Below are 144179 nucleotides of genomic sequence, written 5' to 3' on the forward strand. Positions count from 1 at the left end.
ATGAACTGGAGAAGGAAATAGCAAACCACTCCAGTATCTTTGCCAAGAAAACCCCAACTGGGGTCATGAAGAGTTAGACGTGACTAGAAAATGACTCAACACAATAAATATTCAGAGTATGAAGGTATACTTTAGAGGGTTTAAAATTAGGTTTTAAGTCTCAGTTTTGCTTGAGGGCCCTTCTTGCTCATCCCCACACATTCCTCCCCTCTGGTAGTTGTTCTAGGATGTAGAGCCTCCTATGTACAAGTATAAAGAAAAATAAGAAGCAGTTTGTAGGGCACCCAATGGGAGTACAAATCAAAGATCTAACACTAAATAGTTGTGTGAGTAAGAGATCTTCATCTCCCAGGACCTCAGTTTCCTTATCTGTAAAAGGGAATAATGATACATATACCACCTACCTCATAGGGTTATCATAAGTAAGAAACTTTGTAAAATATGACATTCTACAGAAGTGTGTGCCATGAGGATGAGCAGCTGATGAGGGTGAGGAATATGAGGATGATGATGATGATTCAGGCAACTAAAGTTTGAATTTAAACTCTGCTATACACTACCTGTTTTATTCTGGATGCTCCCCTCTTGACCTTAGCTTACTTATCTGTAAAATAAGGGGGAGGGGGTGTTAGACTATATGACTGTTCAGGTCCCTTCTAGCTATGAAACCTATAATTTCATGAGAGGTAAATAAGGGATCTTGTTTAACATTAAGGCATCTGTATTGTAGATTTAACTTCTTTGCTACGAACTTGCTTTTTGTAGAAGTTATTCAGCTTTATACTCTTTTCTACATTTATCCTCCCCGCCCTTGCTCCCCTCCACTTCTTCCCCTTCCCTTCCCCTTAGGAAGACATACTCTAACTTCCAGAAGGGGAAGTATGTGAAACATTATCATCTTGCTCCTCATTCAAAAATTACTATTTTATGGTAATTTCTTATTGAAACTACATTAGAAAACATAAGCATGGAACTATTTAACATTATTAAGAATTTATGCATCATGACCTCTCTTTGTCTCAGTTGACTCAAATGAAAAGGGAAGTTTTGGACTAGATTATCTCTAAGTCCTCTTCCAGCTCTAAAACACATAGTCCTGTTTCCCAACAGGCCTAATGGAGGTCAAATCAAGACTAAATCAGGAGGAACATTTCACTATAGAGACAACATTAAAGACCCACCCCCAACCCCTCTCCCTGCATCATTATTCCTCTAATTCCAGTAGGTTCCACCAGGTGGCGATAGTTCCTTAGACTAGTGGAGGCAAATACCACCTAACATACCTTGAAAGAACTGGCTATGTAAGAATCTGATAATCATCTCAGGTGCATATGCTTATTGCTAAAATGTGCTCTCCTTTCCCCTTATATTCTGGTCAGACCCATTTTAACATTTTTGTACAGAAACAATATAGACAGTCATACTTTTCTTATGAATAGACTGACTTTTTTTTTGCCAAATGCAATGAGAAACTATATTTCGTGGGACATTTGGTCAACAAGTAATATAGTGCTCTTGGTAAATAGTACATATGCAAACAAAGTACTATGAAAATAATTATAACTGATGTCATACTATCTGAGGCAGAAGGAGAAAAATCATATGAAGAACTCAACGCATTCAAATTAAATCAGTAACTATTCTGATACTCAAAGAATTCCATGCAAAAACATTAAAAGATATGGTTTAAGAGTAAAAAAAGAAAGATATAAAATGCCTAGATTATAAAGGAATCATATGACTATAGATCATAACTACTTTCAGAAGATGAGTGGTATAGGAAAAAAACCACACTTTAAATAAGTTAACAAAAATAAAATTGATTATATTTTAATAAGGAGGGAATGATTTAATATTGATGTGTGAGTTATTCCTGTATAAGCTCTCACAGTTAGATCATAGAGTTCTTAGAGCAGAGCTATCCACTAATACGTAACTAGGGAAAGTAATAAAAATGAGAAAAAATATGACTTTTAAATGATCTAATTTTTGCTTGACCTATTTAAGTGACTATTAATGCCAAATAAATGGAAGGCAGGTAAAAGAACATAGTTACTCTTTGCAACAATATCCTAAAAGATGTGAATAAGTTACTATAAAGGGAACAAAAATGCCTATATATCACCACAGTGTGGCCAGAGTGGCCTTTGTTTTCTTTGAGTGATTCAGTTTATCTCATTGAGCCTTGCTGGGTGCTGGGTCTGCGGCTTCTCTTCCAGGGCAGGAAGCCCAGAGACCATGCCTGGGAGCAGAGAACTTCCTGTCTGACCTCTTCCAGGGCAGGAAGCCCAGAGGTCCACGCCTGGGAGCAGAGAACTTCCTGTGTGACGATTCATGGGGCTGGCTGAGGGGAGGTGTTGACTCCAGAGCCACGCCCTATTGGGTGTTAACCTAGGGGAAGGGGCCAACTAAAGAACCAATCAGCCCTGGTCATTCAGGCGGCCCTTGATGATGTCAAAAATTCTATAAGAGGGGAGAAGACGGCTTGAAGATTCCTCTTTCCTTTTCCGGTGGGTGCGGGAGCAGTGGCGAGCATGACTCTGGGCCAGCCCTTGCTCTCGGGCTGAGCCCAGATGTTGGTTACTATGAATTGTATTGGGTTTGTCTGTTGATATTTGTAATTTGTATTTTGTTCTGAAGTTCGGGGTGCTGGTTTTGTTTTCCCCCAAACTAAATGAATGTCCTAAAGTTCAGGGTTGTTTGTTCCCCTGAACTAGCTGAATGAATCTGATTTTGGTCTGTCTGTTGATGCTTGTCTGTATGCTCCCCTGAACTAACTGAATGCTGGATTAAAGAAAGCTGGGCAACCCTTCACTGTGCTTTCCTTGTTTAAGCAGATAAAAAGAACCTGTGCTTTCCCGGCATGCCAGCAGCTGTGGGTGGATCTTACGCCCCCACAGAAGCTGCTAGCCGGATTGTTAAAACACATAGCCAGCAAGATGAGAGGCATAGCGGCCAAGGTAACACGGGTTTCAAATATACAAATCTTAAGGATTAAGATGGAGAAACAGTACACATGAACAGTACACATACCACCTTGTGAAACAATGAGAAGTCTATTTGATACAAACTTTTAGGAAAGCTAAAAGGCAGAACTTAATCTCAGGCCAGCATATTACACCATGCACCACAATAGATTCAAAATGGATACATGACCCCAATATTATATATATATATATCATACTATAAAAAAATTTGGAAGGAAGCTGGAGTTGATAATATTTTTGATAGCTCTGGGTAAGGTTATGAATTGTTAACTCAATATGAGATAGACACAATTTAACAAGATAAAATAATTTTTTAAAGTTGAAATTGAAAAGCTTTTGCGCAAACAAAATTAACACAGCTAGGATAAGAAGAGGAGCTGTCAATTGGGAAAAAGTCTTTGTATCAAATCATCTCTAATAAGAATTTGATATCCTAGGTATATAAATAACTAATATAAATATACAAGGTCAAATGTAATCCCTTAAAAAGAGAAGTAATCAAAGGGTATGAATAAATAGTTCTCAAAAGAAATGTAATCTGCTAATAATCATAAGAAATAATACTCCAAAAAATAATAATAAGATAAATGCAAATCAAAACAACCCTAGGGTTTCATCTCACATACAGCAAACAGGCAAAAACAATGAATTTCATGTAATCAGATTATCCATTTTACTTCTCATGATCGTCTCTATCTCTAGTTTGGTCATAAACACTTCCCTTATCCATCAATCTGATGAGTACATTTGTCCATTTTCCTCTAATTTACTTATGATATAACTCTATGTCTGAATCATTTATCCATTTTCACCTTATCTTGGTATACAATGTGAGATGTTGGTCTATGCCTAGTTTCTTCCAAACTCCTTTCCAGTTTTCCCATCAATTTTTTTCAAATGGTGAGTTCTTACCCCCGAAGCTTAGAACTTTGGATTTATCAAACTCTAGATTACTGTGGTTATTTACTACTGTGTGTAATATACCTAGCCTCTTCCCCTGATCTACTACTGTATTCTTTAGCCAGTACAAGATTGAGAGCCCCCAAAAGTGCTGCTGTTTCTGTTACTACCACCTAGTCCTACCACTGGTGTTGCATCCACATGGCCAGCTTCCACTTCTGTGTCATAGATTTCTTTTTCCAACTTCCTAAGTTGTTTAAACAATGTCTCACCTGACCTTTTTTGGCTCTCCCACTCCAGAATTTGACTTGGGAGTTTATTTTAAACTGGACTGTTTGCTCTCTTCCCGTATCCCGGTACTCTAACTCCATGAAAGAATTAATGCCATTCTCTATGCCCACCTTGGGCATCTTGCCATCTACACTACCACTGCCCTATTTCTTCTCCCTTTCACATTTGTATATTCATCACTTATCACAGTCCATGGCACATAGTAGGCACTTAATAAGTACTGTTCATTCATTCATTCATATAAAGGGGAGTCAGGTGAAATATATAAGTAGTAGCTAGCATTTATATATCATTTCAAGGTATGAAAAGTGCTTTATATACATTATCTAATTTGATCTTCACAAAAGGCCTCTGAGGTTTATTATCCCCAATCTGGAGATGAGAAAACTGACTGAACAAAAATGTGACTTATTTAGGGTCACACGGAAAGTAAGCAGCTGAGGCAGGATTTGAACTCAGATTCTCTTGACTCCAAGTCCAGCGCTCTAGGCACCTTATCACCAACTCACCTAATCTTTGTGATTTCTCAGAGACCATAGATCTTCTCCCTGGCTACCATGCTTCTAGATGTTTTGTCTCTCCAATGAACATATTAGCTAGAATTACAGACTGAAATCAAGTTTTGCATGGTCTTGAATATCAGACAGGAGCTTTTTTTCCCCTTTAGGTCCAGCATGACAGAAAATAAGAGGGTTTTGTATATTGGAGTGACATGGTTAGAACTGTGCATTATCAGGATTAATTTATTAGTTGTGTAAAGGATAAATTGGAGTGGGAGGGTAGTTGAGGCAGAAAGACCAGTTGGGAGACTATTGGACTATTCTAGGTGAGAAGCTCTGAAGGCCTGAATTGGGTAAGAGGTAGTATGAATAGAAATGAAGAGATGGGTGCGAGAGATTTGGATTCAGAATTTGCGATTTCAAGCATGATTTTTCAGCTGACAGGTTTTATGAAATAAGGATTTTGTTAGTAAAAGGTTTACCAACTGACAAAAAAAAATCCCCTGATATTAGTTCACAGATGAGTATTTGGGAAACACTGGTATCTCTCTCTCTCTCTTTCTTTCTTCCTTCCTTCCTTTTTTTGAGATTCAGTACTACACTATTTATCTCCTATAACTTGCCTTAAATAAAAAAAATTAAAACCCACTCTTCACATGGGCTAAAGCCACATTCTCAACTAGATTAGAAGCTCTCCAAGTACTTTTACTTTTTTGTTTCCCCAATGGTGCCTAGTATGGAACTTTGTACACAGGAGGTATGCTATAAATACTTGTTGATTGGTTGATTAACAGAAGATTCTTCTTGAGAGGCCAAGGTACCCTAAAGTTCTACCCATTTGCTTCTTTCAATGCTAAGTCTTTGTAAAGAATATGGATAGATATGGGGGATTTTAATTCATGGAGTCATTTCCACTAGGACTAATTACACCTAAATGACCATGAGATTTCATCCATTTCACAGCCAATACTAGAGTGTTTCATCAGCTACAAGAATGGTCAATCTTGAAAGTAACTGGGCCAAGCTTCTCTATCAGCCTCTAGTCACTGCAGCTTCAGAATCAATCTGGTCATAGCTTTGACTTAATTCAGTTTCAGCAGAACTTTGAAATGTCTTGGAATTAGAAAAAATGTGATTTCTTTTCATATTTATTCTTACTTTTGTCCATCTCTCAAAAATAGCCAAAAAGGAAGTTCCAAGAAATCTATAAAACTATTACTTAGATTATTTTCCATGTTGCTACTAATGGGAAAAGTCCAATATAAACTTAAGATGACTTTCATACGGATTCATCAGTAGATGGTGCTATATACCCATGCAAAATTTGAAGGAAAAAAATTCTGTACCTATACCAAGACTGTATTTATGTACCTGTATTAAAATAACTTTATTGTCCTATATTAGAGAAACAATGACAATTCATTAATTGAATCCCATAGAAGTTGATTCTTGTATCCTAATGTAGAGTATTTACGGTAATTACATTTTAAGCTAGAAAGTAATTAAGAGAACTTTTAGTCCAGTCAATTAGTCAACAAGCATTTATTAACCATCTACTACATGCCAACCCTCTCAGACTAATGCTGGAGGTATAAAAAAGGCAAAAATAGTCCCTGACCTGGAGGAACTCACTTTCTAATGGGGGAGATGACATGTAAATAAAGAGGTACTTATTATAAATATATATATGTATATATACACATGATATATATATTAGATAGAAGGTAATCTCCAAGGGAAGGTACTAGCAGAGAGATAGATAAGGTAGAGTCAGTGGGAAGAAACCAGGAAAGGTTTCCTGTAGAATGTGGGTTTTGAACAGAAACCAGGAAATCTGTGAGGTGGATGTGAGAGGATGGAGAATTGCAGACCTGGAGAAAAGCAAGGGTAGTGGCAGCTGAATCAAAGAGTATACACAAGAAATAGAGTAGAAGAAGGCTGCAAACGTAGGAAGAAACCAGATTGTGAAGGGGTTTAAAAGACAAAAAGAGGACTTTGTATTTGATATAGAGGCACTAGAGTTTTTGAGTTGGGGGTAACATGTTGGTGACTTATACTTTAGTGAAATCACTTTGGTAGTTGAGTGGAAGATGAGGGGTTGAAGTGGAAAGAGGTTAAATATAGAAAGATCAGTTAGAAGATTGTTTTTTTTTAAATTTATTTAATTTATTTAATATATTTAGTTTTCAGCATTGATTTTCACAAGAGTTTGAATTATGAATTTTCTCCCCATTTCTACTCCCCTCCCCCACTCCAGGATGGCATATATTCTGGTTGTCCCGTTCCCCAGTCAGCCCTCCCGTCTGTCACCCTACTCCCCTCCCATCCCCTTTTCCCTTCCTTTCTTGTAGGGCAAGATAAATTTCTACGCCCCATTGCCTATGTATCTTATTTTCTACTTGCATGCAAAAACTTTTTTTTTGTTTTTGAATATCTTTTTTTAAAACTTTGAATTCCAGATTCTCTCCCCTCTTCCCTTCCCACACACTCTCCCTAAGAAGTCAAGCAATTCAACCTAGGCTACATGCGTATCATTATGTAAAACCCTTCCACAATACTCATGTTGTGAAAGACTAACTATATTTTGCTCCTTCCTAACCTATCCTCCTTTCTCCAGTTTTCTCCCTTGACCCTGTCCCTTTTCGAAAGTGTTTGTTTTTGATTACCTCCTCCCCCCATCTGCTCTCCCTTCTATCATCCCCCCTTTTTTATCTTCTTCCTCCTTCTTTCCTGTGGGTTAAGATACCCAATTGAGTGTGTATGGTATTCCCTCCTCAGGTCAAATCCGATGAGAGCAGGATTTACTCATTCCCCCTCACCTGCCCCCTCTTCCCTCCCAAACAGAACTGCTTTTTCTTGCCACTTTTATTCAAGATAATTTACCCCATTCTATCTCTTCCTTTCTCCCTCTCTCAATATATTCCTCTCTCAGGCCTTAATTTGATTTTTTTTTTTAGATATTATCCTTCATATTCAACTCACCCTGTGCCCTCTGTCTGTATATATATATATATATATATATATATATATATATATATATATACACATATACACACACATATACACATACACATACATATATACATACACACACAAACACATACATACATATATATACATACATATATACATATATATATGTGTGTGTATATGTATATATGTGTGTATATATATGTATATGTATGTGTGTGTGTATATATATATATATATATATATATATATATATATATATATATATATATATATATATATATATATGTATATACGCATACTCCCCTCAGCTACCCTAATACTGAGGTCTCATGAATCATACACATCATCTTTCCATGTAGTAATGTAAACAAAACAGTTCAACTTTAGTAAGTCCCTTGCAATTTCTTTTTCTTGTTCTTTTTCTTGATTACCTTTTCATGCTTCTCTTGATTCTTGTGTTTGAAAGTCAAATTTTCTATTCAGCTCTGGTCTTTTCACTGAGAAAGCTTGAAAGTCCTCTATTTTATTGAAAATCCATATTTCGCCTTGGAGCATGATACCCAGTTTTGCTGGGTAGGTGATTCTTGGTTTTAATCCTAGCTCCATTGACCTCTGGAACATCATATTCCAAGCCCTTCGATCTCTTAATGTAGAAGCTGCTAGATCTTGGGTTATTCTGATTGGGTTTCCACAATACTCAAATTGTTTCTTTCTGGCTGCTTGCGGTATTTTCTCCTTGATCTGGGAGCTCTGGAATTTGGCAACAATATTCCTAGGAGTTTTCTTTTTGGGATCCATTTGAGGAGGTGATCTGTGGATTCTTTCAATTTCTGTTTTACTCTCTGCTTCTAGAATATCAGGGCAGTTCTCCTTGATAATTTCTTGAAAGATGATATCTAGGCTCTTTTTTTGATCATGGCTTTCAGGTAGTCCAATAATTTTAAAACTATCTCTCCTGGATCTATTTTCTAGGTCAGTGGTTTTTCCAATGAGATATTTCACATCATCTTCCACTTTTTCATTCCTTTGGTTCTGTTGTATAATATGTTGGTTTCTCATAATGTCACTAGCTTCCACTTGCTCCAATCTAATTTTTAAGGTAGTATTTTCTTCAGTGGTCTTTTGGACCTCCTTTTCCATTTGGCTAATTCTGCCTTTCAAGGCATTCCTCTCCTCATTGGCTTTTTGGAGATCTTTTGGCATTTTACTTAGTCTATTTTTAAGGTGTTATTTTCTTCAGTATATTTTTCAGTATCTTTCTGGGTCTCCTTTAGCCAGTCATTGACTTGTTTTTCATGGTTTTCTCGCATCATTCTCATTTCTCTTTCCAATTTTTCCTCTACTTCTCTTACTTGCTTTTCCAAGTCTTTTCCGAACTCTTCCATGGCCTGAGACCAGTTCATGTTTTTCTTGGAGGCTTTTGATGTAGGCTCTTTGACTTTGTTGACTTCTTCTTGCTGTATGTTTTGGTGTTCTTTGTCACCAAAGAAAGATTCCAAAGTCTGAGACTGAATCTGAGTGCATTTTTGCTGCCTGGCCATGTTCCCAGCCAACGTACTTGACCCTTGAATTTTTTGGTGGGGTATGACTGCTTGTAGAGTAAAGAGTACTTTTTTCCAAGCTTGAGGGGATGCGCTGCTGTTTTCAGAGCTATTACAGCCAGCTCTGCCACACCAGCACTCCTCCTTCCCCAAGAACCCCCAACCTGGACTGGACTTAGATCTTCAGCAGGCTCAGCACTCCTACTCTGATCAGTCACTTTATTCCTCCCACCAGGTGGGCCTGGGGCCAGAAACAACTGCAGCTGTAGTTCTGTAGCTAGCCACCTCCATTGCCCCTGGGGCGATGGCCAAACCACGAACTCCTTGCACTCCTGCAGCTTTTCCCACTAACCTTCTCTGTTGTCTTTGGTGTTTGTGGGTTGAGAAGTCTGGTAACTGCCACAGCTCACTGATTAAGGGCTCTAGGGCCTCCTCCACCGGGCTCCCGGTCTGGTTGGTCCTGCCGCAGTCCACACTGGGCTCTGCTCCACTCCCCTCTGCTCCCAGCTCCGTGCATGGTAGACCTTACCCAGAGACCATCCAGGCTGTCCTGTGCTGGAGCCCTGCTTCCCTCTGCTATTTTGTGGTTTCAGCAGTTCTAGAACTTGTTCAGAGCCATTTTTTATAGGTTTTTGGAGGGACTTGGCAGGGAGCTCATGCAAGGCCCTGCTTTCCAGCTGCCATCTAGAAGATTGTTGAAATAGTCCAGGAGAGAAGTGAGGAGGGCTGGTATTGGGTGATTGCTGTGTGTGATTAATATGAAAGACAGAGTGGGAGAGAGGGAGAGAGAGAGAGAGAGAGATCAGGAGAGAAAAGTGCCAGGGATACAAAAAAAACAAAACAAGATAGTACCTACTCGCAAGTAGTTTTTGTTCTTTTAAAAAAATTATTTTATTTTTAATTATGTACAACTTGCTATTTCTTTTAAATATATAATAAAGGTATATGTGTGTATGTATATGTGTGTATAAATATGTATGTATATAATTTTTTCCTTCCCCCACTCAAAGCCTACAGATAGCAACCATTAGACACAGATATGTATGTTTGCATGTGTCTGTGTGTGTGTGTGTATATATATATATATATATATATATATATATATATACATATGTGTGTGTGTGTGTGTATTTAAAATCATTCTACACATACTTCTAGTTATCAATTCTTTCTTTGGATGAAGATAGTATGTTTCTTCATATGTCCTTTGTAGTTAATTTGGGTATTTATAATAGTCAAAGTGATTTAGTCATTCAAAGTTATTCTTAAAACAATATTGCTGTTACTATATACAATGTTCTCCTGGTTCTGCTCATTTCACTTTTCATTATTTTGTGCAAGTCTATCCATGTTTTTCTAAGCTCATTGAGCTCATCATTTCTTATAGCACAGTAGTATTCCATCACAATTATATACTACAACTTGTTCAGCCATTCTCTAGTGGATGAGCATTCCACAATTTCCAACTCTTTGCCACCACAAAGAGAGCTGCTAGAAATATTTTAGAACATATAGGTTCTTTTCCTTTTTCCCTAATCATCTTTGGAAACAGACCTAGTGGTGTTATTGCTGGGCCAGAGAGTATAGGCAGTTTAACAACTCTGGGCATAATTCCAGATTTTTCTCCACAATGGTTATATCAGTTCACAATTCCACCAACAATGAATTGGTGTCTCAATTTTTCCCTATCCTCTCCAACATTTGTCACTTTCTCCTTCAATCATTTTAGCTATTCTCATAGGGGAAGAGAAAACATAGAGGGAAACTGTAAGGAGAAAAGGTGATAAAAGTACCCTCAGAGAAGAAAGTATTCCAGGTGAAGAAGGTGTTCAGCAGTGTCAAGTGTAGCAAATAGGTCAAGAAGAATGACACTGAGAAAAGATCATCAGATTTGGCATACAAGAGATTCTTGCTACCTTTAGAAGGGGAAGTTTCAGTTCAGTGGTCAGGTCAGAAGCCAGATTACAGAGAGGTTTAGAAGTGACTGAGAGGAGAGGAAATGGGAGAAATGACTGTAGAAGACTTTATCAGGGAATTTGGTTGAGAAAGGAATGAGAAATACGGAAAGGTGGCAAGCATGGATGGTCATAGTGACAATGAGGAAACTGAGGCCTGCACTGGAAAGAGTCTTGCTCAAGGTCACAAGAGTAGTAAATATCAGAGCCTGAACTTTGACCCAGGTTTTCTGAGTCCATAGAAAGTCCTTGTTCTATTACACCATATTGCCCTCAGAATGTGTATGAAATTAAGTTTAATGGGATACTCATCGATGGTAGCCAGACAATGAAGCAGACACAGATATAATCTGCCTTGTTTCAGCCCAAAGATCACAGATATTCTTGGCCTGATTACAATTTAAATGCAAGTGGATACTTTCTAGGCTGCATCTGGCTATGAATGATGAAGAGGCTTAGACAGTGTGGAGATGAAGAGTCTTGTGTTTAGCTAAGGAGCTGAAAGGACTTTGTATGATAGTGTCTACTAAAGGAACGATCTGCCCTGTGCCACTCCTTTAATCTTTTTCTTCCTGGCTATTAGGGAGGAAGAACTCCCCGTGAGTTCTAAGTGAAGGAGATTCATCAAGCAAAATTTTCCCACCTAAGTGTCTGTGAGCACATAGCATGTTTGTTTTTTCTGTGTTTCTTCTTCTATGATCTTTGATAATCAAGTATCTAAAATCAAATTCATCAAGTTACAGTCTTGTGAAGGCCTAAGGTCAGAAGAGCCATTGGAGATCATCTTGGCAGTTAAAGTTGGTAGCAGAGTCTACCAGGTGTTGTAGCAGTGAACAACAACAGAGGAAACTCCTGTCACATGTGAAAAGCCAGCAACACGAGGACTATGGTGGTTTCAGGGATTATGACCCTTCATGATGGCGAGTAGTATCATCCATGGACTTTAGAAAGGCATTAACATTGAGCGCACAACCGAATTTCACAATAATGGCAACTTCATGAGGAATTCACAAAGGAATAAAAGGACTCTCAGGGCTAGGATTCTTGAGGTACTCCCCAGCCACATGCATTCTCCATAGTTTTGTTTGATCACCTTTACATTTTAAGTTTAAGGCAATTCTCCTCAGGGACCATGATTGTGCAAGGGAAGCCCCACTATGGAGGGGGGAAGATATTTTTGTAATGACTGTTCTTTATATACTTCTCAGCAAAATACTTTTGTAAAAGCTAAATTGATGTAAGTTGGTTGTTGCTCAGAAACTGGAGTCACATTCCATCAGGGTTATCCCCTAGAACTCAGGAATAGAACAATATTTGTCCTTCTGAAGACCCAACCTGCCAGTGAGAATTGAGAGTGAGCCCAGAGTGGGTTCACTTTAGTAAGTTTATTGAGCTTGCCTTATTATTTTTCTCAAGAACATCAGTATTCACATTAGTAAATTTGCTGGGGATGGCTTATAATTTTCTAAAGAAAAAAATTGAATTGGCAAAGACATTACACAATTAGGCATCACACTAAGAAACATGGGGCAAGTTTGGCAAGTGAAAATCTGAAGGTATTGGCACTAAGCCAGGAGTCAAGTCAGAAGTGAAGCTTTTGGAGATAAACTTGATGAGACAGCTTATACCTTGACACTGGGAGCTTCAGCAAGGAAAGTGAGGAAAGAGAGAAGAAGTTAATGGAAAACTACATTACAGTAGGCATTCAATATGTGTTTCTTGATTTGATGGGACAGCTACCTTAGCATGGAATCTCGCTGTTCTAGGGAAGAAATGATATGGTCATTTGAGAATATCATTTCTGAAATTGTTTCTGAATTCCCCTCAATTTAACTGCATCTTCATATAAATGACAGGAGTTTTGAAAGGTAAACACTACCCCAGATCTCTAAATTTTGAGGAATTATTATTTGAAAAGTGACAGATCTTCCAAGACAACTCACTTATATAGTTCTTTAGAGCTTGCAAAATTCACAATAATCTTTTAAGGTAATCAGTGAAGGTTTTAATTATTCTGATTTTATAGATGATAAAGCAAAATTTCAGAGACTTGAAGCAGTTTTCACATGGCCACAAAGCTACTAACTACTGGCTTGGGGACTTGAACTTATATTAATATATTGGAGATGAATGAATGAATCAACAAACAGTTAATAAGTGCTAGCCATAGTCTAAACACAGTACTACCTTCCAGAATACAAACACACAAGCAAAGATAGTCTCTGCTTTCAGGGATTTTGCATGCTAATAGGAGGAGGCAGAAAGACAGAGAGATAGAAAGACAGACAGACAAATAGATAGATGACGAATGCCAAGATAGTAAAAAAGACAGAGACAGAGAGATACACATATAGAGATAGTGGCAGAGACACAGTGAGAGGCAGAGAGCATTTATTGAATGTTTACTATGTGCTACGTGCTGTCCTTAGTTCTAGGTATTTGAATGTAAGCAAGGTAGACAGTCTGTATTCCCAAGAGCTTAACAGGGAAAGACAACACAGAAAAGTAAGCAGAAAAGGAAGTATTCATGTTAAAAGTGGGGATCAGAGGGAAGTGAGAGTCCCAACAGAGGAGGCATGGCAGGAGAGACCCGGAAGAGTAGTGGCCAATGAGGGTTAGTGCGTGTGTGTGCGTGTGTGTGTGCACGTGGTGTACGTGTTGTGTCTACGAATGGGTACAAATGGTGGTATAACACTTAATGAGGTGATGGACAAAGAACAAAGTGAGGCTGGAGCTTCGGTATAGGTATAGTGGATGACTGAGGCAACTACCAATCGGGTATGAGGTGGGAATGGGTAGGGAAGGTCCTAATGTGGAACTTCCAAGGCATGAAAGGATTAATTTCTTCAGAGCTTGCTTTGTGGCCAGGTTGAAGATGTGTCTGGAAAGGTGATAATATTAATTTTTTAAAAAACAATCCTTAGTTGTCTTAGTAATTTGAGCTCTTAAATAATAACATTTATAGATCTACATATCTCTGGATATGTTTCATCTCTTATAACCTATGGCTGAGTTTAAACCTAATTATAGAAGTGGCTAGAGAAGTTAAACTATTAACAAAATGTTGATGTCCCAATGTAAACTAAAAAAATTCTCCTTAAGAACAAGAAAAAGAGTGGTATGCAGATGTAATGCAATACTGTTGTTCCACAAGAAATGGCATACAAGCAGACTTCAGAAAAACCTGGAAAGACTTTCATGAACTCATGCTGAGTGATGTATGCAGAACCAGAAGAACACCATACAGAGCAACATCAACACTGTGTGATAACCGACTTTGTTAGACCTAGCTCTTCTGAGCAATGCAATGATCTAAGACAATTCCGAAAGACTCATGACAGAAAATGCTATCTACATCCAGACAAAGAACTATGGAGGCTGAATGCAGATTAAAGCATACTATTTTCTCTTTCTTTTGTTGTTTTTTGTTTTTTTATTTCTCTTGGTTTTTCCCTTTTGTTCTGATTCTTCTTTCACAATATGACTAATGTGGAAAAAAACAGTAAGAAAAATAAACGTGTTTTAAGAAACTCTCTAAACTATATTAAATTATGCTTCAAACTTATCTGTTAAAGGATCAATGGTTTGGAGCTGGAAGGAGCCTTTTATATCATCTAGTCCAATACCTATATTTTATAGATTAGGAAATTAAGGGCCTTAGAGACAAAGTGATTTTGCCTAAACACAAACAGTACTAAGCAGTAGATCTGGGATTTGAACCTAAATCTATCACTCCTTCTATTACATTCATGCTGTTGTTTCCATATGGCATTATAAATATCTGTGGTTGTGAGGTGAGGGGAACAAAGGTAACCTTGTGATGAATACTGTGGATTCTGTTTTCCCCATACTTGTTTGCAATGCAACGACTTTGTATTTTTAGATTTCTTTCTATAAAAAGAAAATGAGACAGACAGGGCCAGAAATAGAAAGCTTATGAGGTTTTGAAAAAAAAATATACTTAAGTGTTAAAGTTATTTATTACAGAAATAAAATAGACACTGGAGATTAAAGTTCTAGCTTCTTTCTTTCTCTCTTTCTCTCTCTCTTTCTCTCTTTCTTTCCTTCTTTCCTTCCTTCTTTCCTTCTTTCTTTCTTTCTTTCTTTCTTTCTTTCTTTCTTTCTTTCTTTCTTTCTTTCTTTCTTTCTTTCTTTCTTTCTTTTTTGCAGTGAACTAGACTTCAGAGGTTTTGGTTCTTTCTTTTCAGGGTCCAGGAATCCTCTTGATTTTCAAGGTCAAATTGAGATATCAGTAGAATCACAGGTTGAGTATGGATGAAAGCAAATCTTGTGGTGTCACAATTTTGATCAATGACTTAGGATTTCTAATGATATGAAGTCAGTGATTATGAGAATGCTACTAATGTAATTTTTGAGACTTTGGTCTAGCTAAGAACAATAATCTATATGAATAAAATATTCTTGTTATTACGGATCTATAAAAATACTTAAAATATTTGTGTTCCTGTACACATTTTAAAAGAATTGGGAAAATCACTTCAAATGAATTTACAGGAAAAATGAATTTGAGTTTTCATTCATTTGGGGTAAGAAAGTAAAAGTCAAAGCGATTTTTGTTTCTGTCCATTGGGCTTCGTTGGGGTTGATGTGAAAATAGTATTGAATTTAGCTGGAACTTTATAATTTAAGGTCTAGGTGTCTCAGTTGAATCCTTATCAGGAATTTTTGAGGGCATAAGATTTCTAACATAGGTTGGGCTTAAGTGCACATTTTCAGGAAATGTTTCTACAAAATCCTAAACCTAAGCTCAAAACTTTTGCAATCAATAACTTTGGGGAAACATATCAATCACACTTAATAATCTCAATGAGTTGGTGATTGCATTGGCATGAGTATTCCTACCAGAGCAGATCACACACAATTCATCATGTCTTTCATCATGTTTAATTCTTGTCCATCTCTGTAATTCCTCCATTCTGAAAATCTACAAAAGTTATCCATACTACGAGATGGACGCCACTCCATGGATCTTCTAATATTCTACAGATACTCTCACAACATTTAGGCTGCCCATGAGAAAACCATTACTCTCAGCATATGACTGATCTACTTCCATTTATGAACATTCATGTCCTTGGTGATATTCTTACTCCACTTTTCAGGCCCAAGATATCATTTGTAATATGCTGTAGCCTACTTAAACCCATACACTGGTGTATGGGGTATTCAGGAATAATTAGCAGCCACACCCTGATAAAATTGTTGCAGCAGATGGGCTAAATCACATTGAGCATAACCAACAGGCCTCCAATCCATTGGTGAGTTAGGGGGATATCTTTCCCTGGCAGAATAGACAGATAAGAACAATTTGTTCAAATAGCCATGAAGGCAGCTGAAGCAGGAGCTATGGAGTGCTTAGAGCCTGGTCAGACAGCAAAGAAGCCAAGGTTATCTACTGCATCCCAGGCCATCACCAGCTGTCTTGACTTTTGTCTTGCCACTGGAATTCCATGACTCTGGAAGACAGAGTCTGATGACTTTGTAGAACTCTGCCTCACTTAAATCCAATTCACATTCAAGTCAGAACATCTCCTTGTGATGTCATTGGTCCTCTTTGAAAATGAAGGGCGAACAACTTAAACCTACAACGGATATTTACATTACCTATTGGGTCAAGTTTAATTGTGATTCTTCCAAAATCATGATGTTGCATAGTTCACAGCCATATAGTATGATTAGAACATTGGTGTTATGAAGATGGACTTTCGAATCAGCAAGCAGCTTGGGACTATTGGAAGGAGTGTGCCATTTATTAAATGCATACTAACCTCTTTTACTCCTCTTAGTAAATTAAATTCAAATATGCAAAGCACATTATAATATTTAAACTGCTATATAAATTCTAGCTATTACTGTTTACTATACTAATAATGATTACTAAGTATTTACTAAGTGCAAGCTACTGTACTAGATGCTGGGATATAGACAAATGCAAAATAGTCCCTGACCCCAAGGATCTTACATTCTATTTTAGGGATTCCATATACAAGTAAATATGGTAAACAAGCATGAAGTAATTCTCAGGGATAGGGGAAAGCATTAAAAACGAGGAAGATCCAGAAAGTCTGCATGTAGGTAGGAGATGGCTTCTGATTGGAGCCTTGAAATCCAGGAATTTGAAGAGAAGAGGACATAGACAAAGGACCAGAGGTAGGAGAGGGAATGTTGCATGTAGGGAACAGAAAATAGACCACTTTGGCTAGAATGTACAATGTGTAAAAGAGAGTAAGATGAGAGGTCTGGAAAAAGTAGGTAAAGGCCAAATGGTGAAGAGCTTTAAACATCAATCAGTAGAGCATCTTATGTTTTGTCCTGAAGGCCACAGGGAGTCAGTAAAGCTCCTTGAACAAAGGAACAACATAGTTAGATGTGTGCATGAAGAACAATAATTTGGCAGCTCTGTAGCAGATGGATTAGAGTGGGGAAAGACAAAACTTGGAGATCGTTTGGGAGGTTATTATCAGAGTGTAGTTGTGAGGTGAGAAGGAGCTGAACTAGGATTGAGAGAAGAATGTAGATGTAGAAGAATCACAGAGGTGATAGGATCAATAATTTTTAACAGCTTATTGGAGATGGGTATGGTCAGGGAGAGTGAGGAGCTAGTTGAGGATAATTCCAATATTGTAAAGGATAATAATGCTCTTGATAATAATATGGGAGTTAGGAGAAGGGATGAGTTTAGGGGGAAACATCATGAATTTTTTCTGTTAATTTGAGGTGCCTGTAGAACATCCAAGTAGAGGTGTCCAGCAAGAAGTTGTTAATGTGATACCAGAGATCAGAAGTGAAGACAATATATGTAAATTTGGAAGTCATCCATATAGAGATTTTTTTAAAGTTTTCTTAAAGTATATTAAGTTTTATTTTATTTTAAATCTGAATTCTCTTTCTCCCACTTCCACTGCCCTCCTCCAATTGAGAAAGCAAGAAAAATAAAACCTGTTACATGGATAGTCCAGCAAAACAAAATTCCTTCATTGGTTATGTAAAAAAAAGTCTTGATCTGTACTCTCAGTCCACAATGTCTTTAGCAGGAGGTGAGTACCATGTTTGATCTTGAGTCTTCTGGAATATGATTGGTCATTATTTTGATCAGTGTTCTCAAGTTTTTAAAAATTATCTTTACAATACTGCTGTTATTGTATAAACTGTTAACCTGGTTCTTCTCACCTCATTCCGCATTAGTTCATACAAATCTTCCCAAGTTTCTCTAAAACTATCTCCTTATAAATTCTTAGGGATCAATAGTATTCCATCACCTTCAAATACCATATCTTGCTCAGCCATTCCCTAACTGACAGATTGATAGATATTCCCTAATTTTCTAATTATTTGCCACCAGGAAAAGAGCTGCTATAAAAAATTTTCCCATATGGGTCTGTTTCCTCTTTCTTTGTGAAGTAGGTGCTACTGCTATCCTCATTTTACAGATGAGCCACCTAAAGCATATAGAGGTTAGGTGACTTGCTCAGTGTCACATAACTAGTAAGTGTTGGAGGCAGATTAGAACTTCAGTCTTGCTAACTATAAAGCCAATGCTCTATGGCTGGAGATGCTATAGCTGTATAGAGAATGATTGAGAGAAATGGGATTTAGTTTGGGGAAGACTTATGAGAGATATGATAGCTTTCTTCAAATATTTAAAGAGCTATAGTTTGGAAGAGAATATAGAATTGTTTTGCTTGACCCTGGAGAGCATCAGTATAAACAATGGGCAGAAGTTGCAGGCAGAGAGAGATTGAGTCTGAAAATAAGAAGAAAATCAATCATTAGAGTTATGAGGGAGGGGAGAATAGAATTGTCTTCCTTGGGAGGTAGTGAATTTGCTTCACAGGAGACTTTCTAGAAGATGTAGGCCTCCTTAGCATCAGTAGTTGGAGTAGAGACTTGTACTACTATGATGTTGAACAATGTGCCTTGGCTTTGAACAGATATCATTCTGTCATTTTTGGGATTATATCCCGGTGCTGCTTTTCTTGGGCAGGTAGGTGGTACAGTGGACAGAGAGCTGGGCCTGAAGTCAGGAAGACCCTGGTGTTGGGAAAGAATGAAGGCAAAAGGAGAAGGGGGTGGCATAAGTCATGAGATGGATGGATAGTGCCATGGAAATAATGAACGTGACCTTGAACAGACTTCAGGAGATAATAGAGGATAGAGGGGTCTAGCATGCTATGGTCCATGGAGTCAGGTGTGACCGAACTGAACAAAAAAGTGAAGGTTGGGAAACAAACAAACAAAAAAGAACATGAGTTCTGCAGAGAATGTACATAGAATATTGTAATTGGTTGGCTTTTAAATCTTGCTTTATCTGCGTGGAGCTGATCTGCTGACCAGTTTCAGCTAGTAGAGACAATTCTGGGACAACCAAATGGCTGTTGACATGTGGTCTGTCTGTATAGACCAACTGCATGTCTGGGATGCCAGAGCACCTGATCTCCCATCTTCCTTTCTACATGGTGCTGAAACAACCTGGTACAAATAAATTTCTTCTTACATTCATTGTTTATATTGTTGTTAAAGACCACATGAAGAAATCAGCCCATTTTCAAAGGAGGTAGCCTATCTGCAATTGATAGTCTAGGCCCAGGGGTGGGGAACCTGCAGCTTCGAGGCCACACGTGGCCTTCTAGGTCCTTGGGTGTGGCCTTTTGACTGAGTCCAAGTTTTACATCACAAATCCTTTTGTTAATGGGATTCGTTCTGGGAAGTTTGGAGTCAGTCAAAGGGCCCCACTTGAGGACCTAGAGGGTCACATGTGTCAAGGCTACAGGTTCTCTACCCCAGGACCTATCCAAAATATAGACAAAAGTTTGATTAAGGGTTCAAATACATGTGTGTATGCATATATGTATGTACATATATATATGTGTGTATATATCTATATACATACAAATATATATATATACAAACATATATATATATATGTAAATATAAATATTTACATATCCTAGATTTACATGTCCTGGATCCTGAATTAAGCTTTTCTCTGTACTTAGGTTCATTATGTCTATTAATTGTAAAAGATCTACTTACAGTAGTAGATTTTAACATATACCTATTAGCTCTAGATGAAATTAGTTTTTCATGGGAATAGTCTCTGCAACTTATTTCCAAAGCCCATTGGTATGGTATTCTTTCCTCATTGTTGGAGGTAAATACCCTGCTCTGGGATGAGAGGTAGGACAGACCTGGTGAGAGTGAGAGAGAGGAGAGGCATATTTTCTTCAAATCTCTCTGTATTTGGCAGTCACTTTGAGTTTATTTAGTCTTTTTGGGTTGTGCAGTTACTTTGGACTCTCCTGGCATCTAGCTTTCAGAGAGAAGATGGAAGATATCAATCTCACTTCAGGTTGCTGAAGGAAAAGACTTTGGGGAAAAATTGACATGGGAGGAGATATTAGCTAGATGGTACAGTGGATAGAATGCTGGGCCTGACATCAGGAAGACTCATTTTCCTGAGCTCAAATCTGGCCTCAGACACTTACTAGCCATGTGACCCTGGACAAGTCCCTCAGCCCTGTTTGCCTTAGTTTCCTCACCAGTAAAATGAGATAAAAAGGAAACGGCAAACCCATCCAGTATCTTTGCCAAGAAAACCCCAAATGGGGTCACAAAGAGCTGTACATGACTGAACAACAAACAACAAAGAATTCTCCATGATGTCCTTATTCCCAGCTTGCTATATTAGTGACTTCCAGCATCTTCAAGATTTAGGATTCTCTTTCACTTCCAATGGGAAAACTCTTTCACTCTATATTATATTGTATATATTCTCCAATGTATATTTTCTCTGATTTTTGTTTGCTATGGACTTAGATGAATAAGTTTCTTTGATATGTGCTATGTCTGTTCATTGTGGAACTGATATTTGGTAGAAAGGGAGTTAAGACTTGGATATAAAACTTGGGTTCCTACTCTCCCCTAATAACGAACAATGACCAGAAGTTAGCTTGAATCTAAAAACCATATTCCTTAGACTAATTTTTAAGGGAGCAGATAAAAATTCATCTTAGCCAGTAATCTCTCCCCTCCTGAGCAGAGCAGAGTGGCCAAACTTTTGGCCCCAATTGCCTGTTTCCCCTACTGGCATGAACTAAAGTCTCCCTCAAAGAAGGATGGGGAAAGAAGCTAGAGATGTCTAATCTAATTCTCTTTAAGCCATTCAATAACCCTCCACCATGCTACATGTAGAGGGCAGCTGTCATTACACATACTAGAGTTTTGCCAGGACTGAAACTAAATATATTGATCTGTAGTTTGAATACTCTATTTTCTTCCCTTTTGGGAAAAAGGAGAGAAAATATTTACCCTTCTTCATTTATTGTGAGTTTCAGTACCTCTAATACTACTGCCAGACTTTGTGGCATCTTTGCAATTCATCCACCATTAGCTTTCCGTGCTTCCATCTTCTGTATGCCTTTTAAAAATCCAAGCTGGCTGATGAATTCCCTGTGGCAGTTATATCAGTCCTTTCAGACAGTTCACCCTTTTCTTCTTTGCTGAAATTGGTTCTGTTTGTGACATCAGACTTGAATTCTTGAAAGCTTTCCAACCCTCCTGGGCTTACTTCCCCTGTAGAAATAATGGTCATAAGATCCTACTTATCCTTTTCTTTATATCCCTTTGAAACGTTCTTTCTTGAATTTTGGGGTACACCATAGGCTATAGCCAGCTCTCTGTTTCTTCTTTCTTGGTACGGTCGTACAACTGGATCTGTGTTTGAAGGTATGTTAGGTGAAGCTGGGGATGCTACAGTAACCTTTGCAATCTACACTAGTGTTGATCCTATGTTACGCAAACCAACCAAAAGCAGGCTGTCACTTCAGTAAGTAATTAACCAGCAAGAATAATACATACTTTGTCCACTAGGTGGCTTCAGATATTGGCCAAGGGGAAGGGTACTATCTCTCCATCTACTACTCATTATTCATATAAGGGATTGCCTTTTTGCATTAGCAGGGCATGCTTGGGCATATTCAATTCCCTTTGCTAACTTTTAATCAAATTAAAAGTGAATCTGGGAAAGGAAATAATGCCTTATCCTGAGATAGTACTATTATGTAAATCTTAATTGGCTCTTCTTCCTTTAAGCACCTGAGAAATTTCCTTCTCTCTGTTGATCTACCTCATTCAGAAGACTGAGACACAATGGCCACAAGGTTTGTTAGGACACAAATTAAAATTATTATGAAATATCTAAGTGATCCTCTCTTGTAGAGCATAATGCTTAATCGTCCAACCCAAATGTCTTCTCATTCCTGAAGGTCATTCTGGAGAACCATTGTTTCCAAGAGAACCAATGGTCAATGGTTATAAGTGGTTGGGTTAGGCTATTCCTATACTGAAGGGACAGAATGGAAATGCTCACAGCTTCTTTGGTCTTTTGGCCTCATGGATAAGTTTTGGTCTTAGTGTCCAGTCTAGCCATACTCTAATCCTACGTCTGCTTACTCATGCCTTATCGCCAACACCTTAGTTTCATCATTGTTCCACACTATCCATCTTTACCATCGTAGCTCTCTGAAAGGAGAAGAGGGAGAGATGGCTTGATAACTGAAATGCATCATTAGCATACCACGCCTTTCTGTTTGCCTTTCTATCGAACTTCTCATTTTTTCCTTCTTGTACTGGGAAAAGGCTATTTTGACTGGATTGGAGAGTACAGGAGGCAGAATAATGTCCAAAAAGCTAGAAAACAGTTTGGGGTCAGGTTGTGTAGGGCTTTTAGAGATAAAGAAATGAGTTTATATCTGATCCTAGAGGCAATAGAAAGCCACCAGAACTGATTGAGTAGGGGTGTCACATGATCAGATTTCTGTTTAAAGAAAATTACTTTGGTAAGATGTACTGAAATGAAGAGGACTTTGAGGCAGAGAGAACAGTTAGAAGGCCATTGCAATAATCTAGGTGAGATGATAAAGGCCCAAATTAAGGTAGTAGCCATATGAGTGGAGAGAAAAGGTCAAATATGAGAGAAGTTGTGAAGGAAGAAAATGTAACATTTGGCAATTGATTGTATAATGGGATGAGAGAGTAGGGGCAGTCAAGGATAATGCTAAAGTTATAAGCTTGGGAGACTAGAAGGATGGTGGGGTCTTTGATAGATTTACTGAAGTTTGGAATAGGGAAGAGTTTAGATAGAAAGGTAATGATAATGAATTCAGTATTAGACACATTGAGTTTGAGATGTTTCTGAGATATCCTGTTTGAAATATCCAACATGCAATTGATGATGTGTAACTGACATTCAGGGTAGAGGCTGAGGCTGCATATATATATGTCAGTGAGTCATCTGCATAGAGATGATAGCTAAACATTTGGGAGTTGCTGAGATTGCCAAGCAAGGAAGGGAAGAGAAATGACCCTTAAGGCCAGAGCCTTAAGTTATATCCAAACTTAGGGAGCATGGTATGGATGATGTTTTAGAAAAGAAGACTAAGAAAAAAGTCAGACCAGGAGAACTAGGACAGAGTAGGGTCATAAAAAATGGAGAGTAGAGAGTGCAGATAACAAGAAGGTAGTCAATGGTCAAATGCACAGCCAGGTGGAGAAGGATGAGGATTGATTTAAAAAACCACCAGGTTTGGTAAATAAGAGATCTAAAGTAACTTTTCAGAGATAATTTTCAGTTGAGTAATGAGGATACAAGTTAGATTACTAAGTGTTCAGGAATGGGAGGAGAGAAAATGGAAGCAGACATTGTAGACATATTTTTCAAATATTTGACTAAGAAAGTCACATCAACAAGCATTTATTAAATGACTGCTATGTGCCAATCAATTCAATTCAATAAACATTTATCAAGTGACTACTATGTGCCAGGCACTGGGCTAAGCAGTAGGGATATAATGGGAATACAAAGAAAGTTTTTAAAAAGTCCTTAAAAGTACTCACAGTATAATGGGTTGATGGGGGTGGGGATATAGCATGATAGCTTGAGGGGATGATAGGGTCAAATGAGTGGTTCTTTAAATTTTTATCTTAAATGGTGGTCCAGAAATCCAAATCCCATTCTCAAATCTTATCTTTTTAAATTATTCATTTATTTTTAGTTTTCAACATCCACTTTATAAGATTTTGAGTTCTGAATTTTCCCTTCTCTCTCACCTCCCACTACTCCAAGATGGCCTGAAATCTGATACAGGCTATACTTTTACAATTATATTACACATATTTTCACATGAATCATGTTGTGAAAGAATCAGAACAAAAGGGACAAACCATGAGAAAGAAAAAAAAACAAAAAAAGAGAGAGAAAATGGTATGCTTTGATCTGCATCCAGACTCCATAGTTCTTTCTCTGGATGTGAATAGCGTTTTCCATCATGAGTCTTTTGGAATTGTCTTAGGTCATTGCATTTCTGAGAATAGCTAATTCATTTTTTTATTTTAAATTAGGTTTTTTTTTATTTTTAGTTTACAACACTTAGTTTTACATGTTCTTGAGTTTCAAATTTTCTTCCCTTCCCTCCCCTCCCCTCTCCCCCCAAGATAGCATGCAGTCCTATATAGATTCTACATAAACCTTCACATTAAACTTATTTCCACAATAGTCAAGTTGCAAAGATTTATGACCAATGGAATGAATCATGACAGAGAAGAAACAAAACCAAAAAACAGAGAGGAAAAAAAAGAGAGCAAATAGTTTGCCTCAATCTGCATTCAGACTCCACAGTTCTTTCTCTGGATGTATCTAGCTTTCTCCATCATGAGTCCTTTGGAGACATCTTTGAGCCTTGTAGTGCTGAGGAGAGGCAAGTCTTCATAGTTAGTCATTACAGAATCAGTATGTCTGTGGTTGTGTACAATGTTCACCTGGTTCTGCTCCTCTCACTCAGCATCAGATCATGTAGGTCTTTCCAGGTTATTATGAAGTCTGTATCTTCCCCGTTTCTTATAGCGCAATATTATTCCATTACATTCAAATACCACAACTTGTTCAGCCATTCCCCAATTGATGGGCATCCCCTTGATTTCCAATTCTTTGCCACCACAAAAAGAGCTGCTACAAATATTTTTGTACATATGGGTCCCTTTCCCACTTTCGCGATCTGAGAAGAGCTAACTCTATCAAAGTTGGTCATCACATAATGTTGCTGTTACTATGTACAGTGTTCTCCTGTTTCTGTTCACTTTACTCAGCGTGAGTTCCTGTAAGTCTTTCCAGGTTTTTCTGAAATCTGCCTGCTCATCATTTCTTATAGCACAGTAGCATTCTATCACAATCATATACCATAACTTGTTCATCCATTCCCCAACTTATAGGCATTCCCTCAATTTCCAATTCTTTGCCACCACAGAAAGAGCTGCTATAAATATTTTTGTGCATGTGGATCCTTTTCCCTTTTTTAGGATCTCTTTGGGTTACAGACCTAGAAGTATTGCTGGATCAAAGGGTATGCACAAATTTATAACCCTTTGGGCATAGATCCAAATTGCTTTCCAGAATAGTTGAATCTGTTCACAACCCTGCCAATGATTCATTGGTGTTAAAATTTTTCCACATCTTCTCTAACCTCAAATCCTGTCTTTTTAACCAATTGGTCACTTCTCAAATCTGCCTTTCATTTTTGAAGCCCTTGCCTTCATTACCAGTAATGACAAAAATATCACCTGTTCTCTTATGATTTTCTTATTGTCCAGGCCATCATTCTAATTGATTATCTTTGTGACCAGCTGCTGAGGCTTATAAGCCTCAGTGGGTTTAGTTAAGGCTAGATAGAATGAATTTGGAGCCGACAGAAGATAGTTTTGTTATTTTCCTTAGTAAAACTAGGCCACTCAGGTCTTGAGGTAGACAAAGAGGGTGCTGACTGAAGCTCTCCAAATCACACCCATGTGTAAGGTAAGACATTGAAATAACTAATACTACATATTTACAGACTACTTTTACTACACTTTAACTACAGACATTTTATGCAGCCATTGTGCTGCTTTCTAAGCTCTCAATCTCATTTAGTTGATATGTCTGTTATGCAGGGAGAAACTTAGCTGAGAACAGAATGGTCAGTTTCCCACAGTACCTATGATTACATGGGGATTGAGTGAGTATGAATAAGGGGAACAATTGCATTTAGAGTTTGAATATCTCAAGATATTTCACACTATGGACTCATGAATCTTCTGATTATCATCCTGTTCTATCAGGGAAAAAATCTCTTATGGGGAATTTGCAATGCTAATGTTATCTATGATATGTCACAGATTAGTTGTGAAAGAATCACACCAGTTCAGTTGACTGTTCCAGCAGTTGACTGTTCTAGACCAGTCTAAGCATTAGACCACAGACAATTATTTTGAAAGATAATAATTTGCTATTTCAAATTCATATATCCATGCAACTTGGCAACACTACACAATGGATAGAGAGCCAGATTCCAAGCCTGGATTTAAGTCCTGCCTCAGACACATACTATCTTGTATGATGTTAGGCAGATCAATTATCTACTCAGTATTCTATGTGATTCTCTAGTTTTTTTTTAAAGAGTTGTATTGATGTGTTTTGTTTTTGTATTACAAACACTTATAAATTATCCCCCCTCTGTGAGGGTGCTTCCATAATATAACAAAATAATTAAGCAAAACTAACAAAACAGTGATCTCATCTGAAAGTGCCTACTACATTCCACATTCATTGCATCCCCCCATCTTTCTATTTAGAATTTCTTTTAATTAACAGAAATCTATTTTCTCCCTTTCCTATCCCTGCCTCTTTGGGTAAACAAAAGGCAAAACAAACTTCTTATAGGAAATGTGCATAGTCAAACAAAATAAATTCCCTCATTGGCTAAATACAAAAATACATATGTCCCATTTTGCACACTAAAATCTATCACCTCTCTGTCAGGAAGCATATAATGTGTTTTATCATCAGTCCTCTGGAATCATTGATAGTCATTGTGTTGCTCATAGCTCTTAAAGCTTTCAAAGTTGTTTGTCTTCACAGTATTATCATTGTGTAAACTGTCTTCTTGCTTCTGCTCATTCATTCTTCAGCCATTTATAAAAGTCTTTAAAATGGTAATGGTTTGATGTTATAATATAATTATTCTTCTGGTGCTACTCACTTCATTCTGAATCAGTTCACATAAGTCTTCCCATGCCCCTGGGTAATTCTCTAAGACTTTATATTGCAGAGAAATTCTACTCTACGTTGATTGAAGGAGTTTGCTTATTCAGGAGTTTACTTGACTAATTAAATCATAGGTCTACATCTTATGCCCCTGCTTGAACCATACAGTTTTAAAAGGTATGCTGATATGCATAATTCTTACAATACCATTCTTTGTTCTCCACATATGATTAATTTTTTTTGTGAAAGTTAAACTCTGAGTTTTCATTTCATCTCTTGCTGCTGCAAATTGATGATAAATCTATGATTTCATTGCTTTTTATTATTACAGTTTTATGCTTCAGTGAAGTCCAAATATCTGACTCATTCTGCTTTCCCTTTGGCATTAGAATGGATACACCAGACTACTACAAATGGCAACAGATGAAATCAGTAGTTTTTACATAATTGAGATAAAATGTTTTTCTTTCAGTACAACAGTCCAAAGCTACTGTTTTAAGAGTTGAATTAAGGAGGGAGAGCAGCATATTGGTGATTTGGAAGATGGATGGTCCTAAGGGAGTGCAAATTCTGAAGCCATTAATAACTGAAGATAGTTTACAACTGATATGGATAAAATTAGCAATTTTCTGTGAGAGTAAAAGATTTAAAACAGGACTCATATTTCACTCATGGAAACTTCTTTCTGCATATGTTATCAAAATTAATATATTGTTCCTCCAGAGACACATTAGCTCTGTGAGAAAGAAGGTATTTCTTGAAAGGTGTCCATGAATTTACTCTAGAAACTTTCTTTCAGACAAAGACTGAAGTCATATAAAATGACATCTAGGCGGGGATCCCTAATCTTTTTGCTGTCACGGACCTCTTTGGCAGTCTGGTCAAGCCTTTGAATAGCTTCTCAGAATAACGTTTTTAAATAATAGAAGGAAAGATGTGATTGTTTCCTATACCAGTGCATTGACTATGGGGGTCTAAGGATCTCAGGTTGAAAAGCACTCCTCTATTGGCTAAGACAGTCATTAGTTTTAAACAATAGGGCACAGACAGCCCTTGAATAGGAATATGAGTCCCTTACTTTCTGTAAATATATTAGTTGTCTAAGCCTCCACAAAACCTCAGAGCAGTAAATAGCTAAATAATATTCACATCCCGTATGACCTTTAAATTGAGCAACTTAGACTGCACTCCCTGGCCAAATCACAACTGAAAAACCATTTTCAGGTGTCAACTAACCCCCATTTTTTATTTTGTCCTGAATTTTTTGAGTATGCAAATGTACAAAAAGAACTTAGAGCACATGGACTCCCTCCTCCAAGGCATCTTAGGCCTATCTATGACTTAATAGACAAGTTGTAGAGAGTTGATTGAGGTACGTAGCAATTTAGTACATTGCACATTGTGGTTAACACAGTGCTTGGCACGTAGTAGGTGCTTAATAAATGCTTATTGGCTATTGACTAAATGGTACTACTTTCACATAGCTAGTGTCATTTATCTACTATATCTTACTACCTTTGAATTATTTAATGAGTGCTTCAATTCCTGGTTTCCCTTGGGAGCCAGGAGACATGGTCCCTGTATCAAAACATTGCTATGACCCATGTTTCTACTATAGATAACAATCAGTGAATAAAACAAATATTAAGTGCTTACTATATGTCAGGCACTACATACAGATATACAGGCAGGGTATTCTATCAACCTTGGGAAGAAGGAAGTAAAATATGCCACTTGTTACTTCTCATTTGGCTCTTGCAGTGGTGTCCTGGTCATTGCAGTTAATTCCTCTGTGCTCCTTAAAGATTCTTCTAAAAGTCTTTCCTGGGTGTCTACATTTTTGTCTAATTGCTTTGTTACCTAGATCCTGGAATGAACAACCCCTATATACCTAGCATTTCATTTTAATTCTGGCAGGGAAAATAGAGATTTTTAAATGCTTATTGGGGTGAAGATCTATTTCAGGTAGATTTTTCACCCCTGAATCCTGGTTTTGTTGCTGTTTTTTTAACCTCAAAAGTTTGCATCTCTGACCTCTTCCTTGAATAAAGGCAATGGAAGGTCAGAGACACATAGGGAAAGCAAAGATATGGTTTCTTTTCGAAGGAGGAATAGATATGACATGGTATTGTCTGATTAGTGAAAAGTAAAGTGATTGTGTGTGTGTGTGTGTGTGTGTGTGTGTGTGTGTGTGTATAAGGAAATGGATCAAAGTTTTACTTCCAGTTTAACTTCTTATTACTTATTGTTATATGAGCCCTGAAATCCAACAAGCATGCTTAGCAGTAAATACCTCTGTCAATCCTACTTAGCTGTAATTAAATGTTTTCCTAAATTATGAATGTTATTAATCATCTGTGTCAATATTGCTTATTTTCCAGTTAATGAGCTTTGGTTTTTTTAAATATTTTTTATCATTAGGTTTAAAGATTGGATTAAGGAGTTCACGATTTATAAATTGTCTTGCTCTAAACCCTATACGTGTTTCAATGAGTTGTTAGACCTTCAAGAAAACAAATCTAGTTCAGTTCAGTTCAACAAGAGCATTTAATAGAGGCAGTTTCCTATAAAGACAGAAAGCAAATGTGACCGCTCTTCTGAGTGGACAGTTTTCTTATGAGCTCTTATTGTTTTCATCAGTGACTGATAGGATGGCAAGGGCCGGGGTTGTACTGGAGCTCTCTCTGATCCCTCTACAATAGTCTTCTTTTCAATATAAGTTGCTAGAGGACAGGATCCATTGTTCCCAATGAAGTACTTAGTATTACTTCACAAACGAGTACTTCACAAGCAACGTGATGGAACAATCTATGGTATTTTACTAGGGTTGGAAACCTTTCAAAAGTCAGATGTGTAGTTGTGGATGTATATCCTTCTGAGGGTATGAATGGCTCAGTTTATGCAAGGACTACTAAGAAGATATTTTAATTGATTTCTTTATGTGGATATGTACTTCTCTGGTACATCTTCTTATAGTCTATGATCCTTGATATGGCTTTCCGTAAATCCTTTAGATGATTCATCCAAAGTATTGAAGCCTTCCTCTTCTTGCTTCTTACAGTCTTACATCTTCTTTTGTAATGAGGATATATGTCACTATAGAGGTATTTTAGTTTCTCTAGTGGTTATAACAATTATTGATCATAAGATAAAGGTTGCATATTGGAAGAACATAGATAAGATTCAGTGGATGGGCAAACATGGATGGACCAGCATGGATGAGTTACTACTCCAGTGCTGCGTAGTATATTTACTGGGATGATACCACAGAATCTTTAAGAATTTAGATGCTTCTGCAGGCCCCATCAAGCTGCAAACATGTGATCTTATGATATGAGATGGGAGATTTATGACAAGTAAAGAGGGAATGAAAGACAAACCACTTACTTTTCAATTGTTCCATGAATGCTGGAAGTGGCAATCTCTTTGCACACTGAAAACTGTCACACATGCCACCTTTGGCACTAAGTATAGTGAGGATTCTTAATCCTTTTTTGTATGTGACATCAACCCTCTCAGGGAGTCTGGGGAGATCTTTCAATCCTTTCTCAGAATAATGCTTTTAAATTTAAAAAGTCAAATGTATAGGATTACAAATGAAATCAATTACATTGAAATAAATTTAACAAAATATTAAAAAAGTCAATGGACCCTACGTTAAGAACCTTTAGTATAAAGGATATAGTGTGGGCAGACAGAAACCACGATAAGGTATAAGAAGTACTTTATCCTGCAAAGTAACTTATCAGGTCTATTCTAAGAAACTCTCTTCACACATAAAGAAAAAAATCCCACAGATTTAATAGAAAACTATATCTGATTAAGCAAGAACTTCATACGAACATTTTTCCCTTTCCCCAATGCTAAAAGTAATGCCATTTTTTCTGTCTTCATTGCTGCTATGAAACAATCACAGTTAATACAATATCCACTTCTATAATAGAGGTTTAACTTTTTATCATCTATTAATATTAAACCTAATTCTGAAAAAAGATGTAAGTGGGTATATCAAGGGGAGGGTATTATTCCAAACAATAGGGGTTCTAAATGTTAACTTTTGAGGGATGATTACTGATGACTTTGGAAATTAATTAGATTCATAGGATGAAGAAGTTAATCATTAACCCTAATTCTTACTTATTCAAGCAGTCAACAGCTTTCTGGTCAAGTCAAGATGCAGCTGCTCAGGCCAGGAAATAACTTATTTAATTAGAAGGTAAAGCCATGCTTGACTGAATCTGATACTTTTATTTTATTATCCCAAGTAATGGGATGAAATCAGAGGCCCAGACTCTGTGTGTGTGTGTGTGTGTGTGTGTGTGTGTGTGTGTGTGTGTGTGTGTGACAGACAGAGACAGAGAGAGATACAGAGAGACAGAGAGAGAAGGGGAGCGGAGAGGAGAGGCAGAGACAGAGAGAAAGAGACAGAGACAAAGACAGACCAAAATCCTGTATAGTAAGTAAATATGTCAATTTTGTTTTGAAGGATTTAAGGCAAAAAGACAGGTTTGATGTTAGTTGAGCTTTAGGAACTTGGTCCCGAGCATGGTAGGTATGTTACTGTGGGAAAATGTATGGGAAGGCATGGAAAAGATTGGCACAGGATAAGGAGGTGAGATTGAGTTGTGATCTATGCCCACAATGATAAAACAGCTGATAGATACATTGAACTGAGAAAGACAGAGGGAGAATTAGAGGAGTAAGATATATTTTGTACAGAATTTGGTGTGCATCTATCCAAAGACTCTGTACTCACTCAGACTTTAGGAGGTAAAATGTGATGATCCAACAAGGAGATAAGGTATAAATATTCAGAAGGGAGAGTCATTGTTTAAATAGCAAAACTTACGGGGCAGCTAGTGGCACAGTGAGTAGAGCACTGATCCTGGAGTCAGGAGGACCTGAGTTCAAATTCAGCCTCAGACACTTGACATAGTTACTAGCTATGTGACCTTGGGCAAATCACTTAATCCCAACTGCCCTGCCTTCCCCCTCCAAAAAGAAAGAAAGAAAGAAAGAAAGAAAGAAAGAAAGAAAGAAAGAAAGAAAGAAAGAAAGAAAGAAAGAAAGAAAGAAAGAAAGAAAGAAAGAAAGAAAGAAAGAAAGAAAGAAAGAAAGAAAGAAAGAAATAGCAAAACTTAGGGAGGATTTAAGAAATCCCAAATGATGAAATACTTTCATGGAGGAAGAATCCCCATTTTTATAAAAATCCTTATTCAATCAACGCTATAGGGCAAAGTGACTTCCATAATTTGGCCAAAAGACCACACAATATTTCACTAATGTGAATACAATAAATTCTGTTGAAAAAGAAATCTTGTTTAGTAATCCCTAGTGTAAAAAAAACCATTTATATTTAGGTTTAAAATCCTATTTTTTATTAAATTTTTCCTTAAATCAGTCTTTAAAAGAGGAGCTTGTTGGCCCATAGAGATGAGGCTTTGTCAATGCCATTCTATAGTTAGAATAAAGTGATTAACGAGGACCTCAATTAGTTAATGAAAATTATTATTTTACTGTAATCCATATTTAAAAGAATAGGTAATCAGGAAGGGGAAGGGGATAGTTGGAGAAACTACTTTGATTGGCAAAAGATACTCACATGTAATTTACATAAGGAGAACATGTATGATTGATGTCTTTTGATTCATGCATAAATGACCTACTCATAAATTGGATTTAAGTGAGGCAGAGTTGCGTGAGGTCGTTGGCCTCAGTCTTTCTTCCAGAGCTATTGAAGTCCAGTGGCAAGACAAATGTCACGTTGACTGGCAATGGCTTGGGATGAGGTGGATGACCTTGGAGTCTTCGATGTCTAATCAAGCTCTAAGCACTCCATAGTGCCCACTTCAGCCTTCATGACCATTGGACAAAGTGTTTTCATCTGCCCATTCCAATGGAGGAAGTCACCACATGCTTGAGGTAGACACCGCACTACCTCACTACTGGATTTGAGGCCCCTCAGTCACCCTCAACCTGGTTAGCACCTCTGCCCAAATGGTTTACTGGGATGTGGCCACTGCACATGTTGCAGTTTCTTGGAGCCACAGGAAAGAGTCGGTTGAATTAGGTGGACAGTAAAGGTGGAAAGAAGTCTTGAAAAGGACTCAGCAGCCCTCACACCAGAGGTACTAGTCTTCCCTGAATTCCCCTACATCCAGGAGAACATTTGTGTGTGTGTGTGTGTGTGTGCGCGCGCGCACGTGCATGCGTGTGTGTGTGCATGTGATTTCATGATTTCTTTTTTCGCTTTTCTATTTCTTTTCATAGAAAAGACATAGGGATACTGAGGACAAGGAAAGGTGAACTAAAGACATATTTGAATTAGAAGAAAACAATCACTGCTAAGTTTATTTTCCCTGACTAATTAGAGAAGTAAGAAAAGAATGGTTGATTTAATATATATATAATATAAATATACAAATAATTTAATTTAATAATTATTTAATGCTACCCAGCAGAGCTGCCTAGGAGTCTCATAGACTTACTCAAGTAGCAGATGAAAGAAGAAAGGTCCAGGTTGAGTTAAATCCGTTCAGATCCCATAAGAAGACAGGGTTAGATTCATAGCTATGTGTAGAAGGGGTTACACAACCTTCGGGGTATATTAGCATTTGTCTTCTCCTACCCTCTTCCCTTCCCTACACATCTTTTTAGGCATTCTTATAGTTAGATTACATAATTATTAAAAGTCAAGACTTTAGGAGAATAGCATCTGATTCTGTGTAGATGTTTGTTTTCTTTAAATCTTGCTTTAAACTATTTCATTCTTTTAGATGTGATGTTAATGTTTGTGTAATCTGCATTGTCTCACCAACAGGCATTACCACGCGACTGACTGTGTGCTGGTTAGGCAGACCTCCCAGAAGTCCTGGATCACAGAAAGGAGAGTGAGAGGCTGCATTAGACATGGAGCAGACTACACAGTTTTTCCAGGAATCATTAAAGTTGAAATAAATTGATGACTCTGACATGGCCATGAAGCAGACATTGTGGATGAATGAAGAAAAGTCATCCTAAAGGTGGCCACAAAAGAAGCTGCTGGAATTCTGAGTATGACAGAGTATTGGCTAAGAGCAGGAGATGATGGAGACATTCCAAGAATGAGCCATGTACCTGACTGGATTTGCATTGCTGATCATATATGAATGGGGAATACGAGATGTTAAGCAATGGCATCGAGGAAGCTCACCCTAGTTGATTATGCTGTACCTCCCTTCTTTTTTCTGTCAGTTCAAGAGGATGTAGTTTCTCTTCCTGCCAGCAAAGAATCCAACAAAGTATCATTCTTTTCCATTACCTTCCATAACCTTCTATGAAGGTTAAACAAGCCACGGACAGGCTAAACAACCCCACCGCATCCCCGCCAGAGTGCTTTGCAGATTTGGATTTCTCTGTTTTTACTTTCATTGTCCCAATTACCTAAGTTCTTTACACAAATCTTAACAACCATCACTATTGACTTCTTTGGCTTGGTTAGTATATGTAAGTGTAAGGTAAGGGGAGGGGCAAACTTCATTTGGAAGAAGTTGGGGAACTTACTTTCAGAATGGCATGCTGATATTTAACAGAAGTGCCATGAATTCCTTATGCACATTCTAGAACTGGTTCTGGCCGGATAACCATGTGATGAAGAAGCAGACAGTTGAATGACTACAGCCAGAACTATCATCAAAAGGCACTAGCCAGTAAAAGTGATGGTTCGGCTATTTTCTTTTACTCTCTGGGGGCACCTGAGCAGAAAGAAGTTGTCATCTGTGAATGGGGAGAGGCCTGGGACCTTTAGAAGCAGCTAGATAGCACGGTAGACTGAACCCTGGACCTGACGCCAGGAAAATTTGAGTTAAAGCTACTTCCTGACACCTATTAGCAGTTTGACCCTGACCAACTTACTTAACGTCTGTCTGCCTCAGTTTCCTCATCTGTAAAATTAAAACGATAATAACATCTGTAGCTCAAGATTGTTATGAGGATAAAATGAGTTATATTTGCACAATAGTCTATACTTTGCAAACCCGAAGGTGTTTTTATAAATGCTAGCTGTTACTGTTATCATCATCTGAGGCCTACATGTGGCCCATGTATGGGTCTCTGAGATTTGCATTTTTTGTTTGTTCCTTCTGTTTGGTGAAGGAGTGTGAGAGTTTGATGTAACCTCAGGAGCTTCAGAGTGTTAGAATGGTTACTTACAAGAGGTCCAGGAATTAGCCACCATATTGAGTTTTACAGCTATCCATCCTAGCTGTCAGCCCCTGATAAATGATTTTTTAGGGGCGGGCAGCCCAGTAGCATGTGAGATGAAGATTCATCCAGGAGCTACTCTGTGTTTGGTTGTGAAATTGGGGTGGAGGGGGCAAGAGATTATGAAGAAGTTGCATTAAATTTGAGACTATTCTTCATAGGGACCAAGGCAGTATAGGGTTGGGGATATTTGTAATTCTGTTCTTCCTATATCTTTAAAATAAATATCTCTTTGTAAAAGCTATATGATATTAATTAGGTAAATGGAAGTGGAATGCTAATCACTGGTGGTTGTTATGTTTGTCCTTTGTTCTTGAAGAGGACCATGAGATCAGGGAAATGACGGCATGACTTGCAGTTGACTTTGACTTGAGTGAGGGAGGAGTGTGCAAGGTCACCAGCCTCACTTTCTCCTCCAGGGCCATCTGGGTCCTGTGGTCTGATGTTCACCAGGATGACTAGAGATGGCCCAGGGTGCATTGAGAGACCCTTTTTGGCTAAGGTCTTTTCAGGTTCTCACTTTGACTGAGGTAACACCCATTCAATGAATAGACCTCTTTAAGAAGTTAATCAAGGGATGGCCTCACTCACTGGCAGTTAGCAGTAGGGAGAACACACAGAAACAGGAGCTTGAGCCTATACTATTAGAGAAAGACTTTACCAACCTCGTAGGGTTGATCTTAGAACCCTAAAAGGGGATGTAGCAGGCCTGGCTTGGGGATCCAGAGTCTCATTATACATAATCTGAAGAGAAAAGTAATTTTCCCTTTCAATGATAGGAGATATTTTCGTTAGTGGAGCTACGATGAGGCAGAACCCCCAAAAAAGTGTTTGGCTGCCCAAAAGGTACAGAAAATATTAAGTCTGGCTCCATTTACATGTTGATCACAAACACATATACAAATACCTACATATATATATATATAAAATTATATAATCATGTATTAGATGTATGCATAATATATGCATATATGTGAATATATATTTGTTGTATATATAAATATACACATACATATGTATGTATACATATAAATACACACAGATATATGTATGTGCACGTATATATACATATATACATGTAGTTATTGAATCATTCACTTGTGTCCAATTCTTCATGACTCTGTAGACCATGCTGTCCATGGGATTTACTTGGTAAAGATATTGGAGGGGGTTCACATTTCTTTCCCCAGTACACTAAGGCAAATAGAGATTAAGTGGCTTGCCCAGGGTCCAACAGCTGGCCCTAACCAAGTATATAGAAAGGGAATTTATGTTGGAGATGACACTATTTCAAAGCACTCAGAGACAGGTTTCTAAGAAATTTCAGAGCTGAAGGTCCCAAAACAATGAAAACGCTCATAGATAGTGTTTTACACAAAGTAAAAGAAAACAGGGAAAGAGAAAAGATTTCAGCCATAAGTGACCAATTTGTTTACTTTTTACTCTCCACAAAATTCAAAGAGACTCCTTTATGTTATACATACATACATACATACAGAGAGAGAGGGAGAGAGGGAGAAGGAGAGAGAAGGGGAGAGACAGAGAGGGAGAGAGAGGGAGAAGGAGATGGAGAGGGAGAGAGAGAGAAAGAGAGGGAGAGAGAGGGAGAGGGAGAGAGAGAGAGGGAGAGGGAGAGGGAGGAAGGGAGTTGAGGAGAGAGAGAATAGTGTTTGAGAGAACAGGACAGGGATTCACAATTTTCAAAAGCAAGTCATATCTTTACCCTCTATTATTGCTCTATTATTTATTATTTTTATTTTTACTTTAAAAAGAATTTGACTCACATAACAAAATGTAGCCTAGGAGACATTCTTCAGACAAGGCATCTCTCAGTCATACATTAACATCACATAACATGATGAGAGATATAACCACTTAAATAATTTTGTTCAATGAACCTCTCAGAATTGACATCAAGTGAGGCATAAAACGAGAAGACATCTGCTCACCCAAGGTACTTGCCAGTATCTTGGAAAATATCCCTCATACAGTCCAAATGAAAGGTTTTTCTATTTATGGTAAGGGCCTCCAAATTATCTTTTTAAAAAAAACAGATGATGCTGTATAATTATATGGAACACTAGAATGCTACAAGGCCTCCTCAGAGAACTCCAAAGCAATTTAAAAAAGATTGGTCTAACAATCCACATTGGAAAAATAAAATTAATTAAAACACATTTTCAGAAAATGATGGCAACCAGTTGAGTTTGTGTATTATGTTTATATGTAATCAATCAAAAAGCAATTATTAAGTGCCTACTATGCGCCAGATATTTGCTAAGCCCTGGGAGTACAAAAAGAGGCAGAAGAGTCTCCAACCTCAAAATCTCACAACTTAATGAAGGTGGAATAACAGAGCTGTACCCGCAGAGATATATGTGTCTATAGCTATATCTATCTAAACCTCTATCTATCTGAATACTGTAGATAGATAATAGCTTGGGTTCATGATTCAGTAGGAAGAGATTGGGGTGGATTGTATTTGGGAAGTTGTATGCTACTTTCATTGATCCCAAAATGTTCATGGCTGCAAAAGCTACTCCTAGAAAACAAATATTCTCCTAATGATGATAAATTACTATAAAGCATACACCATCACTATTACAAGAAAATCAAAATTATAGATAATCCAAAGGGCAATAGGAAGGCATACAGTGTGCATGAGCAACAGAGTGTCGATGAAGAACTGCTTATGAGAAGTGGTACATTATAAAGAAGTCTAAGTAGAAACAACTGTAGTGAGAATGAGATATACAATATGATACAATGCTCAGGACAGCCTAAGTAGTGTCCTGATCTCCCTCAGGAATTAAGAGAACCAGAGAGAAGCCTCTAGCAATTTGGTTGGATTTTTTACTGAAAAGTTTTGTAAAGACACAGACAAAAAATTTTATACGGTAAGACGTGGAGGAATTGAAATCTACCCGAGCCTGGGTAATATCCACAGGGATGAAGTAATGAAACCATCAAGGTATCTTCCCCAGTGCCTGGAGCAGTACTTTTAACATAATGATAAGTAGTTTATATTTGTAAAGTAGTTCAAAGTTTACAAAGTACTTTGTATACATTATCATATTGATCTTCTCAACAACCTAGAGAGGTAAATCAGAGGTGTCAGCACCTATCAACACTCCAAGTGGTCCTGAACCAGATGAAAATTTAACTGAGTAATATTTAACAAAATAAATAAAATAGAATAAAACACAGATCATATTATATTTTTAAACTAAGTCAAAATGTGGCTCACAGGCAACCTCATATAATTGGTGACATGTTTCTATTTGAGTTGCTTGAGGCTCCTAAAGTTTAAGTATTAAAAACCTTCACAGCCTTTGTATTACAATCACACACAGAGAGAGACATCAGTAATTGTCTATAGAAAACTATTTTGTCATGTATTCTAAATTTTCTTGGGGTGTCATGACACTCCTTTCTGAAAATGTTCATTAATTAGAGGATCCACTTTACTGTTTTATTGAAAACAAAACCTAGAGGAGAAAAGTATTCTGGCAGGGCTTAGACTGGATGGTTTCTGCAGACCCCTCCAATGTAGACGCTTTGTGATTTTAAGAGTATTTTGATTTAAGTTACCGTCATAGAAAAAAATGCCTAAGTGGCATTTTGATCTCCTCTCTTTACTAAAAATTTACTTGTTCAGCTTGTCAAATGACCTCTTCAGTCTTTATTATTGTAAAGCCTTCACTTCCTGCAGATACACTCTCACAACTCCTGAGGTTGTTCCACAGAAGATTTGGAGCATCCGAACTAGCTCAGAGCTATTCTTTCTATAGGTATAAGAAATTCATTAGAAATTTCATAAGAAATTCAGGATCCATGTTCTCAACAAGACATTCTTGTGGTGCTGTGGAAATAGCCCTAGGTTGGGGTCAGAAGATGGAAGTTTCAGTTTTGCTCTGACACATTAACTTTGTGACTTTGGGTTAGTCACTTCAGTCCCTCATCATTTTTTCCTCATATAACCATATAAACTGAAACTCTGAGAGGGTAGAACTAGATCATCTCTCAGATCTTTTTTGATTCTAACATTCTGTGATTTCTATCAACATAAAACAGCATGAGGAATAAGAAAGTATTTTGATAACTATTTTTCCCCCTGAGAACAAAGAAAATCCTCCCTCTAACAATTCCTTAGAATTTTTAATTCCTGGGTCAATATACTTGTGGCTATTTGCTGTAATTCAAAAAGGAATCAATGTTGAGTTGCCAGTGTGCTATACTCTCTGGCATCATCAAATGAAGCAGTGAATGGGTCTTTTCACTTTAAGAAAAAAAAACCATCACAAAACCTGTGAATTCTAATACAACATAGTTTAAGATGGCTTTTTATCCCAGGAAGTATTTTTTTCTTTCTTTCTCTGTCGTCTTAGTAAGTACAGATTATGTTACTGGATAACAGCATCTGATCAAGGAAACAGATTTCGCAAAGACTGAACCCTAGTTCAGAATTACCTACCACCCATAATCGTTTCTATGATTTGTGATAGAATTTCCATTTTCTCTAATCTATGCCAAGGTGCCCTTTTTAATCTCTTTACTTGTTCCTTGACCCAATACTCAGACAAGTCTGATGTTTTTGCAGTTCAGTAAAATAAAAAGGATTTTCTATGTTAAAGTCATGGTAACCACAGAGAAGCTGCTACTGAAAGAATGGCGCGTGATGGTAGTGAAATATAACATCACAGAGTAACAAAAATCCTAGAAGTAATGGGAAGGAAAATATTAACTCTTTATTAAATAGGAAGTGTTAATATTTTAGAAGGAACGTTTCTTTGCAATCATCACTTGTGGGTGTCCCTTTGGTTCCCAAGATCTCATTGAGGGTCATATTAGCTGACAACACTTAAACAAATAGCATACTCCTCCCTCTTATCTCCTTAAGGTTGTAGGTTCTTCCAGGCTTGGCTCTATGTTTTCAATTCTGGGTCATCAAATATTGACTTTGCTCCGTATTGTGTAGGGAGTAATGAGCTTGCAACTATGTCCTATTTTTCAGGAACTAATGCTCTGTAGTTTATATTGTTCATATTATCATTCTATAATTTGTATGGTTTTCATATAAAATCTTTCTTTGTTCAAAACCCATTTTGGATTTGATGCAATAGCTAAATCTTCCTATGAAGTTTATTTCTCATTACAAATAAGAAAGCATGTGTTCTTTATTTTTACAACATAAAAGAATCTTTTAAGGGCAGCTAATATAAGATGCATCATTAACTTTCCTGTCTGCCTATAATGGATTCCATTATGTTTAGAGGGTAACAAGGCAGAGTAGAATCATCATTTAATCTAGCATTTATTAAGTGCCTACTGTGTGTAAGGCACTGTACTTAGTACTGGAGAGGCAAAGATAAAACAAAAGTCCATGCTGTCAAGAGGCTTATATTCTAATGGGGAAGACTGAACAAACAAGATATATAGAGTAGAAAGATAGATAGATAGATAGATAGATAGATAGATAGATAGATGGATATACACAGGATAAATTGGGGGTACTCTTAGAGGGAAAATACTAATATTTGAGAGGACTTGAAAAAGCTCCTTAGAAAATGTGAGATTTTAACTGGGACCTAGAGGCCAGAGAAGGTAGGAGGTATAGATGAGGGGAGAAAGAGTTCTAGGAATGGAGGATAGCCAATGAAAATTGTTGGAGTTGGGAGATGGAGTGTCACATGTGACAATATAAAAGAGTCTTTATAGGTCTTCTTAGCTATGAGGGGCCTGAGTTCAAGTCTAGTCTTTGACATATGCTGGCTATGAGACCTTGGGAGAGTCTCTTATACTTTCAGTACTCTAACCATTCTCTAAAACTATGTTATTGTTATTTGTCTTTATTTCAAATTAAAAAAACAATTTATTTTTTCTCCCTCCCACCACCACCCCTTATTTAAAAGAAAAAGAAAAGAGAAAAAGAAGACCCTTGTATCAAATATCCATATTCTAGCAAAATAAATCCCCACAGGATCCATGCCCTCAAATTTATGTCTCATTTTGCATCTTGAATTCATTACTTCTATCAGAAAGTGAATAGCATTCTTCATCGTCAATCTTCTAAAATTGCAGGCACATCATCTCATTGGTTCAAATTCATAAGTCTTTCAAAAATTATTTTCTTTTCAATATTTGTATTTTATCACTGTTCTCTGGGTTCTTATTTCTTGTTGCATCCATTCATATAATTGAAACAGTGGAAAGAATGGTCAGAGACGTTAAAATGGGGTAGCTGTCCAGATAGAAGTTGAACTAAATGACCTCTGAGGAGGTCCAAAATGCCTTGGTAAGAATCAGGCTAGTACCACCTGTCTGAATGGTACCAGCTAAGCTTCCCTCCTACTGTCTGTCTCTAGAGAAGGGAGCTTAGGAGCACTGACTTTCTGTGCCAGCATAGATGACCAGTTGTCAGGATAATAGCAGCAGGAATAAATTAGACCAAATTTTTAGCCTTTGAGGGCCTAACTCTGACTTTTCATGAGTCAATGTATAGTGACTATCTGTGTTAAAACATGTACAACAAAAGATTGATGGTTGCTAAGTAATCACCAACCACACAGCTATTGTATACAGATCACTTTATAATTTTTTCCTCATAATTTTCTATCATAAAGGACCTCTACTAGGATCCTTTATGATATGAATTTCAGGAAGTTTGATTTAAAGAATGCCTACATTAAGATACTGATGCTACTTATGTATAGGGAAATTTGACGTGCAATACTGATGCTAAACATAGGAGTTATGAGTATGGATAAAGTATAGCTACATTCAGAACTTTTCCTTTCCAAAGTTTTACTAAATCAAATGGCCTTTTCTCAGTCCTCTTCCTGACATACCTGTAGAATTTGACACTGGTGACCAATCCACTCCTGGGTTTCCATGACCCTGCTACATCTTGGTTCTCCTCTTAGCTGACTGACCTCAGTATCCTTTGCAGGTGCATATCAGCATCTCTCTTTGTCTGAATGGCTACACTCAGTGCCTTTGCCTGCATGTAGCAACAAATCGGCTAGCAGCTGCTGTGGGGTGAAAGACCAACACAAGCCCAACAACAAGGATGCTGCCAGCACAGGTTCTTTTGATCTGCTTTACTAAGGAAAGCAAGGTGAAGGGGCTGTCTTATTTTAATCCAACATACAAATATCATTCGCTTAGTTCAGGGGAAAAAGCCAGCACCCTGAACTTCAGAGCAAATACAAACAAATTACAAACATACATTATAAACAGACCAAATATAATTCATAGTTACCAAGAAACCATCAACATCTGGGTTGACCAGCCAAGAAGCCATTAGAGTGGCTGCCCAGAGTCCCACACCAACACTCCTCCAGGAGTGAGAGCCTCAAGGGAGAATGCCAACCTCTGGGTTTATGTATCTTGTTCAGGGTCAAAGGTGAGTCACACATGTGACTCACCCACGTGACCTAAAATCGTCACAAAAATGCAACTTAAACCCACATGGTCTAAAAGCCTCTGATGTCACAAACATGTCACTCAAACCCATGTAAACTAGGCTTTCCCTTGAGGCAAGGAGGTCATCAAGGACTCCTAATTTAATCAAGGAAACAAAGGTCAAACTCTTCAAGGACATTTGGTTGAATAAGTGCTAAAAGCCCTCCTTAATTACCAATTCTCTGGGGTACTCTTTTCTCTCTGTATCTTCTTTTTCTTAGCAACCCGATCAATACCTGTGGATTCAATAAATATTTTGTGAAGCCAATTTATGCAATCTAAATACCCATCTTTCATCTTTCTCCTGAGCTCCAATCTCATCTAAATTTTTTGAATTCATTTATTTTAAATTATATTGTGAACTACAGAAGATGACAAATTATGTTGCTACTGATAGAAGTTAACTACCTAATCTTGAGTAAAATGTAAATTTGAACTTCACATACAAAACAGAACACAGCATCACATCACTCAACTCAAGCTGATGCCAGGTCTGTTCCTGCTTGCTGTTCAAAGGATTGTAGGATCTAGAGGTAAAGCTGGAAGGACCTTAAAAGTCATTTAGTCCAATCACCATATTTCACAGTTAAGGAAACAGACCTGGAGAAAGTAAACTGACTTCCCAAAGTTCACACAGCTAGTAAGGGTTAGAGCTGCGATTTAAAGCGAGGTCCTCTCATTTCAGATCCACTGATTTTATAATAAGGTCTGAGAAAATAGAAAGCACTTTTTAAAATTGTTGAGACATGCATTCCTTCTAATCTAATTTTGGCTTTTAACTACTACAAAAATAATAAAACCTTAAAAATTCCAGAGTAAAAAAAGTTGAGGCTCTGTTCTTTATTCTTCTTCTTCTTTCTGTCAGAGGGAAAAGGGATGGTTGGGGCACAGAATGAGATAGCAGGGGACTTCAGAGTGTAGGACCATCCTCAGACAGGGATAAGAATACTCTGGGAAGAGCAAGGGCTTCCACACACCAAGAGCCATCTACAAAGAGAGGACAGTTCCAGGATGCAATGAATGTTCCATTACTAGAAGTTAGGCTGCTCCAGAAAAGAGGTATATCTTTGTGGATATTATTCCTAGAGGACAAAGTAGGTCACAATTGGGCCAGCAGCCATATCCAGTCTTCTTGCTCTTCTCAGAGGTATTGCTCATGGAGAAGGGTACTTCAGGGCTACTCCCTCTCATCCAGAATGTCTGAAGGGAGACACTTGCTGGCTTAAGGAATGAGAGGAACTTTGATTGACCAAGAGTGGAATGGAATTCTCTGGGGCACCATATCCCCTCCCACTATTTGGAATCTGCGTGAAACTGGGCCAGGAGATGGAGTGGCCCAACCCTTAGCCTGTCTTCTGTTGGCCCATGACCTAGTTCTCTCATGATTTCCCAAATACTACTTCCTCTTCACCCCCTTGTCCCAAGCCCTATGAGGCATCGTCATCATCCTTATCCCTGTGTTCATTGTGGTCATAGCTAACATTTACATATAGGCCTTCTGCCAAGTGCTTCACAATTATTATTTTATCTTTTCCTTATAACAAGCCTGGGATATACGCACTATTATTATCATCTGCACTTTACAGATAAGGAAGCTGAGGCAAACAGGGCTTAAAGAATTTGCCCAGGGTCACACAGATTTGATCCAGGTATTCCTGACTCAGGGTCTGGCATTCTATCCACTGCAAGGCCTAGCTACCCCTAGGTGCACAAAGCATGGGACCACAATTTCCAGATCACTGAGGACAAAAAGTGCCCCTCCCAAAATATCAGGAACCTGAAGAAAGACCTGATTGCCTTTCTCCTAGTTAAGCTAACTCTTAACTCTAACCTTAACCCTAACTTAATCCCCTAGTATCTTAACATATTTTTGATAAGATCATTATATATATGGATAAATATATATGTATGTATATGTACATATTTCCTTATTACTTGGCCAAAATCCCCCCAAAAGTTTTTGATTCTATTTCAGATGTATGCATATGTATGCACATACATATGTGCGAACTAGAAGATGAAATATAATTTAAAACTTTACTGGGGGAGATTGGACATGTGATAAGGAAAATGCTGTTATGGTGTAGTGTGAGAAGTACAGTCATGGATTTTATCACTTTCTCACATAGTAATAGCATTCCTAGGATGGCTTTGTGGCACAGGATAGCTTTGGGGAAGGTAGGAGCTAAAGCATGGGAGAGTGGAAAAGGAAGATAATTTCTCATAACCAGAATATTAAGCAGGAAAATCAAATTTTAGACTTACAAGAGGTAGTTACCAGACAGTAGTTATAGGGTTAGGCTCCTCAGTTATCAATTTCTGTTTTCACAGTAAACTTGATATTGTATGATAATTGACTTTATCACAATCCATGTGTAACTTAGTAGATGTCTTAGGGATCTTCGTAGAGATTAAGTGACTTGTTCAAGGTCATCCATCTGATAATTTATTAGGGGCAAAGTTTGAACCCATGTCTTTCTGATTCCAGCCCTAGCACTCAATTTATTATACCACATTGACTTTTTAGATATAATAGGGTGAAGATCAAAACTTCTAAGTGCAGAAAATTCCTGCCTAGCCTGCACAGGCTGATGGGTTCTTTGATATTATGTGTCACCTTAGTGAAAATACAGTGGGATTTGTCAATAGAAGAATTATAATTATGGCAAAGAGACCATAGATTTTGACCTGGAAGAGACCTTAGAGATTAACTACTCCTACACTTTCATTTTATAAATAGAGAAATTGACCTTCAAGAGAAGTTAAGAGAGTTGGCCAATCTCGCACATGGAAGAAAAGGCAGAGTCACAGTTCCAAACACGATTCCAAATCTGGTATTTTTCCATTGCACAGTGAAATGTTTCTGTTTTCTCTGGAAATCCAACCTTAGATAATAAGAAACTTCCATCTAAGTTAAGTGATACAATGCCAAGAAATATTGAGTTTCCGTTAAATTGTGGTTAAAGGCAGCACTCAGAGCCTCATCCCTAGCAGCATAGATGAATACATTTTAGCATATATCTTACCAAACTGGTTTCTTTGATTTGTTTCATTCAGTGCTATCAGAACTTGACAATGTCCACAGACAAAGGAGCCTTTTGACAATGCTCACATATATCTGAATTCTAGACACTGCAATTTAGACTCTGACACTTGTAATGGGTGGTGAAAGATGGGTGCTCACAAGTGGATAATTCAGTGTGGAATGCTCTGCCAAGGCTGCCCCCAGTGCTCACAGAGAAGAGTTCATTGGAACTGCTACAAGAAAATGTTAAAATAAGAGAAGCAGTTCAGAATATATATCAACTGTCAGCCATGTTCTCAGATTTACTTCACAGATGTCTTTTCAGAAACTTTATGAGCCAGAAACTTGACCCTCAAGCTGATTGATCTTTGCTTATCTTTCACATAGACCCATTCATCAGTGATTGAGCAAAGTCAACTGGACTTCCTCATTTGTTCTGAGTCAGAACAGGAAAGAAAGGGTACTGAATTTTCTCCAGTCTTCTAACAATTGGCTCCTTTCCTTCAAACTGCTGGTGCCAAGACGAATGGAAGATGTGCCAACAGAGTGATGCTTCTCTGCTAAATGCTTAAGAGAAGAAATTGTCTCAGGGACTCCTGCCACAGTCACAACAGGAATATTAAATGCAACAGAATCAAAAGAAAAATAACATTGTCATCAAACCCTTTAGGCTAACATCAACCCAAGATAACCCAACATGCCCACTAGGTATGGGGAGCAATAAAATCTCCCTGAAAGTATAATTGTATAATAAAGAGATCTGAGCCTCCCACTCCCCTTCACTGTTTTACCATCCTAGCTTGCTTTTCCATAGTCCTTATACCAGAGAGCAATGGTGAACTAACAAAGCACAGCGTGAATCTGCTAAGTTGTGACTCCTTTTTTATTCTTTGAGATTTGGCTTTATTTCACCTATGTTCCTGTCCAAAAGGCAGGATAGCAATTTTACTTATTATTTGGGGACACCAAAATGACATAAATGACTGAACTTATTGAGATAAGAAATAAAGAATATTCCTCTCTTCCTTCCCATTTTTTATATTAGAATTTGATCTATGACCTTATGGGTAGTTATGATGGAACCTATTTATCTACTTCTGTAGGAAGGTCAAAGTGAAATGTACCACTTCAGATTATTAGCAAGTGAATCGTCCACATTTCCTGTAACCCAGGATCACGAGGAACCATTTTGGCTGCTCTATTGCCCAGTTTGTCTGGTGACAGAGCATTGATACTACCTGGGACTTGGAAATTTGTCATGAGGAAAAGGGCCATAGCTTCAGCTCTTTTGAGTATACTCATCAGAGAGTTTGAACATTTATCCCCAAGATCCTCTCTGTTATGGAAAATTAAGGTTAGCTATATATCTCCCTGTGTGTGTATGTATGTGTGTGTGTGTATATATATATATATGTATGTATATATATATACACATATATATGTATGTGTATATACATACACACAGATATACACACCTACATACATATATATACACACATACATATATATACATACATATATATATATAAAATTCACATGTATCAGAATTTTCAGATTGAGTCATTTTATGTAGGAAATCATCAAAGCAACAAACAATTATGAATGAGTTTCTATTTGCTGCTATTAAGTGACATTTTAGTTTCAGCAAAGCAAATGTTGACTTGGGAAACAACTTCTTTGTCATTGTGATTAAATTCCAAATTCTCTAATAATGACATTTGCAGTATAGTCTGATAAATTCCAACTTTAATGTTCCTAACTTGGTGGAAGTTGTTTGCTTTTTTCCCCCAGCTTGAAAAAGCAAATTTATCTAAATATAAGATTTGTTATCATTCTATCTCTGAACATTTGATAAAATCCTACAATGATTGTGCTTAATTTAAAACATTTTGTGAACTTAGAGACCAAAGTTAGGAAAAGATTTGATGAAAGCTGGTTAAAATTGGATGAAAAGAAGCAAGAGATCACAAACATATGTAATGTAGGTTCTTTAAGGACAGGAACTGTTTCAGTTCTGTCTTATTATTCCTAGTACAAAAGATAGTTACAGGTAAATTGTAGGAGCTTAACAAAGGCTTCTTAAATGACAACTCATAATAGCAGTGGTAAGCATGTTTTATACTGTGCTTCTAATTAAATAAATTTGATTAAACAAAGTTCTATTAAGTAATTACTACATTCTAAGTATTGTGCTAGGACTTGGTTGTTACAAAGATGAAGTAAAACACCCACTTTGTCTTCAAAGATCTTACAAACAAATCTAAGGCAAATGTGAAAAAACAACCCAACAATAACAATAAAATAATATATGTGAAGCATTTTGTGAACCATAAAGTGCTCCACAAATGTCACCCAGACTAATGCTCAGAGAAGTTGTGAGCTGCCAAGGGTCACATGGTTAATGAACATTTCAGGTAGATTAAAACCCAAGTTTTCTTGATTCTAGTAGTTCTATATTATACCCTCACTATATTTAGGTGACAAGTAAGTATAATATAAAAGGATATTTCCAAGGAAAAGACTTTGTATGCTACAAGAATTTTGAGGAAAGAGAGATCATTTGTCATTGGGCCATTGCACAGTGTTTCATGGAGGAAAGAGCATTTGAGTTGGCCTTTGAAGGAAGGGGAAAGGTTTTTCCATAAGACACAGAGGAAGTTCATTCCACACATAGGAAATGGCAACACAAAAGATATGGAGAAGGAAGAGGGTAAGATGTATTACAAAAATTTGAGTCGTCTATGTTGACTGGAATGTAAAATACATTCAATGGAAGGGTGAACTAGAAAGCTAGGTTAATGACAGAGCTGATTTATATGTTTATGAATATAGGAAGTAGGTTTCCTTGGACTTCTCTGACAAAGCGTGACAAGATTATTTTCTATTGTAGTACCTTTATCTTGGGAAGGAGTGTTCTAAGAAGAAGGGGATTTATATGGCAGGCTTTTCTCTTTCTTTTTTGTTATCCTTAATCTGGAGGTTTCAGAACATTATGTTTTCTTTATAATTAAATGTTTGGTAATTCATCTTGGGGGTCTAGCATCTGCACTACAACTGGATACTCCTACCACTGAGCAAAAGTGGCTTTAAAATATAATTGATTAATGTGGAAAAATTTAACAAATAGAAAATTCAATGTATGAGACATTTGCTAATGGCACCATCCATTTTGTCACAAATTCTTAGACATTGTTTTGGAATTCTAGGAGGAAGATTTTGTTAGAGGAAGTTAATTCATAATGGTAGTAGTCAACAGCCTTGTTAATAAGACACTCTATCACTTTGGACTCAGTATGTATCATGGTCTTGAACCTATCCAAGGAAATGAATTCTGTAGTATTGGAAACATTCAAGATCTTATTATAATGAGATATCATCTATTATATAATGCCACAAGGAGGACCTTAAGAATGATTTGTAGCAAGAACCTAAGGAATTACTGACCCAGAGATACTTGGATTTTAAAATGTAGATTATCTACATTTCTCTAAACTTATTTTTTCCCAGAGATTCTGTAATATTAGGCTCTTTCAAGAAATGATTAGTATTTTTTTAATCCTTTAGAAATGTCAAGAAAACAAAGACTTCTCTCATCACTTGCCATGCCTGGCCTGAGCCAGAGAGTTTAGCTCAGTTTGAATACTAAGTAAAGTTCAAGTCGGGTCTTGTTTCTTCTCAATTGGCTCACCCATTTGTATTTTCTCAGGTTTTCTTTCCTTTTCCTCTCCTGAGCTGGCCTTGTTCACATCATCGTGTTCTTAGAATAAATTCTAGAAAGTAGTTGTCAGTGCACTGCACTTGAATCTGACAAATAATATACTCAGCAGTAGTCACAGGGGGTAAAAAGGTCATTTATTTTACTGAATGATTCATGGCAATTTATTCCAAAATTTGATTTTGTTTCCAGTTTCTAAAATTTTGTTTACAGTTGTGTAGCAATGCTGGTAACTTGGTTCTTACAAGCAACAACTACTTTGATTTGTTTGGGGAATGTGTGAATTTTCAGATTTTATTTTTACAAATTCCTTTTATACATCGACTATTGCCTTCTAGGAAAAAAACTTGGCTAAAAGCAAGGGTTCTGGTCAACAAATGTTATTACTGCTGCAGAACAGAGCCATAACTATTTTTTCTACCTGGGAGGAAAAATAGTTGTTTTTTGGGGGGTGCATCATTCATTCAATAGCCTTACCATTCATACTGTTGCAATGAGAAAAGGTACCCCATATTCCTCTCCTATCATCTACTGGCCAAAAACTCTATTCTATTCTGCTCTCTTCTTCCTACCCACTCAATCTCATTTAGGCATGGAACAGCAGTCTTTAGAGTTTTGTGGAGAAGACGTGTGATGCCTCTTTCTTCCCCCAGATACGAGGACCTTGAAATGTTAATGGCCAGAGTTATGCCTCTCTTGCAGTGTACAAAATGCTTTACTAAAGGCCTGCAATAATTCAGGCACCTGAGTACATACCTAACTTACTACATACATTGGACAGAACCTCGCTTTAAATTACTACCAGGAATTATCAGGAACAGCTGGCAGGGCACTGGTGATAAGAAATAGAATTTGAGCACCCATTTCTAAAAGACTTGTAATTGAATAATTCAGATAGATTATGTAGTAACATGTGGATATTTACACTGCAATTCATCTGTGAACTCAAGCCTATACCATATTCTTCTACTTGCTAGCTCCCCTTTTCCCCAAACCTACAGACCCATTATATAATTGGTCATAGAAAGCTGCTGATGCAGATGATTGCCTTAGGGAAGCTCACCTTTCACTAATAAGAGTAATAGAATCATTAATTCAATGTTAAAGAAAGAGAATTAAATAACTAACATCAATTAAGTCATGCTGTCTTTGTAAGGTTGGAAATTACAATGTTTAAACAAATTAGAACAAGAACAACTAATGCTTTCTATAGGAATATAAGTAAATTATTTCTTAGTCCATATATATCATTGGGGAAAATGGAAAAAAAAATCTCCCTACCTACTTAATAGCCTTCCCCTAACTTCATGACACTAATTTTGAACCAATAAGCATTTTGCCTTTATCTTTCTTCTTCCATAGACACACTTATGAATTGTGTTTAGGAAAGTAAGCTCAGCATGCTCCGTTGGGTAGCCATAGACCTTAGGTTAACTTAGGGGCTTATAGTTATTTCCCCTTGTCTCCACTTCCTGGGTTATGAAATTGAATGGAAAGCACTGCCAAAGAGTATATACTGCCATTATAGTAAAATAGACAAAGTCAGATTTAGACTCAGGACATGCTGGATTCAAATCCTGCTTCAGGCACTTAAAGTATTTGGCAAGTCACTTACCCTCTCTTGGCCTCAGTTCCTCATTTGGAAAATGAGAGGGCCGGTAGATGGGCTCTAGGGTCTTTTCAAACTCTAAATCTATGGTCCTGTGCCTGGACTGAGTATTGTTTTGCAATGTTGCAAGCAATACAAAAAATCCTGTCAGTTAATAAGTATTCATTTATGAAATGTTTACTAAGTTCCAGGCAATATGCTAAGTGGCTGGATATGAAGAAAGAAAAAAAATCCCTGCCTGTATGCTGATCACATTCTAATGGAGGGGACAAGACACAAATAACTATGTACATACAAGCTATATACAGAGGAGATAGAAGATTATGCAGGAGGGGAAGAGAGAATGTTGCATAAGAGGAACAGCAAGATAGCCTTTGTTACTACTATATTGTAGGGTTCCTGGAGGAGAATAAAGAGTAAAAAGAAAAAAAAAAAAGGTAGCAATGGGTCCAATTTTGAAAGCCTTTAAAAGCCAAATAGAAGATTTTATATTTGACCCTAGAGGTAAAAGGGAGCCGTTGGAGTTTATTGAAAAGGGCAGGGGTGTGATTCAGACCTGTAATTTAGGAAATTCACTTTGGAAATTGAATGGAGAGTGGAGTGAGGAGACACTATATTCTGTAAGAGATTTATAGTTTTATATTCTCAAATCATTTATTTTCCTTTTAGTTCTCTCTGCGTATGGCAGACAGAAAGGCTCTTAAGATTCAAGAATAACAAAACATTTCAGCTCTCATCTCTGAGCATTTTCAATAGCTGTCCCCCAGTTGTAGCGTTCTCCATCTTAATCTTTACTGCATGTCTTTCCTGGTTTCCTTTAAGTCCCAACCAAAATCCTACCTTCTACAGGAAGCCTTTCCTGATCTCTCTTAATTCTAGTGCCTTCCCTCTGTTAATTCCTCTGTTGATTATCTCCAATTGTCCTGTTTCTAGCTTGTTTGTACATTATTCTTTATATGTTGCTTTCTCTAGTAGAATGTGAGACCCTTGGGAGCGGGACTCTTTATTTTTTGTTTGGTTTGTTTGCTTTTTGTTTGTTTTTGTATCCCTTGCATCCCTTGCACTTAGCACACGGTAGATGCTTTAAAATGTTTATAGAAATGACTTTGTAAAACTTCGGAATTTTGATCAATGTTAGGAGGTCAGGAGAGTGATTTGAGACACAACCTACCTGAATTCAACAAATATTTATTAAATACGTGTTACATGATTAATCATTGTACGAGTTGCTTTTCTCACTCTCTTCTTAACTCTATACAGTTGGATCTCTTATTCAACTGAAAATGCTGAGCCATCTGTTAATTGCCAAATCTATAGACTTTTCTCCATCCTTATCCTTCTTGACCTCCTTTTCAGCCCTTGACCCTTTGATCACTCTCTTCTCTGTATTTTCATGACGTACCTCTTTCTTGTTCTCCTATTTAATTTACTGCTTCCTCTCAGTCTCCCTTCCTGGATTTTCATCCAGAGCACTGTTTCAACAATCCGGCTAGCAGCTTCTGTGGGGGTGTAAGATCCACCCACAGCCAGCACGAAGAAAGCTACCAGCATGCTGGGAAAGCACAGGTTCTTTTGATCTGCTTTAATAAGGAAAGCAAGGTTAAAGGGGTTGACAAGTTTGCTTTAATCTAGCATACAGACAGCATTCACTTGGTTCAGGGGAAAAAGCCAGCACCCTGCAAAATACAAACAAATTACAAATATCAACAGACAGACCCAATACAATTCATAGTTATACCACTCATAGTTACCAACATCTAGGTTCAGCCCAGGAGCTCAGAACGAGGACTGGCCCAGAGTCACGAGCCACCACTGCTGCGGCAAAGAGCTCCAAAGAACAGACAGCCAACCCCTGGTTTTTATATCTTTTTCAGAGTCAGGGGTGAGTCACACATGGTACTCACCCATGTGACCTAGAATCGTCGCAAAGAGGCAGACTTAAACCCACATGGTCTAAAAGCCTCTGCTCTCCCAGACATGTAAACTAGGCCCTCCCTGGAGTTAGCCCCACCTTGGGCCCCACCTTAGTTGCCAATCCACACCCACTAAGGTTTTACACCTAATAGGGGTTTGGGCCTGGGGCTTAGCACCTAGTAAGGCTCAATGAATTACTCAAAGAGAACAAAAACCAAACTATTCAAGGGCACTTGTTGAACTAAGTGCTAAGGAGCCCGTTTTTGATTACCAACACAAGCACTATCTGCTAACCATGGGTGTCAGATAGGGCTTTGTCCTGGGCCCTCCTCTCTGCTTCCTCTATACTGTTTTACTTGGTGATCTCATCAGCTGCCATTTATCAATCATCTTCTCCACACTAATGATTATTAAATATTTTCATCTAATCATAACCTTTCTGCTGACCTCCATTCTTGCATCTCCAACTGCCTATTAGATATGTTGAATTGGATATCTCATATATATATATATATATCTTAAACTTTACATGTCCAAAACTCAACTCATCCCCCTGGGGAAAAAAAAAACAAACCTTTTCCAAAAGTTCGTTATTACTTGTCCCTCCCCCACCTTTCCAGTCTTCTTACATAATATACTCTGCTCCTCTCAACATATTCTGCAATCCAATGACACTGTCTTCTTTGGTGATTCCCCAACAAAACATTTCATCTCCCATCTCTTGGCATTTACAATAGCTGTTCCCAACCTATGGTACTCTCCCTCCTCATCTCTACCTCCTGGCTCTCCTAGCTTCCTTCAAGTCCCAACCAAAACCCCAACTTTTATAGGAAGCCTTTCCTGATCCCTCTTAGTTCTACAGCCTTCCCTCTGGTGAATTACTCTTTTGATTAGATACAATTATCCTGTTCATAGCTTGCGTTGTTTACAGGATGTCTTACCTTGAATGTGAGATCCCTAGGAGCAGGCACCATATTTTTTGGTTTCTTTGTTTTTGCCTTTATATTCTTAGCACTTAGTACAGTGCCAGGAACATAGTAGTTATAGGTGCTTTAAAAATGCCTATAGAAACAACTCTGTGAAACTTGGGAACTTTGATCAACAAATGACCAGCCACGATTCCTGAAGACTGACTAGATAACATCCTAGCCACCTCCAGATAAATAGGAGATTGACTAAGTACAGATTGGGGCTTATGGTTTGTGGTGTATTTTTTTTTTGGAAATAGCTAAATATTTTTTTCTTCGCTATAAATATCTGCAATGGTATGTGTGTGTGTGTGTGTGTGTGTGTGTGTGTGTATGTGTGTGTGTATATGTGCCTTCTCAATAGGGTCTAAGAGGGAAAGAATTCATCATTGAAAAGAAAATTAAATTGAGTTAAAATTAATTACAAAAAGATATAGTGCTTAAACAAATAAAAGTTTATTGATTAACTAGGGGGAATGACACAAATGGAATAATGGCTGGACTGTTTATAATGTAAAGAGCTTTTCCCTCTCTGAGGGGAAGGGGTAAAATACTTTTCTGAATGGAAGAAAACATATGATACATACAAATAATAGAAAGAAATTTTAAGATGGCAAATGTTCCAGCAACTTGGAGAGGGAGGCTGTCCATAAAAGGTCTTTAAAGAAGATGACCCTTGAGTTCTGCTTTAAAGAAAGTTACTACCATGCAGAAGTGAGGGGAAAGTACTTTTCAGTCTAGAAGGAATTACCAATGTAAAGGCACAGGGTGAGAGATGAAATGCCACATTTGGTAAACCGCTGGCAGGCCACTTTGACTGGAAGAAAAGAGTGAGGGAAGGAATATAATATGAATTAAGTCTGGAAAGACATATGAGAAGCTGACTGTGGAGGGGTTTAAGGGACTACTTGGAGTTAACAATTAGCTGATGCTACACATTCTATAGTAGCAAAAGTTGAGGTAAGTTTATATTTTCTCTATTCATAAATCTCATTTAACAACTACTTCTGACTGTGTACTGAATCATGAGCTGGCAATGTCTATTCCTGTAAGCCTGGTGATTTGTTAACTGATTCTGATTAGGTATTAATGCCCTGCTCAAAAGCTGAGCTTTTTGGAAAGCTTTTTGGATTGAAGGCAGATGTTGCTGGGGTGGACTGGTCAATAGCATCACCATGTTTCATGATGGCACTGGTATCTGTGGTGTCACCAGCATGATTCATACCACTTCATACCAAGAAGTGTTGATTTGGATGATTTTAGGGAATGGAAGATTAAAATGACAGCCATGGGATATTTCCAGGCAAGAAATATTTCTTCAGTCTTTGACATATGCTAAAGAGATCCAAGAATGAACCAACTATGGAGAAATTTTTCAAAATATCCAATTTTCAAATATTATGAACAATTACTGCCAGACTGGGCACTGACTTTAATGCCATAGAAATTGTCATCAGGCCACATTCCCTGAGTGATCATGGTGAGCTGCATAAACAGTTGGATTAAGACACCCTGAACTATCTGAAATGATGGTGTTTTCTCTTTAAAATATATTAATGCGTAATTTGCAGGCTTTGGACTTCTAAATGTGCGAGCATGTGATAAAGTCCAGATGATTAGTCATTGCAAAGGGAGAAAAAAAGAAAAGAAAAATGAATAGATTCCCTTCTATCAAGTCCTGGTTAAGTTAAGAGAATCTGCTTAAGGAAAAGAGTGGTGGAGAAGATGCTCTCTGTAACAGCTCCTTTTTTCTTTATTTTTTGATACTTAAATTTGTATCACATCTTCTTATAATTTTTGTGAAATTATGAAGACTTTAATCACTTAAAATGCATAAAAGTTTTCATTGATTTAAAAACTGGAAGGGGATTAGATAGAGCATATCTATTATAAGAAAGCCATTCCCACTAAATCATTATATTTTCCTGAAACAAGAAAGGGAACTTGTTTAGAGGAAATGCAAGTTACAGATTAGAAGGATGAATCATCTAGGAATTAAGTCTGGAGAAGACAAAAGCAGAAGATTTACAACTGAGTAGTTTAAACCAAGAAGGAACATTTAACTCTGGTCTTAATATGACAGAAGATGCTTATCCCTACAACTAACTAGATAACCTTGATGCTCATTAAAATATTTAAGAAAGTATTGGAAAATTGGCTCTATGTACTGATAGTGGGTTATTTTCACGACTTTAATTTTAATGTAGGGCAACTTATACTAAGATGAGGCTTTAAGTACCTAGCTCACCCAAAGGACATGTAAAATTGATTTTTTTTTCCATTTTAATAACTATAACTGCAGTGTACTGAGGGTTAAGATGCTAACCTCACTAAATATGAAATGACCTCTTAAACTGAAGTTGTTTAGTTTGTTGTAATTTAAATATTGGTCATACTTTTATTCAGGAAGGATGGTATAGATGTCAGATGCCATCTGCCTCTACCAGTACTATGTAACTCACTTGGGGATTACAGTGGGAAATGTTTCTTCTTCTCTAATTTATGCTTTAATTTTGTATTTCACTGAACTTCATTATGGATTTGTTTAGTTCTTTGAAACTAAAACAAGAAATAAGAGGATAATATCTTTAAAATAATTCACTCTGGGGAGCTAAATGTCTAGCTGAGTCAAACGCTTAGATTATTTAATGGGTAATATGAACCAAAAACATTAGAAATAAACCATTGCAAAAAGTTGCTAAAGTAGGGTTACAGTGTTGGGCTAAGTGAGGCTATGAAAAAAGGCAAAAGAATAATAACTGAGAAAAGAGCATTGGCTTTTCAGTCAGAGAATTCTGGGTTAAAGTCTATCCCCTGATGTTTACTACACCTGTGTGACCTGGGCAAACCATATGACTCTCCCACTTAGCAGTCAATTGAAAAGCTCTACAGAACCATACAGTAAGGCTACAGGAAATAGATTAGGAGTCACTAGTTCACGTTCTGAAGTGGGGAAGTAATGTGGGGCCCTTCTATCACACACTTTGGAACAGGAGTTCACCAAGCTTCACCAGGCAGAAAATATTGTGTAGATTAGGCTTCTGTTGGACATTCCCTAGTTTCACAGGCATGGGGGGTGGTGTCCAGTGCAAAGTCATAGTGACAGGAGAGTGACTAAAAGGGAAAGTTGAAATAAATACGCATTCTTAAAGTCTGGATCTGTCCTACATGTCAACTTCTTGAATGTGAAAGAGCCATACATTAATGTCAACTTAGGATCACCAGGGATCAAGTCCTAGTATGTAACCTTCATCCACCCTGGAAGTAATGCTCTTCTTAGTGTGCCTGTACTGGGGCAGATATGTTCAAAGAATAGCATCTGTCCATACATACTGAAAGACAAAATTAGTTGCTATATGCAAGTGGAAAAGCCCATCTATCTGAAAGCAGGGTAAGCCAAAGTACTACTTGTAAGTCATAAGAAACCACCTAAACTATATCGTCAAGATTTCCTCTAATGTTGGGAAGGTAGAGCATTTCCTATCCTGTCTTTCAGGACTTTTCTTGCCTTATCTTCTCCCCTATATTCCAACATTATTCATGGTTATTATGTAAATGCTTTAACAACACACACACACACATGCCAATGCACATGTGCATATTATTCTGACCCTCATTTCCACTGGGACTTGCTCCCAGAGTTTTGTCAAACTAATAGCCATTAATGTGTTAGTTGAACTCCTCACATTTAGCTATCATGTTAAAAATTGTTTCCTCAGAAATAGGATATTTTAGGCAGAACCTTAAGGGTATGTTTTTGCCCTTGAGGCAAAGAAAGCTCAATTGTGCTCCAATACCCTATAGACATGAAATGCTTGGGATAGTAGCTACATGCATTAGAAAAATTATTGCTGGTTCTTTTGTTTTTATATCATCTTCATTTCCCAATGAATGCCTCTCTAGCAAGGAAAGTTATCTCTTATCAGTGTTAGATATTAACCCTTTCATATGTGAACATTTTAGTTACTAAAAGGGGAAGACAAGGAACATTTGTGTAAATAACATTGATTAAAATTTGACTTGGGAAGAACCACAACCTCACAGATAAAATATTATGGAAAGACACATTATTCTGAGGATTTGAGGATAGTTGCAGTGTATTATGGTCCATTAGCTCATGTCCATGTGATTGTTTTTAGGGTTTTAAATGATATAGCTAATAAAAAAATCAGATGACTATTGGGGTTCCATGGGAAGAATATATAAAGACTGTTGGTGACACACTTGACAAAAAGGTGGAATTTTTTAATTTCACATTTCTTAGAGATGAATCATTGTTTACTAGGAGGTTCTAACTTGAAGCATTAGATGCTAGAAGCAGAAGAGAGAGCAAAGGTAGGAGACTAGATGAAGACAGAAGCAGGAGAATAAACTGGGGACAGGAAAAATAAGGATAAAAAGCCAATGAAAGTCATGACACTTTATACAACACGGAATACAGGAGCTGATAAAAGATATCAGGCAAGACCTATGGTCATCTTGTTGGAAGCTGTGCTGATTGGAAGTATTGCTTGGCTTCCTGCTAATTGACTGGAGAAAGACAGCATTGCCCCCTGGTGGCATATAAAGGTAGAGAACAGTGATACCTTTCAGGGGTTTTCCTGCATTGCCCTTCACTGATCTTTGTGGTTTGAAAAGGAGAAAAAGCAGAATAAATTCAGGTTTTTCATCTTTTTTTTTCTTTAGTGAGAAGAGGCATAGTTTTGTTGAAAGGTGATGGGAGAAAACAGAATTCTCTGCTATTTGAAGAACTGGCTGAGAAAAGGTTCCATGACCCTACCACTAGACCTGAGGAGCCTGGCATTTTTCTTAGTGTGAGGAAATTGCTTGCTACAGGAAGAGTGTAACGCTTTTTTTGCACTGTTCTTGAGGCTAGCTGTATGATAAACAAAACAAAACAAAGATTTGTCCCTCCTTCAGTACAGGGAAGTGTTGATGCTCAGTAGAAGAGTTTTGAAGACCAGAGAGGGGCACATAGTAGAGACACTGTTTTGTGCTCAGCAGGTGATGCATAGCGCAGACTCTAAAATCAAAGCCTCCCATTCAGGGTTGTGAGTAATCCCAGGCTCATGGGTTTCCTAACTTATCTAACTTACATACTTTCCTGATATTTCTGTAGGCCTGTGTTCCCCTCCCCCCCCCCCCCAATACTCTTTACATAGGAGAGTGTGACTCAGGTTTAAGAGTGAACTGTTATATTTTGATTATTCATGTCCTTGCCTTCAACTGAGTAAAGGTTATAATAACGATCATTTCTGTTCTTTCTCCCTATAGAGTAAAGGTTATTACTGGCCTTATCCTTTACTAAATGTTTCATGTTTACAGTCATTGTGATTGTTCATCTGGCTGCACTGCTTTAGGACTTCTCTATTCACTTTCCTATCATGCCCCAGGAAAGCGATCATTATAATAACCTCACCACCCTATAAGAGTTCATCAGATTTTGCATTCCCCCTTATCACCCACCCTCTGCCTCTCTTATTGGACAGTGGGGCTATGGACACTCAACCTCCATTTAAGAAGAGAGCTCAGTTCAAACAAACTCATTTCTCACCTGGTTGAACCACTTTGAAACTTCTCTGACCCATACTGGGCATCTCTCCCTACTCCAGATGTTCAGCTTTCTTTTTTGTGTTGTCTCCCGCCCCCCCCCCCCCCCATTAGATTGTTAAGTCCTTGAGGGAAAGGACTAATTTTTTTTCATATTTTCAGGCCCAGCAGATAGCATAGTGCCTGGCACATAGTAGGTACTTAATAAATGTTTAATGATTATTTATTGACTAATGTTGGTATTATGATTTTGTTTGAATGGGAAATATAATTATCCTATTCACATTGTGGGGGTTAAGGGTATGGTGTCCCACAGTCTGGAAAATCCATGCAAAAATTTTGGCCCTCCTTTCGTACCAGAGAAGAAGTCTGGATTTTTTCTTTTATGAGGTGTTTACAATACCTTTGTAAATTTGGGTTGATATTATACAATGCTATAGATATATTTTATATATTTCTGAATTTTTCAACTTTTTCTGTGTTGTCTACTGGCCTCTGCATGTCACCCGCAGCTTCCATGAAAATCCCTGCAAATCCCCACTTAATTTCTCATGCCAACCTGTAATACATCAAAACTACAATAGAGAAAGTCACTGTATGGAAAGGATAACTGTACACTAGTGGGAGCTGAGGAGTTTTAGTGGCTAATAGTGTACGTATATTCTTCCTGCATGGGGTTATCCCCAGGATCATGAGAGAGTTTGAGTTGTAGCCATTTGGTTGATAGTTGAAAAAAAACCAACAAACCTTAGACATATTGGTGGAAATATAGTTTGGGAGTGAGTGAGCCAGTGTGTGTGTGTGTGTGTGTGTGTGTGTGTGTGTGTGTGTGTGAGAGAGAGAGAGAGAGAGAGAGAGAGAGAGAGAGAGAGAGAGAGAAGAGGAGCACACGCCATGCCCAGCCAGTATAACAAAGAATGAGTGGGGAAGAAAGTGAGCAAAACTAACCAAAAATCAAAAAAGTTTAATATTATATGAAGTGTTTCATGCCCCTAGGCCCTCATCTCTGCAAAGTGGGCAGAGGAGCCTTCTAACATCTCTCATTTGGAGCCAAGTTTGGCCATTGTACTTTCTCAGAATTCAGTTTAAGTTGTCTTCTTATGCATCGTTCTATTTACATTGTTGTAGTCTCTGCATATATGGTTTTAACTGCATAATGGTTTTCCTATATTTTGCTTATTTCACTTCTCATGCTTCTCTGCACTCAAATTTCTTGGTTTCTTATTGCAGTGTAATGTTCCATTATATTGATAAACCACAACTTGTATACTCATTCCCTAAATTTAAGGGTATTCACTTTACTAAAAAAGCAATTACACTATATATGTGTACATATATATATATATATATATATATATTTTTTTTTTTTCTGTACCTCTCAGACTTAGGAGCCTTGTTAAGTGGGGGTCTTCATAAAGTTCTGCAAGTAGGTATTGAATCATATAATTTAGAATTGAAAGGACACTAGAGGTACTCCACCCACACTTAGGTAGATGAAGGAATAAAGGCCCAAAGAAGACAAGTGACTTCCTCAAAGTCACAGCAGATGAGGCTACTAGCAATGGAGAAAGAAATAAGGTAAGTTTAAGTAGGCTCCATCATTTTACCAACTATTTAAATGAATCTCTAACATCATAGCTCTGGATGTGCTTTTAAAAGAAGTGGGAATGTCACCAATGCAAACAAAGGGGTAAGGAGTTTCCATTCCCTCTCTCTCTCTCTCTCTCTCTCTCTCTCCCTCTCTCTCTCTCTCTGCCTCTCTCACACACACATACACACACACACACACACACACATGCACACACATCCAGTTCTCATAAACACATCTAGTTTCTCAAAACATATTCTGTCCCAGGCTCTCTCTCTCTCTCTCTCTCTAGCTAAAGGACAGCCTGACCCAACTTATCTCTGCTTCTTCCTCAGTAAGCAACTATACCCACTTATAGATTGATTTCTGGATGTTGATAATTGACTGAACACTGAGTCATAACCATATTTACTATTCACTGCCTTTTCTAACATGTATCCTAGATGTAGTATTTTGTCTAACAACACCCTAGATAAGAAACTATACAGAGATTCCCCTTTAGCCCCGACCAAGAGTTAACTTAGTAACATTTCACAGTAAAAAACACACCCCCAATAACCCCACTGTGGGCTATTTCCTAGAGAACGCTGGGTAATACACCTGTACAGTAGATACTAAATGTGCATGTTACTTTAAGAACTACCCACTCCTTGAACACACCCTAAACCACTACCTAATCACACTCCTAAACACAAAAACTGACGTGTTTTGCCTTTTAATCCCTTAAAAAAATTCCCCCTGAACCCCTCTATGGGTTCAGGTTCCCTAAGAACTCTTGCCCGCTGAAAAACGTAATAAATCTCTGCCTCCTTGACTTTTTTTAAAAATTTATTTCTTTATTTAATATTTTTAGTTTTAGCATTGATTTTCACAAGAGTTTGAATTACAAATTTTCTCCCCATTTCTACCCTCCCCCCCCATCCAAGATGGCATATATACTGGTTGCCCTGTTCCCCAGTCAGCTCTCCCTTCCATCACCCCACTCCCCCCCCATCCCCTGTTCCCTTACTTTCTTGTAGGGCAAGATAGATTTCTATGCCCCATTGCCTGTATATCTTATTTCCTAGTTGCACGCAAAAACTTTTTTTTTGAACATGTGTTTTTTTAAAACTTTGAGTTCCAAATTCTCTCCCGTCTTCCCTCCCCACCCACTCTCCCTAACAAGGCAAGCAATTCCACATAGGCCACATGCATATCATTATGTAAAATCCTTCCACAATACTCATGTTGTGAAAGACTAACTATATTTTTCTCCTTCCTATCCTATCCCCCTTTATTCAGTTTTGTCCCTTGATCCTGTCCCTTTTTGAAAGTGTTTGCTTTTGATTACCTTCTCCCCCTATCTGTCTTCCCTTCTGTCATCCCCCCTTTTTTATCTCCTTCCTCCTTCTTTGCTGTGGGGCAAGATACCCAATTCAGTGTGTATGTTATTCCCTCCTCAGGTCAAATCCAATGAGAGCAACATTCACTCATTCCCCCTCACCTGCCCCCTCTTCACTTCCAACAGAACTTCTTTTTCTTGCCACTTTTATTTGAGATAATTTACCCCATTCTATCTCTCCCTTTCTCCCTCTCTCAATACATTCCTCTCTCATCACTTAATTTGATTTTATTTTTTTAGATATCAGCCTTTCGTATTCAACGCACCCTGTGAACTCTGTCTATACACACACACACACACACACACACACACACATATACACACATATACATACATATATGTGTATATATACATATATATGTATGTGTATATATGTATATATGTGTTTATATGCACATATGTGTATGTGTATATATGTGTGTGTATAGATAGATAGATAGATAAATATATGTATATATATATGTATATTCCCTTCAGCTACCCTAATCCTAATCCTGAGGTCTCATGAATCCTACACATCATCTTTCCATGTAGGAATGTAAACAAAACAGTTCAACTTTAGTAAGTCCCTTATGATTTCTCTTTCTTGTTTACCTTTTCATGCTTCTCTTGATTCTTGTGTTGGAAAGTCAAATTTTCTATTCAGCTCTGGTCTTTTCACTGAGAAAGCTTGAAAGTCCTCTATTTCATTGAAAATCCATATTCTGCCTTGGAGCATGATACTCAGTTTTGCTGGGTAGGTGATTCTTGGTTTTAATCCTAGCTCCATTGACCTCCAGAATATCATATTCCAAGCCCTTTGATCCCTTAATGTAGAAGCTGCTAGACCTTGTGTTATCCTCATTGTGTTTCCACAGTACTCAAATTGTTTCTTTCCAGCTGCTTGCAGTATTTCCTCCTTGATCTGGGAGCTCTGGAATTTGGCAACAATATTTCTAGGAGTTTTCTTTTAGGGATCTTTTTCAGGGGGCAATTAGTGTATTCTTTCAATCTCTATTTTACCCTCTGGTTCTAGAATATCAGGGCAGTTCTCCTTGATGATTTCTTGAAAGATGATATCTAGGCTCTTTTTTTGATCATGACTTTCAGGTAGTCCAATAATTTTTTTAAATTCTCTCTCCTGGATCTATTTTCCAGGTCAGTGGTTTTTCCAATGAGATATTTCACATTGTCTTCCATTTTTTCATTCCTTTGGTTCTGTTTTATAATATCCTAATTTCTCATAAAGTCACTAGCTTCCACTTCCTCCAATCTAATTCTTAAGGTAGTATTTTCTTGAGTGGCTTTTTGGACCTCCTTTTCCATTTGGCTAATTCTGCCTTTCAATGCGTTCTTCTCCTCATTGGCTTTTTGGAGCTCTTTTGCTATTTGAGTTAGTCTATTTTTTAAGGTGTTATTTTCTTCAGTATTTTTTTGGGTCTCCTTTAGCCAGTCATTGACTTGTTTTACATGGTTTTCTCACATCTATGTCATTTCTCTTCCCAATTTTTCCTCTACTTCTCTTACTTGTTTTTCCAACTCCTTTTTGAACTCTTCCATGGCCTGAGATCAGTTCGTGTTTTTCTTGGAGGCTTTTGCTGTAGGCTCTTTGCCTTTGTTGACTTCTTCTGTCTGTATGTTTTGGTCTTCTTTATCACCAAAGAAAGATTCCCAAATCTGAGTCTGAATCTGAGTCCATTTTCACTGCTTGGCCATGTTCCCAGGCAACTTACTTGACCTTTGAGGTTTTTGCCAGGGTATGACTGCTTGTAGAGTATAGAGTATTTTTTCCCAACTCGAGGGACTGTGCTGTTGTTTTCAGAGCTATTTCTATGCAGCAAGCTCTGCCACACCAGCGCTACTCCTCCCCAAAGAACTTCCAACCCAGATGGGACCCAGATCTAAGCTGGCTATGCACTTCCACTCATATTTCCCACTTATTTCCTCCCACCAGGTGGGCCTGGGGCCAGAAGCAACTGCAGCTGTAGCTCTGGGAGCAACCTCAGAGCTGCATCACCTCTACTGTCCCCAGGGCGTTGGCTGAACCCCAAACTCCTTTCACTCTGTCCCAGCAGCTTTTCCCACTAACCTTCTCTGTTTTCTTTGGTGTTTGTGGCTTGAGAAGTCTGGTAACTGCCATAGCTCACTGATCCAGGGTGCTAGGGCCTGTTCCGCCTGGCTCCCAGTCTGGTTGGTCCAGGCAGGGCTCATGCTGGGCGCTGCTCCGCTCCGCTCCCAGTTCCATGCAATAGACCTTACCCCGTGACCATCCAGGCGGTCCTGGGCTGGAGCCCTGCTTCCCTCTGCTATTTCGTGGGTTCTGCAGTTCTAAATTTTGTTCAGAGCCATTTTTCATAGGTGTTTGGAGGGACCTGGGTGGGAACCCATGCAAGTCCCTGCTTTCCAGCCGCCATCTTGGCTCCACCCCAACCAATGCAGATTTTTAAAAGGAAATGGTAGAAACTGTCAAACATATAACTCTAGGTTGGAAAATTTAATGCCTATCAAATATCTTTAAAACCTCAGTCACATGGCCAGAGTTAAAAACTCAAAGCTTAACATCCTTCCTAAACTAACAGATGGCAAAGTCCTGTACCATAGATATAACCCCCTCCAAATATCCGGGAATATTCAACAAACAAATTATACTGGACCTAGAGTATTATCGCACACAAAACTGTTGCTGATAATCCGTTGGCCATAACACTGACCCACAAAAACTTAAAATCTATAAGCTTTGTAAGGGTAGGAGCTATGTCATTTTTTTAATTTTTGTACCCACAGTGTCTATCATAGTCTCCTGTATGCTAAATAAATGTTTGTTTTGAATTGAACTGGAGAAAAGTTTTCATATCCAAAAACAGTAATTCACATTTATGTGTTTGCTTCAGTATAGCAATAAGTAATACCAATAATAATAGTCATTGACATAGGAATAGTAGGAATTTAGCTATCCCTTAAAAATGTTCAGTTTGATGTGTGGCATACTGTTTTGTTTATGCCTTACAGCAATACTGTGTGACAGGAACATCAGGTTCAATCCAAGATAAACTTTAATGAGGGTAACTGTAAATTCCTACTCTTAGATTTAAGGCATCAATTACACATTCACAATACAAGGGAGAAAATAGGTCATTGTCAAAAGATCTGGGATTTGTAACAGACAACAAACTCAATACAAGTCAACATACTGTTATCTCTATAGGTTTTCTTGCCTTATTAGAATGTAAGTTCTTGAAAGCAGAGACTGTCTTGATTTTTTACGTGTATCTTACCTCTTATAACAGTGATTCACATGTAGTGAGTGCATTGTAAGTGCCTTTTTCCCTTCCTTCCTTTCTTCCTCTTTTAAACGGTGCAACATGATAGCCATAATAGCTGATGCCTTTTAAGCTACAGTCAGAAAGAAATTATGTCCAGTTTGAGAGAAATAATATCCTTCTTTACTCTTTGCTGTTCAAATCACATCTGACATGATGCATTCTACTCCATGCACCACATTTGAGAAAGGACTTTGACAAAATTTAAGACATTCATAGGAGGGTGATTAAGATGTTGAGGGAGAAAATAAAAATAAAAAATAAAAATTAAAAAATTAAAAAAAAAAGATATTGAGGGAGCTAGAGACCATGATGTAGGAGAAGTGGTTAAAGCTATTGTCTGGAGGAGGAAAGGTTTAGAGAGAACATGAGAGCACTCTTCATATATTTGAAAGACTGTCATATGGAAGAGGGAGTAGACTTTTCTGTGTCATGCATGATGATTTAAAATTGTATTTATTTGAACATTTGTTTAATGATAGTTACTACACTGAGAATATTATCTTCATTTTAACAGTTTACAAATATATTTTATGACAAAGGAATGTATCACTAACTGTGACATTTCAGCTATCAATGAGTAGTATCAACAAGGAAACATTTTGAAAGACAGAAGGTCTTCTCAGTATTCTTGAAATTACACTGTATTAGAATCAGTCTACTAACTTCCCCTGTTTATGGGACATTAAAACTATACAACATACTCCCTTCCCTCTCCTCCCTCCTTTCAGACAAGAGGAAGTCAGAGAATTAGGGAATATCCTTTAAACTTTAGGTCTTTGTAAGGGAACAAGGAAAGGTGCTTTAAGAATGGTTAGTAAATCTCAGATTTTGGCAGCCAAGAAAGATCAAAATGTTAAAAAAAAAAAGAATTTGGGTGAATGTTAAAAATAAAACATCTTAACACTAGTGAGAGCACCTCCCACTGTTTGACTTATTTCAAAATGAACCTGTCAAAGCAGTGAAGGTAAAATTGTTCATTGGCAGGTAGGGGAACAGTATGATATAATGAGTCTTTTTTCCTTCTAATTTTTTATCCCACAATACCATTAAATAGATGTCTGCATTGTATCTTACATATAGAGGCCATCCATTATTGAATGATTTAGAAGGCTGGTTTCAAGAAATTGTTTCTGAATTTCATAGTTAATAGTATGAGTTTTGCCTTTCAGATGTGGAATATATTGTTTAATTTTGTGAGAGTTCTTAGAATGTAGGGAACCTAAGCTTTGTCAACCCCATCTCCTAGTCTCCCTCGAACTCTCTTCCTCTGCCTCCATAACTCTCTATACACCACCCGCTTGCCCATGCTTATTTTGTTCTATACATATAAAACTTTGTTTCTTATTCCCTGGGAGCTAGCAAATTCCAACCTGCTTACCCACCATCCCCCAGAACTTTTTTAGGTCATGTGTTAAACATTTTAACAACATTTTAGCTCAGAACAGGCCAGAAAAGTCACCCATGATTCTTCCATCTCTGACCTCCAAGCAGTCTTTCATGATGATACCTTGGCATATTTCTGAAGCAGCAGAGAGGCTGGATTAGATCATGTCCTTTCCTCTTCCTGTACATAAAGGTTCAGTATCTTCTCTATATTGAAAGCCCTTCAAATCTGGTTCCCACTTCTTCTTCTAGATTGATTTCATGTTATTCCCCATCATACCCTCTCCATCCCAGCCAAGAAGGCCTACTTCTTCTCCATAATATTTTATCTCCCCCATGTTCACCCTGGAATGCTTTGTTTCCTCAGTTTCACCTCTTGGATTACCTTCAAAGGTCAGAACAAGAGCCCTTCTAACATGAAGCCTTATTTTATTTCAGCTGTTCTTAGTAACCCTTATCCTGATGATTACTCCTTGTAACCAGAATGGCTTTTGTTTTTTTTGAATGACTCAGCTTACCTCATTGAGCCTCTGGACGCTGTGGCTTGCTCTTCCGGGGCAGGAAGCCCAGAGAGCATGCCAGGAAGCAGACAACTTCCTGTGTGATGAGTCTTGGGGCTGGCTGAGGGGAGGTATTAACGTCTACCCTAGGGGGAGGGGCCAACTCAAGAACCAATTGGCCCTGGTCATTCAGGCGGCACTTGATGATGTCAAAAACCCTATAAGAGGGGAGAGGACAGCTTGAAGAGCTCTTTTTCCTTTTCCGGTTAGTGTGGGAGCAACGAGGAGCGTGACTCTGGGCCAGTCCTTGCTCTCAGGCCAAGCCCAGATGTTGGTAACTATGAATCGTATTGGGTCTGTCTGTTGATATTTGTAACTTATTTGTATTTTGGTTTTGAGGTTCGGGGTGCTGGTTTGTTTTCCCCCAAACTAAATGAGTGTTTTGAACCTCAGGGTGCCGGTTTTTTCCCCTGAAGTACGTGAATGAATCTGTATTTGGTATATCTCTTGATGCTTGTCTCTTTGCTCTCCTGAACTAACTGAATGCTGGCGTTTTCCCCTGAACTAAATGAATGTTGTCTGTATGCTAACTGAATGCTGGATTAAAGTAAGCTGGTCAACCCCTTCACCGTGCTTTCCTTGTTTAAGCAGATAAAAAGAACCTGTGCTTTCCCGGCAGCCTCCTGGGTCCCGGCAGCCTCCTGGGTCCCGGCAGCCTCCTGGGTCCCGGCAGCCTCCTGGGTGCCGGCTGTGGGGGATCTTACGCCCCCACCGAAGCTGCTAGCTGGGTTGTTAAAACACTCCTTTACCCTCCTCTCCCCACCAAAAAAAGAAGGAAACAGGTGGTGGAGAACTGCTACACATGGAGTTAAGAAAGCAAATTTGAACCCTGCCTCAAACATGAGTGGTATGACCCAGAAGTTACTTAACCTTTCTCTGCCTTAGTTTCCTCATTTGTGAAGTCGTAACATCTTCCTCAAAGAGTTGTTAGTTGTAGTTCTTATTTGTATCACAATGTTAATTCTGTTCATTCTCCCCTTCCCTAACCAGCTTCCCAGAGAGGGTATGACATGCATGCACACACATACACGTAAATAATATATCCCCATAAACATTTTCCCCAAATTACCAGTTTACTTCCATATATCTGAAATGCAGATGGTGCTAAGAGCTAGCCCTTGGATCTAACACAGCTAGGGACAAACTCCTTACTCATCTTGCCCATGTGCTGAGGATAATCTTAAATGTGCTGAAATAATTCAGCAAAGGGAAAACAGCTCAGGCCAGATATTTGGCTAGGAAAACCTGCCAGCTTGTACTCTCAGCTACTACCCCATATTTTGTAGCACAGGGCTTAGAAAATCAACTTAATATCATGGGCACAAGATTTTAATTTCTCATAGACTTGCTTAATTAAGTAAACTGCTAACACAAATAGTATCATTGTTTAGCCCAAACAAGACTATAAAGATTATTTCTCTGTGCCAGCGAAGCTTAGGAGGCATTTACCTCCTTGCCCCATAGTACTGCAACAGTAGATTTAGAATGAGTTTGTCTCTGTTTAGATTGATGTTGTGAATCATCACAGCATCACCTGAAAGGTGATGCAATTCTTCCTTTGGATGGAGGAATGAACAGGGAAAGAAAAGAGCAGAAGTTAACGTTCATAAAGTTCCCTCTCTATCTTCAAAGTCAAGCCTGTACAGTGGAGTTAAAATCTTTTGAACTAAAACAGAATTTCCTTAATACCCACTCAAAGGATGGAGTGGGACAGAAAAAGAATAGTTTGGATTGATTGAAAGATTGAATTATAGAAATGTTTCCAGACTATTTTCTGAGATCAAAGGTTTTAAAACTAGACAATTCCTTACCTACTGGCTAGTGCTCTGATATTGACGTGCTTTGAAATTTTATTGGGCTGGTCCTTGGTCAACAGGTAAACATCCTTTTCCTGGCTGAACATGAAAGCAGCTTTTGCAGTGTGCTAAAGAAGCTTCTAAGTAGCTTCAAACACTTGAATTTGCTTTGGCCTTAAAGAGCCAAGATCACCCGGACCCCAATTATGATGCATTATAGCAGGATTTCAAGGGAGGCTTCAACATAAATAACCATGGCTTCAAATTCTAGATGCACTGATGCTTTATGTGTAGGTGCCTTTAAAGTAATCAAACACCACTTAAAGCTGAAATTCTTATCTGTTTAAGTCTTAATGATACCATTTATTAGCTTAGTAAATAAATCCTGTAATCAGAACTGTGAGGATGTGTTTCCAATAGGCCACAGCCTCCTTTCCCAATCAGCAGCACCTTCCCATCTCTGGAGGACAGCACATACCTGTTAGTCCTGCTTTGCATGATCAGGAAGCTACAGAGGAGGACAGACAGCCCCTGTCCCCACTCCCCACCTTCACTGTTGTGCCCTTGCTCCTCACCTTAGCCTTTTAGAGATACTTTCTTCAAGGTTCAACTACTGTTAGAAACCTTTTGAGATCCTCCACTCAAAGGGCCATGATGATACCCTCATCAGTACCAGGCCAGTATCCCTGGCCCAGAATATTAGAGTAGCCCCCAGTTAGTATTCCTACCTCAAGGTCCTCCCTACTCCAATCCATCTTTCATACACCTGCCAAAAAAAAATCACTAAAATTCTAGTCCAGTCATATCCATCCCCTCCTCAATCAATTCTGAGGGTCCCTTTTACCTCTGACATCAATGATCTTCTCTATTTGGCCTTTCAGTTTGTGTTTTAGAATCCCAAATTGCCCTTGAAGTTCAGTTTAAATGCCATCTCTATAGGAGGCCATTCCCAATCTGGTGCAGTGTGTAAAGCTCAGGTCTTGGAGTTTGGAAAACCTGAGGTCAAATCCAGCCTTGGACACTTACTAACCATGTGATCCTGGTCAAGTCATTTTACCTCTGTTTGCTTCAGTTTCTTCAAATGTAAAATGAAGATAATAATAGGATTTACCACTCAGGGTTACTGTGAAGATCAAATGAGATAATATTTGTTAACAAACAAAAACAATATCTAGCATAGTGCCGGGCATGTACTAGAAGGGATATCAATATTTATTCCCTTCTCTGATCCCCCACCACCACCTCTGAATCATTGTACATTTGTCTTGTACATAATTGCATGTTAACTGCTCTGAGAAAAATAGAAGCTTTTGGAGGACGGAGATATCTTCCAACACCAAGTGTAAGAAGCAGCTTAGTGGCACAGTAGATTAAAGTCATGGGCCTGCAGTTAGGGAGACCTAAGTTTAAATCCAGCCTCAGATACTCTGTCTGGCTCGGTTTCCTCATCTGTAAAATGAAGTTGATAATAACATTTGCCTGCCAACATTCTTGTAAGAATAAAAACATGATGATTTTTGTAAAGTACTTTGCAAACCTCAAAGTTCTGCATAAATGCTAGCTATTTAATTTTTATCTTTGCATCCCCAGCATTGAATAAATGCTAGTTATCCTGATTTGCTGATGCAATTCTTTCTTACCCTTCAGATTCTCATGTTTATATTCATCTTTTTACATTTTTTCCTTGTAAAATCAAGTAGATTATATTGGATCATATTTTCAGGACTAGGAAGGACTTTATAAATCATCTAATTGGATTCTTTAATATTTTAGATGATAAAACTGAAATCCAAAGAGCTTAAGCAAGTTACCCAAGATTATGAAATAGTAAGTGCCAGAGTTGGAATTTGAACCCAGGGACTTTGCTTTCAAGTCTGATGTTCTTTCTACTCTACCACACCAGATTGGTCCTTGAAAGCAATGACTGTTTCTTCATTTTGGGTTCATATTACTGGTGCCCAGTAGAATGGTGTTTTGCACATTGGCACTTAATAAAGGTTGCCTTGACTAGATCCTATGGGACTGGTTTGACACTGTCCTGCTATTCAGGATACTGTTTAAATGTAGTACCAGAGTCTGATTCCTTGTCCTGTGTTTGGGCCGTGAGTCCCAACCCATGCCCATACTTGACTTCCATATTCACTTGTACTCTCTTGTCTGACTTTGACTTCTGAAGGCCCCTCCATGGCTTGCTTGCTCAGATCATACCTTTACCTGTTCCCTTGCCTAGTTTTGACCTTTATGTGCTGATCCTGAGACAACAAAACAGATTCTAAACTTTATACAAGTCCTACCACTTGGCCTGACAAGATGAAATCTTATCTGGGGTTCATTCCCAGGACTTATAGTTAACATCATTTCATCTCCATGGCCACCAGTCTTTCATGCCCCTGCACCTTCCTGGCCACTCAGCCCTTCCCCCATAACTATCTCCCACTAAGAGTTCACATCATCATAAGCAGTGAAGAAGTAACTTGATTTCGCTTCTAGGCATATGAGACATCACGAAACTGTGAATTCCCATAATACTAAATAACCTGTATTCAAATGCTTGAAGGCGCAAACCATTTTCTAACACCAAATTTTAAACAATGTTTGAATTAGGTATGCTACTGCACACCTCCATTAACACAAATTATTTACAGTTAGCTTGAGAAACATCCATGGTAGGAATAAACAAACGCAGTAATAGAAATGAGAACAACAAAGCCAATAACTGAACAAAATAAACAAAACTAGGAGACAGCCTAAAGCTCAGAGCAGTAAAAGGGCTCTCTAATGGAAAACTATTTTAATTAGCCAGTCTGTTTCCATTTCTGTATTAGACATTTGCACTTGTTGTGCACTGTGATCAAACAGAAAGAACAATGGGTTAGGAGGGGACATGGATTCCCTTCCCATTTGAGACACTTATTATCTGTTGAGAATGTGTACAAGGCATCTTCATTCCTCTGGGCCTCATTTTCCTCATCTGAAATATGAGATGGTCAACCCTCTACTCAACCAACTCCAGTGGCTTCATATCATGATAAATACCTGTGATTAAAAGAATCTGAGACACAAACTTCCAAGCATAATCTATTTATTAGCAAGGCTAGCAGTTGCCAATAATAGAGTTCAATGGTTCCTCAATGACCAGAGACACACTTGACAATCAGAGCAGCTTTTTATACGGTTTGGTGGTTACATAAGGTTCAGTGACGCAAACTTAATTAAAACTGTGATGGGTCTATAAGAAAGGCAAAGGGTGGCCTACATATTCACTTACTAACACTGACTTGCAAGAGGGGGTGTCCAGAATCCATAGGAATGGAAAAAAACAGAGTTGAACAACATTCTCTGGTGACTGCAAAGAGTTGTTGTAGTGGTGAATCAAAGGCAGTTGTCACTAGGAAAGTGTGGAAGGATTTATGAGGTACGCATTCATCATCACTCCTGTGCACAAATGCAACTACTAACTTGGTCTCTAAAGACAGAGTGCTTGGGCATATCATAGCAATCTAGTGTTCATAAATTTTTTACACACATCTCATTTAACTCTAGCAACAGTGTTTTTACTATTCTTATTTTATCAATTAGAAAACTGAGGTTTAAAAAGTTTAAGTGACTAGGAGAGGGACACAAACCTAGTATCTGAGATGAGATTCAAATTCAGGTTTTCCTTATCAAATTCAGGCCACTTTTCTGGTGAGATTTAAGGAGTGCTAAAAAGAGTACTTTGTTTAAAATTATTTCTTCCATCAGCTTTCCATGGTGCTTGAAATTTTACCCTTAGAAAGTCACTCCTTTAGCTATTAAGAATTTTTATAATTGTTTTTTAAGAATCTTTTAAAATACAAACACTTCTAGGTAAGGAATGATTCATATGATTATAAGATGTCATCTTAGTATAAGGAGGGGAGGAAAGGGTGCTAAAGTGAAAGGTAGGAGGGCGTGGAAGACAAATATCAGATACTTGATTATTTTATCAGGGGCCCATGTGGACAGGCACAAATAGAATCTGAACTCTCATAGACATCCGTGGTATGCAAACAGTGCCCTCCTTGAGTATGGTCCACTGAAGTGCAGTAGTTCCCATCACTACCATGTTAAGGAAGAGATTTTAGAAAATAGTATCCTGGAATTGAAGTGGGGGAGGGTGGGGAGGAAGATTTGGGAGTTAGAAGTCAGGGAACTAAGGTAGAGTCAGCATATGCTTCGATTTTGGAATATTAGGGGAAAGAAAACAGTGATTTAGAGCTGATTACAATCTTCCAGGGAGGATTCCAGTGCCTATTTTAGGATGAGCAAATAGCTGACTATGTCATTATTTTGGATAATAGAAACTCCAACAGTTGTGAACTGATCCAGCCATTCTGGAGAGCAATTTGGAACTATGCCCAAAGGGCTATAAAAATGTGTATACCCTTTGACCCAGCAATACCACTTCTAGGGCTGTATACCAAAGAGATCAAACAAGTGGGAAAGGGACCCACGTGTACAAAAATATTTATAATAGCTTTTTTTGTGGTGGCAAAGAATTGGAAATCAAGGGGATGCCCATCAATTGGAGAATGCCTAAACAAGTTGTGGTATATGAATGTAAGGGAAATGAGGAGCAGACGGACTTCATAATAACCTGGAAAGATCTATGTGATTTGATGCTGAGTGAAGGGAGCAGAACCAGGAGAACATTATACACAATTACAAACACACGGTATCTTTGATGACTAACTTTGATAGACTTGACTCTTCTCAGCAATACAAGGTTCAAAGACAACTCCAAAAGACTCATGATGGAGGAAGCTATCCACATCCAGAGAAAGAATTATGGAGTCTGAATGCAGATTGAGGCAAACTATTTGCTCTCTCCATTTTTTTCTTCTTTTTTGGTTTTGTTTCTTCTTTCTCATGATTCATTCCATTGGTTATAATTCTTCTTTGCAACTTGACTATTGTGAAAATAAGTTTAACATGAAGAGATAAGTAGAACCTATATCAGATTACATGCCATCTTGGGTGGGAGGAGAGGGAGTGGAAGAAAATTTGGAACTCAAAGACTTGTGGAACTGAGTTTTGTAAACTAAAAACAAAAAATAAATTAAAAAAAAAGAAACTCCACCTCAGGAGAAAGATAACTGAATTGATTTTCAGGTACAGACTTGAGAAACTTATGATAAAATGTGTAACCTATTAGTTACATTTCCCCATTATTTCTGAGACTCCATTTATATAAAATTCTGTAATTTCAGACATTTTAAAAAATGATATGAATCTGAGAAATCTCCCAAGCGAATTAGAGAATGTCCTAAGCTGGCGGAGCCAAGATGGTGGCTGGAAAGCAGGGACTAGTGTGACCTCCCTGCCAAGTCCCTCCAAAAACCTATAAAAAATGGCTCTGAACCAATTCTAGAATGGCAGAACCCACAAAACAGCAGAGGGAAGCAGGGCTCCAGCCCAGGACAGCCTGGGTGGTCTCTGGGTGAGGTCTATCCCACACGGAGCTGGGAGCTGGGAGCGGAGCAGAGCAGAGCCCAGCCTGAGCGGCGCGGACCAACCAGACTGGGAGCTGGGCAGAGCGGGCCCTAGCGCCCTGAATCAGTGAGCTGCAACAGTTACCAGACTTCTCAACCCACAAACACCAAAGACAGAAGAGAAGGTTAATGGGAAAAGCTGCGGGAGTGGAAGGAGTTCTCGGCTACCAGCCCCGGGGTCAGCGGAGGTGGGGCAGCTACAGCTGTTGTTGCTTCTGGCCCCAGGCCCACCTGGTGGGAGGAATTAAGTGGCGGATCAGAGCAGAAGTGCACAGCCTGCTGAAGATCTAAGCCCATCCAGGTTGGGGGTTCTTGGGGAAGGAGCAGTGCTGGTGTGGCAGAGCTGGCACATCCCCCCCAAACGTGGAACATAGAACTCTTTAGTCTACAAGTAGTCATACCCCACTGAAAAACTCAAGGGTCAAGTTAGTTGGTTGGGAATATGGCCAGGCAGCGAAAATGCACCCAGATTCAGTCTCAGACTTTGGATTCTTTCTTTGGTGACAAAGAAGACCAAAACATACAGGCAGAAGAAGTTAACAAAGTCAAAGAGCCTACAACAGAAACATCCAAGAAAAACATGAACTGGTCCCAGGCCATGGAAGAGCTCAAAAAGGATTTGGAGAATGTCCTAAGCTCTGGGAAGATGTGCCATATCTACATGTAAGGACAAGGGCCATATATACAACTACATGCTTAGCCAACCTAATGTAGCCATATAGGAAGAGTCAAACATGTGCTAGATATTTATATCTATCTGTCCTTGCTCAGTCTCTATCACTATTCTCTTCTGTGAGATCTTTTCAGAATCTGTCATGAATTATTGACTATTAACCTCATGAGGCAAAACAGTTATATAATTTCTATGATTAACACTTTAACAGCCCGGTATAATATGATACACACAACAGGAGTCTAATCAGTGGTCATTATTTTGATGATAATAATGATAGAGTGATTTGCACATAGAAAGCATTTGTTTGATAAGAAAACCCACTCCTTATAATTTAGACTATAAGAGAACAAAAAGGTTGATTTTGTTTATACTTATAAGTGATAGGTGGTCCATGGAGAAGGTAAGTCTCTATGTGGCAAGTGAACTTTGTAATGATCTATTTTGAACAAAAAGTATGTAGAAAATATGTGGTCATGCTAGGTTCATAACAGGTCAGTCACTGACCTTGGGGCAGTATTCCAGAGAAGACAACAGAGACTTCTTAGTTTGCTAGTCTGTCTTTGTCCACAAGATCCTAGACAGGACCAACTCTGTTTGTTGTCTTTTTATTGACCTCAATTAAAACTAGGGGGGAAGATAACCAAAATAAAAGGGCTAGATCTGGCTAGTATAGGGGTTAGATGTGACTGATGCCTTGTTTACACTGAAATGAAGGCTAATGCTAAAATGTTATTATGTATGTTAAATCAAGGAAAAATGGAAGGTCACCATCTCTCGTCTAACAAATCTCATGGACTATTTCTTAATTAAATATTAAAAGTGATTACTGAGGGAAGTAATAGAATGTAGTTACTTGGAGTGTTTTAATTTCACTCACTCATTCATTCATTCAGTATCTATTAAGCACAAACAATGGAAGGCATGATGCTAGATACTGGTGGTACTAAGACAAAACAAAAGTCCCTGTCCTTAAGGAGCTTGCAGTGTACTGAGGGGATGTGTATTGGGAGGGAGAGAGGAGACACAACAGCCAAACATGTAAAGAAATGAAATAAAATTTAAGAAAGGAGCAGGTGTGAACAAATAAGAGTAAAGCCATCCTGCAGTAAACAGTACTTGAGATGAACCTTAAAGGAAGCTAAGGATACGATGAGGTGGTGATGAGGAGGGAACACATTCTATGTTGGGGAGGAGACAACATGTGCAAAGGCAGGAGACTGAATGCCTGATATGAATAGTTCAACTGAAATTCAGTGTAGTCTTCTTTAGTGGTGAGTGTAAGAAAAAAAAAAATTAAAGTGCCATCAAATTTAAAATTCTAAGTTTAAATTTAACATAGGGACTATAGACTACATCTATGACTAATTTTATTGATTGTTATTCAGGATGCTTCTCCAGATTTCAGTATATACATACATATAAATGTATACACATATATACATACGCATGCTACATATGTGTGTATAGGTATATATGTTTATTACATATGCATATATAACAATATATACATACGCTGAGACACATGCATCTTCATTTTACTTTTCTATTTTCTCTTACCTTTCACATTATGTACCACTTTCTAAAAGTAGAGGAATGAAATGAACCAAGCATTGTCTCAGTGCTCAGCAGAGGTTAGTGAATAATTCTACATTACTTAATGTAGGCATATCAAATAAGTGGACAGACTACGTCTGTGCATTTTGAGCTGAAAAAGATCATTTTTTGCCAAAAGCATTAGTTGCAACTATAGAGAGAGAAAGGGAGGAGGGATGAAAGAACAGGATCATTATGTTCTCAGAATAAATCCCAGGAGGTCATTTCAGAGAGTAATTTTGAAAAATAAGTCTAAATGATGTAAATGCTTTTAGTAATAAGGTAGTCTACAAAATTCAGGGGAGGAAGTAACTGGTAATATCAAATGGTGCAATTATTATCAAATCTGATTCTTTTAGAATAAACCCTTTTGTTTCTTAATACTTTCAAGAGGACAGCTTAGATTTGTGAGTGAAAAAAAATATTTCCTAAGCAAAGATCAGACTCTAATTTTTCATGTTAAACTCCTTTTCTAATATTTGTGGCATATGTATTGTTGCCGTTAGAAACCAGGCCCAGATATCCACCTGCTAGCATTTTTTCCCCAAGTAACTCTACTAAATCTTTACTTGTGGTGATTGGTTTATAGACTATTGTAAGAGGAATTCCCCCCCAAAATATAAAGCTTGCATGTTTCTCCTTTGATGGTGTGGTGTCTTTTGTGCAGGTGCTAGTTCTCTCTGAGTGGACTAGGCTAGAAAGCCTCAGCAATACAACAAACTGCAAGAAAGCATCATGATAATCCCCCTTCCCTCAATAGTTCAGCTTAGTGGGCTTCGGAAAAGAAACAGAAACTCTGGAAGGCCAGCAAGCATTAGACATCAAATCTATTAAAAATAACAAAAATGAAGCTACCAAAATTATTTTATAGAGCTAGAAAAAACAAAATTCATCCGGAAGTACAAAAGGTCAAGAATATCAAGGGAATGAATGGAAAGAAATGCAAGTGAAGGTGGCCCAACCACACAAGATCTAAAACTTTATTACTATTATTATAATTATTATTATCATGATGATGAAGCAACCATCAAAATTATTTGTACTGGATAAGAAACCGAGTGGTAGATTAGTGGAATAGATTAGGTACACAAGGCACAGTAGTCAATGACTATAGTAATCTACTGTTTGATAAATTCAAAGACTCCAGCTTCTGGGATAAGAACTCACTGTTTGACAAAAACTGCTGGGAAAACTAGAAAACAGTAAGGCAGAAACTAGGCATAGAACAATATCTTACACTGTATACAAAGATAAGGTCAAAATGGGTACATGATTTGAACATGAAGGGTGATTCCATAAGCAAACTAGGACAGCAAGGAATAGATTACCTGTCAGATCTATGGAGAAGGGAAGAATTTATGACCAAACATGAGATAGAGAACATTATGAAGTGCAAAATGGATCATTTTGATTACATTAAATTGAAAAGTTTTTGCACAAACGAAGCCAATTCAACCAAGATTAGAAGAGGGAAACAATTCTTACAACCAGTGTTTCTGATAAAAGGACTTATTTCTAAAATATACTGAGTCAAATTTATGAGAATAAAAATCATTCCCCAGTTGATAAATGGTCAAAGCATATGAAGAGGCAGTTTTCAGAGAAAGAAATCAAAGCTGTCTATAGTCACATAAAAATGCTCTAAATCACCATTGATTAGAGAAATTAGAACAACTCTGAGGTACCACCTCACAACTATCAGATTGGCTAATATGACAAAAGAGGAAAATGATAAATTTTGGAGACGTGGGAAAATTGGAACACTAATGCATTGTTAGTGAAATTGTGAACTGATCCAGCCATTCCAAAGAGCAATTTGGAAGTATGCCCAAAAGGCTATAAAACCATGCCTACCCTTCAATCTAGCAATAACACTTCATATCTCAATCTTTCACACATAATTCAATAAAATCTTTATACATGTAGATGCACACATGATTTATATGTATGTATAATACATTGAGACATGTGAGTGTTGTCTGTGTAGCCATGCTTACACACACACACACACACACACACACACACACACTCAAATATTCAAATACATCTGTGATTTCATCAATTTCAGAGTTCTTTCTCATAATGCAGTTTGCAAGTATCCATGCCAGCCCATCTTGTGTGATTCTTAGGTGTATTCACTTATAAGTTTGCCATAGAAGCTTCATTCAACAAGTTAGAAACCTTCCTTCCTTTTTTCTCATATCATGAGAGTACCAGTGGAGAGTTCCAGCTTATCCTCCTGTCGTCTCTTGCTCTTGTCATATCCAAATGTATACACATAGTACATACACACACATACATGTGTATATATAGCCACTAGTGCAATTATGCATATATGTATGTGTATCGTGTGCATGTGTGTTCATAGTCACATGCATGTGTGTTGCATATACCCACATGTATAGAATGGGCACCTGGCTCATGGCCAGTCCATAGGAAGATAATGAAACTTTCCCATGAGGACAAGCTGGGATGCTTGTTTCTGGAAGAATCCTGATGAAGTGTAAAGAAGTGCCTTGGAAAGACTATAGAGTACATACGGACATTGTGTGGCTATCATATTGTTGGGACAAGTCTTTCTCAATTGGCTTTGCTCTGAAAAATATTTAGGACTTTGAAAAGACCTGGGTCAGCTTCTGTAAACTCTTTGCTTCAGTTATGTCTGAAGGAATTCAGTGACTTTCTCTCACATCATCCGGTGAGCGACGATAGGGAAAGGAGAAAGCCATTAGGGCCTTGTTTCTCCTGTGAGGCCATATGATCATCCTCCATCCCCTGGGACCTCTTTGACCTTCTAGTTGATCCTTTCCATTCCAAGTTGAGGGAAATTTCAAAGGTTGGGAGGTCCAAGCACAGGAATCCAGGAGTTGGGATCCAGGCTAGGTTTTGTAGCCAGAAATAAGAATGATGTCCTGAAGAGTAAGAAACAATCTTTGAAAGTAATCTTTGGGATCCTAGCCCAGAAAAGAGACTTACCCAGAAGTCATACTGTATTTAGACATGAACTTGCTACGTACCAGTGCTATGCTTTGAGCCTACTCCCCCAGAGATTCATATGGAGTAAAAGACAGTATGTCTGAGGAGTATTGGGGAAAATGCTTCTATGTTGCTTCTTGTCACATCTTTGAAGTAAACATCTTTTTATTCTGAAATGGTTAAAGTCAACTAGCATGTTAGGAAGGAAGGAGGGAGGGAGGGAAGGAAAAGCCAGTGGGGGATCAAGTGGGTGGCACTGAGAAGAGATCACTCCAACCACAAGGTGCCCCTCTGTAATTCTGAGGAGTGATATCTTGCCACACTCTGGAAGAGAGGACCAGATCATGCATCTTATATGTGTATAAGGAATGTTCAGACATGTGTTCCTAAAATACTCAGGGAAAATATATCATCCATTTTGTATACTATTCTTGTTGAAAAAGAAAATATGCTTACTTCTTTCACACATAAGCACCAAGGATTTTCCTACATCCCACCTCTGATTCTCAGTTCGAAGAGATAACCAGATCAATAACATGCAAAAAACAAATGGTCACTGCCTATGATGGAGTAATGATTGAGATAAATGGAGCCCTTAGATTGCTGAATTGGTTCCTTTGTGGGAGAAATGCTTCCAATGTAAATTTTTACTTCAGAGAAAGGTATAGGGAGTTCCTTTCTATTTGTATTGCCCTTGTGTTCTGGCAGCCTTAGATAACTTGAACCTCAATGGGTTTTACTTTCCTAATCAGTAAAAATGGGATTCTACCTAGCAACTGAACACAGGGAACTACAGTGAAGAGCATTAAAAACAATCACTTCTGAAAATATAAATTGTTATGGTAACACTAAACTGTAACCTTCAGACTGACTAAAAAGCATGCTCTTTTTAAATGAAACATACATAAAATAATAGTAAAAAAAAAAGTAAGGCTTAAAGACTGAAGAGTCCAATTAATACATGGAAGAGGACTACTTCATCTTGGCAGATTGACAACTTGAAGCTCGGCTGCAAGTGTCCTAAGAGAAATTGTTATATAATGTGGAGTCCTCTTTTGGGTTTGCTCTTTCCTGAGAATTTCAAATGTAGCTAGCTCTTGTTTTTCAAGTAGAAGCACAACTCTGCCATGCTATGGCTGCTTATAGACTTAAACAATTAGAGAAAGTAGAAGGAGCATGCTCATTTTTAAGTATCTATGTTGAAAAAAATGGAAAAGGAAAATAGAGGATCAGAAATTAGTGAAAGAGAGGAGGCTAAAATTACTTAAATATATTTTCCTTCTTTCCTCCCTTCCTCCCTCCCTTCCTTCCTCCCTTTTCTTGCCTCTATGCCTCCCTCCCTTTCTCCTTTCTTTCCTTCCTGCCTCCCTTCCTTTCTCTTCCATTCCTTCCTTTCTCCTTCTGCCTCTCCTTTCATTTGTTCGTTCATTCATTTGTTTCTTCCTTCCTTCCTTCCTTCCTTCCTTCCTTCCTTCCTCCCTTCCTCCTTTTCTTTCTTTCTTTCTTTCTTTCTTTCTTTCTTTCTTTCTCTCTTTCTTTCTTTCTTTCTCTCTTCCTTCTTTCCTTCCTTCCTCCCTTTCTCCCTTTTCTTCCCTCTATGCCTCTCTCCCTTCCTCCTTTCTTTCCTTCTTTCTTTCCTTCCTCCCTCTGTTCCTTTCTCTTCCATTCCTTCCTTTCTCCTTCTGCCTCTCCTTCTTTCGTTTGTTCATTCATTTGTTTGTTCCTTCCTTCCTTCCTCCTTTCCTCCTTTTTTTCTTTCTTTCTCTCTTTCTTTCTTTCTCTCTCTCTTCCTTCCTTCCTTCCTTCCTTCCTTCCTTCCTTCCTTCCTTCCTTCCTTCCTTTCTTCCTTCTCTCTTTCATTCAAGCTCAAAGTATTTGCAGAAATTCCTTTCACTGGAGGAATGATGACTTGAATTTACATGCTTAAAAAATAACTGTTCTCCTAGATTAGCAATATTTTAGGAGGAGGGACAAATAGATATAATTATACCATGGCACTCCAACTCTGAGGAGAGAAAAGGGGCCATCCTTGTGGCCCCTTCTGTTTCCCTCCAGACAGGAATCAAAGTCTCCCTTAGAGAGGGGTGGCAAGATTCTTGAAATAACTATGAAAGCTTTCCCTAACCTTTATGGACAACATGTATGCCTTATATTTCCATAAAGGTTAAGGCATTTATTGCCCTTTCTTCTCTCTTAACATTTTCCCATGAAGTAGGAATTTTTGAAATGTTTAATTTTCAACAACGTGGAAGGAAAAATATGATTTTTAATTTATAGATTATTATATAAAATCTTCCCAAAGAAATTCTTTCATATATCATGCATGGTAGCAGTGACATTGCAAATAATGGATGACAGAATATGAAGGAATGAAAAGACTATTGCTTTCACATAATATCAGTAGGTCATCTATCAGAAATGAGACCTATCAGGGTTGGGTGTAGTGATGCATGACTGTAATTCCAACTACTGGAGGCTGAGGCTAGTAGGTTGCTTTAGTTCAAGAATTCTGAGCTGTAGTACTGCTAAAGTCAATCAGGTATCTGCGCTGAGATCAGCACCAATAGAATGAGCCATTAGAAAAGGTGGGGAGGAGAGACATCAGGCTGCCAAAGGAAGGATGAACCATCCCAACTTAGCAACGGAGCAAGTTTCCATGCAGATTAACAGTAGGGTCAGGGCCACAAGTGGCTGTTTTACTCCCAGCCTGGTTGAAATAGGGAAACCTGACATAGTCTCAAAAAGAAAAAAATACTCCTATCTAGTTAGCATAACATATAGGTTCATTGAACAAGCAGCAGCCAGTTTTATCAAATAAAATTCCAAGTCTATTGGTAAATTAAATGGAAGAGAAGAGATTTGATAAGTTATCATCCATTTTGTTAGCTTTCTTGAGCTCTGGGGAAAGGACATTACTAAAGACAAAGAGTGATTTTGGTATCTTGCTCTTGAATCAAAGTCTACGTTTCCTTTTCCCCAAATAAGAGGTTAAGTAGAAACAGAGAAAAATAAAGAGGAAGTGGTAGGACCCAAATTCCCAGGTTTTGATGAAAAAATCAGCCTGACAACACAGCTGACACTGAGAGAAAAAATCATCATGGAAACCAAAAACATCACTGAGCACTCATAAATACAATCCTCCCTGATATTAACCCAAAGAAGAGTAAATTATGGTTGAAAAGATGTAATAACTATGGTGATAAAGAGGTACTTACAGAAGTATTGGTGTTGGCTTCTCTTCACCTCAGAAGCAAAGGATTTATCATTTGTTCCTATTGGTTCAGTCAGTTTTCTTTTCCCCAATAATAAGTAAACATTTTCTAGAACCATAGCTACCGTAAGGATGTATTTTTTCTCAATCACAGAGCCAAGAAGATATAGTAACTATACAGCTAGACTTGGTAGCAGAAAAATCTAGGTTTAAGTTCAGTGTCTCTCATTTACTAGTTATGTGACCCTGAGAAAGGCACATCCTCTATATTCCCCAAATAATTCCCCAGAGCTTCTCAACTGAACCATGAGCATCATTCCATTGGTGGAGGAGTTCCCCACTCCTCTGAAATGAGAAATACTTTGAGTATCCTTTGTTGAGTTACGTTCAAGGCATTATTTTTTTTCTCTTCTATGATCCTATGAGTGTGGGTGGGCAGCAAACTGGAATTAACATCATCGGTTATAGTCATCTGCTTCTTCTAGGATGAAAACATCAAAACAGAAACAGTTAGCTCTAAAAGCCATTGAATCTCCTTGCCTTTGTGTGACTCTGCTGGCACAGTAATGATAACTGTTCCATCAGTCTTAGCCTCCCCAGTAGCTGCTATTACCAGTTATGCACCACTGTACCCAGCACCTGATGGGTGCCTTTTCTGATAGTTGGTCTGCTGACATTATTTGAAAAGTTCCTAAATTTTTATGTATCTCTAATTAAATGGGGTATGAAATAAGTACAAGTGTCTTTACCTTTTATTTGGGCTTGTATTTACTCTCCTATAAAGGATAAAGTCCTTTTAAAGGACCATGCCCAGTCCTCTTTTTCTGTATAGGCTTGGTGGTCGGGTGGAGTAGTATGTCGGTAGAGGGTTTTTAGCACATAAGCCTTAATTACACCAAGGATCTATACTTTTTCAGGATAGGAGACTCGTGGTATTGGACCTCCCAACACAAATACAGATCTTGGCCATCTAGTAACAATAACCATCTTAATGACAAGAATAGGGATGGTGGTAATGATGGCCAGTATTTATATAGCTTTCTTAGATTTGCAAAACGCTTTACAAATATTAGCTCATTTGATCCTCGTAACAACCTTAGCAGGTGGGTGCTATTATTACCTCCACTTTTTAGATGAGGAAACTGAGGCAGATAAAGGTTGTCCAGGGTCACACAGCTAGTATCTGAGGAGAAATTTGAACAAGATTTGAATCTAGGTCTTCCTGACTCCAGACCCAGCACTCTATATCTACTATGCCACCTAGAATGTAAGTCCTAGGAAGCCACCTAAAGCACAAAGAGATTCTATATCTTGCTACAGAACAGGAACATGGCAAAGGTAGGATTTAAAACCAGGTCATCCTGAATCCAGGCACATCATTCCTTTGTTATTTCAGGCTTAAGTATATTAATGCAGCCCTGTATGTGCATACATATCTGTGCCTGAACTAGATGGTGTACTGTTGATCTTTATTTGGTGGAGTTGCTCTTGTCTTGATGATCATGGTGAAGGTCCTCTGTAGTCACATGTAGGGAACTAACTTTGGAGCCGGAGATCAAATTTGGGTTTTGTATTTTATTACCTATGTGATCATCTGCAAGTATCTTCCAGCTTCCTCACTGACTGAAGCAGGCCTGCAAAATTTGTGGGCCCCGGGCCACTTATGGCCTTCAGGACACTTAGAACATGCTAAAGGATTTCAGGAGCCTGTGAAAAATGTAGAGGAAAACATCCTTTGTACTGGCCTGCGCGGCTGCAAGTTGTGCAGGCCGGGCTAAAAGAAAAGGTTGGACTAAATGATTGTTATGGGCCTTTCTAGCCTAATATCACAGAAGTGAAAGCAGGAATCTCTTAAGTAAAAATTATTGTATAACATTCCAGTCTAGTTTTAAATAACCAGGCATGAAATTTACATCTGATCTCCTTTTGGCACCGTGGAAAGAATCTAAAGACAAATGTGCCTCTTCACTCAGTGTGAAGACCAACTGCTGAGTTGTGAACAATGCCTGCTTCATTGCACTTCCTTGAAACCATAAACCATAACGAACTGGTTTAGCCCAGTCGAACATATGCAGAATTTCCAAATCATTTGCTCATTACAGTAACTCGTTATGCACTTCATTCCATATTCACTTTAGACTTCAAACAATAGAGTTATGAGAGACGCTTTAACAGAATACATACAAATTTTGATCATATTAAAAACCATTTGAGTGTATATTCCTCAATAAAAATGTACTTATTTATATGTTATATACATGTTCTGCTATGTTAATGTGTTGTTTACATCATAAAACACATGAATGAAATTTTAAAAATGGAATAAATGTGAAATAAATTAGCTTTTTAATTTTTAAAATATCATATATTAACAGTATACAATTTTTTTGCCATTGAAACAATATAATTGGATATCGTGATTTTTTCTTAAAAATTACTGGGCTTGTTCAGGGGGATGGAGTACAATTGTAAATAATGAATTGTCATTTAATAATTAATTATCCCACTTATTTGATCACTAGGACTATAAAAGCAGGTGAATTTTCTTTTTTTTTTTAATTTAAAGATATATGGTACAGATATAAGTAAAAATGGATTAGGAGGTAACAGCATAGACCAGCCTTCCCATACAACTTCTCCAGCAAAGTCCTAGAAAGAGCACTAGGTTATACAATTATAAGGAAATCCAAGGAAAGATTACAGTGAATATATTGCTTTCTTACTGTATCCATATACAGGGACAGACAGGTTTGTAGGCATAAGTACAGAGTCTATTGCGAAGGGTGCTGCAGTGAGTCTTCCAGTACAAGGATCAAAGTGATTAAACTGTATTTTACTAGACCAAAAAGTGTTACTGGATCCCGAAGAGATTGGCCTGGCCCTGTGCAGGGAGCAACACCAGGACTTAAGTGGTACCTCTGTTCCTCTCACCCCAGAGATGAGTTGTAGTCTCAATACTGTTGTTTGAAAGGCAGAGCTTGGACTAAGGGGTAAATCCATTATACCTCCAGCTCTTACTAAATGCTGAATTTAAGTGAACTAAGTTTTATTTTCACAAAGCACTTTACATATATCATCTTATTTGATCTTAATCTCAGTAGGTAGAAAATACAAGCATCATACACTGTATTTTGCAGGTGAGGAATATGACCCATTGAGATGAATACTAATCATTTCAAAGTGTTTTCTTTAGTCAAGCAATCAGTTAATTAAGTGCTTTAATATGTGAAGTGTTGTGATAAATGCAATGATTAAAAAAAAAGCAAAAACAGTTTCTTACATGAAGTAGCTTAGATTCTAATAGAGGACATAATACACAAACAAGTATACACAATGAAACAGAAAGAAATCTCAGAAGGAAGGCACTAGCAGTTGGGGGTAGAAGGTAAGAAGAGGATTAGGAAAGGCCTCCTTCAGAAGGTGAGATGTGAGCTGAATCTTAAAGTAAGCCTGTGGAGGAGGTGAAGAGGGGGAGGTGGAAGAAAGGAGGGAAAGCATTCCATCTGCTTAGTTTCAACTCCATGGAACAAGATGTCTCTCCCAGGATATTCCTCATCACTATGCTATTAACTCAAGCCTAGACTGATGCTACTTCCCTCACTGTCCTCTTCCCTCTGATTAGAAGGCTGGAGGGTGATGTACCAAACTCCTCCCAATGCCTTCCTTTATAGAAGGCAGAAACTGATCTTTTTGACTCACTGCATTTTCCATCTGCTGCTCAGCCTGCTTTTAGCTCCATAGAACAAGACACCCCCTCCATAGGTATCTGCTGGTCTCCTTTTCCCTCTTTCCCTCCTTCCTGCTTCTCTCTGTATACTATCTCCTCTCATGAGATTGTATGCTCCGTAAGAGCAAGGACTCTCTTTCTTTTTATTAATTGTATCCCTAGTGCTTAGCATAGTACCAGGCACATAGTAGGTGCTTAATAAATGTTTATTATATTGGATTGGATTGAATGGGGGAATGGAATGTCACATGTGAGGAATAGCAGTAAGGCAGATTGCTATATCTTAAAATATGTGAAGGGCAGTAAAGTAAAAGAAGACTGGAAAAACAGGAAAGGGCCAGGAGGTGGAAGGCTTTAAATGCCAAAGGGAACATTTTGTATTTGATCCTGGAGGTAATCAAGAACTACTGGAGTTAATTAAATAGTGTGGTTGCATGGTGAGACTTATGTTCTAGGAAAAACATTTTAGACTTGAGACAACTACACCAGGTAATGAAAAGTGGTAGCTGTGTGAGGGTGAAGGAGACTTTATAGGAGAGATACTGTTAAGGTAGAAAGACTTGACAACTGATTAGATATGTACAGTGAGTGTAGGTCTACCTCAGGAGAGCAGAAAAACAATATGTATTTGGAGGTCTATATATGCTTTATTAAAGATCTCATTACCTTATAACTTACACATTATACATATATGTATACATATACATTATTCATATACATATCTTATACATTATACATACATAACTACATATTTTATACATTTTGACTGAGTTATTGAAAAAGGATTATGGAGGTGACACAATAGTCATTTGAACAGTGAGAAAGAGAAAAACAATGAAAATAGAAATCCATGTAAAACAGGCTGAACTTTAATAGAATTAAACAAGTGAATTTATTAGGAACTAGTTAGGAGTGGATCAATATAGGAGCTAAGGGTGTGAATGATAATAAACTACTTAAATGCTATCAGAGTGAAAAATTATTCTTTTTTTAAAATTAAGATTTTTAATTTTTTAGTTTACAACACTCAGTTCTGTATGATTTTCAGTTCTAGATTTTCTTCTCCCCCGCCCCACCCCCAAGACGGCATGGAATCCTATATATCTTCTACATATAACTTCACACTGAACTTATTTATACAATAGTCAAGTTGTAAAGAAGAATTATGACCAATGGCATATCCTCCCCACTTCGTACAGCACAATAGTATTCCATCACATTCATACACCAGAACTGGTTCAGCCATTCCCCAGTTGATGTGCATCCCCTTGATCTCCAACTCCTCGCTACCAGAAAAAGAGCTGCTATAAATATTTTTGTACATACGGGTCCTTTTCCCACTTGTGTGATCTCTTTGAGACAGAGCCCCAGAAAAGCATTGCTGGGTCAAAGGGCATGAACATTTTTACAGCCCTTTGGGCACAGTTCCAAACCGCTCTCCAGAATGGCCTGATCAGTTCACAACACCAGCAATGCAACAGTGTTCCAATTTTCTCACATCCTCTCCCACATTTATTACTTTCCTGTTTTGTCATTTTAGCCAATCTAACAGGAGAGATGTGGTACCTGAGAGTTGTTTTGAATTGCATTTCTCTAATCAGTAGTGATTTAGAGCATTTCTTCATATGCCTATAGATATCTTTAATTTGTTCCTCTGAAAACTGCCTGTTCATACCCTTTGACCATTTCTCAATTGGGGAATGACTTGTAATCCTATATATTTGGCCCTGTATATTTTATAGATGAGGCCTTTATCAGAGACACTAGTTGTAAAGATTTTCTCCCAATTTTCTGCTTCTCTCCTAATCTTTGTTGCATTGGCTTTTTTTATACAAAAACATTCCAATTTAACATAATCAAAATTGTCTATTTTGCATTTTGCTGTGCTCTTTATCTTCTGTTATGTCATGAATTCTTTGCTTTCCTATAAATCTGACAGGTAAACTATTCCTTGCTCTCCCAAATGGCTTATAGTATCCACCTTTATTCCTAAATCATGAACCCATTTTGACATTATTTTGGCATATGGTGCAAGATATTGGTCTATGCCCAGTTTCTGCCCTACCATTTTCCAGTTTTCCCAGCAGTTTTTGTGAAATACTGAATTCTCAGCCCAGAAGCTGGATTCTTTGGGTTTATCAAAGAGTAGATTGATATAGTCATTGACTACTGTGCCTTGTGTACCTATACTATTCCACTGATCCTCGACTCTGTTTTTTAGCCAGTACCAGGTAGTTTTGATGACTGCTGCTTTATAGTAAAATTTAATATCTGGTATGGCTAGGCCACCTTCCCTAGCATTTCTAGAAAAAAATTGTTCTTGATGAGGAAGAAGGAGTAGACCTAGGGAAGAACTAGGGAGTCAATGATGGAAATGAAAGTTTAAACAGATCAACAGAAAAGAAATATTTTCTTGGACTTAAATTTATGAAAAATAAACAAAAAGGATTTGTTTATTAGGAAGAAATTAGACATCATTTGTGAGAAAGACAATTACTTAAATGTAAGTTTGTTAACTGAGAAAAATTGACTAGGAATAGGAAATGTGGGTGAAACAGAAGGAGATATCAGAACAAGTTACTACAAATGTGTAGGATCAAATGGATTCTTAATAACACCAAAACCCACTGATTTTCTACTAATTGGGAAATTAACAAAGGTAGCTCAATAAAATGACATATGGAAATAATTTTGAAAATGCCCTCACACGGGTCAAATAATTTAGGAAAATTTTACTGATTAGCACCACATATGCATGCCTTGTTGGAGGCATAAGGGCATGTCATACATCATCTTGCTGTTTCTTTTAGTGTGAAAAAGTGGTTGCCAGCGAATCTTGACTCCTCTAAGCTTATATAAAACTTTGATTTGCAATGCGTAACAGCAATGTTGCTAGCAGCTGCTGTGGAGGTAAAAGGCCAATAAAACCAGTACATAGGAGGGCTGCTAGAACAGGGTCTTTGATGTGCTTTTCTAAGGAAAGCAACTTTAACGGGTTAACAATCTCAGTTTAATTAAACAAACATATATCGTTCACTTTTTTCAGGGGGAAAAGTCAGCACCCTGAACTTCAGAGCAAATGCAAACAGGAACTACAAACAGATCAATAGACAGGTTTTGTCTGATCAAGACATCACATATATAGTTACCAAAAAGAGAGGAACCAACATCTGGATTTTCAAAGCTGGGGGGACTCTTAACAATGGCTACCCAGAGTCTCCTCTGGTCAAATCACATGACGCTCTTCCAGGGAGTGAGAGCCCCAAAACAAATTGCCAACCTCAGATCTTACACACCCTTCTCAGGGTCAGAGGGCATCACAACCACGGGACTCAAACCTATGTGACCTAGGCTTTCTTGTTTCTTAAGCAGGTCAAAGACTCTTGATTCAATCAAAGAAACAAAAGACAACAAAAAGCCCACTTTGCTTGCCATTACATTTGAAAAGCAAGACTCATGAATGGTACTTGATTACCTTAGCATTCTAAAAGATAAAATAAAAAGTCTCACCCTAATTACCATAATATAATGTTTCCTCTTGAAAAAGAAATACAAATAGCAATATTGTGGGACAAGAATACAAAGAAAGGAAATAGAGTACCAAAGCAGACTCCTTAGGGACTTGGAATGAAGTGCTTGGATCTGCTGGTTGAGGTGGGGCAAGGAGGTAACAGAGAGGAAGGCTTTATGATACATGAGGGAAAGGAATGCCTCCTTCAATACAATTTCAGAAAAAAAAAATCCTCTTCTTCTTTGATGGTGCCAAACTCAAATTTATCTCTGTTGAATAAAATTCCTCTGAATCTTACATAAAATTTAATTTAATCAGTTGAGATTGCAAATAGACCAATAACTAACACAAATATAAGCAAAAAAATTCTTTTAGATGCAACGTAATTTTTCTTCTTCAGTACAGGGACAATTTATGTATTTTATGAGCATATAAAGAGAAAAGATGAAGAAAGAGAAGAGAAGAGGGCTCGGGGGGGAAAAACCCTCTTCCTCAATACAGTCGTAAGGTCCATTGTTGATCCATTTTCTGAGAACTATCCATTTATGTCAAACTGAATGCAAACAGAAGGTAATAGGACATCAATTGAAAATGGCAATTTTGCCAAATATATTGGTACACCATTGAAATTATTCCATTATCCTATTATTTATCCCTCATACTTTTATGAAATTTACTTATTTGATAAGTAGGCCATCAATACTTTTATCTAAGGCATTGATAAAAAAAAAAAGTTAACAGCACAGGGAGAAATATTATTGCCTAGTAAGTTCTTTTAGAGACCTCTTTCCTGGTTAAAATCAACATTAATGATTCCCTTTTAGATGTAGTAGTTCAACTGCTTCTTAATCCATGTAACTGTACTGTGATCTAGCCCATACTTCTCTATCCTATTCTAAGAATATGACTATTCTTGTCTATCATTCCTACATTTTAAGCCATCTTCTAGAAATCCAAATCTTATTTTTACCCATCTTCCATAGATGTTCACTAAATGATAAGGTTAACCAAAATGATGAGGTTAAGGAACCATATGTTTTTAGGGGTACTTGAGACCCCAAATACAGATGCACCAAGTCCTGCCAAATGAATTCAACTCAAGCCTTCTCAGCCAAAGAAAAACAAAATTTGTTAAAGATTCACCGTAATGAGCAGACTATTAGGGAGCCCGAGCATTTGTGAAGCTAATGCCAGGGGACCAGATTGGATCTCAGCTGAGCTTGATTGAATCTGAGCACCTTCATGGAGGCAAGATGAGACATATACAGAAAGATCGTGGGACAGATCTGGGGTGGTCAAGTACTCTGGGGTGACTAGAAGAGGGGTTTAGGGAGGGTCTAGAGGAGGAGTCTAAGGAGGATCTTGATGAGACTGGGATGACTAGAGGTCAGACTCCAGGAACCAAGAGAATGAGATTTTGATGGGATGAAGGATGGGAAGCAGCTGGACAAAAGGGGGCTAGGCTAAGTAGAGATTTGGGCCTAGCAATAATGAAAGGCTTATGGCCTCAGGCGAAGGCCGGATCTAGGGGGAAGATTCCAGGAGAATTCAAGGGGGTTCCCAGAGATTGTACCCCATCATTCACTTTTCAAATTTATATCACCTCATAAATCCTTGCCTTCACAGTGATCATCCTATTTCCAAATTTATTGAGAAACAAAGACATCTGATGTTAATTTCCTTAATTTCCCTTACTCCACCCCAAGAACTTGTTTCTGTCTTTTCCATCACTCTTGTTTCTGAGGAATTTGTGTCTGATCCCCTTTCCAAGACAACTCTTGTGCTTGTGTTTTTGATCCTATTACCTCTTTCCTTGAGGACTTCACCAATCCTCAAGTTCTCTTGTATTTCTAATTTTACCCTTTCTATTTGTTCCTTTTTTTTTTAACACAATGACTAGCTGATACTCTTCTGATATTTGTAAAGTTCTTAATAAAAGTGGATTTTTATTTTTTTCCACACTTTTTTTTTACTTTATTAATTAATTTATTTTTAGCTTTCAACATTCACTTCCACAAGACTGTGAATTCCAAATTTTCTCTCCATCTCTCCCCCTCCCCCACCTCAAGACAGCATATATTCTAATTACCTCTTCCCCAATTAAAAATGGATTTTTTTAAAAAAGAAAAGAAAAAACTACTTTGTACTTTTTGCTTCCTGATACTCACCACTAATTCTTTATCCCTTTTAATCTAGCTTTGGTCTGTACTCTTCTAGTGCAAGTGTTTTTCCAAAGATCATCAATTGCTTCTTAATTATCAAATATGTTGAATTTTCACAGTTCTTACCTTTTAACTCTTTGTACAATTAAACACTTAACCTTTCACTCTTTGATGAAAGTTTTTATTCCCTTGGTTTCTATGACCCTGCCTTATCCTGGTATTCCTCCAGTCTCTATAATTGATCCCTTCCCATCTTCTTAATATACACATTTTCCATAGTTCTAGTCTTTTTTTTTGTTCTTTTCTCATTTTTATTCTTTTTTCTGTTCCTCTGCATTAATTCCTTGGCACTGTCATCTTTACTTATGACTTCAGTTCTTAATGCTACAGAAATGAATCTCAGATCTGGTTCTCTACCCCAAGCCCCAGTCCAAAATTTCCAACAACCTACAGGACATCTCCATTTGAGTATATTGCTTTACAAAAAATTGTATTGCACAAATTCAACTTTCCATAAAGAAATCTGAAAGAAATGTGCATTCCAAAAATTTTTTTTTGAAAATCCTTATGCAAAAAGAAGTTGTAAATGTTAATGATGGTGGGAAGCTGAGAAAGCATGTCTAAGTCAATTACTGCATGCCTGCAGACTGTGAGTGATGTTGAGCCTCTCCCTGTGTTCAATAGTGATCCTTATATTTTCACCATGGCCTAGTGGCAAACATGCTCTTGAGGGGGAAATGAACCATCTTGTAAGCATAAACCATGGACTTAGAAATGAAAATAATCAGAAAATATGAAGGAGGACAAAAATTGTCATTGATAGCATATGAACTTAATCTTGTGGTATAGGCTGTGAACACCACAGTGAAAGATGATGCCTGGAATAAAGGAGCAAAAGTCAGTGCTTTCAAGAAGTCTACTGATCTGTCAAAACAATGAGAAGGTGCTGTTCTAGAGATGGATAAACTCTTAAATATGTGGATAGAAGACAAGACTCAGAACAATATTTCATTAAGCATGATGACAATTCAAGCCAAGGCTCTAAGTCTCTGAAGATTTAAAGGTAAAGCACCCTGAAGTAGGGACATTTGGGGAGCATAGAGGATAGAGTGATGACCAAAGTCAGAAAGACTTTCTGAGTTCAAATCTGGATTCAGCCACTTACTAGTTGTGTGACCCTGGGCAAGTTACTTTGACCTCTTCATAGGACAATTTTTATATAATGCAAATTTGCCCCTATCTACCCATTTTTCTTAGCCTATATAACAAATGCATATGTATAAAATAATATGTTTATGCAAGTCATGAAATGTATTAAAATGCACTAATAAAGTATACATAGTTCTGATGAGGGCACAGTCTCTGAGAACCCCTTTGTATCTGGAATACAGTCACTGGGAGCCTCCTTGAATTCTCCTTGAATCTTCCAATTAGATCTGGCCTTCCCCAGAGACTATAGCCTCACATTATCATTAGGCCCAAATCTCTACCTAAACCTTGCCCTCTATTGTTACTATAGATATGCATGCCTTCAGTTACTTCCCAATGCTGATATTATCAATATCCATGCCTTCAGCTACTTCCCACCCTTAGTCCCATTCTCTTGGTTCCTGGACTCTGACCTCCTCTGGTCCTCCTTAGACTCCTCCTCGGACCCTCTCTAAAGCCCTCCTTTAGTCACCCCAGACCACCCCTCAATCCCTCCTATAATCTTTGTGTATATAATCTCCATCTTGCCTCCATGAAGGTGCTCAGATTCAATTTAGCTCAGCTTAGATTGAGTCTGGCCTGCCTGTGAAAACAGGCGTCACAAAGGGTGGGATTTCTTAAGACAGCCCATTATGGTGAATCCCTAATAAACTTTGTCTTTTCCCTTGACTGAGAAGGCTTGAGTCAAATTCTTTCCACAGGACCCAGCGTGTCGGTATTTTGGGGTCATGAGCACCCCTAGAAACCTATGGTTCACTAACCTATCATCATTTTTACTTTAACCTCTTCATTTTTGTACAGTAATGTTAACATAGATGTACAGTATGATGCCCCTTCCCTGCCCACTGCACCTAACATTTATCACTGGTGGTTAGCTACACAACATTTTTTTATGAAACTATCAAGAGACTTTTGGACAGTGACTCTCTTTTTTCCCTCTTATATCTGACAAAACCAGGAAATATTATCCTCAACTAGTCTTTTAACTTTTAAAATTTTTGAAATTTTTTTTAAAAAACTGAACTTTTAAAAATTTTGAAGCATTTGGATCTTTCAGTATAAGAAAAAGATTTACTCAAATTATGAGATGCTTCTGCTGCCTAAACCTTTTTGGTTCCATCTCAGTTCCAAAGCTTCCCTTTCTTCTTCTGCAATCTTTGTAGCTAGTAGCTTAATCAATAATTATTCTCCATGAGATTTAATCAATTGCTCCATAACATTCTCATCCACTTCTAGTTTCTTTTACAACCTTGTTACTCACTTCTTTGAATGTTTCATTTTTTTTTTGTCAAATCAGGAATAAACTTCAGGCACACTTTTTTCCAAATTCTCTTCATATATGTTTCTGTTATTCCTTACCATACTTTAGCAATATTCTAGAGCATAGTAAATATTATGGGACTTCCAGAAATCTCACAATGTCAAGTCCTTATCTGAACCCCAAACTCCAATTGCCTGGGCAAATGTAGCTATAAATAATATACCATGAAATATGCAGTCACTCCCTGATCCATAGGTTGTAATAATGAGCTAGTGTAAGGGGGAAGGTAGACCACTTTTACATTTTTATTAGAATCATCTAGATGGGGTGTGTGGATATGTGTAAATATGTATGTATGTTTGTATGTGTATATATGTATGTACACATGTATATGTGTATTGTGTATGTGATATAGATATAGATTTTGTTATATCCATGTTTAATTGAACCTTCTTGGGAGAGGAGGGGAAAAGGAAAAAAAGAACAAAGTAAAATTGCACAGCAGAGGACAAAAGAAAACTTACAAGGAAGCAAAGATGGACAGCTCTCAACACATCATGTGGTGTTTGTTATGTAGGCTTTCTTGAAATGGAAATTTCTTGGTGAATATTTTGAATCCTCTCTTAAGTTCTACCATGCACATGGTGATGCTTTTTTTTCTTTTCTTACTTTGTACTTGTTTTAATAGTTAAATTTCTAATTTTTTTTGTTTTTATTGTATATTTAGGTTTTTATATTTGTCTAAAATTAATTTTTAAAAAATAAAGAAAATTTTAAAATAAAAAATGGAACCCTACTCTCATTGGGAATGGGTTGAGGAGGGAACAATACATATGTATCTAGAAGGGCATAAAAGTCTTCTAAATTAAGAAAGAAATAAAAGGTTTAGAGAATCTCCATTCCATAAGGGAAGGATTTTAGGGCAGGAGGGAGAGGGTAAAGGAGGGGTCTTTGGTGGCAGGGTAGGTTAAGTAATAGTAGGTAAAGGTAGTAGGTAGAATTAAAGTAGAGGAGTCAGGAATGAGAGGAAACAAGAGATATACACAAACAGAAAATTAAAATCAGGAGCAGAATTAATCAGGGGAAAAAAGCAGGGGTAGTAAACATAATCTCAAACAAAGTTAAAGCTAAAATGGATTCAATCAGAAGAGAAAAATGGGGAAACTACACTATGTGTCAGCTATAATAACTAGACATTACAAGGTTGGAATATTGCTGTGGGGTAGGAAATGATGAGTTGGTGGACTTAAAAAATAGGGAAAGACTTGGACCTGAGAAGGCAGATGTTTTCCACCGTCTGAGAAACAGGACAAAGAGGTATAGTACAGATGTATATGAACATACGTGTTTATATGTGAGTATGATTATAGATATCTAAGTATAACTATGTGCATGTAAGTATATGTATGTGTATATGTATGTATATGTGCATGTGTGTGTGTGTGTGTATGAGTATACACACACACACACATGTATCTGAGCTTAATTGCAGCCTTCTTGGGGTGGGGAAAGAAGGAGAAAAAAAGAACAAAGTAAAAAGTGTACAGCAGAGAACAAAAGAAAACTTACAAGGAAGCAAAGAAAAGATGGACAGCTCAGAACACGTGTAGTGTTTATTATATAGGCTTTCATGAAATGCAAATTTATTGGTGTATAATCTGAATCCTCTCTTATGATCTGCTGTGCACATGACAGTGTTTTTATTTTTCTTTTCTTATTTTCCATTCAAGTTTTTGTATTTAAGTTTAAAATATGTTTCTTTTCTTATTGTGTATTCAAATTTTAGTATTTATATTTAAAATAAATTAATAAAAGATACACCATGAAATTCGTAATTACTCCCTGATCCAAAGGTTGTAATAATGATAGTGTAAGGGGGGAAGGTAGACAACATTTACATTTTTATTAGAATCATCTAGATGGGGAAGATCATCTGGGATATTATCCAAAATAAGTAGAATTTTGAAAGGAATGCCATTATCATTACAAAACTACATAAACCATCCCTATACCCAATTGCTCACCAAGTTCTGCTGCCACTTTCCCCTTGCATGTTCTCTCATCACTAATTCTTCCTTTCCCTTTCTATTGGTATAAGTGGACTTCATTCCTTTATTACCTCTTCATTTTTTTTTATAATAGTAGCTTAACATGTTTTCCCACTTGTGTAATGGTAATCAGGTTGGGGCTTTTTGCTGTTCTTCTCTTAAGTGCCTTTAATGATTCTGGCCTTTGTTTGAATGGGGCAGGTAAAATGGGATTTTTCCCTGTTCTTTGTTTGAGTGCTTCTCAGCACTGAGGTCGTCAAGTGCCTCAGGGCCCTGAGATAGGTATATAAGATCTAAGGTTGGCTTTGACTTTTGGGGCACACTCATGGTAGGAGCATTGAGGCTCTGGGCAGGCCATAACTGCCCCCTGGCTTTGCTAACCCAGACCCATTGGTTCTTCTCTGGCAACTATGAATTATGATTTGAATCAGACAAGGTCTGTCTGTTAATGTTTGTAATTTCTGTTTGTATTTGCCCTTAAGTTCAGGGGCTGATCTTTTCCCCCTGAAGTAAGTGAATGATATTTCCATGTTGGATTAAAGTGAGATTGTTAACCCCTTAAAGTTACTTTCCTTAGTAAAGCAGATCAAAGAATCTGTGCTGGCAGCTCTTGGTGTTGGTCTTGTTGGGTCTTACACCGCAGAGCAACTGCTAGCCAGATTGTTGCTACAACCTGTAGTTCCTCTTTCTTCAAATTCATCTTGCACATTGCTACCAGATAGGATCTCCCTAAAGCAAAGTTTGATAGAGCTATTCAACTACTCAAAACCCCCTACTAGACTCCACTGCTTTCTGAATAAAAACCTTATTCAGCGTTTGAAAGGAATGTATTGAAGAGGAAAGAGAACTAGTTTGGTTGTCAGAAGAACTGGATTCTAGTCCTGTATATGCCACTAACTTGCAGTTGTGTTAGTGTAAGTAACTTGCTCCAGTCAGGCAGTACACAAGTGTTTAGTAAGTACTTAATGTCTGCTACATACTGTACTAAGTACTGGAAATACAAATGCAAGCAAATAAGATAAAATAAAAGGATTGTTCCTGTCTTCAAGTACCTTTTATTCTAATGGAGAAGACAACACATACAAGGAAATGGAAAAGGGGTAGGAGGAAAAAGTACCTGGCACAGGGCATGATGCAGAAATCTAGAAGGATGAGGCCTGGTGAGAAATGAAGAGATGGTTGATCTGGCCTTCCTCCTTAAATGGGGATTTGGGGATGGGCCATTCAGAGGTAGGGACTCCAGTGGTGCAGGATACTCCTTGGGGTGTTCATTCCATTGTTAACATGTTCAATTAAGGCAAAGAGTTTTCTGGGATGTAATAGAGAAGTTTGGAGGAGAGTGTCTTCATATTCCTTATCTAGAAAATGGGAAGGGATGGGAGATTGGCAGTTTCCAATATTCTTTTCAGACCTACAGTTCTGTGAGTACATAATCCTTAGTATGACAGTCACAGCCCCCACGAACCCCATGACCTGACCTTTGTATTCTCACCTTCCTCAATTAGCTTTTCAAGTCAAAATCAACAAAAATTCACCCTACGTTTTTCCCTCTCTGTGCTTTTGTTTACTCTGTTGCTGTCACCTGAAACATCCTTCCTTTCCATTGCTACCTGTTAATAATGTTACCTATCTTTTATGAACCAGCTCAAATATTACCTTTTTAATCAAGCTTTTCCTTGTTTGCTCTAGTCATTCTAATCAGGCACTCTAATCAGTATTTCCATAGCCATTTGTTTCCATGTTACTCATGGATCTTGTCAAATATTGAGCTAGTTCAGCTATTTTCACTCATGTCTGACTCTTCATGACCCCATTTGAGGTTTTCTTGGCAAACATACTGGAGTGGTTTGTCATTTCCTTCTCCAGTTCATTTTACAAATGAGGAAACTGATGCAAACGAAGTTAAGGCCCAGGATCAAACAGTAAGTGTCTGAGGCCAGATGTGAACTCAGGAAGATGTCTCCCCAACTCCAGGGCCAGCAATCACTGTGCCAGCTAGCTGCCCTAGACTGAGATGGTAGGATCATAAATTTAGAGCTTGAAGTAACTTAGAGGCAGATTGGTCCTACCTGAACTTTGGCCATTATAATAGTATGAGCTTAGAATTCACATGCATTAGTAAAAATAGCATGAGAATAGTATAATAGATTTAAGTCCGAAATTACTTCAGAGGCTATCTAGCCCATTTTATAAATGAAGGAACTGAGGCCCAGGGAGTTGAAGAGACTTACTCAAGGCCACATAACTAATTATCAATAGGCAAAATTTGAGCCCAGGACTTTTGACTCTAAAGCCAGTGCTCTTTGTAATGTACTGTGCTCACTAGGCTTCAATGTGTATATTTTAAGGAACTGTCTTTTTCCATTTGTGAGTGATATGAAATTCTCCTCGAATAGTTGATGTAGAAATACATTACTTTGTTATCCTTTCTTACAATAAGATGGCTATCAAACATATCATCTGTTCTTTTTCCTTGTAGGGATGTTGTGAGGTTGAAAGAGGATATATAGAAAGGGAAGTAAATATGTCCTGAGGACTGAAGGTGGAGATACTAATATAAATTCAAAAATGAGAATTGAAAATTGATTTGCTGCAGAATATTTCCTGAGAAATGCATCTCTTATGGCATGTTGGGTCAGAGAAGACTTCATGGGGCATGTGGCAGCTGAGCTGGACCTTAATCACTGAGCTGGATTTCCATAAATCATCTCGGAAATAGCTAAAAATAAATGTGCCTGAGAGCCTCATCCACAATGAGATTTTCTTTGTTTGGGGTTTTCATTTGAGAATATACATAATATGTTCAAGCAATAATGCAAAGCCTAACTTTAGAAGAATACTCCTAGAAGATGTGTCAGAATAGGAAGGATGGTATATTTGTTATAGCAGTTCATTCTTTAATTTTTTAACTCCTTGGAAAATAAATGTTACTTTTTGAAGTGGCATTTTTCATAATTCTAAGATGTTAAAAGGTTTTTATGATGAAGATTAGGTTTACATAAGGCAAATATTCTGTGGAATATTATCTAATACTGTCATGCTGAAACCTCAGTATAATAGGGTCACCTAGGTCTCTAAGCCCTCCACAGTCTCACGCCAAATCTCCTTTCCAGTCTTATTTCATACAACTCACATTCAAGCACAATACACTCAATTAATTAGTTAATAAGTACCTATAATATATAGAATATCTACAATATATTACAATAGAAGCCCAGGGTTTCTAACTCCTTCAGTTAATCAGTCAAGACACATTTATTAAGCTCCTACTATATGCTAGGCACGGTGCTAGACACTGGGGATACAAAGAAAGGCCAAAAACTCCTTCCTTGCTCTCCAGGAACTCACAATCTAATGAAAACAACTATATCTAAACAAAATACATATTTAATTCAATTCCATAAATGTTTATTAATATGTATATGTGATATATACCTACAATGTGCCAGGTACTAGACTAAATTGGTTCTATCCAGCATTTTCATATACTGATCCACCATGGGCCATGTAGGAAGGGGAAAGAGGGAAGATTTTATTCACTTGTCTATTGGTTGAAGTTCTTCCATTCCTTAACAGCCCAAATTTAGGGGTCAGTGAAGCTTTCCTTAATACTGACAGCTAAAAGTGATTCCCACCCCCCCACCTATAAACTCCCAGAACTACTTGGTATCTTCCATAAACATCTTTTTATGATTTGTATCTCCTATAGATTTATTATTTTCTAATTTCTAATAAAATTAGAAAAACTACATATGTATACATATATATATGTGTGTGTGTGTGTGTATACGTATATATATTTGTGTGTACATATATAGGTATAAATATATTGAACATGGAATCTATGGCTCCCCTTTTTCTCTCTCCTCCTTTCCTCTGACCACTAAACTGTAACCTCTAAAAGGCAAGAACTGTCCTCTTTTTGGATCATTTCATCCCCAGTGTCTAGCATAGGGTAGACACTTAATAAAGCCTTGTTGAATAATTAAATAAACCCTCTGTTGTTTGTTGCTCATTCTTTGGATCTGCTTAACAGATTCTTTTATGGATCAGTACCAAAATCCCCTTGGAGAGGATTCAAGATAGAATAATGTATCTTGAATTCCATTCTGTAGAGTGCAAGGTTACAATGAAATCTATCTCTTCTCATTCCAGTTAAATTGACTAATTAACATGAAATGAACTTTTGTGAAGTACTCCACTAACCCTTTTCCTATACCTTAACATACCCCCATGTCTAAGATCCCTCGAGGATCCAGGACTGTGTACTCCCATTTCTCAGGAGATGGCATCTCCACTCATGCTTTGTATCCCATCTCTTCCTGTCTACTTTCTTGTCCTCTGTAACCATGTATTCTCTCATTCTCCTCCTCCCTCTCTGATCACTCCTTTTTTTTTCTTCTCTGGCTGCTCTTACTTCCAAACTCTCCCTCTGCTTAAACAATGATAACTCACATTTCTGCAGTGCCTTAAGGTTTACAATTTCCCAAATCCACAATGCCCTTCTAAGGTAGGTAGTCTAGATTTAATATCCCCAATTTATAGATAAGGAAACTGAGTCATAATTGTCAAATGATTTGATCCAGATCGCACAACTAAATATGTACCAAAACTCAATCCCAGCGCTTCTGACTCCCTCAGTTTATCAGTCAATAGACATTTGTTAAGCTCCTACTATGTTCCAGGCACTGGGGTAAGCTCTGAGGATACAAAAAAAGGCCAAAAAATTCTTTGCTTGCTCTCCAGGAACTCAGTCTAATGAGAGACACAACACGAAAACAACTATGTCCAAATGAAATATATATTCAGTTCAATTCAATAAACATGTATTAAGCACCTACTGTGTGCCAGGCACTATGCTAAGTGCTGGGGATACAAAAAAGAGGCAAAAGACAGTCCCTACCCTTAGAGAGCTTACACCCTAGTGGGGAAGGCAACATGCAAGTAAATATATATATACACACATATACACATATATATACATATATAGGATATATATATATAAAACACATATATAGATAGATAGGAGATATATATGTATGTGTATATATATACATATTTTATATATATATGTATATATATACATATATATATATATATATATGAATGATGAATAGGAAAAAACAGAGGAAGGGCCATTGGAATTAAGAGGGGGTTGGGAAAGACTTCCCATAGGAGATAGGATTTTAGTTGGAACTTAACAGAAGCCAGGGAGGTCAATAGTTGAAATAGAAGAGGGAGAGGATTCCAGGCATGAGCAACAGCAAGAGAATGCATACTGGAAAAATAGGGGATAATCAAGAGAAGGAAGATGCTAGTTTTATAAGGGGGTTCAGGAAAGGCTTCTTGAAAAAGGTGAAATTTTACTTGGGACTTGAATGAAGCCAAGGAGTGCAAGAGAGAGATATGAGGAGGAAAAGAATTCTAGGTATTAGGGATAGTCAATGTAAATCTTCATTCAAGAGACAGAGTGTCATGTGCAAGGGACATCAAGGTGGCCAGAGGGCTAGAATAACTGGATCATAAAGTACATTGTTGGTGGGGGTAGTAAAGGTGTAAAATGACTGGAAAAGTAGAAAGGGCCATATTATGGATGGGTTTAAAAGATAAATAGAGGATTTCATAGCTGATCCTTGAGGTGATAGGGAACCACCGATATTGATTGAAATAAGAGGATGACATAGTTAGACTTGTGCTATAGAATTTGATGGCTGAATGGAAGATTTAGGGCAATGGGGAGAGACTTGAGTCAGGAAGACCAACCAGAAGGCTATTACAAGAATCTGTGCTTGAAGTGATGAAAATCTGCTCTAGGATGGTGACAATATCAGAAAAGAAAAGGAGGTACATATAGGAAATGCAGTAAAGGTGTAAATAACATGACTTGACAATTTATTGGATATGGAGAGTGATCAAGAGTGAGAAGTCAAGGTTGACACATAGGTTGGAAGTCTGGGTGATTGAGACTTGGTGAGATGAGATCCATCAGTGGAAAATAGTTTTAGAAGCATGTATTTTATTTAAAAATATTATTTATAAAAAATTATATAATTAAAAGGGGACATTAGAAGGGAGGGGCACTACTGTGAATTAAGAGTATATATTTACATGAAGAATTTCAGGAACCTGAAAGGGAAAAAAAATTTGGGTGAAGTTCAATGAAGGAAGAAACAGAAGCAATAGTATCATCAGAGTATGCTAGAGACCATTTTGGACAGACTGAGAAATGGGTCTATGACACAAAAAAATCTTAAGAACCTTGTGTTAGAGTTAAAAATGGAATCGATTTATTTATTTTAATTTTATTTTCATTCGGAACCTAAGGACCAAAAAAGCATTTCCATTTATATACAACAGAATAGAAAAAGAGGGTTTCAATTGTGAAACTTCTTTTCATACCTCTTGTGATTTTTTAAAAGTATATAATATTTCCATACATTGCATTCAAAACTACCTTGATTGTCTACGCTTCCTTCCAAAGTTCCCTCTATTCCCTTCTGTGAATTTGAAAATTAAAAAAATTTCAATGGCCCTCTTCTGTTCAGCCCACCCTTCTCCTTACCAAGTACCCCCAATTAAAAACAGAGGAAGAGACAGAGTGACAGAGACAGAGTGACAGAGACAGAGACAGAGACAAAGACTCTTATAACAAATAAACATTGTTGAACAAAATGAATCCACATAGAGGCGGTGTCAAAAACTACATTTCTCTTTCTGTACCTTTTTTTCCCCAACACCTCTCTGAAAAGGAACCTGTTATGTCTGTTCTCCAGAGACAAAACTTGTCATTGCACTGATCAGAGTTTTTAATGGCAAAATACTTTTTTTAAGTGCCATTCTCTAATGGTGACTGGTCAAAGGATATGAACAGACCATTTGTAAAGAAAGAAATTCACACTCTCAACCACATTAAAAAGTGCTTCAATCCAATATTTAGAGAATTTAAAATTAAAGCAACTCTGAGAGTCTGCTTTACAACCTTTAGATTGGCAAAGACAACAAAAAAGGAAAATGTCGAATGTTGAAGAGGCTGTGGGAAAACAGACACTAATGTATTGTTTATGGAGTTGTGAATTGGTCCAATTGTTGTAGAAAGCACTTTGGAACTATGCCTGAAATGTTACAAATCTGGGTATGACCCAGCAATACACTACTAGTCTTCTACTCTAAAGAAATTAAAGAACAAGTAAAAGAACCCATATGTACAGCATTCTTTTTTTTTTTTTAGTAAAAAACCTTTTGAACTAAAAGGGTGTCCATCTATTGGGAAATGGCTAAACAAATTATGGTACATGAATATGATGGAATACTATTATGCTATAAGAAATATTAAAAGAAAGATTTCATAGAAATCTGAAAGACTTTTATTAACCAATTCAGAGTGAACAGAACCAGAAGACTGACACAACAGCAACAATATTGTAAAGACAAATAACTTTGAAAGACACAAGAATTGTGATCAATGAAATGAAAATTTATGATTCCAGAGGACCAAAGTTTAAACATGTTACTCACTTTCTGACAGAGAGGTAATGGACTTTAAATGTAAAAGATTTACAGTGATGATGAGGGAATTTGCTTTGCTTGACTAATGAATATTTGCTTTATTTTTATTTAATGTAAGAGGGAGTGAAAGAGAAAATAAACTATTGTTAATTGAAAAAAATAGATTTTTACTACATTTAAAATATTTTTTTCTTTACAACATTATTGTTCATTAATCTCCTGAGTTTACTTCTTCTACCATGCATCAATTATTCAGGACTCCCTGAACCATCTCTTTCTGTAATGGCATAATAATATCCCATTATATTCATATGCCAAATTTGTTTAGTCATTCTTCATTTAATGGGTACTGCCATTAATTTCTTGTTCTCTTTTAACTTTGCCCACCCTTTTTAATGCCCTCTTCAGGATAAGGAATTTTATATTCTTTGTGGCTATTTTCTCCCTAGTATTATTCTCCCTCTTAACACTTTCCCCCCTTTCCCATACCTCCTTGTTTCCTGGTTAAAGTTAATATTTTTGGGGGTGGAGCCAAGATGGCAGCTGGAAAGCAGGGACTAGCATGAGCTCTCTGCCAAGTCCCTCCAAAAACCTATAAAAAATGGCTCTGAACCAATTCTAGAACTGCAGAACCCACAAAATAGCAGAAGGAAGCAGGGCTGTAGCCCAGGACAGCCTGGATGGGTGCTGGGTGAGGTCTTTCATGCACAGAGCTGGGAGCAGAGCAGAGCCCAGCATAGGCCGCAGGGACAAACCAGACCAGGAGCCAGGCGGAGCGGGCCCTAGCGCCCTGAATCAGTGAGCTATGGCAGTTGCCAGACTTCTCAACCCACAAACACCAAGGACAACAGAGAGGAACTGCAGAACCCACAAAATAGTGGAGGGAAGCAGGGCTCTAGCCCAGGACAGCCTGGATGATATCTGGGTAAGGTTTATCCTGCAAGGAGCTGGGAGTGGAGCAGAGCAGAGCAGACCCCAGCATGGGCCCTGCAGACCAACCAGACCAGGAGCTGGGTGGAGCGGGCCCTAGCGCCCTGAATCAGTGAGCTGTGGCAGTTATCAGACTTCTCAACCCACAAACACCAAAGACAACAGAGAAGGTTAGTGGGAAAAGCTGCTGGGGACAGGGGGATAGAGTTTGCGGTTCAGCCACCACCCTGGGGGCAGCAGAGGTGGGGCAGCTACAGAACTACAGCTGCAGTTGCTTCTGGCCCCAGGCCCACCTAGTGGGAGGAATTAAGTGACAGATCAGAGCAGGACTGAAGAGCCTGCTGAACATCTAAGTCCAGTTAGGGTTTGGGGTTCTTGGGGAAGGAGGAGTGCTGGTGTGGCAGAGCTGGTGTATCCCCCCAAGCTTGGAACATAGAACTCTTTACTCTACAAGCAGTCATACCCCACTGAAAAACTCAAGGGACAAGTAAGTTGGCTGGGAACATGTCCAAGCAGTGAAAACACACCCAGATTCAGTCTCAGACTTTGGATTCTTTCTTTGGTGACAAAGAAGACCAAAACATACAGCCAGAAGAAGTTAACAAAGTCAGAGAGCCTACAACAAAAGCCTCCAAGAAAAACATGAACTGATCTCAGGCCATGGAAGAGCTCAAAAGGATTTGGAAAAGCAAGTTGGAGAAGTAGAGGAAAAATTGGGAAGAGAAATGAGAAGGATGCGAGAAAACCATGAAAAACAAGTCAATGACTTGCTAAAGGAGACCCAAAAAAATACTGAAAAATATACTGAATAAAACAACACCTTAAAAAACAGACTAACTCAAATGACAAAAGAGCTCCAAAAAGCCAATGAGGAGAAGAATGCCTTGAAAGGCAGAATTAGCCAAATGGAAAAGGAGGTCCAAAAGACCACTGAAGAAAATACTACCTTAAAAATTAGATTGGAGCAAGTGGAAGCTAGTGACTTGATGAGAAATCAAGATATTATAAAACAGAACCAAAGGAATGAAAAAATGAAAGACAATGTGAAATATCTCATTGGAAAAACTGCTGACCTGGAAATAGATCCAGGAGAGATAATTTAAAAATTATTGGACTACCTGAAAGCCATGATCAAAAAAAGAGCCTAGATATCATCTTTCAAGGAATTATCAAGGAGAACTGCCTTGATATTCTAGAGCCACAGGGCAAAATAGAAATTGAAAGAATCCACCGATCGCCTCCTCAAATAGATCCCAAAAAGAAATCTCCTAGGGATATTGTTGCCAAATTCCAAAGCTCCCAGGTTAAGGAGAAAATACTGCAAGCAGCCAGAAAGAAACACTTGTGGAAGCACAATCAGAATAACCCAAGATCTGGCAGCCTCTACATTAAGAGATCAAAAGGCTTGGAATACGATATTCCAGAGGTCAGTGGAGCTAGGATTAAAACCAAGAATCACCTACCCAGCAAAACTGAGTATCATGCTCCAAGGCAAAATATGGATTTTCAATAAAATAGAGGACTTTCAAGCTTTCTCAGTGAAAAGACCAGAGCTGAATAGAAAATTTGACTTTCAAACACAAGAATCAAGAGAAGCATGAAAAGGTAATCAAGAAAAAGAACAAGAAAAAGAAATTGCAAGGGACTTACTAAAGTTGAACTGTTTTGTTTACATTCCTACATGGAAAGATGATGTGTATGATTCATGAGACCTCAGTATTAGGGTAGCTGAAGGGAATATGCATATGTATATATGTGTATATACATATATATATGTGTGTGTGTGTGTTCATGTATATATATATGTATATGTGAGTATGTATGTATGTATATATATATATATGTATATATATATATATATATATATATATATATATATATATATATATAGAGAGAGAGAGAGAGAGAGAGAGAGAGAGAGAGAGAGAGAGAGAGAGAGAGAGAATGGGCACAGGGTGAGTTGAAGATGAAGGGAAGATATCTAAAAGAAATAAAATCAAATTAAGGGATGAGAGAGGAATATATTGAGAAAGGGAGAAAGGGAGAGATAGAATGGGGTAAATTATCTTGCATAAAAGTGGCAAGAAAAAGCAGTGCTGTAGGAAGAGAAGAGAAGGCAGGTGAGGGGGTATGAGTGAATCTTGCTCTCATCAGATTTGACCTGAAGAGGGAATAACATACATCCTCAATTGGGTATCTTACCCCACAGGAAAGAAGGAGGAAGAAGATAAAAAAGGGGGGATGATAGAAGGGAGGGCAGATGGGGGTGGAGGTAATAAAAAACAAACACTTTTGAAAGGGGACAGGGTCAAGGAAGAAAATTCAATAAAGAGAGATAGGTTAGGAAGAAGCAAAATATAGTTAGTCTTTCACAACATGAGTATTGTAGAAGGGTTATACATAATGATACTCATGTGGCCCATGTTGAATTGCTTGACTTCTTAGGGAGGGTGGGTGGGAAGGGAAGAGGGGAGAGAATTTGGAACTCAAAGTTTTAAAAATAGATGTTCAAAAACAAAAAAAAGTTTTTGCGTGCCACTAGAAAATAAGATACACAGACAATGGGGCATAGAAATTTATGTTGCCCTACAAGAAAGGAAGGGAAAAGGGGATGGGAGGGGAGTGGGATGACAGAAGGGAGGGCTGACTGGGGAATATGGCAATGAGAATATATGCCATCTTGGAGTGTGGGGGAGGGTAGAAATGGGGAGAAAATTTTTAATTCAAACTCTTGTGAAAATCAACGCTGAAAACTAACTATATTAAATAAAAAAATTTTTTTAAAAAATAAAGTTAATATTTTTCTATGACAAAGTGTGTGTGTGTGTGTGTGTGTGTGTGTGTGTGTGTATGTGTTCAATCCTGTTCTGTTCATTTCACAGAAGAGTGAAATTCATCTGATGCCTGCCACCCCATCCCTACCTTCATGTTTTTATTATTTCTTTCATATACGACATATGAATGATAACAAATTCAACTGCCTTCTTCCTCCTTTCTACATTAGTTAATTTCTCCTTTTATCTTCTTCCTCTCTTTCCCTTCTTTAAACATTCAGAACAGAATCAGCCCACCCCTCTGTTTTTTCTTATTTAACTTCCTCAATATCCTTAGAATATATTAAAATTTGGAAGGAACATTTTTTTTCTCATCCTCTAATGGAATGTTAGCACTACATCACACAATCCTTTCCAAATGTCCAAATTAATTTACCTTCCTAGTTTTTCTCGAAACATTTGTTTATATTTCAAAGTTCCTAGTAAGCTCATGTCTTTTTTTTTTGTCAGAAATGTTAAGTCCATTGATTGTAGGCACTTTTCTCAAAGCAATTAAGTCACAAAAAGATGCTAAGATACAAAATGATGTCTAGTGAGTGGGAAATGGTCAGATTAACTGAGGATTTTTTAAGGATGAAAAAGACATGACCATGGCTGTAGATAGTAGAGAAAGAGCCAGAGAACAGGCAGAGATTAAAGACAGCTATCAGTGAATGGTCTCAATTTTCTCAGAGGATTTTTAAAAATCTCCAAATGTTTATATTAACAAATTAGAAAAAAGAAAGATGAGAAGTTTGAATATATCATTATAAAAATTAAACCACAAATGAACAAACCCTAAATACAAAAGAAGAAATTATGGAAATGGAAGGCAATTTAAACATAATTGAAAACAAAAACTATCATTAATAAAAGTGGTTTTTCAGAGATTCAAGGAACTAAAAACCAATTTGGTAATGAAAATGTGAAAAGCAAATTCAATTATCAAAATTGAAAAGGGAAATCACAAGAAATGGAAGGAAAATAAAGGAAATCAGAATTAATTATACACAATTACGCTTCAATAAAAATTTGAATTAAAAATTTAGATGAGGACTATTTACAAAAATACATAAAATCTAAATTAATAAGCAGAAAATCATCTAACTAATATAATCCAAATAACCTAGAGCAACTAAGCAAACCACAAATGAACTTGTATGGAAACAAATATTAGAAACAGAAGGAGTCACAAGTCAATTTTACCAAATATTTAATAAATAATTATTCGGTGATATAAACTGTTTTCAAAATTAGAGAAAGATGACACTATTCCCAAATCTTCCTTTGAGATCAATATAATCCTGATATCCAAACTAGAGAAAAATAGAGAAAGAGAACTATTGGCTAACATCATTAATGACTATTTCTTGCCAAAATAATAAATGAAACACCAGGAAATAGAATACTGCAATAGAGTCAAGAAATTATTCATTAAGACCAAGTTGCATTTCTACAAGGAATGTAAGACAGTTTAATGCTAGGAAAATAATTGGCATAATAATATGAGTAATAAAATTATAAAATCATATGCCTTTATTAATAGATTTAGAAAAGGGTCCTTTAAAAAATACAACACTCACCTACTTTGTTTTTTAGTTGTGTCCAACTTTCCGTGACCTCATTTTGGGTTTGTTTGGTAAAGATACTGGAGTGGTTTGCCATTTCCTTCTGCAGCTCATTTTATAAATGAGGAACTGAAGCAAACAAGGTTAAGTGACTTGCCCAGGGTCACATATTTAATAAGTGTCTAAGGTCAAATGTGAATTCAGGCCCTACTGACTCATGACCTGGTGCTCTATCCACTGTTCCACCTAGCTGCCTGCATTCATCTGTATAAAAAACAGTTAAAAGCGCAGAAATGGAAGACTCCTTTTTTTAACAACAATAAAAATATTAATTCAAAACCAAGAGCTATATATTTTTTGTTGCAATAGATTCATTCGAAACCTCCTTACTAAATCTCCAGTGACACCAAGTTGTCCACAATCATCATAGTTATTTGACAGAGTTGCAGAAATGAAAGATATGACTGAGATAGTCAAAGAATAATTATTGGCAAAGAGGAATATATGATATCTCTGCTGTAGACAATTTGATGACTTGCTTCTAGAAGAGAATCAACTCAAATGTTGCTAGAGATAACAAATATCTTCAGCAAAGCAGTAGGATGTATAATAAATACACAGAACAATCAGTTTCTGTGTATCATTAAGAAAAAAAAACCCTGGAAAAATGAAAGAAAGAAATTCCATTTGAAATTAAAATAAAGTAATCAAATATCTTGGACCCAGCCTACAATGACACTAAGCATTCAGTCAATAAATATTTCTGAAGTGCCTACTATGTTCCAGGCACTATGCTAAGCACTAGGGATACACAAAAATCTAAAGATTGCTCCTGCCCTGAAGGAGTTCACTATCTAATGAGGGAGACAACTGGTGAATAAATATACATAAAATTTATACAGCATAAAGGGGAAACAATTGATGGAAATAAGACACTAGAATTAAGAGGAGTTACAGTAAAGTATATAGGAAAGGCTTTCTATAGAAGATAGGATTTTGGTTGGATTTAAAGAAGGTGCTGGGTATAGATGAGGAAGGAAAGCATTACAGGCATGGGGGAGAGCCAAAAATAATGCCCAGAACCAAGACATGGAGTATCTTGTTCATGCAACAGCAGAAAGGCCAATTATAAAATATCCATCCCTTCTCTTCTTCTGTGATTCTTATCCATGTTTGTTTGTTTTTTTCATATGCAGTAGAATCTAAGTGCCTTGGGATGGGAAACTTTTACTTAGATTTCTCTTTTTCCAATGCCTTGCCCCAAAGAGGTTCTTAATAAATGTATGTTGACTGATGGATACAATTGATGGTTTGGAAGGCATTCTCTGGATCTTTCTTTACAATCATCTAATTAAGAAGTACTTATTAAGCATTTTCTATGTGCTAGGCTTTGGGTATACATATGAAATGAATGAAAAATTCCCTACAGATGAGGAGTTTACATGCTAAGAAGGGAGAGAAGTAAACAATGAACACATTTTAGAGATTAACAGAAAGAAAATAAATATAAATACAAGAGAGTTAAGTTTAAGACAATAGTTAAAAGATGGTGGGCTCTAGCAGAGGAACACTAAGACCATCATTTGCTTATCTTTTGTTTTCACCACATGACTGGTCCACTTCCTTTTCTAACCATTTGTTTCCTGGGTAATATCCTTTTATATTTCTAGCACATAGGTCATTGATGGAAATCTGCTTCATCTTGTGCTCACTATGCATTTCTCATCCTGCTACCTCAGGACCTTATACCTTGAATCCTTTGGAATCTGTGATGTTTTTAGATTTGCACTCATATAATATTACTGGGAGAATATGCTTGTTTAAAGAGGCGAGTCTTTGTGAAAGTTGCCAATTTTTATCATTAAAATCAGTTTTCCTAATGTTGTCTAACCTGATTTCTTCCTCTTACGTAATTCTGGACCCCAACTTTTTTCATGTTATTTCTGTCCTAGATACATGTATTAATATACTTATCCAATTGACTGGCTAGCCAACAGTAGGTCTTTGTCAACTGTTTTTTTAAATAACCACAGACCTTATTGAGAAGGCTTTAAAATATTCTAGGGCATTGTATATTACATATAATACAATATCATCTGGGGATACAGATTTTTGGAGTGTGATATATAGGTGGAAAGGCTTATTCTCTCAAGGAACAGGTAGTTAGTTGTGGAGATCGCATCTATCACTAGCAGGCTGGCAACCATATTATGATTATTTTTCTGCCCACAATCACACATGAAAATAATTACCTAAGGTGGTTGTACTTAACTTTTATGTGTGTCATGGACCTTTTTGCTAATCTGGTGAAGACTATAGATTCCTTCTCAGAATAATATTTTTAAAAAGCATCAAATAAAATATGTGAGATTGCAAAAAAAAATCACTTACATTCAGATACAAGTACCTAAATGTGGGGTGGGGGATGAGTTCATGGACTCCAGGTTAAGAACCCACAGGATAAACTATGGAGAAGAGAGGAGAGGAGAGGAGAGGAGAGGAGAGGAGAGGAGAGGAGAGGAGAGGAGAGGAGAGGACAGGACAGGACAGGACAGGAGAGGAGAGGAGAGGAGAGGAGAGGAGAGGACAGGACAGGACAGGACAGGACAGGAGAGGAGAGGAGAAGTTGTTATAGTCTTCTTAGTTGGGCACATTCAACAGAGCTCTCTATCAGTTTGTAGTGAGCCATAGGACACATGAAGGCCAGAGATGAGCGTTTCTCCTCTTTCTTTGCTGAACAAAGTAGCAGAGAAAGGAAGTGACACACCGGTGAAGACAGTCCACACAATCACCAAAGTAAGAATTGTCCTTATAATTAGCAATAACCAGGCATTGTTGTTGCTCAGTCACTTTTCAGTTGTATCTGACTCTTTGTGACCCCACTTGGGGTTCTTGCCAGAGATACTAGAGTGGTTTGTCAATTCCTTCTTTAGCTCATTTTACAGTTGAGGAAACTGAGGCAAACAGGATTAAGTGCCTTGCCGAGGGTCACACAGCTTAAGTGTTTGAGGCCAGATTTGAACTCAGGAAGATGAGTCTTCCTGACTCTAAGCTTGGCATTCTATTCACTGTGCCACCTAAATTCCCTAAGTACCCTCCAAATACTCAACAAACAAATAAATCTCCAAAAATTTGTCATCTGGGAACAGGTTATATTTTAGTAGCTAAACAAGCAAAGAGATGTTTGATCTATCTTAACAGTGTGATTTTAATTACAGGCCTTTAGCTTCAATTTGTTGTCAAATTCCAGCATAGGATCATCCTTATTTCTATTAGATTGATTAAAAGAATAAGGTAGATTAGGCAGTCTCCTTTTTCTTTTTGAGAAATTTTGGGGGGGATTTTTTTAGTCACAAGATGGTTTTTAATTCGCCTTACCTGGTGTGAAAATCATTTTGCTTTAGATAGAAGGTTCTTCTTTATTTTGAACAATCATTTCTGTAATACATCCAGGGAATTTTTATCTTTACATCAGTCTCCTTCTGTAGTGACCATACAGGGAATAGAGAAATGCTCCTCATAGATTTTCATATAGGAAATGGTTCTCACAAGGTTTTCATATAGGAAAAAATCCTCCATCCTCTCCTACCCTCACAGTGATATTTTTTCTCAAACATGGAGTATTTTGTATTAAAGAGCTAGGCTTCTCAATGGTACTCTTGGTTTGTGATGCTTCATAATTTTTTTGGCCAATGAAATGAAGATGCATGTAGCCACATGACTGGATTCAATATGAGACAGTGAGAATAGGGGTGGGGGGAATGGCAGAAAACTTTGATAAAACAGCCTGTGAAATCTTGATTTTGGGTGCAACTTCCACCAGGATTCATCTTATAAAATTCCTTGGAAGTGTTCAGGTGGTTGACATAGCTAGAGAGAAATGGAAAGTCCTCTAGAGAGATTCATGTGAGGTTCTTATTGAAGGTCTTCTTTCTTCATTATTGTTAATATTAAGAGATATTTCATATCAATTGTAATGGATATTCTATAGAAGAAGACTGTGCCAAACTACCTAGGAGTATAAGGTTGCTTTCACAAGTAGTGGTAAAGTCATGTAAGGGTTATGATGACTTCTGCTTAATTTCACCATCCACTATAATAGCAGAAAATTTCATATAATTGCAAATAATTTTTTTAACAAGTAGCCAAGAAGAAAAACAGTTTAATTAAAATGTGGGCTTGCAATCTTTAAGAAGCTACAGTAAGCGTAACCTCCATTGCTAAGCAACATGATTTTTAGTTAAAGGGAAATTGGTCACAAGAAAATGTGGCTATTATTCTCACTGTGGTTAAAGATGCTCATCACTAAGGTCCCTCATGGCTCCACCATCCTATGACTCTATTAATCTCTGATGATACCAGGATAACAGAAGCAGCCCCCCACTGGGAATGAATATGGGGCATTACTTTAAAGACAGGCTATATGATGGGAGTTGAAAGACCTTGCAATCCATCTAAATGGGCCCCTCTGTTAAGATAAACAGTTTCTCTTGTCATACAAATTCTAAAACATTAAAAGAACCCTCCTGATTACGCAGCTGTTCTTCTTAGGCTTAATTAGGTTTTAAAATGAAGAGGTAGCAGAAAGAAAAATTTTACTTACTGTAGTCTGGATAAAAGCCCCTTCATAAATAGGGTATTTCAGTTGATGTTTCTCTGGTGATTAAATGAAATGTTTATTAAAGCACAAAAAGGAAAACTAGTTCCCCCCCATTTGATAACATCATATTCTCTTCGGGGCCTTCTACTGAACAAGAAAAAGGTTAAGTAATTCTCAGAACTAACAAGAAGTTAATAGTGAATATCTCAATAAGGGGGTCCCATTCATATTCAATAGTGCACTAAAAGCAATTGTCAATAGAACATCTGCATTTGATAGGACTTCCCATACCTCATGAGAAAATGTTTCTTTACTAATCCTCCTAGCTACCATTTGAAGTAAATATTTATTTTATAGTTACTTTATTAGGAGTAAGCCAATTTGACTACCTGTAAGAGTTAACAGGAGTTAAAAGGTGCATAAGTAATTCTACTTATGGGGGGGGGTGTCTCTTCTCTTTGTATTGGACTATGCTTTATTCTATGCAATTTCATTTATTCATTCAGCCAATACGTATTAAGAAATTGTGGATGGAGGCAGAGTCAAGATGGCAGAAAAATGGCAGGGACTTAACACCCTTAAATAATGACTCTAAATAAATTCTAGAGTGGCAGAACCCACAAAAAAAACAAGATAAAACAAATTTCCAGCCCAAGACAACTTAGAAGGTCAGGAGGAAAGATCTGGTGAACCAGGGTGAGGGAGGAGCACAGTCCAGCTACAGGTCACATCAGCACAAATTGGGCCCCAGTAAATCTGGAACAGGCCTTGGGGGAACTGAATCAGTGGCTGTGGCAGTTTCCAGAACTCTCAGCCCACAGATGGTAAGGGGACCAGATGATGGGTCAGAAGTAGATTTACAGGGGTCCCCTTGCTGGCACCAGGGGCAGGACACTTGCATTGCCTATACTTGGATCTGGGTCACAGTCCTGGGTCTTAGTCCCAGTGCATGGAGGAGCACTAGCACAACAGAGATTATGGAGCAGAAGGGCAGAGACCCTGGTTACAGTTTCAGGGTTGAAAAGAGTGCTTGTTATTGCTCACAAAGCAGTGAACAATACAGGAGAGTAGTAAACACAGCTCTCTCTAGATCATGCCACCTCGGAAGTGCCAAAACTTACAGGTCCCCAGAATTGCCTCTGAAAAAAGCTGTGCAAAAACCCTGCAGTTTGGTTCAGTGCCCCCTCCACTTAGAAAGCAGAGCCCCACTTTATCACAGAGTTAAAAGTCCAGAAATGAACTGGAAAATGAGCAAACAACAAAAAGAAATTCTGACCATTGAAAGTTACCATGGTAACAAGGAAGATCAAAACATATACTCAAAAGAAGACAGCAAAGTTGTCTTCCTGCATACGATATTATGGAGGGCAAAAGCTCTGGGATTACAACCAAGAATCAACTACCAAGCAAAACTGAGCATAATCCTTTAGGGGGAAATGGACATTCAGTAGAGGACTTTCAAGCATTCCTGATGAAAAGACCAGAGTTGAATAAAAATTTGACTTTCAAATACAAGATGCATGAAAAGCAAACAGGGAAAAGAAATCATGAGGGATTCTATAAGGTTAAATGGTTTATATTACTACATGGGAAAATGATATTTACAACTCTTAAAAACTTTCTCATTATTAGGGAAGGTAGAAGGAACATACATAGACAGAAAGCAGTGGTATGAGTTGAATGTGATGGTATGATTATCTAAAAAAATAAATTTGAGGGATGAAAAGAAGAATGAACAGGGAGAAGGGGAAAGGGAGGGGAACAATTAGATAAATTATCTGACATAAAAGAGGCCTGAAAGAGATTTTACAGTGAAAGGGAAAATGGGTGAAGCAGGGACAGGAACACATGAACCTTACTCTCATCAGAACTGTCTCAGAGAAGGAATAATATACACACTCACTTGGATGTAGCAATCTATCTTATGATACAGGAAAGTAGGAAGGGAAGGGGATAAGAGAAGGGGGGAGCTGATGGAAGGGAGGGAAGTTTGACAGAGGTAAAAATCAGACACAAAACACTTTTGAGAATGAACAATGTAAAGGGAGAGAGAGAGTGAACAAGGGAAAATAGAATGGAGTTAAATGTATGATTGGTAATCATTACTGTGAAATAATTTTTTACAGTGAGTTTCTCTGATAAAGACTTCATTTCTTAAACATATAGGAAACTGAGGCAAATTTATAGAAATAAGAGCCACTCTTCAATTGATAGTCAAAAGATATGAATAGGCTGTTTTCAGATAAAGTAATCAAAGCTATCTATAGTTATATGAAAAAATGCTCTAAATAACTATTGATGAGAGAAATGCAAATTAAAACAACTCTGAACTACTACCTTATACCTGTCAGATTGTCTAAAATGGCAGAAAAGGAAAATGAAAAATGTTGAAGGGGAAGTGGGAAAATGAAAACACTAAGGTACTACTGGTGAAGTTGCATGCTGATTCAACCATTTTGGAGAGCAATTTGGAACTGTACCCAAAGGACTATAAAATCATGCATACCCTTTGACCAAGCAATACTATATTAGGTCTGTATCCCAAAGAGGTAAAAACGAAAAGGAAAAGGACCTATGCATACAAAAATATTTATAGCAGCTCTTTTAGTGGTGGCAAAAAATTGGAAATTGGAAATTGAGGGAATGTGCATCAATATTGGGGAATGGCTGAACAAGTTCTATATGATATGTGATGGAATACTATTGTGTTTTAAGAAATGATAAGCAGGATGCCCTCAGAAAAACATGCAAAGACTTACATTAACTGATGCAATGTGAAATGAGCAGAACCAGAAGAATATTGTACATAGTAATAGCAATATTGTATGATGATCTATTATGAATAACAGCTTTTCTCAACAATACAATGATCCAAGAAAATTCAGTAGGATTTATGATGAAAGGTAGTATCCATCTCCAGAGGAAGAACTGGAAGATCCTGAACACAGATCGAAGATACTTTTTTCTTTACTTTATTTATCTTGGGTTTTTTGTCCGTGCTTTCTTTCCCAAAATGACTTTCATGGAAATGTGTTTTATATGACTACATACATAAAATGTATGGCGTATTGCTTGCCTTCTCAATGTGGGGGGGGGGGGAGAGCAGAAGGGAGTGATAATTCGGAACTCAAAATTTGAAAAAAAAAAGAATGTTAAGATTGTTTTTACATGTAATTGGAAAAAATAAATTACTAAATAAAATCTTTTTTTTTTTAAAAAAAAGGACAACTAAAGGGATCAGGCTCTTGTATATATAGAGATGAGTATATTAATGAATTGTATCAGTCAAGCAATCAGCAAGTATTGATTAAGTACTTGCTGTATGCCAGGCACTGGGCTAGTGGGCCATTTGTTTTGAGTTGCTTTCCCAAATATGGCCACCAGTTACATGGTTGTCCTCACTAGTGCTCTATTCTCATCTAATATGATCAACATAATGTACACCTGTTGGGCAGGTTGAGAGATCCTGGATGTGTTTCTCTGTATATAACTAACTGTCCTTTCCTTTCCCCTCTTACTGGGATCAAACTGAAAATGGAATCTTAATCGCCAGCCTATTCTAACTTGTTCTTCCATGGGGAAGGAAAAAAAAAATGGTCGAGGACTCCAATGCTAAACCTGCTCAGTTAACTAATTCAGGATGTTGGTATCATAATATGTTGCTTACAAGGTAATTTTGAATTACTAGTTCATGAAGCAGATTTCTTTGTTCTCAAAATAATTCATACACACACAAATACACACATGCTACTTTAACCATCACTCAAAGACAATGGTTTCTTGGACGATATTAGGAACAAATAAACACTCACCTTTCCATACTAAGGCACTTTATTGCAAAGACAGTATTTACTATAAACTAATTCTGAAGTTAAATTTAGCTGTTACACTTGAATAGTAAGAAACATTTTTTTTTTGCAAAGGAAGCAATAAAACTTGTATTGCAAAATCAAATTCTTGATAATATTCATAACTGAAAAAGTTTTGATGATGAAAACCACTATTATGGAAACTTAATTGAGTCTTTAAAATCCAGAAACCCTGTACAAGGAAGGCTTCATAGGATCTCTACGAACAAGGGGAACTAAATCAAACATATATTGCTCTGGGGACAAGTCTAGACTGCCAACCAGACCAAAACCAGCCTCTAACCTACAGCTGGCCAGAGAGCAGGCTAGAGACAGGAGAGTCAGGAGAGTCAGGATACAAACAGAAGGTTAATTAAGTTCAAAATGAGGGAAATGATACCTGCAAGTGGAAGTCCTCCCTGCCCACCCCCCACCTCCCCACCCCCCATCTAAGAAGGAGGGCTTAAGGCTACTTTGACTGGGGCCACTTATATACTGAAACGGGTTGGTCCACAATACAATCATTCTTAAATCTTGAGATAATTTTCCTGGTTTAGCATTTCTGGGGATAATACAGGTGTTTTGGGGCTCCGTGGGAATAGCTATTGTCTCTAGTCTTGAGGATCATGGCCACCCTGTGGGACACAGAATCAGAGTTCTATGATGGGAACAGGAGTGTCGTACCTGTTGGTAACAAGGAACAGGGATTGTGAACATGTGATGGATGACCCTGTGAAGTGGGGGAACTAAATCCCTCAGTGAACACTGATGCTGGTCCAAGTAATACGCTTTGCCGGAGGGTGATATCTTCCTGAGCACAAAGGATTATTGTTATGCCAAGCTCAAGATGCAGCTTGCTTGCTGGGCCTTAGCTTGGGGAAATAGGGTACCTCCAAAATATTTTGACATTTCCCCCTTTTGGCCAATGGGAGGGGTCTGAAAGAACCCTTACTCTTGTGGCCAACAAAGGAGAGGAAGGTATGTGTCACAGGATGTGCCCAGGGTGTTAGTTCCTTAGAGCTCTTTGTCACGTGAAAAAAAAACAAAAAACAGACGTTTATTTAAATTCTCAAAAAGCATTTAATAGCATCAAGAAGCAATGAGACATTTAAAAGAATTCCAAAACAATTAGTCTTGGGAATTAAAGTAAATACAACAGCAATTTATCAAATAATCATCTTAGCAAAAAAAGAAAAGAAAAAGAAATTATGGTGTGCGGAACATTGTGCTAGTTGTTGAGGAAGACAGAAATTTTAGAGCTTACGGTATATTAAGGGTTAAGACACAAACATGGATGGTTATTTTAGTTCATGCAATGTGATAAGTGTAATGCTGTTGAGTCATTTTTCAGTCATACCTGACTCTTCGTGACCTCATTTGGGGTTTTCTTGGCAAAAATACTGGAACGATTTGCCATTTCTCACCTCCAGCTCCTTTTACAGATGAAGAAACTGAGGCAAGCAGAGTTAAATGACTTGCCCGGGATCACACAGTAAGAGTCTGAAGCCAGATCTGAACCCACAAAGAGGAATCTTCCTGACTCCAAACCTGGCACTCTCTCCACTGTGCCACCTAGCTGCCCTGTTAAGTATGATAGAGTTACAATGTGTTATGTGACAAGCAACATGGTAGAGCGGATAGAGGATTGTCCTTAGAATACAGAAGGCTCAGGTCTAAGGCCTGCCACCAACACACACTAACTGCTTTCTTCAAATCTTAGCTGAAGTCTCACTTTCTCTAAGAAGCCTTTCCTGGTCCCCCTTAACCTTATTTTTTTCCTTCTGAGATCGTCATATAAATTGTTTATATGTGATTGCTTGCATATTGACTCCCCCAATTAGACTATGAGCTCCTTGAGAGCAGGCTCCTCTTCTGTGTATCCCCAGGCCTTAACAAAGTGCCTGGCACATAATAGCTACTTACTGAATGCTTGTCTATTTGGATGTCAAATTATTTTACTCTCTTATTGCCCTGAGCAACTATCTATAACTATGAGTTGTACTAATGTTGTTGGCTTACATTTGTGGAGGGAGCTACCACTCTAGTACTTCTCTATATTGGCAAAATAACAGGTCAGGACCAAAATAAAAATGGGCAGCCAGGTTACATAGTAGTTAGAGTGCTGGCCCTGGAGTCAAGAGGATTTGAGTTCAAATCCAGCCTCAAATACTTACTAATTGTGTGACCCTGGGCAAGTCATTTAATCTTGTTAGCCTCAGTTTCCTTATCTATAAAATGAGCTGGAGAAAGAAAAAGCAAGCCATTCCAGTATCTTTGCCAAGAAAATCCCAAATCAGGTCACAAAGACTTGGACATGACTGAAAAATGACTGAATAACAAAAATCAAAATAAAGGTGGGGAGAGAAGGTTGATCATGGACATGGATATCTGGCAGTAGTACAGGGGAGAAACAGGTGGAATTTTAAAATGGGTTTTGGGAACTGAACAAACATTAATAAACATGACTGTTTCCATACACAAAGAACAGAAAAAACATCCAGACTCTGGTTTCTTATAATTCTGACTCATAACCTTAGCTTGTATTTTGTTCAAAGCTGAGCCTTTTTAAAGCTTCAAAGATGAAAAATGGTAGCCCACACCATTGGATTTTGTATGTTTGTCACAATGGATGCTATAAATAATTTTTCCTTCAACTTCATAGTAATTTCAGTGACAAAAAGAGGGAGTTTAGAAGGATTTTCCTTTTATAAATGAAAAAATCAAATTGGAGATGGTTGCCTGACTTTGGAAAGATGGTGGTTATAGAAAGCAATTCCTTGTCTTCTGCTTGACTTGAGTGTCAAATTCATTTGTGATAATCATCCTTAGATTTCTAGAAGCACAATATCTCATGTTTTGCTCCTTGCTGTCTTCTAACCCACATAATGATGTTTCCCTTTTCAGTGACTCTCTTCTTCCTAACTGTTTAGGCTTGAATGTTTCCTGTTCCCTCTGACTGATCATTCTATAACTATCCACAATGTCACATTCTTATACTTGATATATAAAACCAGCATATGAAGACTCTAAGACATTGACTCAGAACTTGAGGTGAGACTTAGTATTGACCTCAGTATTTCAGTAGTAGTATAGCCCTTATGTTAGATTTTCCAATAACATAATACCAAAAGCTAGCATTTATATAAGCCTTTAATGCTTGCAATGCATTTTACATATGTAAACCCATTTGATCCTTACAACCTTCTAAGGTAGATATTATTATTATTTTGCTTTTACAGATGAGGAAATTGAACCAAGGGGAGAGAAGTTAAGTGACCTGGCCAAGGTCTCATACCTAGTAAGTGATTTAAGCAGGATTTGAAGTCATGGACATCCGAGTTCAAATACCACCTCTTCAATTATTAGCTGTATTTACCCTTGGCAAACCATGTAATCTTTAAGCCTCATTTTCAGTTTCCTCATTTGTACAAGGGAGATAGTGATAGCACTTCCTTCTGTCCCCCAATGTTCCGTCTTCCATCTTGGCTCCGTGGTTTGTTGCCTGTGACTGATTGCTTTCTCTTGTTACCTGTGTTTTCTAGCTTCCATTAAGACCTGGTTATAATCCTACCTTTTGCAAGAGGCCTCCCTCAGCCCTCTTCTCTGCCATTGCTAGTGACTTTCCTCTGAGATTATTTCCCACTTACACTCTCTGTGTGTGCATACATACACACACATATACACACATACATATAGGTATATATGCACATATAACTATACATATATGTGCATATATGTATGTGTATATGTATATGTATACATACTGCTTACTAATTTGTTATCAGTGTGAACTCCCTGGGGGCAAAGACCATGTTTGTCTTTTTTTCTATTCCTAGAACTTGGCACAGTTCCTGGAATATAATAAGCCCTTAATAAATGCTAATTGTTATTATTGTTGATGGTGGTGGTGATGATGATGAAATGAGTCATTGGTAGTCTAAAATAATCAGGCAAACCGGAAGAAACTGGATGTAGGCTTGATGGTCTATTGGAAATGTGCTATTGCATATATTTCCACCAAATACTTGTGGGGGCTTTGACTTTTAATATCCAGCAGTTCCAGTAGACCCTTCTCTCTGGAATTCAGTTTGATCCCCTGTAAAATAGAAAGGTTAGATTACATGTCTTCTAAACTTCCTTCTGGCTCTAAAGCCATGATCCTATGGTTTCCTTGCCAATTTTTTCCTTGTTTCAGCAACTGATTCAAATGTACACTAGGGATCTTTTAATTTAAATTTTATAAGGGCTGAAAAGAGCTTGAAAACAATGTATATTTTAAAATAAATGATGTGAAAGTGCTAACCAAAGGGCATCATTAGGTGGCTTGTAGTTTCTTGCTATATCTTTACTTGGCCTACCCACTCACTGAATGTCTTTTTAGGCCATTGTCTCTGAAAACTTTGCAAAAGGTAAAGTCTTCCCTTACATTTCCATTCAGCACCTTTCCAAACCTTGCCATCCTAGGCAACTTTTTGTCCACAGGCTCAAATGCTTTTCACTGGATGATGCACCAAACTTTGTAATAATAGGGCACATGTGCAACAAACTCATTTCCAAGGTAGTAATTCCCTCAGATAACCCCATCTAACAAGGACTCAAGATTTGCAAAAGTGACTTCATTTTTAGGAGAAAAGAATTGGTCTTATATAAATTTTGATATTATGACTATTCCTGCTAGTTCACCGCTATGCATTTCCATGCAGGTGGCAGGCTACTAATGAATACGCATGGGGCATTTTGTTCAGAGCACGCTTATAATACCTTTTCATATTTCTTATTAGTATTATTACTATTGAAGAAAAAGAGGCTGGAAGTTTTGCAAATGGCCCTGGAAGGCCTTTAAAAGTGGCCTGGCTCATTAGATTGAGCACCGGAAAGCCTATTGTGTGAGCCAGCTGAAGTGTTTGCCTTTTCTTTGCTAAACAACAGCTTTCAAATTTCCTTTGAAATCTTCATATTTAAAGATATTCCATAACTGAATTCTTAAATACATTAGATAAAATAAATAAAACAGACATATTTAAGGCAGATGTCACTAAAACAGAACTAGAGGGCAATTCCCCATTCCCAAATCATTTTTAATGGATGGTTGTAACATATATCACCCATGGGAAGGGAGCTTGCTCTTTAGACATGGATCCCAAGCCCTCAGTGCCTTAGGAATTGTTTTTCATTAGTTGCTGTGGCTGAAAAATTCCATCAAGTAGCCAAGTTTCTTGTGATGAGAACATTCTGAAACATCAAATTAAATTACTGACACTCCCTCCTCTTCATCAAGATAATCATTCTAGAACTGCTTACTTCAAACAGGCGAATCAACCAGGTTTAAAGCACTATAAATGTAAGTGCCAGAAATATAGTGAAAACTACGGAGATTATAATGACTTTGAATTGTTATGGTTTTCTGCTGAAGCAACTGAAATCCATTGTACCATCCTCTCAATCAAAACTCATCAACTTGCTTCAAATGCCATGAGTCATCCACCTTATAGCTGCTTCTGAGAACAATTTCATGTCTTCAAATGATCGTCCAATTATTCTCTTTTGCCACATAGCTTAAAGAAACGTGTTTTAATTGCAGCACATAGGACATAAATATATTGAAAGACTCCCTGGCTCTCAGGATTATTAAACACTGTAGAGAGCCTTCCAAGAAGACTGTAGGAATTCTATCCCTTATGATTTTTTATGAATTAAAGAGCCCCTTTTGATGCAACATGAATAAATTCTATCCTTTTAGGTGTTGGTCAAAAACCTTGCTTTCCTAGAAATCTTTTCTGTGCTTTCTTTTACTTACTCAATAGTCAATTCCCTGGAGGCATTAGCTTTATCATTACTATGTTATAGAATTTCAGTATAGTATCCACTTAAGTGGTAGCATAGTATATTGGATAGCATGCTGGGCTTGGAGTTCAGGAAGACTTGTGGTCAAATCCCACTTCTGAGAAGTACTGTTTGTGTGACCCTAGGCAACCTTAAGTACCTCATCTGCCTCCTTTGGATTTATCTATTGAGTCATAGGTAGTCTATGATCTACACTGGCAGAGGAATTTCCCTATGCTGGAGAAATTACATATTCCCCATATGGACCATCCAAGACAGTATTATATATTTAATAAATATTAATTAATTGATTTTTGTATAGCTTTGAATGGAAGTCAAAATTTTCTCAAAGCAGAATTTCTAATTACAAAGAAGTTCTTAGAAAATACCACCCAGTGATCTGTGCCATTCCCAATCTTGCTTCTACTCATCTCTTGACAGTTGTGCCAGGAACTGAACAACTTGATGTACTAAAGACTTTCATATTAAATTTGAAATTAACAAATAAAAAGCCTTCTGCTGTCTACAAAGTTAGCAATAGCCTGAGTGAACTGGAATCAAGTCCTTGGAAGGAAGTATTTAACCCTGTTTTACTTCCTTTTGCCACCATCTGATCTATATTTGACCTAGCCTCCAAATTGGGAAAATTCAACCTGATATCTCAATATGGGGCTGAGCCATGTGACACAGTATGGATATGGAATATTTTCTACCATTACCACCTCCAATGCAAGTCCCATGTATGGATGAAGTAGCTCTGAGTACCATTGTATAGCTTGGGTTGGTAGGGGCAGGGAGGAAAGAGCCAAAAGCACTATAAGACCATATTTCTGCTCTAACGCTTTTCAACTGCCCCTATAGTATCTAAAAAAACACATTATTTCTTTTGTTGCCTTTCATCTCCATTGGAAGGCACTTCCCCCACAACACCTTAAAAATCTAATGAAAAGTAATTATTATGTCTCAGAATTAATCCACTTAATTTTCAGTGTGAGTTTTCAAAAGCATATCAACAAAAATTTAAGGAAAGCATTTCCCTATATCAATGGGAGGTTATAGAGAATAGAAAATTTCTTGAAATTTTGCCCTGTCTTAAAATAAAGGGGATTTTGCACAGATGAAAATTTTAAGGGCCATTTATATAGTAGTATTGTTCTCTTAGCTTCTTAGCAAGCACTGAAAGGATTTGTGGAATAACAAATATCTGGATGAAGACTTAAAACATCTAAATAAAATGGAAGTATTTCCATTATCCTGTAAAACTGAGGTACTTAAGAGTTTGGGCAAAGTTTTCTTCATGTGGTAGTGGTACTTGCCAGAATTTGAAATGAACAAGGTGACAGATGGCTAAAGCTATGACTATACAATCCAGAATAACACAGAGTTCGAACAATCCTCACAGTCCATCTAATTTAGTCTGTACTTGATTATTCTCTTAAAGTAGTCTTCCAACTTTGTCCATAAAACCCTCCAATGAGAGGGAGCCCATCACCTTCTGAAGCATTACATTCTATATTGGATAGAATTAATGGATAAGAAGTTTTTCTGTCCATCAAGCCTAGATTTTCCTCTTTGCAACTTCTATCCACTGTTCCTGGTTCTGCACTCTGGGGTCAAAAAGAATAAGGTTAATCCATTTTTCTTTTAATTGACATATAAATAAGTACAACAGGATCCATATTCTCTATATGTTGTATTAAGTAGTATGACTGAGGAAAACATGGTTTGTTCTAGAGAACTGTCAGAAAAAAATCTACCTTTTCACTTCTATTTCCATTAAGAATATTCTTGATCTATACAGAGAATTCTCCTTAAAAGTTTTATAAAGATAGGGGCAGCTAGGTGGAGCAGTGAGTAGAACACCAGCCCTGGAGTCAGGAGTACCTGAGCTCAAATCTGGCCTCAGACACTTGACACATTTACTAGCTGTGTGACCTTGGGCAAGTCACTTGACCCCAATTGCTCTGCCTTCTCCTCTGCCAAAAAAAAAAGATTAAAACCTTAAAAAAAATTTTTATAAAGATGAAAAAATAGACATATCAGTCTGTAATAATTTTATTTTGCAATTGTATTTTCTTTGAGATATCTTAAAATGCAAACCCTGAGTGCTTTAAAAACTTTGTGTCCAACTTCCTATACCTCCTCAATATCTTGTCAATTTCAATTTCGCTTCCTCACTTTATTTTCCTCAAGTGTCATTTCCACTTCCTAATGTGATACATTTAGTTCTGAGGTGATGGGGTCCAAATGTGGTGTTTCCAATGACATCCATGATGAGAAAATGAATTCTGCCAAATCTCTTCCATTTCACATTTATTTGTTGCTCTGTCCTTCCAGTTTCATCCATAAATACCTTGGGATGATCCAGCTTAGATCTCATAGGAAGCTTCATAGGAACTCATTTTCTCTCCAACTATTTTGTTTCAATTTTCTGAGGCAATTATCATCCAGAAACTTTCATATTTCTTCTTACAAAAAATCTTTTGTAAAAAAACCCAAATTCTAAAATGGTGTTGTCTTTGATTATTATGTATCTTTGACAAGAAGATCAAGTGTTTATTGGCAAGGCAATTTGGGAATTCTTTTGATTCCTTCATTGTGTTGATATCAGTTGTTCCACAGGTTGTAAACTTCTCTAAGAAATGAAAAACATCAATGCCTTTACTTTTATATATTTTCTGTTTAATGGTCATTCATTTATTTAGTCATGAAAGATTAGAGCTATTATAATGGCATGCAGTATTTTATTTTCATACTTAGTCTTCCTTCTAATTTGGCATTATTTTTGGCCTTTGCTTTATCCACTTGTTGGTTTGATTGCATAATTTGAATGACACTGATTTCATTTACCAAACATTGCTTGTCTATCACAATACAGTCAGTTACATTTTTGCAATGCTTTGTGCTTACCATGTATAGCAATTCTCATTATACTTCTTTTTAAAAATATCAGAACACATAATTATTTCAATAATAAAACTCAAATTTCATATGTGGCAAAGAGAGAGAAGGTGATGGTTGTTTCTTATATTAAATCACTACACAAGACAACAAAATGAATAGGGATGGTTGAGGAGAGAAGTAAAGTTGGGAGGGGGAGTGATATGAGACTAAAGGTATCTGAACACCAAAAAAAAGGATATGTTGAAACTGTGATGACCAGTATTAATTATTTTTATAGAGAATATCATTTCTTAGGATTTAATAAATGGGTTTTGTGTCAAAATGTTCTACAAAGAGTACCTTTGATTTAAGAATCAATTCAAATTCTTGGATTACAAACAGTATTAGATATTTGATGGCTACTAGAGATTTAAAAAGTTCTCAGACTACATTTGAAAACCATAAAATGGGGGGGGGGGCATCAGGAATCAAAGTAGTTATAAGTTGAAATTTAGTAATCCTATAGATAAGACATAAAATGTCCTCTCAAGCACTGAATTGAATACACACATATACATATAGATATACATACATATATATAATATATATACATACACACATACATACATACATACATATATATATATGTGTGTGTGTGTGTGTGTGTGTGTGTGTGTGTGTGTGTGTGTCTGTGTCTGTGTCTGTGTCTGTGTCTGTGTCTGTGTGTGTAGGCAAGGATTGAGTATTAAGTGAAGGAAAAGGAGGATTAGGTGGTTAAAACAACTTCTTTTACCCACATTCATTTTCGATAGGGTTATTATACCACCCAACTGTATCATGGAGAACCTTCCAGTCCTTAATATTTTCCTTGAACTACTATGAATTTATAGAAATAAAACTTCTAAAAAAATACAAAATAGACAAAAATTCATCAAGAAGGGATAAAGATAGAACCAATCTGGGAAACAATTTGGAACTATACTCAAGAACATTACTAAAATGTTTATACTGTTTGGCTAAACACTACCACTACTAATTCTATGCTTCAAAGAGATATAAAAAAGAATAGAACCTATATATACAAAAATATTTATAGTAGCCTTTTCATAATGGAAAAGAACTGAAAACTTGAGGAGTATCTCTAAAATGGAAAACAGTTGAATAAAATATGACATATTAATGAAATGAGATATATAGTGTTCCAAAAGAAATTACAAAAAGAATGGTGCCAGACAAACTTGAAAAGACATGCATGAAACTTATATAGATTGAATCAGGCAAATCTAGAGAACTTTTTATGTAGTAACATTTTTGTAAAGAAAAACAACTAAGAAAAACTTAAGAAATCTGATAAATCTAATGACCAATCACAATCTCAGGACACCAGTGGTAAATTGTGTTACTGACTTCCTGACAGAGAGGTTATGAATTCATTATGCAGAATGAGACATGCTTTCAGACATGGCCAACATTGGACTTTACTTTTAATAATATATATTTATTTAATAGAATGATTTTTCTTTCTTTCAATTTTGAGTGGAGGAAGCTATCAACAGGGCTACCAGAACTGAAAAAAAAAAGTGGAGAAAGAGAATTATTGGAGTATTTTAAAATGCACAAAAGAGAACAGAAGGAAACACAAATAGGATAGCTTTGAAAATAACAATATTTACTTCAGTGAAATTTGCAGTCTTGTGTACAATCTTCCTTTTCTGGTCAACTTTATATATGGAAATGTTCATCTTATTTGGTATTTATTACTTTCAAATAAGGACACATTTTTTTCCTCTCTAAAAGATTCACATTCTTAGGTCAACCTGTTTGTATGTGTGTGTGTGTGTGTGTGTGTGTGTGTGTGTGTGCAATCATATTCAAAAGATTTTTATTTAAATATAGACCCTACAAAAAAACAAACAAAAAAAGGCTAATGACTTGACAAGTTGAGGGCTGATAGTATGTAATTTAAAGTCAACACAAAGAGGAAAATCTGGAAGGAAAGTTGAATGATATTGTAAGGTCAAAGTATATTCTATATAGTGGGTCCAATTGGGTGGTCTCCGTAAGAATTCATGTGAATTTTTCTTAGAGCTAAGACTAAGGATTTTTCTACATGTACAATTCAGGAGAGGAGAGCTCAGAGGGAGAAGTCATTCTTGTAATTCCAATTTTATAAGTGCCACAGCAAAAATGAGAGTGGCATTTGGTGGAATGATGGTAATGACCAGGGGAACCCTAAGCATGTTGAAATAGTCATTTTCACTAAGTCAACATACTCATCTGAGCAACTCCTTCCAAATCTGCTTGTTAATCATGAACTTGAGACACTTATTTATGTGACAGGAGCCATCAAACTTTCTTCCCATTTTTAAGCATTCTTATGAAATATATACCAAGTAGCTCCTGGTGCACATAGGGAAGGTGACCTTGTCTGAAGGGATGGGAAGATTTTTTTTCCCACTTGACAGTATTTTATTTTTTCAAATATCATGTAAAGATAGTTTTCAGCATTCATTTTTATAAGATTTTAAGTTCCAAATTTTTCTCCCTTCTTTCCCTTCCCCTCTCTAATACGGTAAGAAATCTATACAGGTTATACATATACAATCATGTTAAGCATATTTACTCTTCAGTCATATTGTGAAAGAAGAATCAGAACAAAAGGGAAAAACCATGAGACAGAAAAAAAACAACAAAAAAGTGAAAATGGTATGCTTAAATATGCATTCAGACTCAATAGCTCTTTCTCTGTATGTGGATAGCATTTTTTATCATGGGTCTTTTGGAATTGTTTTTGATCACCGTATTGCTGAGGAGAGCTAAGTCTGTCATAGGTGACCATAGCACATAGTTGCTGTTACTGTGTACAATGTCCTCTTCGTTCTGTTCACTTTGCTCAGCATCAGTTCGTATAAGTCTTTCCCAGTTTTTCTGAAATCTGTCTGCTCATCATTTCTTATAGCACAATAATATTCCATGATGTTCATATACCACAACTTGCTCAGCCATTCCCCAATTGATGGGCATTGCCATAATTTTCAGTTCTTTGCTACCAAAAAATAGCTGCTATATTTTTGTACACATAGGTCCTTTCCCCTTTTTGATGACCTCTTTGGGGTACAGACCTAGTAGTGGTATTGCTGAATCAAAACATATGCACAGTTTTATAGCCCTTTGGGAAGATGGTGTTCACCTTTCAATTTGCTTTAGGGAATTGGAGGAAATTGGGAACATGGAGAGGAAGTGAATTTAAGTTGTTCTATTTCCTCAACATGTTCCTTCTCTTTCTCCCCTCCCCACAATTGAGTACTATGAAATGTGTTAGCAATCTATAAGGTTTTGGCCTTTTTGGTTTCTTAGTTCTAAATCATATATTCTAAAATATTTTTCATTTTTCTCCTTCACCTTCACATTGAAGTCACTAAATTTCTTGATTTGGAATAACTTGGTACAATAGTGTTAGATTTGGAGTTGAAGGACCTGGTTCATATTCTGGCTGCGCCACTGAGTAGAAGAGACCTGAATGGTCATGAGCAAGTTGCTTCATCTTCCTAGGGCTCAGGTTCCTCATTTGTATATTGGTGTCATAAGACAAGATTACCATGGAGGTACCTTCCCCATCTGGATCTAGGATCCTATGATCTTGTCTAGTCCTTCACAGAATTTTTATATTTGCCATCTTCTGCACCAGATGTTTATATTTGATAACTGAAATTATTTGAGCTAGTTCCCTAGCCTTTAATCATTACAAGTACTTAAGAACAATAATCCCTCCCCCCACTTCAAAAAAGTGTCTTGTTGCCTTTAGAAGCATAATGAAATCAATATATCTATTTATATATTTTTCATAGAATAATGTGGGAATCAACTTTCCATTGGCCCCCAATTTCTTGTAATTTCTGGATCTATTTATGTTGAGAATATAGATGATCTAAACTCAATCAGTCAATTGATCAATAAGCTTTTATTACGTGCCTACTATGTGCCAGCCACTGTGCTGTGTTAGGGAAACAAAGGAAGGCAAAAAATAACTCCTGCCCTTGCCAAGCTCACAATCTAATGGGAGAGATAACATGCAAATGACCACCAAACAAGCCATATGCAGGCTAAATGGGAAATAATCAGCAGACAGAAGGTACTAGAATTAAGAGAAAGAAATGGGAAAGGCTACCTGTAGAAAAAAAGGGTTTTTATCTGGGATTTGAAGGAAGCCAGGAAGCATAAATGAAGAGGGAGAGCATTATAGGCATGGAGAGAAGCCAGTGAGAATATCTTGTCATTGGCTCCCTGTGCTCCAATTTTTCATCATTGCTCTCATGGAACTGAGGGTCACATCATGGTGGATGGAACGCTAGACCTGAAGACCTGAGTTTAAATCCTGCTTTAGACAGTCAATAGTTATGTTATCATGGGTATATTACTTACCTTCTCATAGCTTCAGTTTTCTCATCCATAAAATGGGTAAAATAGTATTTGTACCACAATCTTTGTAAGATTGTTGTGAAGAAAGTTCTTTGCGAACCTTAAAGTGATACACATGTAAGTGATTACTATTTGTTATTTGAATGGGTATCTATGGCCAATGAATTCACCACCTGGCTGACAACTTTCTCTTCATAATCCTCTCTACACATAACTAGATTGGTTCATTGCTGGAACCATGCTGGTGATGATAGTGGAGTAGCTATTTAAATCACAATCTAAATCATTGTGAGAGGAGTCAATTAAATTAGTTTTTGTTGCTGTTGTTTTACATTTTAAAGTTTTACTGTGTTGCCATTTGTTTTCTTCCTAATCAGTTTTACTGAGGCATCAAAAAATAGAATATGGACTTGGGTATGCTATTTACCAAAGCTAATTGACATCCATATTTTCCAATCATTAGGAAAGGAATCATCTCCAAACCAATGGGTGGATCGTGGATGTTTTTATCATGCTTGAGTAGGTAGGCAAAACTCAATATCTAAAACAACATTTAAATTGTCTTTTTAAGAATGGAAACAACAAGCTTATGCATTCTGGCTTTATTTTAATGACAGCTTAAATATTTAAACAAAATATTGATGCGGAAATTTTAACTAGTTTACTTATACACATAAAATGCCTTCTTAAAACAAAATAATTAAACAGGCTTTCAGTCAAGTTGACATGAGGAAAATAAGCTGGATGTACAGTAGATAACCTGATGGTACTATTCGTGCACTAAACTTTCTACAAGGTTTAAATGTACACATTTTCTAAAATATCTTATAATCAGATGCCACAGTGCTTGTACCATATCAATATCCTTGATTTTTAAAAATTTATACTATTGAGATGATTCTTATGTAGGGAACATTCAAAAATAACTCTTAAAGCAATAATCCAATTATTTTTTATGTATGTCATTACCCTGGTACCTGACCATGACATTAATGGTCCTGTGAAGATAGGTAGAAATGTTGTGCCAGCTTTCTTGGCCACCATATCTTTGGGTTGGCTAATATAGAGTTTTCACCCCAATAAAGTCCCCAGATGTTTTCTGAAAGTATTATCATAGAGGATGGAGTGGTAGATGTAGAATCAGGCACTTACCAGCTAAGTGACTTTGGCTAAGTCATTTAGCTTCTCTCAGTCTGTTTCCTAATTTGTAAAGCTGACATAATAAGAGCCCCTTCTTAACTAAATTGTTGTGAGAATAAAATGACATAACATAATTGTGTGAAGTACTTTGCAAACCCTAAGACAATTGATATATATCCCTATTAAATTCTGTCTTGTTCAATTCATTCCAACCTTCAAAGGATTATTAGAATCACTGATTTAGAACTAGACAGTATATTAGAGGCTCTGCAGACCCATAACCTCATTTTACACATAAGGAACTTGAAGCCTACAGAGTCTGTGATTTGTCTAAGAACACAAAGAAAGACGGCGAAGCTGGGATTTGAATGAAAGGCCTATGGCTCTAAAAACAATATTCTTTCCAATATAAAACACTACTATTATTATTTTTAAAAACCCTATCTTCACACAGTGTTGACTATTTCCTGACTTTGAGTCACCTGAAAATTTGATAAGCATGACATCTGCATAAACCAAACTGTCGATAGAAATGTTAAGCCACACAGCACCAACAATGGATCCCTGAGACAGCCTATGGGAAATCACCTTCAAATTGACATTGGGTCATTGTTTTCCATGGCGATTGATTTAACCAGTTTTGATTCCCTCTCATTGTACTCTCATCTAACCCACACATCTCTTCATCTTTTGTACATTCAAAAACAGAATGATAACATTTTCAGAAACCTCAACAGCCAGTCAATATGGCCACTCATTACCTAATGGAGAAATAAAGTGGACAATGGAAACAACGATCGAGACTGTAACTTGATCTGCAAACATTATTGCGGAAGATAAGAATGAGTAGTAGATTGCATCAAAGGTAGTATGAGCGGTTAAGAAAAAAAAATGAGTACATAGAGAAGGTGAAGCGAAACCCAACTATGAAATGGAATGGATCCCCCAGTGTTTCCATGGTGATCAGTTCACAAGAAACGATAGAACCATCACAAATGGATTTTAACACCCCTGTTCTTGATGTACTATATAAAGAAATCTCAGTTGAACTTTAGAAGATGATGTCAGGAAGAGGGGCAGAAAGTGACCATAGACATAAATGAGAAAACTTTGTAATAGACAATACTTTAAAAGGCAATGACAGATGTCTTAAGGGTGAAGTTTTTGAAGATATAGAAAATATATAGATGATATTTTTACTCAAAAAAGTGACTGAGAAGACCTCAACAATTACTGACATATTACTACTTTCTCAACTCTGTAAAAAACTTTTTGAGAATGATGTATGTTCTTGCTTGAGAGCTCCACTGGGAAAAAATATAAGAAAGCAACAGAAAGAATTTCATAAATGATATTCTACAGTAAGATCATATTATCAGTATCACACAACTGACAAAAAGGTACAGGGACATAAACTCCCAAATTGCAAGTAACCTAAATAGTAAAGGAAAGATCTATAATGGCTGTTATGGTGATTGTCTATAATACATAATAATATTGTCTATAATATGTAAGCTCCTTGACACACTGTTTCATCTTTGTCTTAGTATCCTGAGCATCTAGCACAGTACCTGCTTAATATATGCTTGTTGTCTGACTGATTGATTGATAGCAGGATCCTACCTACATGCCCCAAGTGGCATACTGTTATCAAGAGAATATATAATTGGAAAAGGAGACCAACAATGAATGGACAGATGAAAAACATGCATTATGCATTAGCTATGCTAAGTACTATCCTAAATGCTGTGAATATAAGAACAAAGGGAGAAAATTTCTACCCTCAAGGATCTCACATTCTAATAGATGAAAGAATTCATATAGGGGATTGTTGGTGACCTGGGAAAGGTTTTTGGGTTGGAGTAGTGCTACAGGTGGTGAATAGAGACAAAAGGAAGATAAACTGACATGATTTTTTAGAGACAAAGGTAATATTGATTTGATTGCAGTTCCCAGAGGGAAAAGTGGAACAAATGGATAGTCTAGTCTGATCCCAAGGGAATATTAAAAGAATCAAAAGAAGGTTTCAATATGTAGGGGAGAAGGCTAAATTCATTTCTAACTGAAATTCTATTGAATTCTACTGAATTAAAGAAAATAATGAGGTAGCATTACTTTTAAAATATTACCTCTGAAGGCAGCAAATGAGAAATGCTCTATAGAAACAGATTTAGGCTTGATTTAAAGAAAAGTCCCTATAATAACTAGAGCTGTCTAAAAATGGGTTGGTCTGCCACAAGAAGTGATGGCTTCCCCATGTTTAGGGGTCTTCAAGTGGGGTTGGATGACAACTCCTTAGGTATTTTAGACATTAAGTCTTTTGTATATGGATTGTGCTAGGTATTTGCTGAGGTTCTTTCTAACTCTAAATTCTGTGATCCCATGAAAATTGCCCTCTTCTTAAAGGTGTTATGGTAAGTCTGGGGGCTCTGAAACACACTCCTACAAGAATGTAATAGAATTTAAAACCACAATTTTACATAATGAAATGTGGATGGTATCTGAAATACATCATTACAGACTCAAGTTAAGGCAAATATAGGACTACGATATGGGCCTCAACTTCTCATTTTCGATGGCCTTTTCTTCATTCAGTAAGTAATTTAAAAGATGAAGCTCAACTCTAAGCTTTCCCCTTCACTCAATTTACTCTTTTGCCAGTACCATTTTCATAGTTTCTTTCCTTCTTGCCTTACATCCTCAGGAAGATTAATCATTCTCTAAACACCCCAGAGTCCTATGGCTCCATCTACGATATTTAGCATCTACCTTCTTTCAGGTTCATTTTCTCTGTGCACAACTTGCCTCCTGCAATCTGAATGGATATCCTTGAAACTTAAGACATTCTGTTCCCAATGTCAAAGCAGGCTTGTGGATGGTTGAGAATAGACAGAATAGACTGCTGGTTCTAGCAAAGATAAGGTTGTCAATGATAGTAAGGGAAGTGAAGCACTTAATGTGAACTAAGAAAGAAAAGCAGAAACTTCCAACAATGAAACTGGACAAAAGTACTGACAAGAAATCGGCTGGGGAACTGCTGAAAGAAAATCTTTCTCAAGTGTGAGGAAATTTTCATACAAGTATTTTTTCTTCACTTGAGTAAACTTTAGAAGGGTTCATCCTTTTATTCATCATCCATCCATCCATTCATCCATTCAACAAATATTTGTTGGGTATTTATTACTTTAAGCACCTTGTTCCCTACTCCATTGACTTTTAGGGAAAAAAAGTTTATTGAAGAATGATTTTTTTTACATAGGACAATATAATTTTCACTTCATTTGAAGATTCAGGAAAAATTCAGAGTTTCTCCCTGAATTGCTCAGTCTTATCTGAGAAGTTTATACAATCAGCATGTTAAGAAAGTTGAATACTTATAATTATCTACCGAAGGATTATTCTGATCTGAACATGTGTTAAAATAGTATGAAATACAGAATAGCTCATGCTCCATCATCTGTTGAAAACCTGGTACTTTTTACAATATTAAGTAAGATTCTAAAATGTGATTAGTTTTTAGAAGATTATATAAATTTCATTTAAACAAGGATAGTTATTAGTTGGTAAAATGTTTCCTTTTTTCAACTTCTCTTGTGACTTAGAATTTAGTAGGGTATATTAAGACCTTAGTGAAGAACTCATAACCATTCTAAAAATGAACTCGGAATTAGAATGTGAAAAGGGGATGTGTCAAGATATTAGGAGACACCCTATTTCCCAAAGCTAAGGTCCAGCAAGAAGGCTATGTCCTGAGCTTGGCATAACAATAATCCTTTGCACTCACCCTCTGGATGATCTCAGTCATAACAAAGCCCCAGAACTGGTACTCATGATTTCCCTGTTTCTCAGGGGATCCTGACCTGAGAGCTGGAATTGCAATCAAAATACTGTGGCAGAAAGTTATCAATCACATCTCCTGACAATATGAATAATCCCTGTACTTGTCACTGCTAAGTGAACTGAACCAGGTGATCACAAGGCTCAATGACCTTTAAGGCTTGAGACAATCACAAGGCTCAGTGATTCTAGTAACTTGGAGACTATTCCCACAGGATCCAAGAATACCTATATTATCCCCAAAACGTCTGTATGTGTGGGCCTGCCATGGAAACTATTTACTCAAGACCTAAGAATGACTGTGTTGGGTCCCACCTTTTTGTGGTTTTCATGCTTAAAAACCCTACCCCTGCCACAAGTGAGCAAGCCCTCTTTCTCAGGAGGACTTCCACTTGCAAGCATTTTCCTCAATTTAAAATTAAACTTCTGTTTGATTCCCAACTCTTCTGTCCCTGGTCTGCTCTGTTCAGCTATGGCTACCCACAAGTTAGAGACTGGTTCTGGTCCAGTTGACATTGATTGGTGTCAGAAGTGGGAGTGGACATGGAACTGAGCCACTGGACTCCCAGTATGAATGGGAATGGACTAGATGCCACTGAAGATTTATTTCTGTGAAGTCTGACCCCCCCCCCAATACTTGTCTGGTGAGTCCTCTGCCCTTGTCTCTGCTCCAATCCTCCAATCTCCATTGTGGTTGACTTTGGTATTCTTTTGAGGAAAACTCCAGGGCCTCTTTCTTAACTCAGTTCATCCCAGATCACTCCCATAAGGATATCCTTTCTTAAATGCACATCTCTTTTTAATTGGCCTCTCTATATGCCTCTGCTTTACTGCCTGCTCCTGTTAAATATGCAATTGTGTACACCTTGGTAACTTGTGTGCTTCAGCCAAACTGGTTAAAATTAGAATTGCAATTGGGTGTTAAAAATGTCTGTGTCATGTTTGTGTTGTGAGATAGCCTGATGTTTGTATCTGTCTTATCATTTTGTCTGTGACATGTGAAATGTAAAATGTCTGTGTCATGTTTGTGGGGTGAGCTAGATTCTGTTACCTTGAAAGATTTAAAATGCAATTAGCCAGAAAATCTTCTAAGGGCTGTAGCCAGAGAGTTTAAAACATGAGGCAATACTAATGAACTTTCACACTTGAAATAATTGTTCCAGTAAATAGAACTAACTCCCACTTTGGGCTTTCTGTGAGAGATTAGGTTATAAGAAAAGAGAAAAAACCCCAAAGACACTTTTTTCCTGCCATTTAAGCTTTGGCTATGTTGGAATTACATAAATAAAGTCATATAATCAAAGTTTGTGGAACTATTAAAACATCTTAGTAGATTAAGAAGTTTGAAGATTAATCATTTTAATATTTCAGGAGAGAACTCTTGAAATTTTGGGGGTAAATGCAGCAACTCATTCCCTTCTGAAATAATGAGTGTTGGGGTACCATTCTGTAGAATTGGTTTTAAGGAAAAAATAAGGATTAAATTTTATAAAAGTTTTGAAAGTTGGGGGTGGAGCCAAGATGGCAGCTGGAAATCAGGGACTTACATGAGGTCCCTGCCAGGTCCCTCCAAAAACCTATAAAAATGGCTCTGAACAAATTCTAGGACTGCAGAACCCACAAAATAGCAGAGGGAAGCAGGGATCTAGCACAGGACAGCCTGGATGGTCCCTGGATAAGGTCTATCATGCACAGAGCTGGGAGCAGAGGGGAGCGGAGGCCAGTGTGGGTGGCAGCAGGACCAACCAGACCAGGAGCCAAGAGGAACAGGCCCTACTGCCCTGAATCAGTGAGCTGTGGCAGTTACTAGACTTCTCAACCCACAAACACCAAAGACAACAGAGAAGGTTAGTGGGAAAAGTTGTGGGGGACAGAGTGAAAAGAATTCATGGTTTGGCCACCTCCCAGGGGCAGCAGAGGTGGTGCAGCTACAGAAATACAGCTGCAGTTGCATCTGGGCCCAGGTCCACCTGGTGGGAGGAACTAAGTGGTAGATCAGAGCAGGAGTGCAGAGTCTGCTTAAGATCTGAGTCAGGTTCAGGTTGGTGGTTCTTGGGGAAGGAGGAGTGCTGGTGTGGCAGAGCTGGCTGTATAGAAATAGCTCTTAGAACAACAGCGCAGCCCCTCAAGCTTGGAACAAAGTACTTTTTGCTCTACAAGCAGTCATACCCCACTGAAAAACTCAAGGGTCAAGTAAGTTGTCTGGGAACATGGCCAGGCAGCGAAAATGCACCCAGATTCAGTCTCAGACTTTGGAATCTTTCTTTAGTGACAAAGAAGACCAAAACATACAGCCAGAAGAAGTCAACAAAGTCTAAGAGCCTACATCAAAAGCCTCCAAGAAAAACATGAACTGGTCTCAGGACATGAAAGAGATCAAAAAGGATTTGGAAAAGCAAGTTAGAGAAGTAGAGGAAAAATTGGGAAGAGAAATGAGAAGGATGCAAGAAAACCATGAAAAACAAGTCAATGACTTGCTAAAGGAGATGCAAAAAAATACTGAAAAAATATTGAAGAAAACAATACCTTAAAAAAATAGACTAACTCAAATGGCAAAAGATCTCCAAAAAGCCAATGAGGAGAAGAATGCCTTGAAAGGCAGAATTATCCAAATGGAAAAGGACGTCCAAAAGACCACTGAAGAAAATACTACCTTAAAAATTAGATTGGAGCAAGTGGAAACTAGTGACTTGATGAGAAATCAAGATATTATGAAACAGAACCAAAGGAATGAAAAAATGGAAGACAATGTGAAATATCTCATTGGAAAAACCACTGCCCTGGAAAACAGATCCCTGAAAGCCATGAACAAAAAAAGAGCTTAGATATCATCTTTCAAGAAATTATCAAGAAGAACTGCCCTGATATTCTAGAGCCAGAGGGTAAAATAGAAATTGAAAGAATCCACAGATCACCTCCTCAAATAGATCCCAAAAAGAAAACTCCTAGGAATATTGTCACCAAATTCCAGAGTTCCCAGGTCAAGGAGAAAATATTGCCAGTAGCCAGAAAGAAACAATTTGAGTATTATTGAAAAACAATCAGGATAACACAAGATCTAGCAGCTTCAACATTAAGGGATCAAAGGGCTTGGAATACAACATTCGGGAGGTCAATGGAGCTAGGATTAAAACCAAGAATCACCCACCCAGCAAAATTGAGTATCATGCTCCAAGGCAAAATATGGATTTTCAATAAAATAGAGGACTTCAAGCTTTCTCAGTGAAAAGACCAGAGCTGAATAGAAAATTTGACTTTCAAACACAAAAATCAAGAGAAGCATGAAAAGGTAAACAAGAAAGAGAAATCATAAGGGACTTACTAAAGTTGAACTGTTTTGTTTACATTCCTACATGGAAAGATGATGTGTATAATTCAAGAGACCTCAGTATTAGGGTAGCTGAAGGGAATATACATATGCGTGTGTATGTATATGTGTGTGTATGTGTGTGTATGTATATATATATATATATATATATATATATATATATATATATATATATATAGACAGAGGGCACAGGGTGAGTTGAATATGAAGGGATGATATCTAAAAAGATAAAATAAAATTAAGGGATGAGAGAGGAATATATTGAGAGAGGGAGAAAGGAAGAGATAGAATGGGGTAAATTATCTTGAATAAAAGTGGCAAGAAAAAGCAGTTCTGTTTGGGAGGGAAGAGGGGGCAGGTGAGGGGGAATGAGTAAATCCTGCTCTCATCGGATTTGACCTGAGGAAGGAATACCATACACACTCAATTGGGTATCTTACCCCACAGGAAAGAAGGAGGAAGAAAATAAAAAAGAGGGAACAATAGAAGGGAGGGCAGATGGGGGAGGAGGTAGTCAAAAACAAACACTTTCAAAAAGGGACAGGGTCAAGGGAGAAAATTGAACAAAGGGAGATGGGATAGGAAGGAGCAAAATATAGTTAGTCTTTCACAACATGAGTATTGTGGAAGGGTTTTACATAATGATACTCATGTGGCCTATGTTGAATTGCTTGCCTTCTTAGGGAGGGTGAGGGGAGGAGTGGGAAGAAGTTTTAAAAACAGACATTCAAAAACAAAAAAAAAATAATTTTTGCATGCAACCAGGCAATAAGATACACAGGCAATGGGGCGTAGAAATTTATCTTGCCCTACAAGAGAAGAAGGGAAGAGGGGATGGGAGGGGTGGGGTGACAGAAGGGAGGGCTGACTGGTGAATGGGGCAACCAGAATATACACCATCTTGGAGTGGGCAGGAGGGTAGAAATGGGGAGAAAATTCTTGTGAAAATCAATGCTAAAAACTAAATATATTAAATAAATTAAATTTTAAAAAAGTTTTGAAAGTAAATAACAAGATTAATAGCTTCATTTTTCTAAGACAATGAAGGAAGGCAGTTAATTTGGAAGTAATCCCATAGTGATGAAAGAAAAAAAAAAGGTAAACAGCTTGCACTTTATAGCAACCTCTTGTTAATCCTTCCTTGAAGAATTGTTTAAACCAGAGATCTCTTGCAGATTCCCCAGTTCAGGGACCCCCTCTCTCTCTTTGTTAACTCCTTTTTTCTCAGATCAGATTCCCAAATACAGATGCTGAAAAAATGCCGAAAAAAATGCAGGGAAACTTGAATAATGTTCTGCTTCTCCCTCTGTTGGTGGGGCAGTAGTTGCAGCACACTCCCCACTGGCTGTGGCCTCAGTGGCCCATACCCCTGGGCATTCTGCAGCCTTCCCCTCTAGGGAAGCCAGGGACATCACCCAGGTGCAGTACATCCTGCTCACCCTGCCACAGAAGCTGCAAGTGGCCACAGACCCAGCATTACCTGGCCCCAAAGCTGCAGCTGTAGGGGAGTTAGGCTCCACAGCTAACATCTGCTTTGTCCTGACACCAGAAACTACCACCAATGGGGAAGTCCTGGCACCAACCACCCCAGCTCCCGAGATTCTCATTCTGCAGCCAATGCCCTCTGCCACACATCGCCAAAGCCCAGTGCTCCAGTGCAGGCCCAGCTGCTGCCTGGGAATGTCCTGGTGCCTCTATCCATACTTAGCATGGCAGTATAAAGTGGAGGGGGCAGTCAGCCTCTGCTTTTATGAGCCTACCCTTCTCTGTTCTGGTCATAAAAACTTATTAGCTGTGTAATCTTAGGCAAGTTATCTTATTGCTGTTTGGCCCAGTTTCCAGATCTGTAAAGAGAAAAATAATAATGATTCCCACCTCCCAGAGTTGTTGTGAGATCAAAATGATATTATGATTATAGAGTGCTTAACACAGTGACTGGTACATGCTAGGCATTAAATTATTATTATTTCTTTAATTGAATATAATTGTTCCATGCCTGACAACTCTGAAGTGGTTTTAAAATGTCAAAGGTAATAAGATCAATAATTTCTGTATGTGATAATTTGGAAATGCAATTGATGTCATCTGAAGTTTTGTTTCATGTTTTAAATACATGATGTTGTTTGTGCTTTTATTGTACTTCTTAATTCTCTTACATTGTGAAATTTGAGAGACCATTGTAGCAGAAATGCTGTTAGACAAAACAGCTTTTTAAACTGGATGCTGTTACACATGAATTGGGCTTTTAAAATGATGTGATTAAAAACAGATATTTGAAAACTGTTAAATATTTAATATTTAGTTTTGTTAAAAACAGATAATAATAACAATGTTTACTGTAATAGTGAATTTTCATTTGAAAATCTTGTCTATTATGAAAGTGTATAGGGTAGTTTAAAGATGTAGCTTCAACATATCAATGATGAACGAACTATCAAGTATTTGCTGCGTATCTGAAGTCCCAGTAGTTTTAATTTCTAAGTAAAGGATAGATGAAATGTTAACTGTTAGGGAAACATCAGGAAAGATATTTTTTTTAAAGGTGTTTTATTTATTTTTAGTTTACCACACACGGTTCTACATAGTTTTGAGTTCCAGTTTTTCTCCCCTCCCTCCCCCCTCCCTCCCCAAGACGGCATGAAGTCTCATATAACTGTCATGTATAACTTCGCATTGAATTAATTTATGCTCTAGTCACGTCGTGGAGAAGAATTTTGACCAATGGAATGAATCATGAGAAAGAAGAAACAGAACAAAAAAAAAAAAAACAAAACAAACAAAAAAAAAAACCACAAAAACAAAATCAAAAGAGAAGCAGAAAAGGCGAGCATGTAGTGTGCCTCAGTCTGTATTCAAACTTCGCAGTTCTTTCTCTGCATGAAGATAGCATTCTCCATCGTGAGTCCCCTGGAGTTGTCCTTGCCCCTTTAGGTTGCTGAAAGAAGCGCAGTATGTCAGGGTTGGTCCTCACGGAATCCACATATCTGTGGCTGTGCACAACGTTCTCCTGGCTCTGCTCCGCTCACTCAGCATTATGTCGTGTAGGTTTTTCCAGGTTGTTATGAAGTCTGCATCATCCCCATTTCTTATGGCACAATAGTATTCCATCACCTTCATATACCACAGCTTGTTCAGCCATTCCCCAATTGATGGGCATCCCTTTGCTTTCCAATTCTTGGCTACCACAAAGAGAGCTGCTATAAATATTCTTGTACATATGGGTCCTTTTCCCGCTTGCATGATTTCTTTGGGGTACAACCCTAGAAGTGGTATTACTGGGTCAAAGGGTATGAACATTTCTATAGCCCTTTGGGCATAGTTCCACACCGCCCTCCAAAATGGCTGGATCAGCTCACAACTCCACCAGCAATGCAACAATGTTCCAATTTCCCCACATCCTTTCCAGCATTTATCATTCTCCTGATTTGTTATTTTAGCCAATCTGACAGGAGAGATGTGGTATCTAAGAGTTGTTTTGATTTGCATTTCTCTAATCAGCAGCGATCCAGAGCATTTTTTCATATGAGGAAAGATATTTAAAACCTAAGTTATGGTTAGTGAAATTTTACTATTTAAGGTAAAAATTCCTGGGACTGTAATTTATTATTGTTTCGAGTTTTGATAACAAGGATAGTTGTCTGAATTGTCATGAAGTCAATAGTAGAAAATGACCTGTGCTGCAGTCTGGAAAATGCTAAAGGTGGATGTCTGTACCTGGGAAAGTTTGGGGGACAACCCTGACAAGGTCTAGGTAGGATCCTCATAACTCTATTTCCCCATTGTGCTATTTCCTTTCTGAAAATGAAAATTCCACCTGGTTAATCCTGAGTCTTGCCCTGTGACTACATCATTGGCTGTCAG

The sequence above is a fragment of the Trichosurus vulpecula genome, chromosome 4, assembly GCF_011100635.1.
Source record: "Trichosurus vulpecula isolate mTriVul1 chromosome 4, mTriVul1.pri, whole genome shotgun sequence".
Taxonomy (NCBI): domain Eukaryota; kingdom Metazoa; phylum Chordata; class Mammalia; order Diprotodontia; family Phalangeridae; genus Trichosurus; species Trichosurus vulpecula.